Source organism: Corvus hawaiiensis, chromosome 12 (assembly GCF_020740725.1).
Source record: "Corvus hawaiiensis isolate bCorHaw1 chromosome 12, bCorHaw1.pri.cur, whole genome shotgun sequence".
NCBI lineage: Eukaryota > Metazoa > Chordata > Aves > Passeriformes > Corvidae > Corvus > Corvus hawaiiensis.
Genome location: NC_063224.1, coordinates 16,731,420 through 16,875,598, shown reverse-complemented (window position 1 = coordinate 16,875,598; position 144,179 = coordinate 16,731,420). Strand labels below are relative to the sequence as shown.

Genomic DNA, 144,179 nt, shown 5'->3' with positions numbered 1-144,179 from the left:
TTCTAGGTGTAATCTTAGTGTTGTTAGTCTTGCAATGTATGGCTTAGGGAATTAACAATAATGTTTTATAGCCTGAAATGCCTGGTACACATGAATCGGAATTTTATCTCCATGTGATTATTGATCAGGAAGTAACACAAGATTAAAATAAAATAAAATAAAACAAAACAAAACAAAACAAAATAAAATAAAATAAAATAAAATAATAAAAAATAAAATAAAATTAAAAAATCTAATCTAACTTTTTTTTTTCAAGATGAAAAATGACTCTTTTCATGAAGTTATAAGAAAATATAACATACAGAGAGGTTGTTTTTTTTTTTTTTTTTATTTTAGACATTACTAATTCTTACGTTATGTCTTTGTGAGATCATTTCCTTGGTAAATTATTTTTCTCCATGCCCTGAGCAGAAGGAAATAGGATGTGAAAGCCTGCTCATACAGATTCTCTGCTCACTTTGCTTAGGTCCCCAAATGCCCAGGATAAGCGATATGTCAAGCAGACAGGGCCCTGCTCGGTGTCAGCAGCGCGCACCTCCCTTCGCTCTGCCGGGCAGGGGCAGTGCCAGCAGCGCTCGGGCCGTGGCAGCAGGAGCTGGGAATGCCAGCAGGGAGGCTCGGGGCTGGAGGAGAGAGGGCAGCAGGTAGGCTCTGCCTGGGGGAGCGGCGGCTCCCACTGCCCGCCCGCTCCCAGCTCTGTGTCTCTTCTCTTCTCTGCCCTTCCTGGGATCTGAAGGAGGCAGCCCTGCCTCGGAGCGCTCGGGGTGTGCAGCGATGCCTCGGCGTTTTGGAAAGGAGAAGCGCCAGGCTGGGGAGATCGCTCGAGTGGGACTTGTCGCGGCTGCTGCCGGCAGGCTGGAGCGGCCCGGGGCGGCTGCCAGGGCTGGCAGGGAGCGCGGCCGTGCCCGGCTCTGCCAGAGCCGCTCCCGGGGCGGCAGCGCAGCTCAGGGCACGGGCGGCCGCTTCCCCCGCCCGCCCCGCCGGCACCTCCGGCTGCGCTCGGAGCCAGCGCTGACAGGGCTGCCAAGGGGCTCCAGCCCTGAGTGTCGGCTCTTGTTGGTCTTCAGCCTCACCAAAGGGTGCTGGACGGCAAGTTCAGCTCGTTCTGTTTAACGTCGGGTCATCCCTGTTTTCATTTTAGTTCTCAGTTGAAAAAAAAAAATTTTTTTTTTTTTAAAGTGAAAGTGGGATATAGAATTTAGAGAAAAATACCAGTTACATTATTCACCAGATATTACTAAAACATCAGCTAAGTTACTGAAATGATGATATTCTAATGTCATCTGCAACATCTACTTTGACATACAATGTCAGGAAACATCCTATAAATGATTCACAATTCCTTTTCCTTTTCTCCAGAAATCAAACAGTCCATTCCACAGGTTGCTGATCCTGAATAAATATTCTAATTCCTGATAACAAACATTTCATCCAAGTGGTTTCCATTCAACACTCCTGGCAGGGTTTCTCATGAGACACCTTCATGGAAACTAAGCTGTCAAAGCATAAGAGGAAAGGTCCTCTAATGCATTAAAAACTGGTTAAAAGATAAGAAATAAAGGGTAGGAATACATGGACTGCTTTTCTATTGAAGGGAAGCACTCCAAGGCTTTCAGTTGGGATTTGTACTAATCAGCACATTATCAGAGTTCCTGGAGGTTCATGTGTAGTGGCAACAAAAAAAATTATCAGGATAGTCAAACTGAAAACTGAAAAGCTAAGACCTTAAATTCACAGAACTAATAAAATAGCAGATAAAATTTGGTACTGAGAAGTCCAAAGTAATGCTCAGGGCAGAATATTAAAACAGGAGAAAGGCAACAAGAATGCTCAAAATAGGATGAAAGATCACAGATTTGGAGTCTTTGGCTTAGAAAATAAATGAAAGGGATGCACATGATGGAAGCAGATAACATCATAAACAATATAAAGGAAAAGCATCAGGAATTATTACTTTACTGCTTTTCAAGATGGGTGTGCAGGAACATAACCAGCAATCTTACTGGTGAGTACATTCAGCAGAAAGAAGAGGGAGTTCTTTTTCACAAACTGTAAAATTAATTTGTGAAACTCATCACTACAAGATTTTTAGAAAATAAAATTAAGCATGGATTCAAAATGTGATTAAACTCTTTAAGGAGAAGTATATTAGTGGCTGCTAAAAGCAAGTCTGTTCAAATCTTTTGTCACAGAGACTGAATTATTGAGCACAGCAGGGAAAGCATTTCCCTGTGCATTCCCATTGCTTGTGCTCCCTCCTTGGTTGCTCTCAGACACTGAGAACAGAACTAGGCGGGCTTCTCATGAAACCTCCTGCAGAAGTTTTAGTGGCTGTAGAAAGGTGCAGCACAGAATAGGTGCTCACTGTTTTTCCTGTTAGGGCTTTTATCCACGTCTCACATACCAGACAGGTGCTGATTCCATGTCTCTATCAGGGGGTGCTGATTAACTGCTGCTAGGCTGGACAAGCAAATGCAGCCTTTCCATTCACAAACATGTGCAACCAGCTGAAGACACAACAATCACAGATATGGATACTAGCTACATGGTAGTGCCCTTTGCTTACTTTCTGAATTTATTGTTATCCCATAGACTTGACCAAGAGAGATTAAATTTAAAAGACAAAATAAAATTAGTCTCCTAAAAGCAAGAACATGGGGGAAAAATCAAAAGTCCAGAATGGACTTCGCCTGTTTGGTTTTGTTTTGTTTTTATCTCTGGTAAAGGAAGAGATTCAAGCAGTAGTATCAGAATATGTGCCATTCACCTTTGATTCTCACAAGTGAGGTTTTTTCTTTTCCCTTCTGCAGGAATATGTGACTGATCTTATTTTTAAAGGGCCTTTCAGGAATTATATTTAGGGAGAAATATCTTTGATTGTGAATTAGGGATTACCATAAGGGGATTTTTTCCATGGCTGGAAGATGATGCTGTATTTCCCACCACAATGGTTCCATGGCAAGTCTGTGTTTTGCAGCGCTCACCAACACTGACAGGTGAAGCAAACTCATCCACTGGCCCCAGAGCCCCTGATGTGGAAAGGCATTTGGGAGTATTCCAGGGGGTGGGAGCAGTGAAGGTGAATGCTCATGACATGGCTCTGGATAAGAAAAACTGGGAAAGGAAAGGGTTCTGCTATGCTTCCTAATGGCTGCATATTTAGCCTGAATTTAGAGGTTTTCTGATGTGGGTTTGGGGGGGGGGGGGGGGGGGGGTTGTTGTTTGGTTATGATCTTTCCAGTCATTTGCGTTTGTGGATTTGTGAAGGTGCAGCTGATTGTTTCACTTGAGGTCCTCCTTTCCCCTGCTTTCCGTGGTTACTCTGCTGATGCCCTTTGCAGACACAGATAGGGTTGGGCAGACTCAGGCACAGCCTTGTCAGTGACTGGAAGGTCACTGGAGCTTCAAGGGGAGCAGGAGGTAAGGACAGCCCCTCACATCCCATCCCAGCCTCTTTATGCAAGATGGGTGTATTTTCCTCCTTTCTTTTGTTATGCAAAATTTATCTCATTTTCTTCAGTTTAATTAAATCCTTTTCTTTGTGGAACTGTCAAAATCTGTCTCTGCATCTCCAGCTTCAAGAGAATGAAAATCACTGTCTAAGAAATCCTTTGTAGCTTCCAATTGTAAATAGATCAGCAGATCCTGTTACTGATTCCTCTCAGGTCTTGTGTTTGCTGCTGCCTCATAAAAAGTTGACCACCTCAAGTTGAGGAGGTTCACACACTGATCTCTTGATTTCTCTGCTGATGATAATTGAACGAATATTAAGCATATCAGTGCCTCAAATAAAATACCATCAGCCAAACCAGGCCTGTTTGCATCAGTCAGTTTAGCCACCTACTGCTTTTCAATATCCTAATTCTGTGAAATTAGGGCTGCCATTGATTAAAATCAAGTGACCCTCTCTGCTGGTGAAGGTCAAGTGGAGGCTAATGCAGCAAAATGCATGTAAATGTCACAGTAATATTTATGGGGTTTTTTGCCTACTTCAGTTCAGGAACTAAGTAAAGTATTATGCCTCCTGTGAATAATTTAAAGATGAAAACAAAGGGAAGAAAGAGACAATGACTCGCTGGTCATGATGGGTCCTTTCCAATTCAGCATATTCCCCGGTTCTGGGATGAAGTGGCATGTCCAAAATCACTGGGCAGTGACACGTCCAGGTTTCCTGGTGCTTTGCCCTGAGCCACCTGCTTCTGTCTCAGTGCTAATGGTGTTGTTACTAACAGGGGTATTAGGAGTGTGATTACTGCCATCACTATTTTTAGTCTACGAAACTGCATGCACGACCATATTCCACTTGGAAAAAAAGTAAATTATTTAATTGGGACTTCTGGTGACATAGAAACTCCAACAATTATCTACAGCATGTGAGAATGCATGCAGCCCTCAGCAAAAGAGAATGGGCCCATCCCCAAATTATTCCATCTGGCAGAATCAGTACCTGCTGTAGTTCACACATGAATAGCATTAATTTGCATGTAAATAGAGGCCTACATGCTTCTGTGGAGCTAAAAGCTGTATTTCAACATTTCACAGTGGAATTAGGCAGTGGGCACATAACTACACGGTGGTTCAACCTTGTAGTGACGTGCCAGCTAAAATCATTTTAAATGCTCCTCTCCATATTTCCCGGTAGGATTATTTATTGAAGTAGTGTGTAAGAGCTCAGAAGAATCCTCTATTGAAATGCTGCCAGCTCCCAGCTACGATTCTGACATTGATGTTGTCAGCTGAGATTAAGCATTGGTCTTAATGAATGCTGACAGTCATGTTTCTCAGGTATGGTCCTGTATTTCCTTTCGGCAAAGAACCGAAATAGAAAGGCTGGACATGCAGAGAAAGATTCAATAGCAGGGATGTTTACCTGCTACTCGAGCTTTTTTCTTTCCTTTCTGCTTCTTTCCCTGAGAAGTGCAGCACTAACAGTTAACATTTTCATATCAAGCTGTAACAGCAAATGTTCCTGTATTGCTTTCAGGTAAAATAAATATGTACACCATGTTTCTCCAGCAATGCTTTCAGAGGAACTGGGAGATTCCAGACTGACTACGCAGAATAAAATCAGTCCTGCCACTGTGTTGACTCAGTATTTCCTTTGAGAGATTGGTTAGCATTTCCTTCTCCTTGCCCACAGAAACCCTAGGTTTGATCACATTGCCATTAAGTTTGCCTTTTGACCCTTTCCAAGCATATATTTGGTTGGGCTCTTTCAAGGGTCTGCACTTAAGGCCCAGTTGTATTCAGATAGAGCAACTGAGGTTCCATTTCAAGAGCCTGAAGCTTGATGTGGTTTTGAATTTGCTTAGCTCATTTACACCTAGTTCTTGGGGCATGCACAGTCTAGAAAGCTCCTTGCCTGTGATTGCAGGAAAAACCTTACTCTGCCATTGTAAAAATATTCTGTTTCCTTGCAAAAGGAAGGTGACTGTTAAATTCAATAGCATCCCTTTCAAGTTAAAACTCCCCTGAGCAAAACCTCGGAATTAACTCCCCTAGTTACTAAATATGAAAAAGGCTTGCAAATAGTGATAGGGACTGGTAGTTGCAGAGTGCAGGGAACTGTTGCCTGGGGTTAAGATCAAGGTGTGTTCTTAGCTGTGGAGGGAGCAGGCAGCCCCATCAGTCTGAGTGCCTGCAGTGAGGAATGCTTCTCCTTGTAAGAGAAAGGGTAGTGGGAGCAGAGAGCAGCCAGGAGCACATCCATCGGGATTGACTGCCTGGGAGGGACTGTATGCACGGGGGGATCAGCCTGCAATAACTCAGGCCGTGCTCCCACTTTTTCCTTCACTGGAAAACTCAAACAGAAGTTGCCTTGAGGCACCAGGGATGTGTTTCCTCGTGAATTTTTACTGCAGCTCAGCTGCAATCAAACAATTCAGTGATGGCAGGGTTGAAACCTGAGTGCATAATGTGTGCTTAATACTTCAACCCCAGAGCAGACACGCTCTGGAAGTGCATTAGGACAGGCTTTGAGGTATATCCCTTTAAGTAAAACAAATAGATTTTTCTTTCCATTTCTGAGGCTTTTTCCGATGCGCTATTTACAGCCTTGCATACTGAAAAATCACAATGAAGGAGGGAAAAAAAATGTCAGCATGGTCTTCCAGAAGGCAGGCAAATGTCTGGTGATGGTATAAAGAGGGTTTGTCAGTGGTTTACTGTGCGAGGTGCAGCCCAAGATCCGATAATGAGGTGGCAAAAAGCAGACAACAGGGTCGTTGTAAAGGACAGCAAGGTCCTGAATTCCACTCGACATTCAGGTGCCAAGGGGTTGAATTTGAGCCTTTTCTTTACTTCAGTGAAGGCAAGAGAACTTCTCTCCCTCTCCATCTCCTCTCTAAGGACAGGGTGAAAAAGCTGCATGGTAAAAGCTCAGAAAGGACAGGTACATTTTCAGGTACAGGGTGTACCTTTCCTTGAGCACAGGAAGAGCAGAGCAGCAGAGCAGAGCAGGTTAAGAAGAGTGAAGGGGCTGCATTAAACATTGCTGTCAATAGACATTGTCCCTCAGACTGCTCTTCCTGCACTGGCACTTGCAAGTGGGATAAAGTGACATCCTTGGGAGCATCCCGAGAAAACAAATGGCCCACCCACAAAGCTGCGTCTGTTGTTTGTTGTCGTTGCCAATCTGTTTCAGAAGGTAAGTGGGTGAATGAACACCCTTATTGACACTTACTTTGTAGGAATGTTATCAGGTTTTCATATTAACAAAATTCCTTCAAATGCAGGGCAATTATTGACAGTTCTTTAATATATATCTTGGAGGCAAGCTCCAGGGTCTTACTTTGTTTTCTTTCAATATATCACACTATTGCAGAGCCAGGCTATTTTCACAAAGAAATGAGTTGTATCTTTATACCAAGTGCTGTTAAAGAGGATTATAAATAGGCTTTAGACTACAGGCTATAGCTTTGCTTTGCAGTCGAAAAAAAACATCAATCACCTGGCTGAGACTAAATCCTAACATCTCACCTTCCTAACAGATTTTAAAGGTCACTGATGTATAGAAATGTTCAGCTTAATCTTAAATGCATTGACTAGTCTGGCAAAAGCATTTTAGGGTCTTTTCCTTTTTATTTTCTGCCAGCTATTTAAAATGTGAAAGAAGTGTCACTTATAGCTAAAGAGTGGATCTTCACGAGAAGGCAGAGTATCAGAGATCGGACTTGAATCTCAGAAAGGTCTCTGCAGCTTTTGCTCTGCTTTTCAGTCAATCTGATTCGTAATGTTTGCAGATTGCACTGGTTCACCCCCACTCCCCCAAATAGGTTATCAGCAATCAGCTCCATGCTGGGGACACAGAACAACCTCAGATGAGCTCCAGCCTAAAAATAGCCATTTTCACATTAAAATCTTGAATCAGGCAGGAGAATGGGCTGCAGCTGGGACATCTTGTATTTGCTTATGTCACCAATGGCAAACACCTACAACAACAAAAATATCTCCTCCACCCTGGAGTTGTTGGGATTCTGCTTATTAAACATATTCCTTGTTGCAATGATGTAATAGGTACACAAAATAAGCTGCAAATTGATTTCAGATACCTGTCGGTAGAATAAATAGGATCATTTTCAGTCTGCACTCATCTAGACATGGCTATGATTAATGTTCAAATTTACCCCACAAAGCCAGCACCAGGTAAGGAATTTACTGCTCTTTACGTGCTGCTGTTTGTTGATAGGCACAAATAAGCACCCAAAGATGAGTCGGAGCCTGTTTGACTGAGTTCTGCTGTTTGGAGTGAATGTGTTTGTCTTCCCAAGTCACCGTTCCATGGGATCTCCTGCTCTCCTGGAGGAGCTGAACACCTGCCTGCCTGTGGGAAGCAGGGAATGAATTCCTTGTTGTGCTTGTGTGCACAGATTTTGGTTTACTATTAAACTGCCTTTATCTCAACCCATGAGTTTTCTCACTTTCTTCTGACTCTCCCTCATCCTGTTGGGGACTGAGAGCCAGTGACTGTGTGGTTTAACCCGCCACACACTCCTAATATCCAGGGGTTTATTTTCCAAAATATCCAGTGAGGGGCACAAGATAAATCTCAGATATTTTCACATCCTTGCCCTGTGTCATTTTATCTTCTTCACTCCCCCTTCCAATTTCTGCTTTACCTTTCAAATTTCTCCAAGTTTGTGAAAGAAATTGGGATAAGATCCAAATGGGAAGTACTCTTTTTGTAGACTGCAATCCTCTTGTTGACTGATTTCCTCCCATTATCCCAGCCATCACTTTTGAAGAAACACTTATTTCCCTGAGTAAACATCTAATTCTGGCATGGGGTAAGGGCACACTCTATGAAAATAGTATTCACAACAACATAAGTTTACCTTCCCATCATAGCTGGATTAAGTTCCAGCACTAGGAAATGGGGAAGGAGATGGCTTGTTGGGCTCTGTGCCTAGCCTTGTAAGCATTATAGGATGGACGGAAGCTGGATGCCCTCCTGTTAGATGTGCTATAATTCAGCCACAACTTACTGGATCTAAGGATTGCTTACATGGAAGGAAGCAATAATTCATTTGATAGCGGGATTTATTGGATGAAATTCTTTGGCTTGTGCAATGCAAATCAAACTGGATAGTCATAGCTCTCCTTGCTTACTTTAAAATCCATGAATCCTGAAGGCTGATTCAGCTTGTGTTTGGTGAGATCGTGTTAAATTTCTTATCTGTAAGACTTGCTGAAATAAGATGTTAGGAACTGGCATCTTGAGCTGCATGTGATTGTGCAGCATCTGTTTGGGAGCATAGTTTTATCTCACTGGCTTTTCAGTTTTGTTTCCTTGATGTATCTGAAAGGTTTGGTAATGCTAACAATATGTCAGGGAGTCTAATGCTAAGGGCCTAAATGAAAATATTCAGAGCCAAACTATATCCCATTTAAAGCCAAGTTACACAGAGTTAACAGCAGCAGAGGAGAGGCTGCTGACAGTGTTGGTCTGGCTATTTATTCAGGAGCAGAATGGCTGTGGTGGGGCTCTCACAGTGCTGCTCCAAAATGGATTTCATTCCATATCAGAAGTGGGCTATCACAGATATTCTTCCTTCATTTCTTTTAGCAAGCACATGATCAGTTCAGCCTCTAAGGTACCAAACAATAGCAAAAGCATCCTGTGTATGGATTAATTTACTTAAACGTAACTTAGAACCTTTTGAGGAAAAAAAAATGGTGAAAATTAAAACCTGAAACATTGGTGGTGTGAAATGAACAAAATGTTTCAATTGATATGGGAGAATTTTCTCATTTTGAGAAAAAAAACCCACACCAACAATTTTGGACTAGACTGGAAAGGCATTTTCTCTGGATATTTCTAGTTGGCTAGAATTTTACCAGCTTTAAAAAAATTAATGGTGGCAAAAAAAAAAGGTAAAGAGTGTAAGAAGCATAACAGAGCAGTATGAAAATGAGAGGAAAACTAAGATAAGGATTTCTTTTCTGAGGGAGTCCAACTTCCTTTGAAAGGCAAAGGCAAGGTGTGGGAGATCTTCACTGGGATTGCTGCTAAGAACTTCCTGAGATAAGAAAGGGAAAGGTGTGAGTTGAGTACAGTCTTCTCTAACTGCAGGCAGCATATCTAACTAGCCATGCACTGAAGTGTATCATTAAAAAAGAATAAGCATGCAAATAGACTGATTGTGTTTGGTTTTATTTCAATTTGCTTTATTTTTTCATTGCATTTGCTAATAATGTACTTGCTTAATAAATGTAGCATGGGAAACAGGATCTTGAGGAGGGGACAACACATATCTGGTTTGACCTTCACATAATGATCAATAAAACCCTGGGCATACATAGATCCATACGAAAAATGAGCTAGCCACCCTAAAAGGGAATAGGTAGAGCCATGGAAGTCAGTAAGAGATGAGCAGAGTAATTAGTTCTATAACCCCAGTGCTTTACTAAAGGCATATTTAGAATATTTATGTAAACAAGTAATTGTTTAGATGCCCTCATTTTCCACAACCACCTCCCAGCACTACTCGTTCCTGGTACACTCATGAAATAAAAATGGATATAGCCTTGAGCTGCCATCAGTTGCCACTACGCTTGGAGAGCTGGCATTTGCTTTGCAAAGCAAAAGCAGCACTGCAGTGCCCTTAGTTTCAAAATTACCCTCACAACCATTGTACCATGCTTGGGTCGCAAGAGGTGGAAAGGCTCCTTTTGAAATTTTGTCTTCTCTTATTCCTATTGATTCTTCTCTTATTCATATTGATTTCTACACCTGGCAGCCTGGTGCGCAGTACGTGTTTGTATCAGGGCAGCAAGGCCTAATTTCCTGTCTGTGGAAGGGGAAAACCACTTGGATTGCCTTAACCAGCTTAGTCTTCTGACTATGCTGCAAACTGTGCCATTATTGTTTGCTTGTTCCATGGTGTGTCCTGAGCCAGCCATCCTGAACTAAGACATGATACTTTTTATAGGAACAAAGTCTCTGAACCTTGGAGGAAAATCACAAAAATAGCTCTTCCCTGCAAATCCTGTTTGCATTATAGAACCATAACTGCACTTGCTTGCTAGATAGATCTCCCTCATGAGACAGAGCTTTGTTCTCTCCTGTGGGCTGGAGTGGGGACCTCAGCACAAGTCCTCCTGAGTGAAACATCCCATCTCCAGAGTGAGCAGGGTGGAAGATGGGGGTAATGTTTAAGGAATAGGTATGGAACAGGGAACCTTTTTCCCCCCATCCCATGGGTGGGACTTGTTGCTGTTGCAAGAGGACTTTTGTACTCAGTCCAATACAAAAAAATCTGTCAGACAGATAAACAGCTCTGTCATCATGGGTATCAGCTGTTCTAATTCCTTCCTCAAACCCATTTACACTTTTATTCGCCATAACATTAAATGATACTGAACTCCATAGTGTAATTGAACATTCTCTGGAACAGAACTTTTATTTTGTCCAGGAACCTGTTGCCAGCTTGATGAAACACTGAGTATCCAAGTCTTTAGTTGTCTTTTCCATTCCTGGCTTTGTCTCTGGTCTGCCAGAAATGTTGTGAGTGGTCCTTTAGCAAAGCACTCACTCTAACTCAGTTTCTCAAACGGAAATGGACGTAATAGCAGATACACACTCAAAAGAAAGAATTGATTATTTACTAGGAGGGAAAATAAGCTAGATGACTGCATGGCTCTACTTTGAGGGACTTTAACATATGCAAGGGATGTGCTCACTGATCCATTTAGTACAGCCAAATTGTATGACAATGGATCTGAAGTCAGATTTAAAGTGTTTTGGCATCTTATCCTAAAAAATTCTCCAATTCTTCCCCATGACTGATGAGTAAGGGAGAAGAAGGGGGAGATGGAGCTGAGGGGAGAGCCCTTTGTTACCCTGTCCACATGCAAACCTCAACATCTGAGCCGGCCCTCTTAATCCTGCCACGAGGCAGCGAATTCCTGCAGAGCAGTGGCACAATTGGCCGGAAGCTGTAGCTGCCTTGCTTGCCACAGGTTAATTTAGAGATGGCAGTGCTGCTGAGGTGGATCTCTGTGCAGGCTCGCTGGCAGGAGTCAGCCGAAGACACTGAATCACATGGTAAGGAATTTACCTGCCTCACTGAGCAGATGCTACCCTGAGTGTGTCTGTTGGAAGCGTTTCCTCAGGAGCTCAGCTCTGGCACGGCTTGAGGAGTGCAAACTCAGTGTGCAAGTCAGGTTTACTGAATGTGTGAGAAGTGTGAAAAGTCCTTAACAAACCAACAAGTTGAGTCAGCTGGAAAGAAGTACAAAATATGAGACAGATTAGTCAACACACACAGAGCCTGAAACATAAACTCTGCATTAGTGAGTGGAGCCAGACATGGGTCTGTTAAAATGGCACAGCAAAATGGACATGTCTGTTGTGGGAAAGTGGATTTCTGCAAATCCTGACACAGCTGGAGACAATAGCAAAAGTCCCACTCCCCGCAATAATTCTTGGATCACACTGGAGGCATCGCTTTACCCAGTCTGCACTTTCATTGCAATCGTGTCGTACTGAGGAGGGGAAGAGAACCATCTCATTCGTGCACTCATGGACAGGAATAGCTGCAGTTAATTGGTCTGTTAAGCAGGTAATCCAGTGAGTGGGTGTTCTCTACCAACATTCGGGTTATGTGAGGTAAATTGTCTCGAGCACAAACAGAAGCTGGGGTCCAAAGGGCGAGTTTGTGGCCGGGCCCTCCCGGAGCGCACAGTGCAGGGCGAGCACAGGCAGAGACAGACATCTAGTGGTGCCCTGGCAGCAGCATGCGGGTGCTGCTCTGCACAGCCACAGCCACAGCCTGGGAGCCCTCTCTTACCACCTATCTCCATGCTGGCTGCAGTACAACACAGCAAAAAACAGAGATACATCCTCTGTTACTCGATTATCAGCCAGAACTCCTATTTCTGCTCTCCTGCATAAACAGCACTGACGGTCTGAGGCTGTTTCATCAGAGGAGCCCCAAGTCCTAGAGTAACAGAGAATCAGGGTAACAGAGAATCAGACATCCATCCTTTCAAGTGATTCTTCCATTTAATGTGGGATCTTAACATGAATACATTATTATGTCCTGTTTCTTCTAGCGAGCCATCAAATTACTGCCTTGCCAGGTGTAGAGGTTTTCCAGTTCAAATAATAATATAATATGGATTATAACAAACATTTATCAAGGCATTTTATTTTAAAACGGTAACTTTGCATACTTTTAAGCTGGCTAAAAGGCATAATCTTTTTACTCCCTGTAAATGTGAACAATTTTCTGTGTGAGATTTATCATGTGGTATTATCTGCATAAGAAAACTCGAATATTTAACATTATATGGGTTTACATGGAGGCTGCCAGGACCACCTTGCTCAGACTGACAATAATGAATGTCTGTGTTGGCAGTTTTCAGAATTAGTCCAATCCTTACAATGCCCTGGTGTAAATTAATGGCCTGACTGATGCTCCAGTGTGGATCTCTGGGGGTGAGAGGCTCCCACATTTGCCTCAGCATGCAGCTCTGAGAACAGCTGCCTAGAAGAGATCAGACCAGCTTTCCTAACTTTACAAACCTTGTCTTGATATCTTCATACTGCTGAGGATGATAAGAAAATGCATACCAAACCCCTTGGAGAATGGATGGAGAGGGAGGTGAGGAGTATCTTTAAATCAAACAGCTCTCCAGGATCCTCTTTAGGATTGGCTGTTAGTTTTCAGCCCCAGAAGTCTCTGTTAGTTCACTTGCTCCCACAGCTGAGCTTTCAGATTCCTCAAAACCCCTTCAGGTCAGCAGAGTTCCTCTGCTAGTCATGTTCTGTAGTCTTGGACAAATGCTTGGTTGACCATCCCAGTTGACCATTCTCTTTTTAGAATAAAGTCAGTTAATTCGATCTGAAGGTGAAAAATCCGCCTGTGCCCTAACTCCCTGCTTCTGTGAATACCCTGAGGATTTGTTTCTTATCCTTCAGAGACAACTGCATTTAAATAAATCACTGAACAGGAATAAAATTTGCTTATGATGCAGTTCCCGGGGATTTTCTTAACCCACTGCAGACTGGGTGTTCTGCTTCCTTAGAAATGTGCAAGTATTGTAACAACTGAGAGAAGATCTTCTCTTGCAAAGGAAATGTCATCAGATGTTTTCAGTAAGCAATTGGCATGTCTCGGAAAGTGAATCTGGTTTTATTTGCATTAGCCCAATACTGTTGCTACTGAACAGGGGGTTGACTATTGCCCAACTTCAAAAACCATTGAAGATCAGCTGAAAACAAGGTTGAAATATGAGAGTGAGCTGTGATGTGAACTGGTAACTGGGGAACAGTGAGGAGCTATTGCTACTCCTAAAATGAAATGTAATCAAGTAAATTTGGCTATTTGTTTTTCTAAGAATGTGATTTGTTGAGGGGTAGGTCGGTTGTATTTTTTTTGATCCTGATGTCTTTCCTTTTCATGTTGTATTTATGTCTTTTGTTCTTTTTTTCTGCAAGTGTAGAATTTGTTAAGAAACGTTCAGAGGTGAATAATGGTATATGGAGAAGAAATCCTGTGGCATTTCTAAGCCAGGTATCTGTCATATCTGTCACATGCCCCAGTAAGTCCAGCCTTCTGCCTTTCCATGCTTTTACATATACTATTTTTAGTAAATGAACAAACAATCACAAAGATTGGAAATATTTTGGAAAAGAATGTGTTGAAGGCCTTTTCCTTTTCCTCTGTCAGATGCTTTCTGGTGGGTTAATAACTCCATCTACAGTCCATCACTGAAATAGTTCCAGAAATACTGGAAATATGAACCTGAACCAGGTAAGATAAAACCCAGATTCTGTTCACATTTTAAGCAATGGACAGTGAGGAGAATGCACCAGTGTGTGTGAGGGTGGAAGTGCACAATTTTGATGTCCTTTGCTGAAGCTGCTTTTCAGTGGCACCGTGTAGGAGCCATTCACACAGGGCTGAAGCTGTTCTGCAGTGGGTGTGGGGCAGCCTGTTTTGGTTTTGGAGACCTCAGGGCCTTCAGGCTCGTGGGAAGGTGCTAATGGGCTTTCTCCAGGCAGGATATGAACTCCCTGAGACCATACTCAGGATGGGCAGGAGGCACAGATTCCATCCCAAAGTCCAGGAGCAAAGTTGGAGGGGGAAAAGTGGAAAAAAGCTCTGATCAGCTGCAGACAGATACACAACTGCTTTCCCCATGCCCTGAGCAGCCAGACAAGCTGGTTTCTCTCTGGCAAGCCCTCCTTCACACCAGCCAGCTCAGGACACACTGAAGGCACTTGTCTGAGCTTGAGGCATTGATACAGCTCCAGTCCAGGCACTGGGGTCCAGTGGAAGGTGAGCAACAGGGGTTCTGATAAAGGTCAGGGATATTCCCATCTTACAGAGAAATCAGTTTTCACTGATTGTTCTTCTGTTTTTGCTGGTGTTACTTGTGGCAATAGACCTGGGTAGCAGTAAACAGACGTAAAGTCCTTGTGCGTGAGCTACAAAGACAGTCAGTGTTGAGTATTTTTATGTCAGTGTGCTCAGCTGTTTGTGACCTGTTTGTCCTGTTACAAAATAGACATATTAAAAACTACTATTGTCTATTAGTCTAAAATAAAGGGGCAAAAGAAGTTTAACTACCAATCAGTTATCATGACAGATGTTATAATCTTTATGGGCATCAGTTTTAGCATGCATGTCCACACGTGGGCAGAGGTATTAAAACAGCTCTGCTTTCAGAGCTTTCACCTCTTTCTTGGAAGCTGTAGGGGCTCGGTGCTTCTGTGATCATTATTTTGTAGGCATCTAAATAGGCATTCTGGTGTATTCATTACTTCTCATTCCCACATAATGCTTTTTAACAAAAATTATCAGCCATAAATTTATTAACAACACACTTATCTGGTAAGTGAGCTGCTTTCAAAAATATCAGTTAACAAATTAAGGACAGAAATACAGAAAGGGTTTTCTAAGCCCAAAAAGCAAGTAGGAAAAAGAACCAAGATATTATGGTAGTCACAGTATTTTTAGCATGTTTCAAATAGAAATGTATTTTCTGGCACAGTAGGACTCTGCTATATGAACCATATTGTAGGCGTGGAGGTTAGATCCCTGCAAAAACCGTGATCCAATGCATTTCATCTTTGTCACTGGTGAATTCTGACTGTGGCACCATCTTCTTCCTGTGTGATTGTCATTCCACACTCTTTGCTGGCACCTTTTACAAAATCTTCTGTCAAAATAACTCTAAAAACAGTATTTGAACTAGGCATTCAAGAAAATAATGTGGTTTATTCTCAATGATCATGATAGCTAAACATTTCTTTGTGAATCAATTTTTTCCTAGTGTTATTTGCTCTTGAAATCCTTGGAGATTATATTCTAGTGACAACTGTTAACACTGCTACACCTAACATGTAATTGGGAAGGGGAAAAAAAAGAAAACAGAAAACAAAAGCCCATGCCAATCTAAATGTGCTTGAAAGGTGCCACATTAATAACTCCGGAGAACTGAGTCCTCTGTTTATCCTCTGAATTAGTGCAGCAAAATCAATGGCAGCATAAACTCGCTCCTGTCACCCTGAAATGTCGTGTGCTCTCTCAGCTCTGAGGGCAGCCTGGCTCTGCATCCCCCGCAGCCTTCAGCATCCTGGTAGGAATGGTATGAAGGCTGCTGTCCTGTGGGGGATGGACTGCACTGAGAACCCCAAACTCATTTCAAACCAATTCCTAACCATCCATCTGAGGTCAAACTTTTGGTTGCACTCTGCAGTTCCGGCATAGATCACAAATGGTGATTTTGAATTAAAAGGCTTTATGGTGTATTTCCAATCTCTTAACTCTGTAATCCCCTGGTGTGTTTTATTTAATGCATAAACTGCCTGTGACATGACAGAGCCAGAGGCATTACAATCTATCATGTCAAGCCTTCATACATTAGCAGCACTTGTTAGCACACACAGGCACAGAGCACGGGAAGAGCTCTGAGTTATGCTAATGATCCATGGCTAATGGGGCATGAGGAGAGTTCTGAACCATACCTTCAAACCAGTGCCACAGTGCTTTTAGGATGTGTCAGAGTGCACGCAGGCTTGGCACTATAACACGCTTTAATGCATCTTCAGAGCACCTTATCTTGTATGCTCTGCTTTAATTGAGATTAAATGGCTTTGAAGGTCCAAACACAATTTCAAGGACAATGCAATATCTCATATTCTCAGTGAAAGGTTTTTAATGTATTTCCTTAAAGCCAAGACAAATATACCATACAAGTACATTACACCGGGCTGATGTGTCTCTCTCAAACTAAGAGAAGCCAATACAATTTGAATTTAAAACACAGCATAATATTCCCAAGGCTGTGGCTGGGATGGGGTGAGAGAATTGCAGAGGAGCTTGGGGTCTGCAAGAGCACCAGTGACAAAGTAACAACAGAAGCAACATTTTTTAAAGGAAAGTAGAAGAGCCTGGGTCCTGTGGAAAGTCAGATATCTTTTGTTCCAGGAAAGGCTTGTGAGAGTACTCTTCTGGGGGTATGTACTCTGAATTCTTTGCACAGTGTCAAGGCACAAGAAAAACCATCCTGAAAATTTGGGTTAGTTTGTCCCCCTTGTCTTTACAGCATTGCTGTAATAATGGTTTAAGAAAACTTAAGTAGGTGTCCTATGAAAAGAGAAATTACAAAAAGGAAACTTAGCCTGCTCCCCTTTTTTCTATCTTCAGTTTAATACTTAGCATTTTCTTTAGTTGCAAACTTGTCCTCTCTGCCGTGCTTCAGTGATGATATAAAGGTGCTGCAGTGCCTTGGAAGATGTTGCTGCATTCCAATAATGATAACTGTGTAGTTTCATGACCCTCCTGAGCTTACATTTGAGGCCTCATTGGAAAATCTGCCACCATATCACAAGGATATGAAGTCTAATACTGCCAATTTTGTGAATTATTCATTAGTCTGAAGGAAAAAGAAGCAACAAAGACACAGGCAGCTTCTTTTTATTTATGGTTTTACTACTCTTCATATTTTTTAAGTGAAGGGAATACAATTCTTCCATCTTTTCCACAACAACAACAGAAAAAAAAATATGTATGCTTGAAAAGTTGGGATTTCTGGGAATACATTTTCCTCTTTTAGCTAGCATTTTAACATAAGGTAAAACATTTTTTTGACAAGTTGAGTAAACAAAGATCAGTGAGAAGGCAGAAATTATTGAAGTACAGGAAAAACTGCTGCAGGCTACTTTTTCACACATTGCTGCTCAAGTCAGGATTATGCTATGACAGTTCTAACTCTCCTGCTGACATCCTTATAGACTCTATTACATTATTTACTTCTTGTAAAATAACATTCTATTACAGCTCCTTCATATCCTGCTGCTAGTCTAAGTTCAAGGGGAAGAAATTCTGCTCTCCTCGCCTCCAGCTCATTAATACAGCTCTGAGGAGATCATTATTAAACAGACTGATCTGCAGCCCCTATTTCATGCCCCATTTTCTATTGCAGTAACAACTGTATTTCCAGAGTGCTGGTCTTCACTTACATCAACAGCACAGGTAAAATGTGTCAGGCTGTGTTTGGAAGGAGTAGGTGAAGCATCCCCACCCTGTGCTGAGGATGTAAGGTCATTTTTATGTCCCTAAGGGGGAAAGCTTTCAGATACTCCTTTTTCTTTTCCATTGCAGGGAAAAATGAAGTCAGGCATGCAGTCATACCTAACTTCAAAAGGAAAAGAGTTGATTCTCAGTAGGGTTGCAGGAACATCTGTGGATAAACCAGGGTTAACAGCAGACAGGTTGCTTGAACACTGTCTGAAAACTGGCTTAGGTCTCTTTTTCAGTGTCAGGAGATATTCAAACACGTATCACTGAGTCCCACGTCAGGCTTCCACTGAAACTTGTTTTCTGGGAAGACATACTTATTAGGACCTAGAAAATTAATTTATCTGTCTCTGAATTCTCACTCAGTTAGAGTGAGCCCAGTTAGATGTGCCACTAGCAAAATATTCCCTTGGTCTGGCAGAATGCCCAAAGCACCGGCCTTTGAAAAGTCCTGCTTTCATCAGTGCCCGGAATCACCCTGGCCAGTCAATCACCAGCCCTGCTCCTTGCAGTGGGAATCTTGAAAGCACCACTCGGCGCTTGAAGAACTGGAATCAAACCAGACAGCAGTGACCACATGCTTTGAGATGGTCAGGGGACATGCAACCCCTGGCACTGCTCACACAGCTCTGAGCAGTGCACTCCATCAGCCTGCTAAACCTGCTTGAACACCCCTAACGAAATGTAGGTAGCATTTCAGCACTAATAAGACAGGCAATGTGATAATTATCTAATTATCCAGCCCTTGAGAAGAGATAAGGTGCTAAAGTTCTCAGCAAAAAGTGAATCATACGAGCTCTTTCTTGAGATAAACAGAGAAACAACTGGAAAATCAGCACTGGATGCAAAGTAAATGTATGGAGCCCAACTCCTTCCACTTTCAAAACTAAGTTTGCTTTCTTTAAAAAGCAGCAATATTTCCTTATGTATGCGGTGGGTCCTGATAAGAGCAAAGCATTTGGCCATTGATCTCTGAAGCTAGGCAGGGACTGGGTGGGAATTAAGGGTGACTTATGCCTCTTGCCTCTGCATGAACCAGGACTTGAGCCACTGTCTCCAGTGTTTTCACAGTTTGCTGATCAGTTATGGCACTGAAATCAGGGATAAATTTACATCCTAGAGTGGGCTGTGGCAGAAGCTGCTGATTGTTACCTCTGTTTCATGGCAATGGACATGGCTAATTAAATATATCATTCCTCATGAGAAGATTCTGTGATGATCTTCCACAGAGGCAAGAGGTGAAAGTGGCAGGAGGTCCAGTTTAAAAGGTGCAGTTAACAAATCTACCAGAGCAATCAAACAGGACAGATAATTGGTATTTCTTTCAGTTATGGTGATACTGGTCAATCTAAAAGAATTATTTTGATTCTTGGTACCCTTTGATTTCCTGATATTTTGTTTTACAGCCTTAGAGGGTTGGTCTGTGGAGTCCCACAGGCACTGGCATTCACTACACAGTCATTACTGGCAAAGGAACAAGCAGGTTGTTCACTACTGCTGCAAAATTTCACTTCCCTTAGACATGAAAGACGATCCCATTCTTCATCCTCTTACTCCTCTATTGCCTCAGTCTGACCTGCTTTGTCTATAAGAAGGGTTGATTATTCTCTGGAAAACATGCTTTCAAGGAATTTCAATAAAAATACCATGAGTATCTGACCAGCTGTTGAAGTCGCTTAGTTCCAGTGCCTGTGGAATATTTTTAAGACTCAGTGTCCTAGCTCTGTTTGTTAGGACTGCTAATTCAATCTTTGAACCAGGGAGTCATTATATTTATCTTTTTGCATTTGGTTATTATAGACCACCAATTACTGTTATCAAAATAAGTTAAATTAACTGTGTTCTAGGAAAGCAGATAACTTCTGTGTAGACTGGTAAATATCCGATTATAAATGAAGCTACCTTTTATTTATTGCAAAGGCTAGCACATTCATCAGCATGCCTAATTAAAATTTAACAATTAATAAGCAGTGGCAAACCCTTTACGAAGGTCAGTAGCAACCTAAGCAAACTTATCAAAAATGCAAAGGGGTTTAGACTTTTTAAAAAGTTCATTCTGTCCTTAATTAACAGATCTAATTACAGCTATGCCATAGCAAAATGCAAAATGATCTCTTCAAAAGACATGGAGTCAAAGGTTTAATAGTGCAGATAACCTTCTTCTTCAGTACATACCGACCCAAGTGTAGAAGGGAATTTTACCAAGCAGTCAACAGAGTTGATTGGATGGCTTTGAAAGAAATTTAAGCTAAGCAACATACAGAAATCCCCACACAACAAAGGAATTGAGAGGGAATAAAAACTCTCCTGTGTCTTGGGATTTGAAATAACACCAAGTCAAGACTTTGGGTAATCTCCTTTCTTAGCAAGTTGTCAATGTATTTATTCCGTGACCTTTGCTGGTTAGTTTTGAATAACACTTTCTGTTCTATAGACTCCATGTGTTTAATTATCACCTCATTCAACAAAAATGGACAGCGCAAAAATCAAAGATAATCTAGCAGAGCACTGCTAAATACAAAAGAGAAAAACACCTAAAATTCCTTCAGTTAATACTCAGCATTTAGGCACTGAGGAACAATTCTCCAAGTTTTAGTGAAGCATTTAGTTGTGCATTACTTCTTCAAGAAGTCCAAGAAAAAAACAGAGCCTTCTGTTCTGAGTTTTGCAGGAAGAGGCTGGAAATTAAGAGAACTGGGTTCATCAGTAAGCGAATTAAATCCTCCTGGCTGATTTATGTGGGCAAGGGTCATTACACGTGGGTAATAGAAAGTGGCTGAAAGAAAAACTAGACTGCTTAAAATTAATAATACATGGCTGAAATGAATTGTTACTATTCATCTTTACGTTTGGATTAGCAGCAAGAGCACAGGTATGAGAGGAACGATCTCTTCAGGGAAACCTGACCTCTGTGAATATCCTTGGTGTTCCCTTTCATACCCTGCCAGTGACAGAGGGAGTGCAGCCCCATGAACACGGGTATATGAAGGAGAAACTATGGAATCACAGTAATTATCTTGGAGAGGCTCAAAAACACAGGAGCCATATTCATCTTAAGCTGGCATCGAAATGCAACATAACAAATTTTTCAACCAAAAGGCTCATTAAATTCAACATGAAAACAGAGAGGCTGTTCTGAGCAATCTGCATGAGTTGGCCTCTAGCTTTACCATGGCATTATCATGACCTGAATTAATTTGCTGTGGCATGATAATTTCCTATTGGCTGTAGGAGGGGAAAAAATTAAGCCTGCTCAGGCCGATGAGCATTTAAAGACTTTTCTTTAATTCCTTTTATTATAAAGAATATCATCTTCTGTTTTTAAAGTGCCTGGCTTGAACTCATAGGTATCTTCACCCATAAATAACGTGCTGTACCGAGGTGGCCACTCCAGTGCTGCAGAGTTGAAAACAGAAATGGTGAGGCTTTTAAATGTCACAAATACACTTTCTCTACTCAAAGGACCCAAACACCCTCTGTGGCTATGACATGACCCCCACCTCACCTTTAAAGAAATTACAGTGACCAGTCTAAAATGGGGGTGCTCAAGAACAGCTTTGTCTGATATTTGCTCCTTCCCTGCCTCAGTACAGGAGACAAAACCAGTCCTGATACTTTGCTTAAAAACACAGATAGCAGCAAACACCACATTATCGCATTCGTCTCTTCAGTAACACTTGCTTTAAGATAAGAAATGAACATAATTACTTATGTTCTGCTGATGGGAAGTGAGCTATCAGAGGCAGGCATTATTACTGTTACTGCTGTTATTATTACCCAAGTAGCAGGAAGTGCAGTGCTATAAAAACTCTTCTAAGCAGTCACTCCCTCTTACAGACCATTAAAGTTTCACTTCACACTTACATCTCTTTCTTCCAGACTCGATCCTGAATCATTAATTTTGCACTTGGCATTCCTAAAAGAAAGCTTTTTTTGAAGCAAACCCTTCTCTTGATGTTTGAGTGCACCCTGAAGACGTTAATCACCAGAGACGTACACTCAAGACAAAAAACCATCCAGGTTCCTTGGATTTATTGAGACTTGAAAGCAGCAAGATGCAAAGATTTTTGGTTTGTTTTCCAGCACCATACAGTGTCCAAGCTTTAGACAATATTCTTTTCTCACAGTAATCTGAGGAAGAGCAGTTGTTAAAAGAGTGTGTGACCCAAGACACTCTGAAAGTGTGACAGATCAGACTGAGAACCAAACCAAACCCTTCCTCCCTCCCTTGCCAAAGTTTCACTTCACAGATCAGCTGGCTTTAAAGAAAAAAAACTTATGGGGAGACTCCACAGTAAGAGAAAGTACAATCTCTTTGTTGTCCAAGTAAGATACCTCTAATGGAGAGATATTTTCTTGAATGCTACCTCTCTCTATAAGATTTTAATTTTTTTTCATTTCTTCTCTTTCTTTTTTTTTTTTTTTTCTGTTTTGTCTTTTCCCTCTTCTGTCCTTTTCAAGGGATTTTTTTGCTGTCAGTGCTTCAGCAAAATGCAAAACTAATTCAGGGATTTTAAAATGTCCTTTAATATTTTGTTTGGAAGAGACACCCTTCCCATGTATGCAGATCTCCTTCCCCAAAGGGCTCCCCACTTTCTTTTAAGAATACCACAACACTGTGGGAACAAGTGATTGTTAATTTTTGGGTTTCTGTGAAGCTTTTTCTTCTTCTTTTCCTATCCCAGCACAAGTCCTTCCTTCCAAAATGAAAGCAAACACATGAAGCAAATGATGAATTAAATGGAGACCACCCATGGCAGATAGTCTCAGGCTCAGAAATCCTGAATATCTCATGCGTTATTGCCCCCTAGTGTTACTTCAGAATCTATGGCGAAGATTCTTCTGTAAAATTGAACAACAAATGCATGTTTCAAAGAGACAGGGGCCAGAGCTGAGCCTGAGAAGAAGTGACCACACATCCATGAAAAGAGGCATTTTGCAATCCCTTGACTTATCCAAGGGCTTTACTGAGAACCAGTGCTTGGATTATTCATTTCCACACAAAGGGAATGGGGGGAGCACAGGGATCTTTGCTCTCCACATCTCTATTTGTATTCCAACAAGGATGCTCCTGGTGCCATATGGATATTTTGATCTAATCCCAGTTCTCCTGTAGCTGAAAGTTTCTCAGGGACTTTAAAAAGTTTGTTTTAGCAACTGACCAATAAAAACAAAATACATGGCAGGGTAAGTTCAAAACAGCATTGTTGTAGAATGGCATGAACAAGTTAGAACATGACGTGTTACAAAAGGATAAATTAATAGATTTTTCTAATCCTCTCCAATCTCACATTAGCTGTTCAGAAAAATTCTCTGAACTTCCTGAAAGCCTAGAAGCCAGATCAGCAGGTAAATGCACTTTCCTCAAGCCATGCCTCACATTCATTGCACTGCCATTTAGGGGGTGGGGTGAGGAAAAATCCAGAGAACTCAAATCAACAGTCGTGAAGTGATCTGTGGAAAGTAAAACATCCAGTTGGTTCTCTCACGTGCTTTCATCCTGCTCCCAAAAAGGAGCTTATGTGCACCTCTGGCAAAGATTTTGCTGGGAACATGCTGATGGAAGCCAGCAAATAACTCTGCTTATTCCTTATTCAAAACCTTCAAATGCCCAACAAAATGTGGATCATGACATCCCAGTAAGTTTACAAACAAGAAATGTTACTATGGCTTTTACATAGTCATGTTGGGCCTGATTTTTGTCTCATCCTGATTTCACAGCTGTATCCTGCAGTCAGCTTTGATCATATAATGTGATCTATCCTCATAAAAGGAGCAGAGTCAGAGCAGTGCAAAATATCCCATTACATTTAGTGATCTATTTATCTGTCGCTTTAAACCTGTAAGGGGTCTGTTCTACATGTTCTTTTGCCAGCCATTTACAGGCACTGATAATTAGACTTTTAAAGTCATTTGGGCTTTTGCCATGCTCAGTAACTCCTGGAATTTTCAAAACAGCTGAGACGCTTCTGGGTTTTAAAGAATTTTGACAAGGGTGAGGTAATAAAGATTTTCAAAACTGTCAATAGGTATTCTCTGCATCTTTAAAAATGAAATGTCTATCAAAGTGTGACCCTAACCCCCTTCTGAGAAGAGAAGACCACGACGTGCCAGTACCGGGTGTGTGACATCACACTTTTGAAACACAATTGCCAACATTTCTTCACAACTACTTGACCTGCCTGCAAGAAGTTGGCATTCAGACAACTTAAAGAGGGTGATTTAAAATCTGATCTTGAACAAGACACTATTTTTCTAAAAGATTGAAAATGTCTGTAACATTTCATGCTCTGAAGCTCATTTTTTTAACGATCCTCATAACTAGATTTTTATGATTAATCTTTATGATTCAGAGAAATCAAATCCTAGAGTGATTTGTATCACCCCCTTAGATATGAATATAGCTTTTTAGTAATCTTAGGATATGTACTGGTTGTTTTGTATATTCAAGGCCTTTTAAAGGATCTCTTTCTGAGGGTACTGAATTTTTTTCTCTGTTACATTAACAATAGAGTTTTAAATAAGACACCACTTCAGGAGAGCAGCAATGAAAGGAGAACACAGCTGTGACTTTCAGAGTTTGCAGGGATGTCAGTGAGAGAAAATGCATCTTTTCCTGTAAAGCAGGCAAATTTATTCTGTAAATCTTTGAGAGAAAATAAATTTGGAACTTCACAATGCTATTTATTCAGAGTCACTTTGCAGCATAAAACCACTGCTGAAAGTTCTCATAATAGAGGGTAGGAATTTCATAAGCATCTCAATGCACCTTACACTTCTGCCTCTGACAAGAGTCAGCAGTATCTGTCAAATCTATATCAAGACCTATCTTCTTTTATTTTGCTGGAGAGACTCTTAATCAGTCCACAGTTGCCTAGTATGTGTCTAATTTTATGTAGCAAGGAGAAGATGAGCATATCCACATCAACTTAGCAAGTTCAGAGGTATTTTGCTTTGGAATTTACAGATAGGATCCATGACTGGAATCACAAACATAGATAAGCATAAAAGATTTAGAATTGCATTTCTTTCCTCCTAAATAATTTCCCTGCAGCTTGTCATTGCTTGTGTAATGTCACGGGGTCACAGTCAGAGCAGGATGCAAACTCTGGTTTCATATACGCAAATACATATTTTAAGAGTGTTCACATTTCAAAAGAGAGCTGCACATGAGACATACAGGAGAATAACAAGAAACAAGAGAAGTTCAACTTTAAATGCATTCTGATCACTGTGTCTAGAAAATCTTTGCTGCATTATGTGGAGTTTAAATTTGTACTGAGAAGAAAATTTGGCCCAGGAAATGGCACAGACCAGTGTGTAGGTCTAGCCAGGAGCATGCTGAGCTAGAAGGAGTATTGGGTCTATGTGGTCTGAGATGATAGTTTGTGTCTTGAGACCCATAAAGAAGAATGACAGAGTTTATTTTAAGTGTCATTCTTTAGCTCAGGAGCTAAAGTCATAAGGGGGGTGGTGGTATTGTGCATAACTCCAAGCAGATCCTTAGCACCTAATGCGTTTCAATAGAAACAATTTGATTTCAATCGGAAACAATTTAAATGTTAAGTGATAGCTGATAGAGGGCTTTGAAGTAACTTAAACCTTTCCGGGTTTGGTACCTGGAGTCAAATTCTTCTTCATGTTGTCAGAGTCCTGTCTGCTCTTGCTGCCTGCAAGGGCTGAGCACAAGTGAGAACTGATCTCCAGGTGCTGGGTGTCCTCCCACTGGACAGCAAGAGAAGGCTCCACATGTAGGGTTGTTCCTCTCACAGCAGTCAGGGTTCACATCCTCTGAGGGACTTGGCAGGCAGCTGGCAAGAGATGCAATAGCTAATAGGCACTCAAGCATATTTAGGATCTGGACCTCAAATGCTGGCACTAATTAGCTCCTTAAATCACTGCTGAATGGAAGTACAGAATAAAATAAAACATTTTCCCCTCAACATTGTTCTTTCCAAATTAGGCTGAGATGTTTGCTGAGGGTAGATAACATCTTAACCATGCAGCACTTGCACTGTACCTGTTCTTAGCTATGCAGAGAACGTGCAGTTCTGGCATCTCTCCCGGACTCTGTAGTATGTTCACTTTTATTTTCGACCACTTTAATAGTAAAAGATCCTTCCTTGGCAGTGGCTACAAATATCAGAATTCCCACTGTGAGGAAAAGTTTAAATATTCAGAATTCACCTTCAAAGCATTGGTTGAAAATCACTATAAGAAATTCTGCTCTTGTCTTCGCCTTTTTTCTTGTGAAGAAAAGCAAAACCATAAAATGCTAAGGAACAAAGCCTGTCTCTGACCTTGCCCTTGCCTGGATCAAGTGTACACATGTGGAACAAGAGTTTTGTTAGTCAGCAACTAAATGTGTTTGCAAGTTTAATGTGTCCAGCCTATTCAATTGCAGTACTACAGCTTATCACACTAATAACAAGCTCTTTAGAGATCTGGGAGCCAGGTTCTGCTCATACTTGCTGCTTTTCTTTTTATCTGTTACAGTGTACTCGGACATCTGCTAGTTTCGGTAAATTCAAGCTGACGTTGTCTTAGAGAGGCAAGAAAAGACCACAGCTGCATGCCCTGCTGGTAATTCCCTGAGAGCCTGAACTGAGCTAGCCATGGAAAATGAAGTAATGCTCATGGTCCAGTACAAAAAGGGATCTGATGAGTGCTGTTCTAGTTGAATCTTTTTGTGATGGAGGAGAGGCTTTGGGGGAAAGCCTTTAGGCAAAAACATCATTAGAAAAAATTTTCCGGATATTTTCAAGCTCTATGTTGTGATTCTCAATTACATTTCTTCAGTGGCCAGGCTGAAGAGAATTGTTCTTTTGTTCTGAGTTTAGAATAAAGGAAATATTCTTGTCTTTCTAACAGGCTGTAACTGTAGGCTTGGAAACTGTAGTTGAAATGTTCTTGGCTTGCTGACTTTGCTTTATCCTCTTAACAGAATAAATGTTCTCATGTAATAACAAACCCGACAGATCTTCATAATTGATCCCTATCCCTGACATATGAAGGGCACAGGATGCAAAGAGAATGAAGCACTGTAAGTACCCTGCAATGGAAGTATTGATTCTCTCAACAGCAGCACTGCCTTTCTCTGTAAGTGCCCACCTCAGCAAGAAGAAATTATGAGGGAAAATGGACAGGGGAAGTAAAATAAGACTTTAAAAAAAAAAAAAAAAGTGTAACTGATAAGTCAGTGAGAGCCTGCCAAGGAGTCTCATTGCCTAAGGGTTTGGTTTTACATAGAGACCTTAGCTAGATCAATAGATGCCTTTTGGACTACTGGAGGTTAAAACAAATATAAGTTGGAGAGGGCTAATAAATCAACCCTCCTTGTACCAGACACAAGTTAGTAGTGTCCAAACCCCTTTATACAATTAGAATGATCCACGGAAGAGTGACTGGCATGGACTGAGAGGTACTGTGGGTAATGGGTAAAGTGCTGTGAGGAGGGCTGCTCACACCTCTCGCTGCCAGATTATAATCAAGCAAGTTGTTCTTTCAAAGCCTGATGTCCTTGATAAACAAGGAATGGCAAGACTTATTAAAGTGCAGTCCAATCATTGTTATACCCTGATACTGGAAGAGATAGGTGTCAGCTTCTGTTACTGCTGACTCTGTCAGAGCACCCAAATGATCTCATTGGAGGTGTGTGAGGAGGCACGTTGGCACTTAATACATGCACACCTATTCCCAAACCTGCAAAACCACTGCAGGAACCCTTTAACCTGTTCTTTCATCTTCTTTTATCCATCACTGTTGTCTCACAATCTGCTCCCACTGAGCATGCTGCAGTTGTCTAACGAATTTCACATTCAGATGGTTGAGTCACATTACACTCCACAGGGTCACATAAATGTTCTGAAGCTGACAGTTGTGATTACAAGTTAGTTGGGTAAGAAGAGGACCCCTGGGCACAAATCTCTGATGTACCTGAAAATTTTTTTGGCAGCAGTGACTAAATCTATCCCAAGCCTACAAGGTCAATTTGCAGCTCAGTTGCCATCCATATTTATCTGCCTCACACATTGAAATTTTGCTATCACAGTGATAAGATCTCTAGGAAATACCTCAAGTAGATTGTTTCCATGGGTAGCCTGTAACCCTCATTCTTTTGAAACAATTTTCCAGGATACGTCATTCTCTTGATAATGCCATCTTAAGTTAAAAAAAGGGAAAAAAAAAAGTCAACAAGAAAACCAAAGCCCAAAATAAAATATGCTCTTATAGCCATAGAATTCCCCTTCATTTCAAATCTGGCTCATAACATGGCAAGCTTTGGTTGCACCACTGTCACCAAATATAGGCATTGCTCTGCTAAACAATAAAGGGAAAAGGCTGGCTGCTGGAAGGGACAAAGAATGCAGTGTAACTTGAATTTCTCATGTTATCTCATATTATGGAGGGACTTGTGAATAGAAAAAATGTGGAAGACATGGAAAATCCTGTTTGGATATACAGCCCCTTGGCTCCTGAGCACTTCCAGTGCTTGATGATCTCTCAGTCAGTGTTCCTGCTCAGAACTAATATATTTAATCACAGAACTGGTGTGACAAAACACCAGATCAGAAAACTGCAGTCACAAAAGGAATCACACTTGTATCTTGTATCACCCTTATTTTAGAAGCAATAACAATTTTAGACACATGTCTTGGTGGTGGGAAACCAGTCAAAAGTGCTTTTAAAGCACTCGGCATTTAGCAAGTTAAAGGTATTTAAAATGAGGTGATATTTGGGACATTTTCAGCTGAGTCTCTGGAGAGAACTGCTTCTCTTGGTCCATGATCAAGGCAGTGCATAGCCTTGTGTGATACAGGGACAAGCTTGAAATGGAAGCAAGTTTTAACTAGGATTTTGTCATTCGTTAAATAAAATGGTTGATTCTTTTCATCTCTCAACACAATCCACTTCTGAAGTGCTAAATATTGAGAAAAAATAAGGCAGTCCTTGTCTGAAGGAGCTCTTTAGTATTGAGACAATGCAGCTGATATTTTTGTCTGACTTTTTTTCCAGGAACAAAGGAATTTAAAACCAAGGAAGGTTAATCAATGGCTTGGAGAAGCTGGCAGGTTTTTTTGCCACAGACTGTACCATGAGCACTGAAAGGGAGGGAAAATACCTCTGTCTTTTATATGTTCCTTAAGTTGTGAAATATCCACATAGTTCAAGAACTTCGGCTTCAAACTGTCACTGTGCCCCTCACTGCACCAAGGGCCAAATCCAGGGCATGCTGAAGTCAACAGGAGTCCTTCCATCAGCTGAAATGGGGTTGGATCAGGCTCAGCACAACAGAGAAGTGCAAACACTGCAGCCCTGGCTCTCAGAGGAGCTCTTCACTATGTCAGCTGAATAAACCCTGCACTGGCTGGGTTGGTTTTGTCATCTGTGCTACCAAACACATAAAGGATCCTGCCAAAGAAGCCGTGTGCTAAAGGGTGGCCATGGGCAGGACATGCAGTCAGGACATCTCTTCAGAAGCACCATCCCTGTGCTGTAGAGGTGCTATGATGTGCTCTGTGCAAAGCTGCTGCTCAGCAGAATTAGTGTCTTCAGTATTTAATTTTGATATTAAATCAAAGGGGTTTATTTTATAGTTACTGAACAGGGTGTTCCCTAGGATATGCACTGATCTCCCTTGAGACCCAAAGCAAAGTTGCTGTAGCTCCATCCATCATTATCCAGTTGCTAAAATAGCCAGAAAGTGCAATCAGTGTTCTATTGTAAATGTGCCCCCTTGCCATTCACAACCTGCAATATTAGTTCTGCAAAATTCCCTTTTTATTTACAGCCCTCTAAGTACATTTCCAGAGCTAGATGATACAGTCTTTGTCAGCAATACAAGCAATAAAACATTACTGTGTAGCTGGCACCTCTGGAGCAGGAATACAACCCAATCAAACTGACATAACTGATAAAATTCAGTGCTGAAATTCTTGCAAAGTCTGAAATGCTTGAGTACAGAATGCTCTGGAAATCAGTAGGGTTTTGCCGTAAAAAACCTCTACATCAGTGCCAGGGAATAGTGTCCTTTGTTGCACTGATTTAGTGCTCCATGCCAACTCCATTCTCATTAGGAACTGCTCACCAGGGACAACTCAGAAGTGTTTTGCTGCTTTAAAGTAAGAAATCGAAATTAGTGGGAGCTTGAAGTGGAGGTGTATGTTTTCTTTTGCTCCCAGAAATCCCTCTGTGCTTTGCATCAATAAAACCCATTGATTCTAAATTTGCTAATCCTGTTGGAAATGGTTTTCTCATACTCTCCCTGAGTCTGGTAAATGGGAATGGAAGATCAGGGTTACAGTAGGTGCAGTGTGATGCAGATGGAGGGCCAGAGCTCCTGAAGTGCCGCATGTTGGGGCTGTTTGGTTTTGTAGAAGCCATCCAGGGCTGCATTATAAATGTACTTTCAGCCCTAAGGATGCTTTGTCTATCACTTATCTCTTGAAGAACTAGCTTTATATTAGGTAGCAAAGTACTTCTTGCTATGCAGAGGAAGATAAAGTTTTGCTCTCATGCTATCCCTGCACATTTGATAACAGAATCAAATATTTTCCCTCTGTATCTTTGCAGTATCTGTGGTGATGTGGTACACAGAAACTTGTAACAGAATTTCACTGATTCTTGCAGTCTATTCAGCCTGGAAACTGATTCGCTGACTACCAAGGTTTTAACTACTTGGGGTGTTTTGTCCGCCCTTCTGCCCCTCAGGAGCAATTTAAATTTAAATGAAAAATGATTTACAAGGTTTCAAGATAATATAGTATAGTAAACCTGTAAGTGTCAAATATCACCGACCTGATGGGAAGGAGGATAAAACCTGTACTCTCTGCCATGAAGAAATGTGCTGTTTGGAACAGAGACTTGCAGCCAAACTCCCTCCCCAGCACAATCCCTACTGCTCCCCCCTATTGCTGCTGGGAATACTGGAGGGACAAAAAGAAACACATTGTACTGTTTCAAAGCTGCATCTTTCCTTCTTTCATCTCTTCTCTGCTTCTCTCTCAGTGTTTTTCAGACCCCCCTTTAAGGGGCAGATTAAAGAACAATATGGGAAAACAAAGGAAACACAATAACGTTTTATTTTAAAGAAATCTGTCTCAGGAATGTCTGCTCTCAAATGCTTACCCTCAGATTTTCCTTTTGTTTTTTTGGTTTTTCGTGTGTTTAAACACATTCCCCATCATAAACACTCCTTGTGCCATTTCCAGTGTCAGGAAGGGAGATCTGATTTTGCAAAGGTACTGTTACAGGGAGAAGCAGATGGAAGATAAAATGTTGGGTGAGATTTTCTGTCTGTCTAGTCACTGGCTCATTTACTGTCCCTTTCCATCTGTCTTTGCCTGCCTTCCAAGATTGCACTGTGTACTTCTCTCACTGCTGTTAAGTGCCAGAGATTTAAGTGAGCACCACACTCAGCTGGCTACAGAGCTTACATCAACAAGAAATAGTACTTAGTTTTGCTGGATTGGGCTCATGTTCAGTGTTTCTTATTGGATTTTTTTTTTAAATATAGTTGTTCATGGGTCTGCAGAAGGTTTTTATGACAGGTTTACTGTGTAGTCCATCTTAACCAAAGATATGTTACCTACTGCCTGCTTCAGAGGGTTTTTTTCTTCGGTGCTCATATCTTCATATTTTGCAAGTTTTTAATCCTTATTCTCCCTTTTCGGCTGGCTTGCCTCTTGCTACTTTTTCATTATTTTCCTTAATAGGATTGTAGACAGGTTTTAAGGTGACTTTCTTGAGTTCTAAGCAGATCTCATCCTAAAGCAGATGTCACTTCAGGAGGGACATAAACTTCTTGCCTCTGTCTGCCAAGCTAGGGCACGGAGATGCCAGTGCTGCCCTCCTGACTGCAAGTGGCTGCGGAAAAGGACAATTAAACAGCAAGAACTGCTGACTGCTTTACACACCATGCTGAGAGTTTTAAAGTGCTGCAGCCTCAGAAAGGCCTGTAAAACTGGTGGGTTTAAGCTCACTTGTCATTTTTTTTCTCATAAACACCAGTATTTTCCATGGGAGGAGAAAATCCGTGTCCGGGTGTGCATAAATCAGAATGCAAAGTCTGTTGTTGGATTTACTGGCAGCCTTAGGTTAAAGGACTGAAATGGCCCAAAGCAAAACCACTGAAATGTCATAGAATCCTGCTTAGAATAATGATGGCAATGTCCAGTGAACTGCATGATGTGATGCTAACAATTCCTGTATATGGAAAACGAGGTATGACTACTGTAAAGGCAAGACAGCCTGAGGTGATGACCAGGTGCTGGTGTCAGGAACTTTTAGGAGAGGCTATGGAAAATGAGCCAGGTCAGCTCTGCAATTGAGAGGAGATGTATGTTTTGACAAAAGATCGGGAGATGGAGATAAGGGTGCTTATCTCCCCATGGTCAGGGCAAGATGGCCATTTTAAAGATTTAAAATACAAATCCCGACATCTTTCAACACCTAGATGGGGTTACTGGTTTGTTCTCAGTGTGGTTCTTTTTAAACTGTTCATCCATTCATTCAGCCTTTCTCTGATTTATTGTCCTGAAATAACAATTGTGTGAATTGGCTCCTCAAAGCAATATGAGATTTTAACAGATTTTCAGCCTTGGGGGGTGGAATCCTTCTTCCTCTCTATTTCCGTCATCCTTGTCCTCTCTCCCCTCAAGGGCAGGTGCACTCATTTCCTGTGTTAGCACTTTTTGTGAAACAGTTAAAGGCTCCAGGCATTGAATCAGCTCACCTGTGATATGCCACACAACCCTTGTAGCAGCTGCTATGCTGGTGTGGTAAAAAATTCATATGCAAGTTATTTCTCAAGATAAACCTCCCATTTACCATCTTAAGAAAAATCTGTTTCTTTGCAAAGCTTAAATTATGTTACTAGCTTTTTTATTATCATTTTTCACTCACTTAAGAAAGCTTCCTTATGCAGCAGACTTCAGTGAAAACCATTTGGGTAAGAATTATGGGAGCAAAAAATGTAGGATTAGAAACTTTCTTACTAGATAAAAATTGCTCTTTTTGTTGTGTTTTTTGTTTGTTTGCTTGTGTGTGGTTTTTTGTTGGTGGTGGGTTTTTTTCTCTCTAAGCAATTATTTTATTGGAGTACAACTGGAAGTTCCTCAAAACTTCTTTCTGGAAAGAGTAATTCCATCATGATCATTCCCATATGTTTCATAAAAAGAAATAGCTGTCTGTACTCAGTTTGTTTCAATAATGTGCCTTTAAATATTCGTTAAATATTTAGAGGGGACACAGATACAACATGTGTCTTCATGTCTTGTAAATAAAAGCTCTTCCTATTTTCTGGTCAATTCCATCCCCTAAGCCTTTCTGAGATACAATCCTGCTGAAATCTTAGCTGACATGTTTTCTTTCCTGCCTTTTCATAAGATTTCAGTGGGTCTGGGTCCTGAATTATAGCACATTCCTCAGTCTGATTTATTTTGTTATTTTATTTTTAAAACTGTATCACCACCACAGTGCTGTTAATATATACAGAGTAAAAAAGAAAGGAACCTAGAGCTTTTCTTCAACCTGTCTTCCAAACTTGGCAACACCAGGCAGGCGACTGGCATTGGCATGTGCTGTTCTCCAAATACTCTCCAGGGTGTGCCCAGTGTGAGGAGTCCCTGGTCTGTGTAAAAATACCACAACCAGCTCCTTTGCCACATTTCCCTAGGGAGTCTGAGGACACAGGGAAATTGTGTCTAAATTCTGCTGCACTCTGACCATCTAGGTGTGGAGATGTCCTGTTGGAGCCACCCACTCTGGGTTACACTGGCTGCCTTGGCTCCCTCCCTGTGAAGACTTGAATGTCTCATTGCCACGTAGTGAGACACTGCTCACATTTCCCATTGCTTTTTTCAGAGAAGGGAACATTTCTGTTCTGAGAAATGCACTGGATTTTCCTTCCAGTGTTTCTGAAAGAGGAGGACAAAGGCATTACACCGTCATGTAGGCTGATTTCCCAAGCCCACACTTATCTGGCAATAAATACTTGGATAGGAGCAAGATGATGTTGTGAAATTGAATCTTGATACCTCAACAGATGGTAATAAGCAGCCTAAATATGAGGTGAGTGCATCAGATGTTTGAAGTGACTCTGAGAAGAAGATTTATACAGTTATATTCTACCTGAAAAGGAAATACCTAAATACCTTTGCTAATCTAGATCTGTGCCACATTAACTTTCAGAGGCAGACAAGAGCTCTGTTGCACTCTGAGGTAGATTATTCGTTCTCCTGAGCCAGGAGGCATGTAAAAAGTGACAAAAGGGAATAGGCTTCTATTGAATTTACCAGACAAGTTGATAAATTTTATGTGAAAAGAGAGGTTGGAAGTATAAATATGTTCTACATCCCTTCCATGACAGGCTGTGGAATATTTATTATAAATGGAGACATAAAGCAGGAATAATCTTCCCCATGACCTCACTGTGACAAACTGGCTTTCTAATTCTTGCTGAGTGCTGATTATTACTTGGCTAACACTCTGAGCTGAAGATGAAGCATGTGCTAAGTTGCAAGAATTCTTACAAATAGGCTGAGCTAATTCCAGAAGGGCAATTTTAAGAACACATTCATGTTTTTACTTGCTGGAGTGTTTTTTCTTAAGGCACACGAGTAGACCCACACATGCTGAAAACCTTCAGGCAAACAGTATGAATGCAATTGCTCATTTATGCATTGTGCTGTGCCTGGTCCAGGGAAGCAGTGGGATTAGTGGGATTGGTCACAGGCTAGGCAAAGCACTCTCATTAAACAGATTTTGGAGGTGATAGCACTTATAAACTTGCTTCAGTTTTTATTAACGCAGAGAGGATGCTGCTGCTGAAGGCAGCTCACAAATACAGAGGAATAATATGAAAGAGTAGAGTTAAGGATTTCCTTGTTGAGTTTTATCACCTGCTGGAAACATTTGAACTGTGTTTGTGGAGATTTTGCTCATGGAAGGACACAAGGATCCTGCTTCTCGTAGCAGTGCAGCTGCTGTATGCACATCTACAGGGCTTTCAGAGGCTTAGGGAGAACTACAGGGAACTCACAGGCAGAAACAGAAAGTCATTAATTGAAGAATTGTGCCAGCCTTCATGCAAGGTTTCCCCTTTGTGCCATCCTGGTGATTCCACCATGACCTGAATTAAGCCAAAGGTACTTCTGGTGTGTATTTGCCCTTAAGCAAAGAGTCCCCAGAAGTGTCTGACTGTAACCAGAGCATCTCCTCTCCAGACCAGAACCAAAGCCAGCCCTCCTGGCGTGCATGGCACGGACTCTGCACTGCTGGGGTTTTACCCTGACACATCTTAGTCCAGCAGGCAGCTCAAGACACTCAGATCTACCTGAACAGTTGTCTCGTGGTTCCACACCTCCCTCATGTCCCATGATGTGCTTTTCCAACCCCACCTTTCACCAGTTCCTCTTACACAGCAGCAAGCTCCAGCCACGGCACCTCAACAAAGTGTTTGTTCCCATGTTTTCAGAGCCTGTTAGTGGCAGCCTTTTGCAGCTCTGTTCCACAGCCCTCCTGAATGTGCAAAAAAGGGGAAAAAAGGTAAAAACTTTCCAGGTAACTGCTACTGAGCAGCAAGGATAGCACACTTCTGAGGGTGGTTGTTTACAGCATTTCTTCTAATAGTGTCCAAAAAATGTATAAAGGAGGGATTTATCATTCATTTTGTAATAACCTAAACACCTGTCACTTGCTTTCAAAGATTTTCCATATGACATAAGACTTTCTCCAGAAGTTATTCTACCATCTCCCCACGCAGTCATCTTCTGTGATACAACAATTCACTGCTGAAATTAGCACCACTGGGGGAGATCAGTGGAGGGAATTGTCTCACATGGAGAGTGTAAAACATCAATGGAATGAGCAAATACCTCTTTCAAGTTCTAGATGAGCTGTGGGAAGTTTTTCTTCTTCTATGAAGTTTCACAGACGGCCTGAATTTAAATCTCCCAAGTCTGTGAAAATGGAGATGGGCATTGGGCTTTTTTTTACCTTATCATAAATATGAGACTTTCTTCAAAACTAGATAGGCTCAGCATTGAGCAACACTGACAGAGAATGCTTTCTGTAGGCTCAGTAGTGGGGTTCATTGGCTCTGTCCTCTGAGCACTGAATTTTTATCAATGCCAGCACACCTCTCATTGTGTAGCTCTATCTGCGCTTCTCAGGTGGGTCAGCCTTCCTCCTGTTTCACAAAAACTGTGACAACTTCACATCTCTGAGGTCGTTTTTATGAAAATAGAACAAATCAGGTTTTTTTCTAGCAAGTCATCCAGCAAGTGTAAGGGTTTGTTTCTTGTGTTCTTGATATGACTGTGAAACTTTGCTCCTCAGACAAGTCCTGCCTGCCGAGCACCTTTTACCAGAACATGCTGCACTGGTGTGGTTGGTGCAGCTCCGCTGAATTTGTCAAAAGCTTGGGTAAATCTTAGTAATTAAATCTGTGTTCTTGTGTATCTCATGTTCACAGGACAACACAAACATAAAAGATATAACCATATGCTTTCCTGCTACCATTGGTCACTCTGCCACGCGCTGTGCCAGCACGTCAGATTTGAAAAATTAAACCACAGGAAAAGAATTTCCCGTACACGTTTAATTTCACATGCCTGGGAGTGTTCTGTCAGTGCACAGTGTGATTCCTGTAAAATGGTGAATTTCTAGTATTTCCATGCTTCAAGTTCCCAGCAGCTTCAGCTGTATTTTCATGTTCTTGCTTGCCCTTAAAATTAAAGAATAAACCTGCAGTTAGTTAATCAGGTATAGAAACAATAACATAAGCCAAACTCAGGGTTATGAAAGGTCTGTAAAGACTTATAAAGGAATGTTTCTGTAGTTAAAGATCTGGGAAGCAATAAAAATCCACCAAACTGTCCTCTGCAAGAGAATTCATGGCTGTAGTTTTGCCAGTCTGCTTAGGGTATTTTCCAGATGCTTTGGGGGATACCAAATTTCACTTTACAGGGGCTGTTCACAGAAGATGATGGAGCATTTCTTTCTATATTAGAAGACCCTGGAGAGATATTTTTGCTCTGAATCATTAAAGGTTAAACCCATAATCACAAAGATATTCAATCAAGTCCTGCCCTTATTTTCAAACCACAGACAAATGGATGCAGCTTAATGATTATTCATATGAGAAGTCCACTATTTTCCAGGGGTACAGAAATTTGGTCTGCTTTCAGTTCCTGCTTCAGTTTTCTCTCCTTCACAAGACTTTTCATTTCATACAGCAAAGCAGTGGTACTGAACAAACTGTCCAATGAATGAACAGAAGCCCTAGAACAAAATTGCAGCTCTGCCTGAACCTATCACCATTGTTTCCACAATGCCTCAGTTCTGCAAAGTCCTGCAAATGGTCTTAAATTCTTGCAATTCTGAAATATCTTATGGCTATTAACAGGTGCTCCATGAGGTGATTCTGGTGACAAGGTTGTGTCAGAACAGAAGGACATGGAGGAAGAAAAACCCAAAAAGCTCTGAATCAGGATTCACAGAGAGATGTTCCACCAGAGCAGACGTCTGTGAACAGAAACAGGGCTCACACACTCCCAGAGACCTCCAGATGTATAATGGGATCACACAGACACACTGCTCCAGGGGCTCAGGTAGTTGGGAAGATTTTTTAGGGATCATCACTGAAAAGATTTTAAATCCACAGTGTAGAAATTAGTGTCATGCAGGTATTACCTGAGAGAAAAACGTATTTGCCCGTTTAACATAGAGAAAATATATTTTATACATCCCCAAGAAGCAATACCTTCTGCGTGGTCTGACAGGGATGAACTTTATTTGTGCTCCAGGTGAATAACAGCAAGAATGATCCATGCAGGCAGGAATCTCAGTGTAGTCATGGCTTCAGAGCCAGAGGAACTGCTGCAGGTTAGAGAGCTTTGATGCCTGTGATCACTTGTATAACACTGCCTTAACACAAGAGCACTGAGCAGTTCTCCCTCTTTGGACAAATTAAATATAACTCTTAATTCAATGTCATTGCTTTTCTCATAAATAAAGAGAAAGTCTTCTGGATTTTGCTAGTAAATTCTGTGTGGATATCTGTACTGAACAGGAGAAGTACCCAGAGGAATCATGGAGGCTGCAGAGACTGTCCATTTAAAGAACTTTGTGTGTAACTAAACTATAGCTGGATGCAGATAGCTGGATAAAATTCCTTGCTGCACTAGAAGTAAAATTAAAAATAAGAAAAAACCCAGCATTGGGGAATAGAACTCCCAGCTCAGAGCTGGAAACCTCAGAGGCTGTGGAAGTGACTGGCACAAATGTCACAGGCAGCACTGCAAGCGCTGAATTCCAGCAGCAGGGAAGTGCTGGGAACCAGTGGCCATTTGGGGGACACTTGTGGGTGACCTCAGGTGGAGGAGAAGGATGACACTGCAGTGGAGATATTTCAGAAGGTCTGTGTGCTGTGTTGTAAGCCTTTCCAACACCTGGAACTTAATATTGTGTGCTACAATTTGCCAGACTCCCTGATCTGGCATTTAAAAACCATCCAACAAACAAAAAAACATTCAAAAGTCATTTCAAGATCTAAAATGACCCCTTGAGATGTCAGATAAAACACTGCAGTAAACACAAGCCATTCAGGGCCAGGTTGAGGCTTGTGACACTTAATGCTGTTTAGACCCATAGTACACACATGAAAAAATATCAAAAGCCCAGGCTTAAAACTGCTCAGGGCCAGGAAAGGAGAAATCCCACAAGAAAGAACTGCAGGACTTTGCTAACTATGACAACTAACATCTGTTATGCTGATGTGGATTAAATAATTCTAGTATTTGTAAAGAACTCCTTAGACCAAACTGGGTATCCATATCATTTCAATCCTCATGGAGTACAAATTTTACTATTAACTATTAATAACTGTGGCAGGGAAAAGGGGAGGTAGAAGAATGTGCTTTAGAGATGCCCTAATTCTTTACACCAACACCTTAAATATCTGAGCTGTAACTGAGACACTGAAAAGTGCCTGTCTCTCTTGTCTGGGCAGTGTCAGAACACCACAGCAGCAAATCCCTCCCAGGGTACAAGAGAGGAAGAAGGAGGTTTGTGGTGGCAGCAGCATGAATTTGTCAGGATCTCTGCTGCTGGGTGGTACCCACCTTCCCTCTGGGAATGCCCTTCAGGCTCTGCTGAGCTGCCATCAGCATTTAGCCCCTCTTGCCCTCCAAGGAAGGCAGAGAGATCTGAGTTCATACTCCAGTTGCTGGGCTAATAGCAGACCTGCTGCTGGCTGGGGGAGGATAAAGGGGCTGTAACTCTCCTCTGGAATAAATAAATAAATACTGCTTCTGCTCCTCCACAGATTTGGTGTGGAACCTTTGTGCATATGTTCAGCTTGTACACAGAATCACACCATATGTGCAGACCGGCTCTCCGGAGGTGTGGAAAGTAAGAAATCAGCAAATGGCCCCAGCCCCACATGTCTGGGGCATTCAGAACCCGAGCTCTGAGGGCTGGAGGACGGTAAATTCTTAAGGAAGAGGGAGAAACTGGGACACAGGAGTAGCAACCAGTGTGAAAGGGAAAGAAGAGGAGCACAGCATGGCATCTCAGTGCAACCGAGTGTTTTGCCGAGAGCTGAGCCATGTGAGCTGAGGAAGATTTTGAGTGAGACCTAATTAAAATCATTTGGCCCTCATGAGAGAAGTTTCTTTTCCTTGCAATTATTTTTTGTGTGTGTCAAGGATATTTAATTAGGCATGTAGAGCTAATGTTTCTAAGAGGAATTCAAAGCATATTCATAGCTATTTTTAATATGTTATTACATTGTTAGACTTGGGGATTACAAACACTGCAAGTCTAAGAGAACAAAGAAACTGTATGGTCAAGCCTATAGCATTGGATCAGGATTGACATGATCTGCAGCCCAGGCGGTTCTCTGTTTTGGGAGAGTTTTGGGAGGCAATAAATATCCATGTAGAAATTCTACAGCCTCCCAAACAGAGTACCATCATCAGGGTTTAATTGTCTTCTATGACCTACTCACCTCCCTGCAGCCGATCTATGGCATATTGATACTGGATGAAACTTTGCAGGACCACGGTTTTGATAATGTTTTCCACAAGTACCTTAATTTTTTGTTTCAGATGATCTTTCTTTAAATTCCCCTTTCAGTTGATCCCACGAGAGACCATCTGGGAACTTCATAGCAAAACGCAATTTAGCGAGCAGTGGTTAATAGGTAACCACTGGACTGATGAGGTGCTGACTCTGGCTGCTTCATTATAATTCCACACATTCTGTGTCCTTCTAGCACAGCAATAAAGTTGCATGTTGTGGCTCTGTAAGCACCCAGAGCAGGAGACAGTGAGTGTGTAGCTTTGTCAGACATCTCCCTGGGGTAACTCTGCAAAAGCAAACTCCAAAAGTCATACCTGAATGTTTTTTCTGTAGATCCTTATAGTTAAGGGATTTTTCATTTTCCTTTTTGTTCACAGAGCTGGAACTCAGCACACACAACTAACAAATGCAAGTGCTGGTTTTGAGGTGAACTGGGCTCACAGGGTTCTCCTTTCTTTCTCAAAAGACTTCCTGCTAATTTCACACCCACAGCCAAATTTGGCTAAGCACAAACGGCCCACCACACCACAGCAGTGAAGCAGGCTCTCTGTGCCAGCCCCCAGGGGCACTGGTGGAGTCACCATCCCTGGAAGGGTTAAAAACTTGTGGGTACAGCCCCTGAGGACATGGTTTAATGGTGGGCATGGTGGTGGTGCTGGGCTTACAGTAGGATTTGGTGCTCTTAGAGGTCTTTCCCTACATGAATGATTCTATGATTCTCTCTCTATCCCTCTGGACTTTGCCCCTTTTTTAATATTGCACGATGTCCATGATGTTCTGTTTTCAGTGAACAGGAATGTTTTGAGTTAGCAATGGGTATGTAAGAAAAAGGTGAGGAGTGCGTATATATATATATATATATATAAAAATATATAAATATACAAATATATATATATGCATATATATATAAAGAGACGTATAAAACCATATATATATATACACTTTTTCTTGAAAAAAATTCTGAAATTCACTTAAAGCTCAGGCATCTTTTTCAATACTTGAACTCTTCCCCAAACATTCACTTTGAGAATCACAGAGGGATGATAAATCTTGTCTCGCAGCTCAGTAATTGAAGCACCCTTTTGCTCTGCTAGCTCCCTGACAAAGCCCCTCTGCAATGCACAGTGAAGTTTGGCACTGTTTTAGCACTGGTTTAGCACTGTTTTAGCACTGTGTTTGCAGTGTAAGTCCATCCTCTGTGAGAATTCACGGAATATTCTTGGAGCTCTTGATTCCTCCCTAAACTCACTAGGTGGCTGTCTAAGAACACACATGGTCTGCTCCCTGCTCTCTACTTGCTCTCTAACCCACTCTCGCTGCCGTGCCCTGCTCTGCCCGGGCACTGGAGAGCATCCTCCCACAGCAGGCACCAGCTGCCACTGCAAGGGCAGGGCTGAGGAAACCCAGCCCCACACGCCCTGGACACCAGATCCTTTTGGTTAAACCAGTTTTGTTCTCCGAGTCAGAATTATGTATTTATATCAGCTGAGTCCAAGCCCTGCTTGAATGAGTTCCTTTACAGCCAGCTTTTCAAATTCTGTGAGCTATTCCTAGGAGTTAGGTAAAAATAGGGAATAAGGTGCATAATGAAGGCTGCTTTTTTCTTCCAGTAAACTAGGACAGTGAGGCAGAGCAGCTTCCAGAATCTGGAAATTCTGGTTTGCGTGTGAGGGGACAAACCTCTGAAAAGAAAAAATCTGTGCTGTTCACTGAACATTGTTCCTGTTCAAGCCCTTGTTGCCAGATGCAGCTTGAGTCTGGCCTGTGTGCAGTGGTGTTGTGTGGTTATGGATCCTTTAACTTAAGGGAAATTATTTCTGATTGAGATGAAAATTGGACCCCAAGGCTCAGGCTGAGCTGAACTTTGGGCATGTATTTCAGTTTTCCAAAGCTTTTCATTGGAAACCCTGACTTAGGAAGGAAAGTATGCACAGATCTATCTCCAGTCCATGTGTCATCCTATTGTCTTCAGTTCTGCAGAACATAGAGCAGGGAATTAGACCACACAGCAACAAATGCATCTCTCCAGAGCACCTCTGGATCTGACTTGCATGGTTTGTGCTCCTCTGGTCTACCCCAGGAGGAGGAGGCCAGGAATTGGCAGTGTCTTGTCTCTTTGCCTTGCTGGGATTGCAGCAAAGCTGAATTGGCACATGGCTGGGGATGATCTTAATTGCTTCTGCATGGGGAAACGAGGGAGAGGGTGGGAGAATAGAAAGGAATATAAATGTTATCTGTACTTAATCAGTTTTTTCCCATCACTGTGTTTTCAACAGGATACTTACGTTCCATGAAACAATAATTTTTCTTTTAGTTCAGCCTTGTTGAAAAACCCAGATTTACCTGACACTTTAACAGTTTTCAGTTGGAAACAGTGAAATGAGATACTTAGTCGGAGGGCTGGGTCAACTCCGTATCTTCCAGAAAATCTCAGACTGTGAAATAGTTTGTTTCCTGTCATCAGGACACCAAATGCTGATGTACAGCCCTCCAGTGCCTTCTGGGAGTTGTAATTCTCTTGTTCTCTGCCCAGCTCTGGTATTTTTTGGCACCTTGCAACTACACGATACCTTTTCCACGTGGAGATGAATGCATAGTTTTAAGTCCTCATTTGCCATAAATCTTAATTTGCATATTGTAAGTTTAGCTGAAATAATAACAAATTGCCAAAATGTTTTTGCCTGGCCATCAGGCAAGTTTGAAAGCTGAATTCTTGGCTCAGAGTCGGCCGGATTAATATGAAACACTAAAACATGATACTGGAGCTGATCAAACCATGCAACCTACACCTGAGGGGAATTTTTCTCATGGAATTCATAAAAACGTCCTTATTTTCTCTTGATTAGATCTGACTGTTAAGGTTTAAATAGAAAGCAGCAACTTTTACGTGGACAGCAGTGGGAGCTTTGCTGTTCCAAAGCCATAACTTTTAATCAGCACAGTTCCCTGTCAAAGTGGATTATCCCAGGACACTTCACAACCCACTCTGCTCCCACCCCCCAATGGCTTCAGGGGGGAGCTCTGGAACAGGAGGAGGGAAGCAGTTAAAAAGGGGATGCAATTGTCCGAGAGAGACAGAGCTATGTGCCAAAATGTCTGAAGGTTTCAGGACAGTATGATTCTCACATTATTGGTACTTTATTTTTTAATCAACTGCTGTTTTTAAAAAGGCAAATCCACTGTTTGCCTTCCTCTTCTGTGTAGTTAGCGTGCCACAGCAAATCAATTTGGAACCTGAGGTGTAAACTCTCCTTTCAAAGAGTCCTTTGGTAGTGGAGGATGCTGGCTGGGATCCATCCAGTAGGCATGAGGTTCAGAAGGTTAATGAGAAGTTCAGGGAAGAGCATTTACAAAAGCCAGCACCAAGAACAACCCAGTTCTTGCAGCACTCTTATTGGGCAAAGTGGGATTGTGCAATCTAGGAAGCTGGGGAACTACTTTAGTCTGGCTGCTTCCTGATAAGAAGACATAGCACATACAGAATAGTTTGGGTGTTTTTTCCACCTTAATTATTTTCCTTATATAAAACAAGACCTAGATAAACAGTCTGTAAGTATACAATATATATTGTATATATGTGGATAAGAAGAGTTTGGGTGGCAGTTTCTAAAACTGGCCTGATTAGAGGGAACTCTGAACTAAAAGAGTTTTCGTTTCCCTCTAAGTCACGCTCTCTCAGCAGATCAGAGCAGTTATCAGTACCATAACACATTAACACTGGACCCACAGCACTTGCCCTTATACAGACATGAGGTGTGAGTTGTGCCTGCCCTAAATAAAATGAACCATTTAACCAAAGGGGACACTGGATAGAGAGACCCAGAGAGAGGCGGTTCAAGGGCTGAAAGTGATCACTTGTCTTGGTAAATCCAGTCTCTGACCACAGCGCGCTGCTATGTCACAGGTGTAGAATCAATGAGTCCAGATAGAATCCACTTTTCTGTTCCACTTCTCCTTTTTCTTCCTCAGCACTTGCAAAAACACCATCTGCCACCTTACAGCAGAGTCAATACAGAAGGTCAAAGATTCAAAACTGGTAATTCACAGGAGATTGTAGAAGAGGTTAAAATACCCGCACCAATACCCAGAATCTCTCTGGGGTGACCTTATTGCTGCTTTCCAGTACCTAAAGCTCCAAGAGAGCTGGAGGGGGACTTTGGGCAAGGGCCTGGAGTGACAGGACATGGGGGACTGTCCTCCCACTGCCAGAGGGCAGGGATAGCAGTTCTGTGAGCTTCTGCATCCTCAAGTGAAGCTTTTTCCCCAGTGCTCTCACCCAACCTGCACTGGCATGAAGGCAGGGGGGCTTTAGCTCTGCCTTACTCTTTATACCACTACCTTACTAGTACCTTACTCTTTAGTAGCACAGTTGGGGAAACTGGGCAGGATTCTCAATGATGTGCAAGTTCTAGGATAGAGTCACTGTGCAAAGGAGCAAATGGAAAAACAGAGGTAAAATGTGTCTCAGAGAGCTCAGTGTTTGCACCAGTCTGTGGGAACTGCACTACTCGCCAGTCCATGTCCAGACATCACACAGGTCTGCTGGAGCTGGAGATTAGCAGGCTAATCCTGGCACTTGATTTTACCTGAACAATAACCTTACACCAAGTTCATGATTTTCATTAAAAGCTCTGTTGCAACTGAGAAACAACAAAATAAATAGTCAGCACTAGCTGTTAAGTGGCCACAGGACACAAGGCCAGCTCTGGTTTGCGTAACATGGTCAGTGGATATCACCGGCCCATACACTGCCTGACAGCCTCAATCAATAGCTGCATGCTTTTCAAATGAGATGTTCCAGTTTGTTTATACACAATTTTGGGTTTGCAACTAGTGTTTTGGAAGTGGACACCAACCCCCTCTGAATGAAATTGTGGGAAATGATACAGTTTGAAGAAGTATCTCCTATATTTAGTGGGAGAGAGCTGAGCTTACAGCCTGTCATTGTCTGTGTTGGTTGATTTTTCCCCACAAACCAGCAAAGCCCAGAGTAAGTCATGGTAGTTCTAGGCAACTTGGCATCTGCAGTTTATTTTTACAAAACCTGAGCTGATGAGCTTTCTGCTGACAGGCAGTATCTCTCTAAGAGTGAAATGTTCTGATACACTTAAAATATCAATGGACAGAGCTGTACAGTTAAAGTCTTTGAACATGAAAATTCATTTAACAGATATCCTGTCTTCAACTAATCTAAACAGAGACAGTAGAGGACCACTATTTCCATGGAAGCAGAGTATTGGTAGGGCATTCCTGCTTTGGGGAAAATCCCTTCAGTTTTTCCTATCAGACAGACCAAATTCAGATGCTGTGGTGATTTGAGAAGGTGAAGATCCCATAGAGGAAGTTCTTGTGTATGCTTTCCTCCAAAATCTCTTTGGTCTCCACAGGTAAGAGCTTCACTAGTAAACATTTCCCATAAAAACCTTTTCATATTCCTCTTGAGTGAGCTTTTTTGCCAGCTTTGCTATGTTATTATGAAAGGATAAGTGAACATTATGACAACAGAACATAATAAATTGATGTTTGGCAGCCCAAGGGATACTAAAGATCTGTCTTTATTTGCAGCAGGCACATTGCAGTGTTAAGGCTGACATCTATGGTGACAATAGCTCGATTTAATGCTTACAAAGTAAGCCTGGAAGTTAGAACTTAGCTGAAGGTTCCTGCTTCCACTGGCAGAATCCAGAAATTATAACAGGTTCTGTTCATGACTGAATAATTCTTATTATTAAACAGAAAGTATTTAGTAGCTTGAAGCATAGGTCCTGTAATAGATGTTTTCCTTCAGGGAATATAAGGAAAACTGCTTTTAATTCACATTATATTGTGAATTGAGGAATTCAGATTTTGTCTCTACTTCAGCCCAGCTGGCAGATGTTTGCACCTCTTCCCTTAGCCCTGCCTGGTGTGCACTGGCTGCTGGAAGGCCAGAGTGTGTTTCTGATTCCCTGTGCTCCAGGCACAGGCTGTGGCTTCCCCTGGGCACTGTGAGGCAGATGCTGTCAATAACCTCCTGCATCAGAGCCTTTTGCAGAGCTGAGGATCAGTTCAGCCCCACTGCCCCTCTGCCACTGACTGTGGAAAGCTCAAGGTGAAGGACTTCAGAGTGTGATCTACATCAAAGGACACATTCCAGCCCAGCCTGGACTTGGATTTGTCCTGAAGAGCAGGGGACAAAGAATACCTACAGAAGTGGCACAGAGTGTGCAGGAAGCAGGCAGGGAGGTCAGCTTGATTTGGCTGATGTTCATGCAGTAGTGCCTGGGGAGGAATTTAAAGCATCTCCTGGAAGCTGCATCTCCTTATTTCAGGACATTTTTGATGAGAAGGAGGCTTACTGCCCTGCCAAATCCTCTCTTCTCAGTCCCCAATAACTGGCAAGTGAATGATCCAGGTGCATTTCCCTCCTCTCAGGACAGTCCCTATCTTGGTTAGGACTCAGCACTGAACACACCTCATTTCTGCTTTCAGTGCAAAGTCAAGATAAAGTTCCTCAGTATTGCTCCTTCAGATCTTACCTGCACAGAGCTGCCTTGGAGACATTCTGCACTGCCCACACAGACAGTGAGCCACCAGCAGCACTCTTCCTCCTAATCACCACGAGCTCCCTGATAACGTGATCTTTTCCTTAGATTTTGTTGCACACTCAGGACTGTGAGCCCCTCATGACATGTGCACACACCCTGAACACAATGGCATCCCAGTGACTCAGTAAGGCTGCACTTCAATTACAATAGAAATAATAATGTTAATTTATTTTCTTGATGCTTTTGAATAGGATTTGCTGAAAAATAAAGGAAATATGGGATATGGATCATGTTACCATAAAACCGCATGCAGTGAAACATTCATCTGTCTCCAGCATTTCATGTCTTCTGGGCATCTGAGAGAGTTGAGTTTGATTTACACAATCAACCTATTCATTAAATATCTGTTTCAGTTTTGGGCAGATGCATCCTTTACCTGAGTGATGAAATCTGACTACAGGAAATGGAGCTATTCCTTTGTGAAAAGACCCCATTCTGCTTTATAAAGTGAGCCTTGCAGCAATACACGTCTAGAAAACTGCCAAGCCTTGTGTACCAAATACTGTTGTAAGGGCTCAGCAATAAAACAGTTGTGGACTTGGGGGGGATCCAAGCACACAATAGCACATCTTTATGCAATATTTCCTCTTTCAACATCCCCCTCCAATGCTGTAATTCACTGACAACCATCGGTTCATTTTAATTCCAAAATTCTAGCCCCAAACACTAAGCAGTTTATAGAGTCTGAATTCCTGTGTGGGCATATTAATTATTTAAATCACTAGTCCAAATCTCATCCCAAAGAGCTCTTGCTGGGAGTCCTTCAGGAGCAGAATGATCTATTATTGCTTACTGGATTGTACTGTGTGTCAGAGGCATCTCAGTATTTCTATCAACAGCCCTCTGGATATCTGGCTCTTGTGAGAGCACTGAGTGATTGTGAATGAAGGGAAAAGCACCAATATATGCGGGAGAATATATCTGAAATGATCCAGTGAATTGATACAGTCCCTCCTAGGGATTGGCTTGGAAAGTTCTTAGCCGTTTTCAGGAAAATCAATTATCCCCAGGCAGATGGGAGAGGCTGTAAAACCTCCTGCTGTGCTGAGTGAGGCTCCTTATCTTGAATACCACCTTCCAGATAAAGACACGCAGGGAAGAATCCTGCTGGTTCTGGGATACACAAGTTCCCACTGTCTTTGCTGAGAGGAGCGACAGCTCAGGTTTGTCTTGCACGTGTATTGTTGTGTATTTTAGCTTTTGTGTTGTTATGCAAATAAAACCATGAATTTTTGTCCATTTTGCCTTTTTGAGCCTGCAGTGGGCCCAGCCACCCCAGCTGTTTCAATGGTGGGGTAAGTGTTCAAATGAGAAACACCTTCTGCTCTCAAAAGGCACCTCCAGAGTGGTCACCCTGCTGAACACCCAGCCCTGCACTCCTGACCCGCAGGACAATGGCACCTTCAGGAGCGGGGAAGTTTCACATGACCCCAGCACACAGGCCTGGCTCTGAGTGCCTGAAAGGAATGACCTCCATCCCCCATCCATCATCCCAGCTGTTCACACTCAGATCCTCTGTTCCCCACCAACATCCACCCGCTCCAGACCTCAACGGCCGGGCCGGGCTGGGCAGGGAGGTCACACTCAGCCACGGTGGCTGAACTGCCACTGCCCAGGGTCCAGACTTCTCCTGTGGGCAGCTGTCATCACTGGCCCTCCACAGAACAGCTCACAGACATTTCCCAATTACACAGCAGCAGAAAGATGGGATAACCTTCTCCTAATGGGACAATCAACACAAGGGAATGCATACAGCACTTATAAGATTTGATATTTACTTATAGCCTCCATATTTTATTCATGAATTTTACAATTCCAAATATAATGAAACAGTTAGAGTATTTTATTACAAAGCTTATAAAATAATTAAATATTACACTTATAGTTTTTGCTTTTTTTACACCATAATTCATACTTTGTGACACTACCATTTTCTTTCCTCAGTTGTCACTTAAGGAAGTGAGCAGAGAAATATAAAGGAAAAGCTATGCATTAATAAATTAATTATTTTACATCAAATAATAAAAAGGACACAATTATAAAAACAAAACAAAAACAACCTTGTAGTTTTCCTAGAAAAAAGGTTATAATTACACAATATCCAATATCAAGACAGAGGAGTTTAGGCTGAGATATGTTTCCAATCATTTCCTAAAGTATCACAGAATACATGTTTTTAATTTAAATTGTTTCAGAAGGAACTGCTAATTTTAAGTGACCACTGTCTGGCATTAGTGCTGAGCTGGCTAATCCTACGCTGAAACCATACTTTAAAAAAAACACTCAAACTGAACTACATTCATCAAACGAAGTTGTGGGATTGGGTGGAATTAGATAAATATGCCCCTCACAGGCACTCCCCAGAAAATTACAGTAGGACACAGCTCTGTCCCAGAATGGGTTTGGCAAATAGGTCGGGGTTTTTCGATGCAGAAACCTTCTGAATGGCACCATTTGATACATGGTGCCATCAAACATCTTGATACCAAATGGCCACAAAGATCGGCATGTTTACCATTCTTTTGTTTGCTGGTGAATTCTGAACTAAATACGACTATTAGGAGAGTGTATAAAAATAGAATTGACCTTTATTTGGTAAGAGTAAATAATCCACTTATCTTTTCATGCTTTTTTTTTGTGTAATGTGAATAAATAACTGTTTAGAGAAGTTCAGCATGAATTAATGGAGTGTAATATTCTTGTTATTTCCTTTGGGTAATGGATGAATCAAAATTTGCAGAGATATTTGAGATTAGAAGGAAGACATTCTTCAGTATCTTGGCATTCAAACAATCTAGCTTCTGAAACAAAACTACTTAAAATATCAAGTTTAAACTTTAAAATTACATATCTAATGAGCTTAGAAAGTTGAAAACATAACCATTGATCTCAATCAAACTGAGTTCCTTGAGTTAGTTGAAATATGAAAATCTATTTTACTTGTAACACAGCAATATTAAAAGTCCAAATATTCTAATGCTGCATATTTCTAGGAATACATTTCAAGTTACTAGTTAACCACCTCTGAGTTTCTACACAAAGCAGAAAATGAATTCTTCAAAAATTATAAAAACATTAGCATGATGCAAAACTTGCTTTTCCAGCAGCAAGTCTGGTAGAGAAGCACCATATATCTTTGTAGTGCACTATTTACTTCTGGTAGCCACACGTGTGACGCTGCCTTCTCCAGCCCACAGCCATCGGGATGTCCCCCCAGGGCAGCAAACAGCTTCCTCACCCTCACAACAGTCACCAAAAATAGGAAAGGACACGCCTCTGATGGTGTGATCTGTCCTGCTGCCACGCTGCAGCCTTCCTCCTCCAGGTGCCAAGCTCTCCTGCTTTGCATTCTGGTAAATCAGCCAGAAAAGGCTCCCTTGCCTTAATTTCTTCCTCGTAACATGTGACAGTGCAAAATGACACTTTTAAAGAAAGAAGAACTTCCCCTGGAGTCACAGTGTTCAAGTGATCCATAGTACCCTGTGCTTTAGTGAGGTCAGCAAATTAAGAAAAAAAAAGAAAGAAACATTCCTTTTTCAACATATATCCAACAATTACTGTACCTCAGACATTCCCTTAGAAAAAATGTCTCTTCCATCAGTGGTTTATGTGGCACCATGTCTTGCCTCAAAGCAAAGATAATTCCAACATAAATTGAAGAAGAGAATCCTGTCACTGAAGGGTTCAGATAACACGCTGCTATCAGTTCTTCTTCGTGCATGATTTACAACATTGCTTGCCATAAAATTTGTGGTTACAGACACCATGCTGGGGCACCAGATGACACCAAGTGAAGAAATCCACACAAGAAGGATCATCTGAAGGAGAGAAACCCAAGCATGGTAAGACTGTGTTTTAGCAAGTCTGCAATAATCCCACACCCTTGTATGCATTTGGTAATGTTAAAAACACGATGGGTGACTCGATTCACAGAAGAGGAAACATGAACGAGCTTACTAGAAATACTAGATTCTTGCTTTAACTTAAGACACATTAAATTTTTGTTAAGAGATTTGTTAACTTGGTTGAGATAGAGCTAATACTGCACTGGGGTCAAAAGCTGAAGGAATTAAAAATTTTGGAGCACACTTTGTAGCTCAGGAAAGCAAGAGGAAGTTCCACATTAGAGGATAAAAAAAGCCATCTGTGTTTACATCTTTGATTACAACTGTTGTTCTAAAGCCAGGCACTCATACAAATGAACCTACTCCATGTTTGATGCCAACTGCTGGTTGCCAGCATCATCATCACGTGGAGTTTACCTGCACACAGAACTCACGGAACTCGGAATGCCTGGGCCCTGCACAAAGTGCTCTGCTCTGTGCTTGCATTCCAGCACTTTCTGGAGGGACTTGTTTCTCTCTCTTCCACTCTGCAAGGAAGCTCAGAAATCTCTTTTCTCAGACACTTCAGTTAGGTGTCATGAGTCAGGCTCTTAGGACTTTGACTATGCCATGTTGCCAAAATCTTAATTAACTGCAATGGGAGAAGAGACTGACTAACCAAGGTTAGTTCTCAAAAGCCCAGCTTTTAATTACAAATAGAGCCAAATTATATTTTTCAATTAAAATCTTATTTGTCTTCAATTTATGTACAGATATCATTTATACACACAGCTCCAATGCTTTGAAAACACCTCATATCTGCTCCTCTCTCCAGTTTTGCAGGGGATGGTTTATGTTTCTTTAAAAGAGCAGAGTGATGATTCATACAGGTGATTTATAAACAAATTCACCATGTCTGAGAGACCAGTAAGACTCAATGGGGTTTAGCAAAATTTATAGCTAGACTGAAATCTCCTGTGAGCATGGGAAAAGATTTCATTCAACTCTCAGAACTACTGTTTACATGGTCAATAAAAGGAATTTACAAGGAGACTGAAAAAAAATCTAGCCACCACTGTCTGCATTCTCAGGTCAGTTACTGAGTCACAGCAGATAAATGCTCCCTCACAGAGCAGACAAATTCTGCATGTTCCGTGGGCCAGGAGTCATTTCCCTCTCTCTATAGGAACTTCTTTGGTTTAATCACCACTGCTCTTTTTTTGTTCCCTTTCATATGATGGCAAAGGTGATTTGTATGCCTTTATCACCCTCAAATTTATTTGAATGAAAAATAAAATAATTTAATAATAAAAATAATTCTTTTAAAATATGCCATTTTTCCCCTCAGGTTTTAAAAATATGAGCTTGTCTTTAAATTCTAATGGTATGGAAAGAAAATACGTCTCTTGAACAGGAACTGGGGAGCTCAGGGCTGAACTGCAGCCTTCCCACTCCACAGCACTGCCTTTCTGTTCTGCATGGAGTGTCAGGAAGGATCCAGCTGAGAGTTCAGCACCAGCCTTCCCACTCCTTCACCTGCTGCCACCAGACAGAATTTGGGAGGACCCAAAGCAGACAACAGATGAAAAGCACACATCACACAAAGGAAGGAAAGCTGTTCTGATCTGGACAGGAAGGAGGTCTCCTGCTATGAAAGGGTGAATTAAAAAAAAAATAAATAAAAATTACTGTTTAAAAAGAAAGTATAAGCACTGAGGAGGCCACGATAATAAATCTTTATGCCCCCTTTGAAGATCAGAGGGCAATGCTAATATTGCAGAGGTAGGGCTGAAATTGGGACCTAACCCAAGGACTATTGGAAGGAACACAAAGAGTCCCACAAAATTCAGTGGATGGGGATCAGGCAGTCAGTTCCTTATTTCTATTTACCCAAGTATTTATAAGTTGTTCAGATTTTCATTCATTTGAAGCAGCTGGATTTACTATGAGTTACGGTGACCGTAACTGCATCTAGAGCAGGATGGAAATGACCCAGTTTGTCTAGGAAAGTGTGCAAACTCTCCCTGAAACATTAATTTCTTGTCTGTGATCACTGAGCTGGAGCTGCATGGCTGATAATAGAGACTGATTTGCTTCGATGTGATTCCAGCACAGCTGGTTTCCTCTCTTTCTGCTGCTTTAGACAGAAAGTTAGAGAGCAGCAAGGAGATAATTGATCTCTAGAGCCTGACGACCCAGGTATAATAAAGGAGAAAGGGCGCCTGCAGATGTGAGGAGAGAGAGAAACAGGCCAAGGCCAAAATTAATAACAGACAGTACTTCAGACATGAAATATAAAAGGGGAAAACAGGGGTGAAAGAAAAGTCCTTGCTATATCCTAACAGAAAAGGAAGTTATACAGAAACTCCAAAGTACAGCAGAACCTTTTAGGAATGTTAATTTGAAGTGTTAGCAACATTTACTGATAAAAACAGCAGAACTATTTACTTAGCCCTTTTAGGAGCATTTCATCTCCATATCCTTGTTTGGATTCAGGTCCCCTGATAGATGAGGCTGATACCCTGCATGTCTCGAGCTGATGCAGCAGAATGGTCTGTTAGGATCTCACTGGGTTTCACAGGGAATGTCAGGAATTGGGGCAGACGTGGGGGTGGTTGGCTAATGTCAATTTACAAGATGCAGGGCCAGAGCTTGACCTCTGCTCCCAGCTCCATTACCACCTTTCTCTTGCAATCCAGCCTATGTTTTATAGAGGTTGCTTCCAGCTCCCAGTTTTAAAAAGGTAACAAGTCAATTAATGTGCAGTATTTTGAGTTACTGTTTAAAGTGCTTTAGCACGCCTAGATAACCAGATTATGTGGGACAAACATGGGCCTCCATGAGCTTTTTTCATGCAGTTAGGAAGGAGTCACAAACAGTAACCATCCTGTACGCAAATCTCTGGAATGGGGTAATGCACCACTCTCTGTCTGCGCTGGTGCTGAGAGAATTCCCCTTCTGCCATTCCAAGTGGCACAAAACCTCTTGCTCCCCTCTCCCTTCTCACGCTGAAGAGGTGGAGGGATAGAGCAGACATGAAAGTGGAGAGAGACCTTAATTTCATGTTCTCTGACTGCATGTCATGCACTGGCCAGAAGCAGTAAGAAAAGAAGGACATTTTGGAATCCCAGGATCTGGATGCAATCTGAAAGACTAAAAGTAAATGGCAAATTCTTATTGCTTAGTTCCAAAGTTGGTATTATTAATTACAAAACAGTACCAGCATAGAATGCCTGTTATTCAACAAGACAATAAAAAGGTGCAGCTCAGAACCAAACAGCATGACTTTTTCACAGACTTTTTTGTAACATATCCCTATTTTTAAAATCTCCAGTGCCAGTTGTACTCCCAAGTTTGCTTTAAGAGGGCTCACTTGGTGAAGAGAGATGCTGTTAATATCAGAGAGTTATTGTAAATCTGGAAGTCTGTGAAAAAAACATTTATGAAGGAACAGGCCAGATCAGTGGTGTAGCGAAAAGGTGATGTTTGCTGGGTATAGAACTCTAAGCAACTAAGCCTGCTGCAGCAATCTAGAGCTGAGTTTTACCTCTTTTCACAGGGACTGGGCAGAAGTTGGTGTTGCAGGCTCTCAGGACCGCTGGTTTCTGCTGGGGCAGGCAGCCAGCAGCTGGTCTGCCCTGGAGCAGGCACTGCACGCTCCGGGTCTGCACTCCCCCACCACAGGTCACCGTGCACTGAGCAGAGGGGAAAAAAAACCTTATCTTTCATTGCACAGACTCTGGGAGCCCCTGAAAGCCAAAGAGGGAGCTTTCAAGGGCCTCAAATGAGACTTTCAAAGCAAGAGAGGGCAGGATCAGGTGTGCTGCTGTTCACCAATCCCCATCAGGGCCAACTTTTCAAAGACGTGTGTCTTTTGGTTATTTAAGGACTCAGCTGAAAATCTGGTTCCTTACTTAGGCATCAAGACAGAAACAGAACATTTTAGAAACCTGTCCCTGATTGTGTGCATCAATTTCTTTTGATGTCTAAGCCCCTGGGCCCAACCCTGCTGCCTGAACACAGATAAAACTCCCACTGGAACCATAATTATGGCAGTATCTGGGGAAAACCACTATGTGTTTGCAGGAAGAGCTATGAAGTATTTTAAAATTAATAAGCCTTTTAGTTGTATGTGTTTCATGAAAAGTTGTCCTTAAGATAGATGTGATCATTTTCATCTGATTGCAATTGTCAGGCATACATTGTTTCATGTACATATTATTAAATGAGTGCATGTCTCATTGATATATGACTCATAAAGTAGATAAGTTCCAGAAATACAGAAGCTTGTTTGCAAGAATGTAGAAACAAATACAGACTGATCCCACAATTAATCACAGTATTTAGGGAATTCCAGGCAATCTGTGCAGATGCTCAAATATATTGTGCATAGAGATATGCAGTAGTTCAACCACAGTGCACTTTGAAGAAGACTGAGAAGAAAGTGTTGGAAAATGAGTGTGGAATGTAGTGCCTCTCAAGCATGAATAACGTTTTTAGGTGACATTCTTCAGTTTCAGGATGAAGAAATGAGCTGCACCGAAGTACATGATGGATGTGGACCAGCTGCATCCCATCTCAGTGGCTGAGTGGTGTGGTCCTCCTTAGGGAATGTCTCCGTGCAGGAGGGACTGCTAGCACTGGAGGCAGCTCCTCTGTGCCATCCCACCTCTGATTTCCCATTCCTACCTGCTGCCAGGGCGAGGAATACCAGCCAGACACCATGTTATACAATGTCTGGGATGGACAGGCTCCCTTGTTACAAGCTTCCTCCAGGTTGGTGTTTGGTTTCTTGATGTTCCTGCATCTCCTCTGAGGGAAGGTGAGCAATTTCCCGTGGATGCTTTTCTCGCCGCATTTGAGTTCTCGCCGCCGCAGGCCGGGCCCGCAGGAGGCTGAGCACTGCAAAGGCAAAGCACAGCTTCTGCAGCCTCACAAACACACACAGATAAAGGGGAGTGTGTGATGTGGGACACACCCCAAACTGTGCACTACAAAAGCTTCACAGAACTAATCCCACAAAGCCCACGCTCCGTGAAGTGTAAACTGAAATATGAACTCAAGTCAGTGGCTAAAAAAGACATTGGGCTACATCTATCAACATCTGGGGTTTACAGCACCTCGCCTACAACACCTGATTTTCCAACAACAGCTCAGCTTTCTTTCCTCCCCGTGGTCTGTGTGTGTCCCTGAGCCAACATTTCCAAGAGCAGCCAGGGCAGGCAGTGAGCAATGAAACTGCACCACTTTACCTCACTCCAGGAAGAAATCACCCACTGGAGCCGGTCATTTTTGGGACAGCGTCCGAGCACACAGGTCTGCTGGGACTCAGGCTTAGGCTCTGTGCTGCACATGCTTTCAGGCAAGATTTTCACCTCAGGAGAGCCAGTACTCTTGCAGTAGACATCCCGTTTCTTACTACCTCTCCCACAAGTCTTGGAGCACTGTGATGGAAAGAAACACTTATTTGAACTGGAGGAAATGAAAATTGGCATTATTTGCATTTTCCAGCAGAGCACAGAAAGCATGGCTAATGTGCTGTGCAGCTGCCATCGTGATATAAGTAAACTTGAAATTCTATTGGTAAATACAGTAACATCAGTGTGTCACTTCTAAAACGTTGTCCTAAGTGCTTTCTTAATGTAAGCTGTGAACTCTCTCAGCCCCCATGTAGAACAGACAAATAACATCTCTCTTCCACAGATGACTTAAGTTGGACTTGTGAGCAAAACGCTTTTGTGAGCAAAATGCTTTTTTCCCTGCTCAGCATAGTTGAAAGCTGGTCCTAAGCTCCCATCACAGAATCTCCCACGGCAAAATGCTCTCAGCTATTTGTCATTTTGTCCTCACCTTCGCCTAGAGGGATGAGATCGAGGCAGAGAAAACTGCCCAGGGAATCCATACATAACTCCTTCACCAAAGGAATCTCACCACAAGACAGAATCTGATATAGACAATGGTTAAGGAGATATTTGAGTTGCCAACTGTAGCTTAGGACGAGTCACCAGAATAAATATGCATTGCTGAGCCGTGCTTCAGTGGAACAGACACGCTGTGGTTTTCACTGCCTTACATACAAAAAAATGCCTGAATGAGCCATTTGTGATGAAATTAAGTGAAAAGCCCTGAAATAATGCTGCCAGCTTCCTACCTTCTTGCATCCTCTTCTTACTGTTCTTTCTACTAATAATTATGGGGCACGTTCCAAGGTAGAATCACTCTGTGTATCAAATTACAAATGTTTTTAGAAGATTTCATGAAAGCACAGTTGTGCTGAGGAATATATGCAGAAATACCTGCACGCTGAAAATCTCTGCGTTTAACCCTTCCCCAAACAAAGAAAATGATCTTTTCACTTAAAATGACACTGATTTGTGCAGACAAGCTGGGTTTAGATTAGATTTTAGGAAGGAATTGTTCCCTGTGAGGGTGGGCAGGCCCTGGCACAGGGTGCCCAGAGCAGCTGTGGCTGCCCCTGGATCCCTGGCAGTGTCCAAGGCCAGGCTGGACACTGGGGCTTGGAGCAGCCTGGGACAGTGGAAGGTGTCCCTGCCCATGGCAGGGAGCAGGACTGGATGAGCTTTAAGGTCCCTTCCAACCTAAACCATTCTGCGAATCTATGATTTTACACACTTTTTTCCTCTTAACATCTTTAAGTCTGCAATATAACAGTTTTCAGCTGAATCTTAAAATCTTTACTAACTTGCTCAATAGGCCTGTTCACTACATTTCAGCAGCACTGACGAACTTAATTTTTATGGGCTTATTTGAAAATCCCAACTTGAATTTTACACCTCTTAAAGAGGAGGAAGATGGATTTTTCGTAATTGTCTTATTTATTTAAGAGGAAAGGAAGTTTGAAAGTGTGAATGTATTTGAAGACCTGGTTTATATAACCTTCTGCCACACTCAGGTTTCCTTCAGATACACTGGAAGAAAAAGCTCTTTTTTGAGTGTTGTGATGGACTGTTGAGTAGTTACTCATCTGCTATGGTGCATTACAGGGCACTCCCTGTAAGGGCAGTTCGTGCTCAGCTGGGAGTGCTGAGATCAAGATGTTCTTGAACACCCAAAGAGCAACAGTACCAAGAATAGAACACATAAGTAATACATTTTTCAGCTAATTGAAATCCGTCTTGAATCTCACTAAACAAGGATGGAAGAATAAAATGAATGTAGGTCCTTTTATAAGGGTACTGTCAACTCTCTCTTAAATCCCAAATGTGTCAGTGCTTCATTTACCCTTACATGAACACTATCAACCAGAGTGAAAGATGGAGCAGAGCTGAGTTTTGTGTGGTTTTTAGCTCAGGTGGTTGAGTGTCAGGTAGCTGTGTAAAGCAGGGTGTGCACACACAGGAATCTGCCCTCATGGCAATACCTGCAGCAGCACTGCTTGTAGGAGAGTTACTCTAACAAAGGCAAAGCACAGAAGTAAGTAGTGAATGTGTAAATCACAAATTTACCAACCCACAATCCATATATGCGTGTGCATTAACATGCAACTCTAACCCCAAGTATTTCTTCATTCCTTGACTGCCTGCCATCTCTGAGAGAAGTTAATATTGCTTGGGAAGTAATCTCATAGAGGGCTGTTGGCTCTATGAAGAATTCATAGAGCCTTAAATTATGAATCCAGAAAGAGTTATCCATCTGTTTGTATGCACCTAAAAGAGCAACACATGCCCACTTCTGGGAAGCCATCGTGTGCCAGCTCTTCTGAAGGCTGGTTACAATGCACATTTAGTTCACATGTTTATACAAAAATGGTTTACATATTATCTTCATGAATGAAGCCACTTGCAAAGCACTGATCTCCACAAAGTCTGCACTATTCTTCCTTTTGAGGAGAGTTTTTTGCAGTATTTTCATTATGCCAGCAGACAAAAATGTATGTTTTTCTCCAAATTACCTGAGACCATGGGCCAGGGCTCCATTCGGGTGGGCAATCCTGACTACTGCACACCTGCACCTGTGCTGGGGTGCTGACAGGACACAGGGAATGGGCCACCACCTCCTCTCTTTGGAAAGCCCTTTTCTGCACACACTGAACAAGACGACTTTGCTGTCCCCCTCCACAAGACTTGCTGCACGTGCTCCATTCACCTGCTGACCAGCTGAAAGGAGGAAACACGTTAGAAACACAGGAGTGCAATTAGCTTTAGAAAATCGATACAAATGAGCCACCTATCAAACATGAATTATCCAGGGAATTCTGCTCAGCCTATCTCCTGATGGACTGGTATCTGCTCAAGCAATCAAAAAGCTGCAGTTACATAATCTATTTTCAAAGCATGGGACTTTCTGCTAGGGATGAAAGTCACACAACTAGAAAAACAAGTATTGTTTATTTATAGCTTTTATCTACTAGAACCAGCTTGCCTATGAATCTGACCTGGAATCTGGAATTCCACAGGGACTGAGAGAGATGCTGCTGTTGAGGCTGGCGGAGTATTTAGAAGATATAATTAGAAGATGTAATTAGCTAAGACAGAATTTTGCTGAGTATGTACCAACCCTGTTTGTGCTGAGATATGCTCACACAGGGTGACAAATGTTGGCATTTCTGTCAAACCTTACTGGCCCATTATTCATCAAAAAGAACTTGCTTGCTAAAAGCAGCAGTCCTGTCACTGGTGTCTTGAGGAAATGAAAAGGCTCTGAAAGGCTGAGAGAGTTGGGGTTGTTCAGCCTGGAGAAGGCTCCAGGGTGACCTAAGTGCAGACTTCCAGCACCTGAGAGGAGCCTGGAAGAGAGCTGGAGGGGGACTTTTCACAAGGGAATGTACAAGGAAAAGGGGAAATGGCTTTAAGCTGAAGGAGGGCAGGTTTAGATTAGATATAAGGAAGAAATTGTTCCCTGGGAGGGTGGGCAGGCCCTGGCACAGGTTGCCCACAGAAGCTGTGGCTGCCCCATCCCTGGAAGTGTCCAAGCCAGGCTGGACAGGGCCTGGAGCAACCTGGGATAGTGGAAGGTGTCCCTGCCCATGGCAGGGGTGGAATGGGATGAACTTTAAGGTCCTTTCCAACCCAAAGCACACTGTCTCTTTATGATTCTCTGACTCAATGATTTACATGTCCTCAGGCTAATAAATCTGGCAGACAGCTGATGTAGAATCCAAATAAAACACAGGCAATTTAACCAGCACAAGCTGTTGGGCAATGTGTGCTCGAGGCACAGGGCTGCTGCAGCTCCACGTCATGTCCCTGAAGTGACACAAAGTCTGAGGGGCTATTGCCAGTTACTTGGGCTAAGTTCAGTTTTGCCATGCCAGGAGCTGCTCACTATTTCTATTCTTGAAGCACTGAGTGGGTCCCCAGCTCTTGTGGGACACTTTGCAAACGTGCAGCCAAGTGTCTGTCCTTGAAGGCTCCCAAAGTAAGACTATAAATCACAAGCAGATAGGAAAAGAGAAGTGAAGAAACAGAAGAAATTATGAATGACTATATGATTACTCATTGAGAAATGTTATTCAAAGACCCAGCACTGAAATTAAACTGAAGATTTTAAAAGACTTTGACAAATTTTTAATAATTTATGTCATGGAAAAGGTTCTTGTCTCACATCTGACCACTTGGCCTATCCTGCTTCCACAGTTTCTCACAGCATCAATCCTGGGACCCCTGGAATAGCTGCTTACACACAATTTTAATGACAAGAAAGGTTTTTTTGTCCTGGATGAAAGATGCACAGCATCCCATTTGCCTGTCTATTCACATCTGCCTGAAAAAAAAGCTCATTTTAATTTGTAAAAAATTTATAAAAAGCCTATTTTTGAAAAATGTCACTGGGAATAGAAGAAATCCCAGCTCTCAGTGTCTAGCAACTTCAGGAACTGCCAAAAGTACTGAAAAATGTAAAAGGCACTAATTTAAGGACAAAAAAATATTAATGTGAAAAGTCAGTCGTTATGTAATACCAGAACACATCAGAAGTTTCCTTTTTGTCTGATTTATAAATATGAATGACAAACTTCTGGGAAAAGAGTTTTAATCCATTTTACAACTTTTAATTAGTTTGCCTTGATGTTTCTGACAATGGTCATTGGTAGAGTGACCAAAAGTGTTCATTTTAAGAGTTTATTCACCATAACTGCCCAGAAAGCTCTCCTCTTCACAGAGGAGAGGGCAATAAACCTACTTTAATGTCCTCTAGTAAACTTCCATTTTCCAAGATTATCTGGGATGTGATCCAAGAGAATCTTTCATTAGCTCAAATAATTATGACCAGATTTGGCAGCTCTGAAATCCAACAACAACAGTGTGCAGTGCTGGTGCCTTTCTGTGTGGGACAGTAGTTTTGTCCCACTCAGACTAATCAACCTTTGTTCTTATGCAGCAATTATTCCTCACTGACCTTTACAAGTCTGGAGCCTCTCTTATGTCCCCAAACCAACACACTTGTATCTCATCTGCCACCTCCTTCCCCTGCCTGTTCTCCCTGGTGTATCTGGGTTTGCTTTATTTGCTGGCTATTAAACATTCTTTTGTTTCTCCATGGTATTTATTAATCCTAATTTTTTTTTTTTCCCTGTTGGCAGTCTTGGGTTTATGGGAAATATTACATGCTGTGAGTTTCTGGGTAGATTCCTCAGCAGAGATATCCTGGCACAGTTTCACTCAGCTGCATGGCAACCTGTCAATTTAAGGCATGGTCCTACATGTAGATGCTCCATACATTAATATATCCTAAGGATTTTAAGAATAATGAATTAGTGAGTTGAACTAGTTTCTCCTAAAGGTGCTTGGGGCTTTTACATCTTTTCTTTTTGTACTCTTTTTAGGGTTCAACTCATTAATTTTGTTTTAAAGTAGTAAATGACAGAAGAGCTGTGATTTCAGTATGAAAACATTGTACTGTGTGTCAAAATGGATATCCAGCATTTTCAGGGTAAATATATATCAGTGGATGTTCAAAATACATCAGGATCTCAGGTTAACAGACACAGAAAATTTGTGTGGGATCAATATAAATAAATCTGATTTGGGTGGAGCTTTATAGCATAATGATGCCACATCAAAACAAAGGTAAGCAGAAAGAGCTTAGAAAGGCTCCTGGAGACATCCCAGACAATACACATGTGTGTTCATTGGATAAAAATAGTCCTGGCAGAAGATAAGTTGCATATGAAAAGATTGTGTTTGGCTACAAAGATTACTTAAACTTGGTATTGAGAAAATCATGTGGCTAAAGGCAATCTGAAGAAACTGCTGAAGCAGTAACGTGGGGCTCTCGTGTCACATGGTACCATTATTTAAACCTTATCTCTATCGTTTTGTGGTCACAGTGTGTAATCTGGCATTTGGATTTTGTGTACTCTGCTGTACTCTTTAAATGTGCAGGAAATTCCAAACTATTACTGGACTATTTTTCAGTTTGTTCAACATATTGCAAAGTATAGATTTTTAAGTAAAACCAAAGTCACTGCAGAACATATGCATCTTTTTGCTTTGCCCCACCATCCTCTCCTGGACTTGGGGGAGATGAGGAATGCTTCCTATTAATCATCATTAAATGGGACATTTTATGAAGTATGGGAGCAGGCTTAGCCAACTGCTTTTACTGTTGCTTTTATCACCCCAGAGTAAAACCAGCAGATGACGCCAGGTCTAGACCCCTACTCCATTTCTTCTGCCTCAATGCATCTTCAAGAGTATTTACTTCCCACTGACTGAAACACTCTGAAGTTTTTCAACATATTCCTTTAGAAAATCCCCTGTTCTGGAGGTTTAAATGTCTTGTCCAACATAATACAGCTTTTCTGGTCTTTAATATAAAATTAAAATAACTCTGAGGCTGCAAAGCCAGGAATCCAAAAGTGAAATAACCAGCAGAAGAAAGATGGCCACCGTGTCCTTTAATCTATCCATTTATATCCTAAGCCACATAATACTGTGTTTAATTATATGAGCACACCACTTTTTTTTTCCAAAGGACCCCTACTTCAGCTACTATAAATCAGTGTAACTCCTTTAGTTTTGAAATTGATTTAGACCAGCTGGATTCTAAGTGCTTATTTATATGTCAATGTCTTCCTTTGCATCTCACCTTTCTTACATCTTTTAGAAAATAGGACTGTTCACACAGGCAATGCCTTCATATTTATTTCTGTGGGCACCAGGAGCTTTGCTCACAGCTTGTTTGGTTTAGATAGTCCTCTTCTTGGCATCACAATACGCTGTGGGATATTTTGTCCAAATATCACTAATTACACTTCACAAGACTCTTTTAACCTAATATGTGGAATGTGAGTCATGGGGCCAAGCTTCCACACAGGGAGTAGCACTTTACTCAGGAAATGGGCTTAGTGATTCAAGATGAGCAAAGGTAGCAGAAGGAGCCCCTGAGAAAGCTGGATTTGCTCTGTGTCACCCCAGCACAGGGACAGAGCCCCCAGGAGCCCCTGCTTTAGGCATCAGACCCAAATCTGGGCAGAAAATCTTAAACAATTCCTGGTTCACGTTACAGAGCACGAGGGGTTCATCCAGCAGGCAAACAATTCTGTGTGCCCCCAAGAGGATTCCTTCCGTGGCACAGCCAGGTATAGGGCACAGCCAGCAGGCAGAAAACCCCAGAGAACTTACTATGCTGGGCAGGGATTCGTGTTGCACAGTTTTGTTTCAGTTAAAGGCTTCGTCCTTGGGCCACAAAAGGAGGTGTTGACTCGTGCACGATGATCTTCCAAGCAAATTGCTTTTGCTGTAATGTGTCCTGTGGAAGTGTTAGAAAAGAATAGACTATAATAAACATGTATTTGAAATGTAAGAAAAAAAAAAAGCAGTAGGGAACAATTTTAACTAAACAAGTCTAAACTCATCCTTGGTACAAATCCACTGACTTGAACTAAATAAAATAGGGGTTTATGTGGTAACGTGTTTTTAACATTGATTTCCTTCTCTGTAGCACAGATACTACTGAAGTCAGATAAAACATTTTAGCTATAAACAGCAGATTTGCAGACTCTTCCCCCAGCAAAAATCAGTAATTACTCAAATCCTAATTCCCTGCAGACACTAGCAGTGCTTGCTTAAAGCCCTCCTCACGCTCTTGAAAACTGCAAATAAACATTCTGTAAACTTTTTACAGTGAATCTCTACAGACTCCAGACTTCTGCAGGTCCCTGTACCTTAAACTCAGTCAAGTGTCAGCAGCAGGACAGTTACAGAAATGCCTTAAGTGATTTTATAGATTTATCTTTTAACTGAGACCTGTCATTCACCTCACACATGGTTCATTGGGCACAGTGAATCAAATTTGGAAACGAGACTGTTTCCATCACTTTTATATCCATACTGCAACCTTTTAAAGGGAAGGAAGAAAATACAGCTGCCATATTTTATGGCTGCAGTGCTCCTGGTGGATCTTGCTTCCATAAACCATTTACTGAGATGCTGTGAAGTTCTGACAACACACCAGCAAGGTATTCCTGAATTTCACCTGAACTTTTTTGCCAATACAGGAGCATTTCCTTCAGAACCCAGTCCTATCCTTTGGTATTACAGACTTCCCACATGCCAGTTTTTTGCTTTCATTACATCCCAGAATTACTTCCTCTGAAAAAACATGCAGGATTTATAAAAACAAATAGATGTCTGTGCAAGAAAAGAAGTGCACAGCAATAAGAAATCCTCAGCTTACATGGAATTTCAGGCTTTGAACTGGCAGAATTAAAATATTGGTAATTAAACAATGAGAAGATGGGGGTGCAGCTCTCAGTGGAGGTCTTGACAATAATTTAATTTTTGGTTGCTCTCTACAGATAGGATAAATTTTCCTAATTATTTGGTACCTTTCTACATTCCCAAATTACAGCATCAAAGTATATAATTAATTTCCACATTACTTCAACAGGAAGATAACATATGCATATGGGCTGACCTAAACAAAAAAGACTGACTTGCTGGCATGAATATTTTTTACTATAAAGGCAACACAAAATTATTTCCTCTGGGTTCTAAGTTATCAGATAAAAAAAAATAAGGACCAGGTGTTCAGTGTAACCCCCTGTACGTATCAATACATGTTTGCAGAATTAAAGGCAGTTGAAAAGATTTGAGATACTTTAAAAAAAAAATGAAAAGGAAGATGCTTGGCAATGGGAAAGTTACCTACCACCACCACAGGTTGCTGAGCACTCAGACTGCACCGTCACCCACGAGTAGCTGTGTTTTCTGGCAGATGTCTTGTCTTCAATGCTGGTTTTGGCAAATGTATATTCCCAAGCAATCCCAGGATTTTTGCCTTGTAACAGGATCTGTAGAAGGATATTTGGGGTTTGTTTAAAAAAAAAAAAGGGGGGGGAGAGAGAGGTAAAAAAAAGGATTCTGTCAGTCTGAAGGAAGATGAACTCAACAAGATACACACAAAATACATGTACACACAGCCTGCTTGTGAGAGGATTTTCAGGAGACCCAAAGGAAAAACCATCAAAGCAATTGCTAAACAGCAAAGCATTGCCTGGACCAACAGCTGCAGGGCCTGCAACAGAGGGGTGCAGAAACACAGAGTCCCCTCCTGAAAATCAGGGGCATCTGACCGAGTCAGTGAAGCAGCACTGCCTTCAGCAGAGGTGGAACATCACCCACAGAGCCTCCTGCACTGGCCCTGACCCAGCGGGTCCGGGCAGCCACTGGGAGCCCACTGGCAGGGGCTGGACACTGCCTGGGGCACTGCAGGGCATGGATTTGGGATGTGGGGATGGGAGACATTTCCTCTCTTTAGCAAGCAAAGTCCAGGCTGATCCTTCTAGCAAGGAGGAAGCCTTTGCCCACCAAGCAGGACTCAAATGCTCTCCTGGCAGAAGCTTTAACAAAGCAGCAGCACAGCTGCGGGCCTGGAGATGGCTTCCTCAGTTCTTGAGGCTGAGGGTATAAAACACAAGTTTCTTTTTTGTAAAAAACTCTTTTCTATGTGGACTGGTGATAAATTTTGTTTGTAAGACCCTCAGCTGGAATTTTTCTCATGGTGATTGAAGCTGATAAAGCTTCAGTGCAGGAGAGAACCTGCCCTTGGGTGTCTACAGAGGAAAAAAGGATTGGAAAAACCTTTTATTCACCATTTCAGCATAATGTGTTAGAAAATTTATAGAAAGTGTGATTGCTGACCATAACACCAATCTTTTTCATTTAACTCAGGGAGCCCAGCTCTCAAGGGTGCACTATTTTAGTGGTGAATTTATATTGCAGTTTTTGTTCACTGTATTCATTTCAAGACTGAATTATAATCACTGCAAGAAGCATGAACATCTGACACATACCTAAATTTGGGGAGAAATTTCTACTTAACAACATTCATTTTAGAAACTTGTGGCAGCAAAGTGCATTTACATCCACACTTAACAGAAACAGTGCAGGAGTTTACAGTTACAGAGCTCTAATAAGTTTTAACTCCACCAATATGGATCTTGTCATAGTAATATAAAGAACAGGTGCAGTCCTAAATAAGCTTTTGATAAGCATTAGCATTTCAAGTACAATTCAAATCTATGCTAATGATTGCCATTCAAAATATTAATAACTTATCAGTTAAGCTTACACAATGTCTGACCTGAACACTTAAGCAATCCATACAAGTAGAACTGATCTCTGTATAGACTGGTTTCATAAAAGAGCAACAAACTCACATTAATGTTGTTTAAGACCAAGGAACATAATAACATTTGAAATGCAGCCAAGGGTTTTAAGGTATTCTGAAAATGTACCTATTGGAAAACAGAAATTGCCCATGACAGTGAAAATTCAGACCAAATTTACATGACCTGCAGCTCAATAATGTTGAACACATGAAGGATCTGGACTGCAGAGTGTTTACTTTTCTAGAAGAAAGAAAAACGGATGCTACAGTTTCCATTCTTAGTAGCCAAAGATTTTATTTCAGTCAGGGAACCTCAATAATGATCCAAACTAACAATACAGCAATTACAGCTGCCAAAGGCAAATACTTCCAAATGAATTGTAGAGTATGTGCCTTCTCCTGGGAGGGTTCAGATTAGAAACTCCTTCAAACACAAGTAAATTAAGTATTTAATGTAAATTTTTTCAGCCATCCAAGCTAAATTCATGAGCACCTTAGACTACCTGTGAGGTTGTGGAAGAAATAGCTCTCAGAGTGATTACTGACTATTTTGACTGAAATTTCTTGGTAGAAATAGATCACAGCTATTGTACAGGATCAGGATTAGTATGGAATACTCTGAAATAAGGAAACATGAGAGTTGAGACTGCTGTGCAACTCCTCTCTACCTTGCACAGATGCACCCCAGATCTCTGGATCCCTTACTGGCCTCCCAGGAAACCTCCACAGTGTTGAGAGCCCCCAGTGCACGGGGCTCACTCATGAGCATCTCACAAAGCTTCTGTATTTCACCTTAGGCTCCTGCCCCAATGTGTGCTTCTGTGCCCTGTTTGCTATACTCTATCCAAACCATTCCCAGTGTAACTTTTTTCAGGACTTTTCTTTTTCCCTTAGTTATTCATCATTATCTGATGTAAATGTGATAAGGTTTAACAGCCCCTTCAGATGAAGGAAAACATATAAATTTTTATTTTTACAAATCTATCAGACTGCTGATAGCAAAAAGTCCAACTGCTAAAACAGCTGTTCTTGAGTTAGAATATTGAACTCCAAGTCCATTGGCATTAGAGTTTCCAGATAACACAGGCTGCAATAACATGTTCACTCTACTGTTCTTCTCTCAAGGACAAATTGAGACAAATATCTGAAGTTTAAAGCTTCAGAAAATGCACTTCAGAAAAAAAATGCAGTGTGTTAACTGTAGTAAGAACTGAGCCCTGGAATACTATTCTCCACTTAAAACAATGCCTTCCCTGGTTCTTCTTACACACCAGAGCTCAAAATGTTGTAATTTACTTTTACTCATCCTACAAGTCTAAGGTACTAGCACAGATCTCAGCATCTTAGGCAGCCAGAAACACTTTCTCCCATTTCAGTAGGTGCTCTGTGTTCCTTCAAGTGCAGAGGTTGAAATTCTGTCTGGCCTTTTAATAAGTTGTGTCAAAGGAGGAGGAGGTTTTGTCCACACCACAAAACCTCGTGTAAGGGTTAGTCCTCATCTCACTTGATTCTGACAACTGTCATAAAACTGTGCTGTGCCAGTGGCCAAAAACCAACAAAGTTTAAAACTTTTCTAATAAAAATATCTTGAAGTATTAGACTGAACATATGTCTTCTGAAAGTGCTCTTTGTGACAGTGGAGGCAAGGAACAGATGGAACGCATTCTGAACACGGAGTTCTGAACAGGAAAGGGGGAGGATGAGAAGGTAAGAGTGGCAGTTTTACTCCTGTTAGAGCAATATTCTCCTGGTGCTTCAGCAGAGTGAAGGGAATGATCTGGGACGAGTCAGAACAAGACCCATGAGAATCCATCCTTTCAGAGAACAACCACGCAATGGTGCAAGGAGCTCGCAGCTGGGTGAGTGCTTGGGGGGGTAAATCCTGCACACCAGGCAAGCTGGGCCATACACATTTTAAGACCTTGGGCTACACCCCCTCCTTGCACATTGGGAAGTGGCCACAATTCTAACAGGCAGGAGAAGGGAACTTCCTCTCACTTCCTGGCCAGCAGCCAAAGCCAGAGCCCCTTCCCACCCAGTAGGCTACGAGAGTGAATGTTTACCAAGTAGGAGCTGCATCACAGTCAGGTGTCTCTCCTCCTGCATCATCCCAGCTATGTAGAAAAAGGGCAAAATCCAATTATGGAATAGTATTGGAGACAAAAATACTGCAGGGCACAAAACCATATGCTTTGAAGTCCCTGGCACTCAGCTGAAAAATAGTACACGATGGATAATATTCGACCGAATTTTCATCAGGAATGCAATACTATTGCAAAGTTGCAATTTTGCCAAAGTAATGAGCATATAAAAAGTTTTCTATCGTATTTTCAAACATTCATTATGAAGCCCTTTCTTAACAACCCAATAACTGAAGTCTGCATATTCAGCCAAGTTATCAGACCTACAAATTTGGAAAGACCTCCAGTGCTAGTCTACTTAACTGGACGCATTCCAGCATCTTTTCAGCCAACTGGCATTTGCTCCCAAATTTACAGCTGGCAAACAACCTCCTTAAACATTTCCAGTTCCTCAACAGAACTGTTTAATGTCTACCTTTAACACACCAACCACCTGACTTCAGACACAACACTCAGCAGCTCTGACCGCAGGGCGCAGAGTTATAAAATTTACAGCTTCTTGAGTTTGAAAACCACAGGCTCTACGGCTGGAATCTGCTGGATCTATTCCGAAGAAAAAGAACTGTGGCTTTAGCTTAGGGCACAAAATGTAAAAACAATGGATAGATTGAACTCTCCTGACTAAAGAACCTTTTCCTTTTTCTGCTAATTTTGATGTGAAAGCTAAACCAATAAATTCCCTAAACTAGCTGTGCATCTGCTCCTTTGTTTGAGATTGATTTTTTTTTTCAAATGGCCATCTAAAGTTTCCAATATAATACTCTATTTTGCAGGTCAAATTTTTAAAGAGTCTACTAACATTGCTTTGTTATGATTGACTCAGTGGTTTTCAGTATTTTTTTACTGTAAGATGTGTATGTGAAATTACTTGCAGCACACCGAATTAAAAGATTAATTTATACCAGCTAAATTCCTATTTCTTCCACAATGTTTTGTCCAATATATAGGAAAGAATACTAATGGCTGGCTTGTAGCAAGCTGAAAAAAAGACTCATTATCTCTGTGGAGGACTAATAGACATTTACAAATCACTTACAGAGTGAAGTTGAGCATAGAGGAAAAAAGCCAGGTAAAGGATTATTTTCATCTGCACGCATTCTGCATGTGCCTCATTTACAAAATGGGTGTGAGCCCAGTCTCTGAATCCCTGCATCCACATCCCAACATCCACAGTGCCTTTGATCTGCATCCTCAAGCTGCATCTACATTGCAAACATCATCTACATTTCCTGGGTCATTCCCATGATTTGGAAGTCTTGGATAATTTCTTTAGGGGAATGTAACACTCTGCAGAGAGGGCAGACAGAGAAGTCTGTGTGAAGGCAAGTGCCTGGCTGTGCTCTGCTTGGGACCTGCAGCTCTCATCCACTGGGGATCCACGTGCTGTTTAATGAATGTTGTAATATCCAGCATCCTAAGCCACATTCTGATTTCTCTGTTCAATCAAGGTTAATTCCATTGACTTCTGTGAATTTATTCTGGTAAATCTAAGCATGCAGCATATGGTTCTGGTGGAAAAGTGTTTAAAACAAGTTTTAAAACTGGGCAGTTATTGGATGGGATCCTTGACAGTGGCAGCACCAGGGCTTCAAAGGAAAGTGGGAGAACACCTGTTTGGAAAGCAGTAAAGGAAGAATTACCCACTGGGTACTTAAGCCAAACCTTAAAACAAAAGGCGTTTTATCTCTTCAATACTTCTAAAGTAACTTTAAACACAGTCCTAACTAAAAGCTTATGACAAACTACTGTTTTTCAAGAAAGTCCACTAAGGTCATTAAAAAGGAAGAAAAAAAGAAAGAAGTATCCTTGAAAGGGTCCTATATGATCTCATTTCTACTTCAGCTGTTTCAAATTTATCTTCCATTGTTACTGTGCTCCGTTTTTTCACTGTTCACATGCTAAATGTACAACCTTCAGGGATGCTGTCCAGCAAATCTTTCCTCACTACAGGAGAACCCTTTTATCCATTGTAATGAGTCAACATCTGTATCTTATAAGTACATCTTAGGTCTCTTTAGCCTACTTTCTCTTCAGGGGAAATCAGTACAAATTTATCATCTAGTAGCTAATAATAAATGTAATCCTTTATAACTGCAACTTGGCTTTCTCCCAGTGGCAGCTACATCATCAGTAAAGCCATTCCACCTGGCCTCCCTTCTCCTGTTCTCTCCTATTGATAAAGAGGAAGTGATTTACTGGATTTAATTAGACATATTCCTGCCTTGAAGCTCCATTCACCTTCTCTTCCTGTGGATGTCTGCCTCTTTACAAAGCATCCTTTCCATCTGTTACTTATTGATGTTAAAATAAACTCTCTTTATTTCACAAAGACTTCTCAATTTCTTGATTTAATGTTTCACCAAGTTTGAGGTAAACTTCAGTGAGGATACTGATCCTGTCTCATCCTGGAAAACTTTGCTTTCTCAAGTTGTATTTGACTTCTTAAATCAGTCAATTCTTCCTTCATCTACTTATTGATAGAACGGAATGCAAAATTACAAAACTCTCATGTTTTCAATTTTGTTCATCAATCCCTGGCCATGCAGCCTTTTTCATGCCCACATAAAATTTTGTTTCTTGTGCCCTTTCAGAATCTTCCCCAGCATTTGTGTGTCGTGGAGCATGACTAAATATTTCACCAAATGGGTGTCCCCAATGAGCCTCACATGTGACCGAGTCCTGTGAGGGTTCTCCTTCTCCAAAATCCTTTGGAGCAGCTGGCGGTGCCCACTGGCAGCTCTTGTTAGCAAAGCTAGATAATTAATGATAAATACACTGACTGTTTCCCTCAAGTTAAATATCTTTCAGTTAACAGAAAAACACTGACAAGATCTTTAAACTGGAAGAAATTACCTTGGCTTTCCTATGTCCAAATAACATATAAATGAGCTGAAGGTATTCAGCTACATTTTAAAAAATCCAGCATGTTTCTATTTGAGACAGACATGCTACATAAACTATATTTTAAAAACCTGGTATCAATTTCTCATCCTAGATTAGCATCTAGCTATAATATTTCTACCCCTCTGACCACTGACCATTATTTCATGAAATCTGAATTGGGCCATTACAGCAACTGTTGTCTGAATCTACGAATATTTTTCATTTCAGCTTTTACTGGTTTTTGAAAACCCATAATCACCAAAATATCAGTCATGTTAACTTCAGAAGGACACTGATACACAAATTCTGAAGGACACCAGTTTACTGGGTTTTCCCTTCCCTCTATCTGTGAAATCAATTCCTGAGCAATCCAGAAGGGATGCTGATGAATCCTAAAACCTCATCATGCATTCACCTTTCCAGCAGTTGTGCTCAGGAAATACTAGTCACACATATTAATTCCACATTCATCTCAAAATGTTCTCTTCTTCAGAAAATATCTGGCCACCACAGTTTGTACTTTTTCTCCCACAACCCAGTCAAATTACAGATTCACTACTCTTTGTCTTTTTTAGTAAGATTCATTCCCATAATTACATATATATAATATATATGTATAGATATGGAGGGGAGGGTTTGGTGACATTCTACAGCAAATAAGAAAAGCACTTTCTGCCTTTTTCTGGTCTCTTATCCATTTTTGAATAGTGTTGAGGTCTGCAATGTCTGATTAAATGTATGTGCTCAGCTGAACTATTGAAAAGCCTGACAGAAAAGCAGATGCATTTCAGGAACAGATGCATGTACAGGAACACACTGTACAATAAAATATAAACACAGCACATCTCAGAGAACTGCAAGGCTGAACTTGTGTGCAAGACAATGGGAAATTTAAAGATTTTTTTATTATTATTTGCATGTGCTCCTTCCCTCTCAATACATGCTTCAGACGTCTCTTTCAAGAAAGTATTTTGGAGGATGACTGCATTTCAAAGGAAGTGATTGCCTTGAGCACAGACTTGCCAGACCTGTCTGGTCCCATCCTCTCCTGGGAATGTTGCTCAGAGGACGTGCACAACCTGAGCTTCATGGATACCTGCAGCCTGCTTTGCATGCAGAAACAAAGGCACAAACCTCGACCATTTCAGTTACCACACAAATGTCTATCAAAATTATAACTACAGAATGAAATGGGCACAAGCTGTGTTAATCTGGCTTTCAGTCATAGGTAATAAATACAGCTGCAAAACCTTCTATTTTTTGCCCACATGAATAATAAAAGCTTCTGTATTATACATACAATTTATCCAAGTCCTCCATACCTGCAGTGCATTTTACAAGGCTCACACTGAATTATTCTGGAAGAAAAACAACAAACCTAACCTAGAAAAGAAACAGTAAATATCTTTTGAATACAGGCTAATTTAAAAAATGAAAAAGAAATCTGAAAATTACAGGAAGACATTGAGGTCCAAACTCTGGAAAACCTTATCTTATATAAAACTAACTTAGTTGAATAAAAAAATTGCAGCAGGACATTTTTGTGTGCTTCTTTGAAAACTATAGGTGAGATAAAAATGAAAACAAAGCTACACTGCAGTATGCTTCAACACTCCTTTTTTTCAGCCTCCTATCAGTTTCTGGTATTCAGAGCTGAAGCAGGATTTGTTTCACTGGCTGAGAGCAGACATTCAGCAATATGCGTGCTCTCTCAAAACATACTTCTTCAGTTTTCATTGGCATTTTTGCTTCTTAGAGTTAGAGGTAAGTTATAAATATTGCAGATCTCTGAACAGAAAATTGTGCTTTTTTTTTTCAGAATTCAGCTTGTTGAATGTTGTTAAATTATTAAAAGGAAAAAAATCTTAAATCCAGTTCATAGACACGTGTAATTGGGCCATACATGACATTTTCAGTCACTGGAATCCCCAGCTACCAATGCCAATGGTGTAGGTATTTCAATAAAAATACAAGGGAAGCTTAAATAAGCTCTGAAAGGAGCGACAGCCTCCAGTTAAATGTTATATCTTAATAAAAATGTTTAGCATAATTTGAAAGCATGAAAATAGAAGTGGTATTTGGCATTAATTTTTTTTCTTTAATCTTTATTCTGCAAAGTATGTGCACAATATGCAGCCAAGTCTTCCTGCAGGAGATTTATAATTCATACTTCAGCTCTATAATAATAATACAGCTCAAATCTACTTTGGGTTATGACAAATAAGATTCCTGGGAGTTCAGCTTAACATTTCATAGTAAGTGTGGTTGTTTTGGTGCAAGGCAGATGATTTGCAGACAGGGGAGCATGTCTGTAGCTTGTGGACTCAACTGATCTTTGGACTAAAGATCCCTATTAACACACATACCCAAAATGAAAATTCTTCAATGGAGGAAGATGTTGCAAAAGGCTTTGTGAGCTGTGATGGCAGTTTGTGGAAAGACAAGCCCCCCCTTAGCCTGCGTCAAACTGCCTGTTCTAAAACTTGTGCTCACCCTAAAGAGCTTTAACATGTCCATGGTCCAGGGCCTTCAGTGGTTCTTAAGGACACGTTTCAGTCCATTACTCAGCCAGCAGGAAGAGCAGCAGAGCTCTTCAGTATTCCAAATAAACACTTCACTGCATACTTGTGAAAGCTTAAATAAGCCTTGAAGAATATACTTCATGTCCCAGTCTGTGCTTGCTCTTGGCTTCACAGGACCAAGCTGGGCAAGGGAGCAGATTCCAGAGACAGGGATGCGGGATGGGGGGAAGGACAGCAGGATGCTGCCTCGGACAGGGGGCAGGCACAGCCCTCGCTGCCATACTCCCAAGGGGCACTACATGTTCGAGAGTCCTGCTGGAAGGCGTGGGAAGGAACTGAATCCCTGCTGGGGAGGGATCCTTCCTTCTCACAGGGAAGTAAGGATTCATCAAAACAGACTTAACAGCTGAGTTACAAAGCCAAAGACCTGCTAGAGCTAACAATGGCAAACTAATGGAGCTAACGGGAAGCAAAGACCTCGATCATTCAGCCAGAAATGGTCCCTCAGATGTTCTGATGCATTTTAAAAGAAAATCTAGCTAAGCAACCTAATGCAGAAGGAGATTTTCTTAGAATAGCAGTAGCAGAGGCCAATTTCAAAATTGTAAAAATGGAACTAACCATGTAAGTACCAAGTTTCCTTTCTGCTAACAATAGCTTCTACACAGGACATCTGGCACACAAAGTAGGTGACACTAATTTGATTGTGAGGTAAACACGTATAAGATAACAACTGAACCAACAGAAAATCATTCTACAGGATCCTGTGTGTGGTATTTTGACTGCATTCCAGGCTGGATGTGAAAAAGGCTCCACTCACCTGCAGTTTCAGAAGCATTATTTGAACATGTACCCATTGAGCACTGACACAATGGTACATTTTTTACATTATTGGATTTTATTGCAAGCCATGTATGGGAGCCATTTATAGTCTCCATCACCACTGTGCAGCAACTGAGAAATGATGCTACAGGGTGTGTTTTATGCACCTTCCTTTCCACTAAATTTGTGACAGTTTTCTAAACTTCAAACCTCAATAAAGCAGTGAAAGGCCTTTCAATCCAGCATGACCACACAATCGAGTCTGAATGCTAGCATGACTCAACACTATTCTTCCATCTTGCTGAGAGCCCCAGTGCAGAGCTGACGCTGTCGTTGGCAATTCTGTAATGGACATCAGGGCAAGAACAATCAGAAGCCAGGCTTACTTCAAAGACCAGAGTCTCATTAGTGGGTCCTGCCGCATAGAGACTCTCGGGATGGTTAAAGGAGCGTTGATAATCAAAAACTGTCCCAGCAAAAGGGAACTTCCCTGGCCAGTCGATTGTCCAGTCTCCTGTCAGGTAGTACTTGTTGGCCAGGCTGCGCACGGCCAGGTAGCTGGAGGAGACGTGCATCTCCTGGAGCTGGATGCTGCGGGCGCCGGCCGGCACCGTCACCACCGCGTAGTAGTCTGTGAGGAGAGAAGGAAGCAACGTGCCGGCAGCTGTCACACACACAGAGCTGGCTCATCTTTCTGAGCCAGTCTGAAATTATCACAGTTCAAAAGACACACAGCTGTTCTAACCCACCAAGTGACTCCATTTTCACCAGGAAAAACCAGTTCTGATTTTAACCCCCCCCCCCCCCCCCCCTCCCCATGTAATCAGAGTAACTCTGAGGTATTTCAATTCCTGAAATTTTTCCTTGGGATTCAAGGCAAGAAAAAGCAAGTTCACCTTAGAAAAATGCAGAACACACTAATGGTGGCTCCATTGTAGTTTTCCCTGTAGTTTCCTACAGTAGTTGGAAGGTACTACTGCCAGCCACAAGGGCTTTGAGGGGAGATGCACTGGGATGCAGTCTCCACAAAGCTCTGGATAACCAGAGGACCTCCCTGCTGCCAGCCAGGGCTGTATTACTATATCCTGGACAATTTCCTGGTCCATATTACTGCAATAAGGACATGTCTTGTGATCAACAGCAAACAGATCCTCAAAATATCCCTGTGGGTACAGAAATCTTATCTACATTTTATGCCTGAGAAAGTGCAGCACAGTGAGATTATTTCCCAAGAAGCCTGTGACAGTCCACTAAGGAAAAGTCCACCTCCCAGTGCCTGGATCCTCCACTGAAACAGCTGGACAGCTTCCAGACAACTTAATTTGAAAATGGACATGGAAATACTGTCATGTTTGGCATTATGCTGTGTATTGCTTTTTATATGTTCTACAGTCCCATCCCAGTCAAAGCTGCTGACAACAATTTTTTCACTTGCCTGAATCCTAAAATCTCTTTTAAGAGGAAATTCACATGTAAAGGGAAAATGTGGCTTAAGAAACAAGAGGATTGTTTAACTGACCAAGACTTATGCTCACAGATTTCTTGTTACCAAGAAACAGGAGAAACGTGAACTCTCCTCTCACTCTCCCTGTGATTTTCAGCTCACATCTGGACCCTCAGCCACTGCCTGAATGAGCAAGGAGTCATATATATTACATGGGGACACAGCAGAGCAGTGAGTTCATAATCATGAGGAACAGTTTTCCTTACCATTAGCTTTGTGCTGGATCAAGTATTGGCCTTTAAAGAACTTGCACGTTGAATTATCTCCTTTACAAACTCCACAAGCATCCAACACAGCTTTGGAACCAAGTCCATGATCACACCCTACTTGCTGCAACCAAAAGGCACAAGTGAAGGACTCAGACAAAAGGGAATATAAAGAAACAGCTGCATTTCCCCTAAAGGAGTCAACTGCCCACTTATAAAAAAAAGATAGACATTAGGATTGTAAGAAACTTAATTTTATCTTACTTCACATATTCCATCAATACAAATATCATAATTATTTGGAGAACACAGAGTTCCATCCTTCACTTTGCTGGACATTGCAAAGAAAAAGTCAAAGTCTTCAGCTGTGCAGTACAATTTACATCTGTCTTCCTCTGGGGAAAAAAACAAACAAACAAACAAACAAAGGACAAGGAAGCATTAGCAGACCTGCATGACAGTGTTAAAGAGATAAAAAGCATCTTGGCTGTTGTTTCCTCCTGCATTCTAGAGGATAAGCTGCAAGGATGAATTGTGCATGGTGACAACGTAGGACACCAGAATGTAGCTAAATAGAAATATAGCTAAATAGAGGAGTTTATATCATGCTTTTTTAAAAGCATGTGTGGGTTTGCTTGTCCACACAAAGAATTAAGAATTCAAACCCAGTGTAAAAGCATGTGCATTGCCTTAGCTCTGCTGCTGCACCCTGCTTTCAGTTCCACTGCTTCACAGGCTCAAATTTCATTTTTATTAAGAGAAATGGGACACTGCAATAATTCTATTTGAAGTTTATTTAAAATTTGGGAAAGGGATAACATGGCACAAATAATCAGTTCAGCTGAAAGTTAGAACTGCAGCTAGACTTTCCCCTAACAAAAGAATTTTTCCTCCAACAAATCCCATCCATTGTCAAATTTCTCCTTAAACACGGGTGGTGTGTTATGCTTATAAAGAGCTGATTAATTCTGCATAGACAAAACCAGTCATGAAATTGTAAATATTAGCACAATTGCTGAAATGCACACTTTTAATACAAATTTAGGTGCAACAAATAAAACAGTTTTTAAGAACATGAAATTGGATTCAAAACAGGATCCTTTTATTTTTAAATCAGCAGCTGGATTTCCAGTAGTCTTTTCCACAGAGGCAAAGCATCTGTAGCAATTTTGAAAACCAGATCATGTTTTCAGGACTATAAATGTAGATCTTGGGGGAGCTTTTACAAAGCAGCTGACAGGAAGGATGGGCATTTCCAACTTCAGAGACACTTGGAGACATCTTGCTTTTGAAAATTATGCCCCTTGTCCCTAATTTTAAACTTCTGTTACTAAACACAGCCTCTCCCTTTAAAACCAAAGTAGGCTACCTTAATTTCTATGAAACAAGATGCATTTTTCACCCCATTTTACAACATCCACTGTTACATGCTGTGAAACCATATCAGTTCTTTCCTCTGTTCACATTGGCCTGTTGGGACATTTATAAATGTCCACAAAAACTTTTGAAGAAAATATAATCAGGCTACAAATGAAAGTTATATGTATGTGTGTATATATATAAATATATTTAATAATACACTTATTATCATCAGAAGCAATTTGTACAAGTCCTAAACAAAGCAGTTACAATGTGAGAAAATCCAGGCACTTTTATTCAAGTAGTGCTTTCAAACTGGAGAAAATATTTGTTTTATCTGATAGAAGTGAATACTGATTCAAAATATTTGCAAAATTAAGACACATTAAGTAAAAATAAACTTGCTTGTTCAAAATAACAGAAATAGTCATTGAGACCTGAACTTGATAAAGATCTCTTAGTAAATGATGACTTTAAAAAATGTATGCCAGTACATTGTTTGCATTTCCACTTCTCATGGGACCATACCAGCAGAAAAGTCAAAAGGTTGATTTACTGTTACATTTTGAAATCTGAGAACATTCCAAAGGAAGGAAGATTCTGGTAGTGTTATTGTGGAAGCTTACATTTCCCATGCTGAAAATTCCATGGAAATTGTTTTGCTTGGGTTTCAGACTAAGCAATATGGAATATAAAATGAGAGAGAGAGGGGTGGCAACAGCCAGGGAGTCATGGTAAGGACAAGGACTCGAATTCCCAGCCCAAATCAATCCTGCATGTCTGTACAGGCAGGATCACACAGGAGGCTGAGTCCAGCCCTGCTAGAAAGCAAACACATCTCACACAGACCCAGTGAGCCCGTGTTTGCTTACATGGGGTGATGTTTGCCCAGAGCACACGGATGAATTGGTGCTCAGAGCTCCCTACCCCTGTCCCTCAGAGCAGGGCCACACTTACCTTCCACTTTGGTGTAGGGCTTCCACTTGTAGAACCAGCCCCGGAAGGGTTTGCTGTTGTACTCTGCACACTGCTGGGCTCGGAAGTCCAGGCTGTCTGCTGGGCACGGCTGCTTATTACAAAGCTGATAAACACGACTGGAGCCTTGGCAGAATTTCCCACCGTACTGTGGCCTTAAAAAAAAATAGAGAAAAAGATGATTTTGCAAAATCTTCCTTTTGTGTGACTGGCATGTTACATGTGTGTGAGAATATGTGAGAATACAGGGAACAGAAGAGGACGTACTGCCCTTAGAGATCAGTATTTATTATATGGACCATTAATTTTCATGGTTCCTAAAACCAAGCAAAGCAGTTGACATGAATTATCTACTTGGATCATTGCAGACTCAGCAAAGATGCAACCATCTAGAAGTGAGTCATGTTTGCACTAATTTAAATTTATAGGGCTATTTGGTATTGGCCGGGTTCAACCTTGTTATACAGCTATTTTTACTCTGCTGTAACCAAGGAATGAACATGTGCAAAGAATTACCTATCACAATTAGAGTTAATAAAGGATAACATAACACTGATCAAACAAAAAGAGAATGAATGATTACATTTGCTTGTTCATTTCTTTTGTAAATCATTTTGAAAAAATGTGCTTTTAAATAGTAAGAGGAAACAGGGACTATGCACAGTTGTCCTGCTTTAAGAAAATGCCAGAATTCAGGGGTAATTTTAAACATGTCACATCCACTTCAGCAAACCTTACCTGGGTATTTCCCTTCATTTTGGCCAGAATGGAAAGAGCATATTCTATTACTTGGCTCATACCTCACGTTATCAGAATATTATTTTTTTAACTATTTGGTCTGTGCATGGACATTGTAAAACAATGTAAAATGCAAGAGTTGCTCTTTTTAACTTAGCAATTCACTGATGTCACTTGTGCAGTTTCACAATGCTCAGATACACATCTGCAAGCACTGAGCCAAGTCTTCAAAACAACAAATTCTAAGAACTCTTTGTTGTATTATACAATTCTTGCATGAAGAGAAAAGAAATGTGCCAATGCTACACTTGCACTCATTTATATAACGATTTTTGAAAAATTAGGGAACTGACATACTTGAAGAACAAGCCATAAACTTTCAGTGGACAGCTTTGCCCCATATTACAGGCACATTAAGGAAAAAACCCAGAATCATGTAAAAGATACTTGATAATATATACAATAACAAAAATTTAAAATTCTAAGAGTATAGAATGTACAATTGAAACATACTGTTTGTTGAAATCCCTAAACACTCTGCTACAACTGTTCCCCACATCCAAGGATCCCATGTAGCTCCTGACTTGCTCATGCCTGGAGTAACATGGAGACAGCTCAGTGCAACATGGAGGAGAAAATCCAGGAGCTTCTTCTGTTTGCTTTGTTATAAATTTTAACTCCCGTATGTCTAACCCCCTAACCAAGCTGGGACTTCGCTTTTTTATGTTCTACTTACACAATATCTTTTTTTTCTCTTCCAGAATTCTGGGCTGCAAAACAGTCTTTCAGAGAAAGAGATGGAAACACACCTGTTACTGTATTTAAAACCAGGTTAAAGCACCAGTGAAATGTGCTGTGGGAAAAAATCCACAACTTCCACTGACTTCTCCTGAGATCACCTGCCAGCTACACTGACAGTAGGTTTAATCACGAAGGTCTTAAAAGTCAGATTTTCTGTCCTAGTTGGTGGCAATTCAGCCTATGAAGGGCAGGGAGAATATGGAACATCACTGAAATCAGGGAGTGTTTATATTGACTTTGTGCAATTGGTGAGAGCTTTGAGTTAATGCAGCCAAACTGCTGGGTGCTGACTCAATTCCCTACAGACTTTCCTTACAGCTTCAGCACATGGAGGATTTTTGACCTCCTTCAACCCCAGAGAACAAATCTGCTTTAGTATAAGGAAAAGAAACAACCTCCTTCCAAGAAAATGCCACCAAATAAGCAATATAATAGAATTATTTATGGCTAGATCGTGATTTCCAGCCGCACTCTTGCAGTTGAGGATGGGATAAAATTCCTCCAAACTAAGGGAGCTCTGAAAGAGGCATTCTGTTTCCCAGCTCCATTACAGCATTTTAATATTACAGTACATTCCCATTACTGAAACTGTTGGCTTGAGAGCCATGGAAACTTCTCCACCTTCCTTTTTACCAACAAGATGTCAGTAGGAGTTAAGTAATTCACATGAAACGAGATGGAGATCTACAAAAGCAAGTTTCTGTGAAAATGCTATTATCCACACTGAGAAAATCACACTTTTCTTGAGGATGTTTGTAGCACCAGTAGACTTTGGGTTGACTGGCTCCAGAAGCTGTTGGTGTATCCACACTTAGAGTGGAATGCCTTGCACAGAGGGTATTCTGATATTTCTGTAGTGGCACAGTACCCCCAAAACAGATACAGCCTAAAGCTTTCATCCCTCTGTGACGCCCCCCAGCACTGACATAAATAGGTTGACCTGCATAAAGCCTGGCTGAGGATAACTGGAAAAAGAAGAAATTTGGTAAGAAAGGCCAGCAAAAAAAAAGTCACCAAAGATGAATTTGGAAATGGTGTCTAAGTGCAAAAAAAGGCAAATACTTCACTTAATTTAAGACTAAAATATCAAAATGCTACAAGAGTAGCTTTAATTAATTCTGCAGTACCCTTTTAAGGGTAGATTTCCTAAACCACGATATACTACAACACAACAGAGAGAATGAGAAATCCTGGAATTCATCTGATTGAGGGAAGTATTTTATGCAATACCAAATTAAGACTCTGAAATTCTGTACTCCTATTTTTCCCCTTTTTGTAATCATTTCATTTCATGTAAGAACACTCCTGCTCATCTTGTAGCCATATTATGATAGTATCACAAAGCTATTTTATTCTGCACAAATCTGAAAGGTCTACAAGGTCTTTCAGTCTTTGTTTTTTAGAAGTATTTTAAATGGCATCATTAATTTGCATCAGTTTACATCTCGCATTTTCTATAATCACTGTTACAGATGTTGCACACAAGATTAAGGAAAGTGTGTTCTAAAAGTTTTGATTCAGTCTTTTGACTGCATACATGCCTAAAACTCCATTCTGCTCTTGCTGAACAATGCACTATTGTGAAGTGTAGGATGCAGTCCCACAGATACGATTTAGGTATTAATTTAAATCTCTCAGGCATTCTTCAGGTTCTTTCCCAGCTAAACTATTAAATTATGCAATCAATTTCTATCTTGGAAAAGTACCTTAACTGTAAAGTGCTGTGGCGTATGAAAACCAGATCCATGAAATTACACTGTGACAATTTACAGGAACATAACGATTTCAGCAAATCTGCCCAGCTCTGTGGGCTACAGGTGATCCCCATGGGCATTTGTCAGTGTGAATTTATGCACAACTCCAGCAGTAATTCCAAAGCCATACCCAGAGCTGTCCGGGTGTGGTCACAAGGGCTGCCTGAAAATTGGCAAGAGGAAGGGAATTGCATTGGTTGGATATTATTTGCAAGAGGAGGATTTCACAAACACACACAGGTTAACAAGATTTGCACACACAGCTGCCTGATTCTGTGTTCTTCACTTGTCCTTAAGTTTCTGGTAAAGTGGGTCACCTTTAAAATCACCAGATATTGACACATTTCCCTCGGTGTTCATAAGAAGTCAATTACTTTGACTTCTTTTTAGAGTCCAGTCAGTTCTTCATAGATCCATACCCCTTGTTCTAATCTCTTAGAAATGTTATTCTTTGTAATTTTCAAAATTTTGCTATCCAAAATCATCTATCAAGCTTCTGAACAAAACAAACATTAGCTCCTACACAAATCTAGATTAGGAAAGTGAAATAAATACGTAAAATAACATACATATATGTACCAAAACAGATAAACATCTGAAATGTGTTTCAGGAATTCAGAAAGAAAGGAATCATTATTGTGAGTCTCTGTGTATTTATAGAGGTGAACCCTGAACAGGGACTAGTTTTGAAATCATTCTGTGTGGTGTAACATTGAAAATGGATGATATTATTTTTCTCATGATTCCACATTCATACAAAATGCTGTGATGGCAAATACAGCTACCTGGACATGTGTGCGCTGTTGTGTGGCTTATTTATACTCCTGTCATTCAATCACTGTAACTCTGAGAGAGAATTATACCATCTTTTCTTTGCACTAACTGGATTACCACTAATACAATGGAATTAAATCTAGTGTAAACATGATCCAGCTCTGGTATCAAGTACGACTTGGTTACATCAAATCTTATTTTATTAGAACAGGCAGATCATCTGAAGGAAAGTTCTAAGTGCTACAGCAGCTGACACACTTCATGTTAAAGAGCTTCTACTTGAAGAAATCTTTTTCAATTACACCAAAATCACATCAGTGAACCAAACTGAACCATTTCCACTACTGGACAGTCTCCTGTCACACAGGGAGAGCAAGGGGGAGCTTATGCATAAATACAAACAATGTGCACCCAATACAAATTTAGCAAGGAAAACAAGAACTAAAATAGAAAGACCAAAATATATAATGGCCTCTGAGACCCTGCACTCTTTTGCTAAGCAGTTTAACAAAGGAAACTATCCAAGTAATTTTATTTATGAAAATGAACTGAGAAACAACAGAAAAGGTTGAGAAAATGCTCTGCTACAGATCTGCAAAAATTGGCTTGACTGAGGGTAATAAAGGCTATTTTAACTAACTCACATTCTCCTATAACATAGTATATGAAGCGTGGATATTATTACTGCAGCACTGTATAGTAGATGAGAGGCTTCTTTACAGCCTCATATAAACTGTGTCATATTTTCTCTGTTTTTTATTACTGCAGTTTAAATGCTGCTTTTATTATGTGCAATGAGGAATACGTGTCTATGCCTGCTGAATTTGTGTATGAAATAAAACAGGGAAATCCTTTTTTTTCTCTTAAGTTGCAGTGAGTTGAGTACTTGGGAAAGATGCTGGTCAGGTAACACTTCAACTCTACTTTGAAAAACTTATTATAATGAATAGTATTTGCAGAGATAAGGTATTAATTAGAAGCAAATACCAAAAATGTTTCATGAGTTAGCACTCAATTCTAGAGTTCAGCAACTTTACTTTGACTCATGAAATATAAAAGAATGCAAAGAACATGGCAGACATGCAAAAACATCTGTCTTTATCATCCTGGATAAAAAGGATCTCAGTAAAAGTCTTAATAGCTTTTAAGATCTTTTTCTCCTGCTCTTATGGCTGTTAAGTGTAAAAATGTCTTGTATGGTGCTTCCTTACTTCTGCAGGTATTTGATAAACTGTAGCATCCCAAAATAAAAGGAGCAAGCTGGGCTGAAGATGTTGTGGTACTCCAGCAGTCTGCAGACAGCCACTGCTTTCTGGGGTCAGGACATAGCTCTGTCTTCCACCCACTGACCGCTCATACTGGACATGGAAGAAAATCTTACAAATGTTTCCACACACATTATTTCCCTGCAGAAATGGACTATGCTAATTTTATGTGCCAGTAACATAAATAGTATAAAAATAATACCTTTCCAATATGTCTTACTTTGGATTATTGCAGTGTCTTTCTTGATAGGTGACCCCCCCTCCACAGGTGCGAGTGCACTCTGACCACTCGGACCAGGCTGACCACTGGCCATTGACAGGCTTGGGCCCGTGGTCACCGTATCGGACACACTGTCCTCTGCGACACCACTGCAAAACAATGCCACAAAACAGAGTTACAGCACCTAGGAGATGCAAAAAAGAAAAAAAAAAAACGCATTTAAAAGCTCCAGTGCTTGATCCTAATAAATGTAAGGTCACCCACTGAACTCAATGAACAGCTCACAGCAGGACAAGGACTCTGGAGTACAATGGACTCGATCCATACAATGGCATAGATAAGTAATGTTTTAATATTTGTCCAAGTTCTGAGTTGAAGATCCCTGGGGTAACAAATTTTCAAAACTGTTCTCTTGAAGAGTGCTTTTTTGGCTTACTCTTCCCCCAAAAATCCGTGTTACTTTATGGCCCTGTGCTGCAGAGCCTCAATACTTCCCATGTAATTTGCAAACAGCCTGCTAAAATTCTAACATGTTTCCCTTTTATGATTCAATCAGGAAATACTACACAAGAGAAAAAGCAAAATAAAACATTTGTCAGTAACTTGAAAATCAAAACAATGTTCTGCTGGAAGAAACATTATAGAAAAAGAAAATATTTTGTGTAACTACAGATGTGAGTAAATTACAAGGTTCAACTTAAATAAACTCAAACCAATGAGGGTAAATACAAACAAATAAGAGTAAATGAGAAGGTTTGACTCAAACAAATAAGCTCTTTTAGCGGTGATCTCTGATGAAAATATGGCCTTAGTCTGTATAGCAAATATTATGGCTGAAGGTATGCTCATATCAGAGTGGAATTTGAAGCACTGATCTAACTCCTGTTATAATTCATGTATTTTCTTACTAATTTAGATTTGCCAGAGATACCTCATCCCACAGCTCGTTGGGAGAGGCATCAGGCCCTGCCATCCGACAGGTACCACTGGGAGGACACGGCCTGAATATGCATCACAGTGGAATCACTTACAACGCAATCTCAAAGTCCAGGACAGCAAATCTCGAGGGATCTGGATAAAACTGGTTTTGATGGGAGCTTGTATTTGACCAAACACAGTCTAAACTCAAGTTAGGATGACAATGTTTTATTTAGAAAACAACTTACCATACTAATACCACAAGCTGTTCCTTCTGCTGCGGGCATGAACTTTGTCTCACACCTATGACCCACTTTGTGACACCACAGAGATTTGCAGATATCCTGAAAAGGAAACAGTACTCACTACGGTACTCACAATTTCCATTATTTCCTGCTGTTTAGAAAGAGTAATAAATGATACATGCTTTTTCTACCTTAAAACACATATAAATAAACTATTTTCTGAATTTAGAAAAGCCTGGGTTTAAGTTTCCTAGCACAGCCATACCCTGTATATTGCCTTCTTGTTTATGCACCGTTTCACTATACATTTCTTAAAACTATATTGAGTGTGAGATTATAATAGAACACAAACAGTGTTAAAAAGTTCATGGCTAAAATTTCATCATGTCTGCAGGGACTATAATACTGTGAAGAGACAAGATTTTTCTAAACCATAGAAGATATCTGGAAAGGCAGTCTGTGCACAGTGCTGTTCACTCCCCCTTCCTTGTCTATTAGCTGTGGAAGGAACACAGCTGCTATCACTTGAATAAAGTGGTTAGTAGACGATAAATCAAAATACTCCAGGATAATAACAGGAGTAAAAGAAATTACCATACGTGTTTTCAGAATGAGCACTCCAGATTATTTTTAAAAATACCTTCTCTGAAGAGACCAGTAAGGAGTGTAACAGTCGTTAAAACAATAGGTTAATCTAAATTAATCATTCATCATGAAGTCAAGAGTGTAAGTTACATTTCATTGCTCTAAAATAACCCTATAGATCTCCCCCAGGCTTTTTGCTGTCATAAAACACAAGAAACTGAGTCCTTCTTACCCCACACAAGCTTTGATCAAAACTCTACTGCCTGCTAATTTCCCTTAGCATAGCAGGCAAGGGCTCATGGCTCATGTGGTTTCAAGTGCCCTCCTTATGACTCCTGGAAGGAACACATTTCCTTCTGAAACTCCCCTGGGACTGGAATATTCCTCAAAAGAGGCCAGTACCTTCAAAGCAAATTGCCAAGCAAGATAAGGGAGAGAAAGAACCCAGGCCTCTGAAGAACCCCGTATTACTTGCACTTATTCAGTGCACTGCAGTTCTTTCATGTCATTTTAACTTCTCAAAAGTGCATCAAGAGGTACCTTTACAAAGCTGAGGTTGCATAGTTTTGCTTTCATTCCAAATTGCCATTTGCACTGGGTATCAGCATCATAGATCTGCCCTGGCAGTTTGTCAGGGTATTTATACTGTCCTGTTTGCTTAGGTTCATCAATCAGGCAGGCAGCTTGAGCTGTACTATAATGAGAAGGTAAATTAATCATGACTATGATCTTTACATCAAAATATTTTAATTTGCTACAGACCAGCACAAATACATAATACTGTATACAGTACCTTTAACTAGTTCTAGAGGTATGCTCTGAAACAAAAATATCTCTGTGCAAGAACCAAAAGTTCTTGATATCTTTGTTGGTACCCTGACCTGCAAAGTTTTAAGGAAGGAGGAATTTCCAGGCTTTGGGACTCTTGTGACAAGAAGAAAGAATGATGTCAAATTCTTCTCCTCCCTGTATTCCTGGGTAACCAAGAGCAAGGGGACCTCATTTGCTTTTTTCCCTTAAGTGGATTCCCTGAATCAGGAATCAGCAGCAGCAGCAGGCACAGTGTCCCATTCCAGCATCTGCCTGGTGTGGAGCTGCCCGGAGGCTGCTGCAGGGTGCGTATTTTGGGCTGGCTGTGTCCAGAGCACAGCTCCCAACTCCACCTTTGCCCCTTTGTCTCTACCTGAGAATCTGTGCATACAGAAGGTCACTTTATGCTAGATTTATCTTCCAAGTGCCAGTCTCTGGGACCATATTGCAGGTTGGGAAGCTCATGTGACTTTTTAGCTTGCAACTTGCATCGGTACACAAAATATATTGCATTAAAAAATCCCCAGAACTCCATTACATTTTCTGGCTGCTACTCAAAGATATTGACTGGGAATTCAAGGATCAGATCCACATTAACTGCCTGATTCTCACTCTAAGGAATTAACACCTAAAATGCCTGTGTTGGTCTTGGTCAGAGCACCTCCTACTATTTTTTAGTATCTGCATTGATAAAAGAAAAAAAAAGGGAAATATTAATGTAATGATGAATTAAACAGTGATTGAAAAATGGTTGCTCTAAAGGCATCACTGAGTTATGATAACATGCTGGAAAAATAACTGACATCTTTCCCTTTTCCCTTTCTCCCAGAAACAGGATGTGAAAAGTGTAAAATGTCCTTTACTCATGACATGAGCTAGATCAAGAGAGAAACTCCAGTGAGAAAGGCCACTGATGTTAATTTACATTTTGTAATGACTTTGGTACCACTGTGTCTGCCCTCTTTTGTGTACACTTCCTATTAATTCTCTAACAAACCCAGCTGCTGACGGGAACGCCTGGGAAAGAATGATACACCAGTCATTACTGCAGGGTAGTCCTGGAGGGTGAAACTCATGCTTTTGAAACAAGGCAGGACAAAAGCCCTTCCAGGCCACACCACCTCAACGCTCCAGCAGCCCGAGTGTGTGGGCTCACACACTGCAAGGGTTTGAGCACATTTTGAAGGAGAAGAATTTCGCACTTTAGTAATTTTTATGCTGTTCAGGAATTCAAGCCCAGTTACTAAAGCTGCATTCCCTGGCATGGGCCCAGATTTACATCTGACCTACCTGAGAAATTTGTTGAGATACTGCCTGCTGCACACAGACCAAGAAAACACTCCATTGTTTCCAGTGAGTGTGGGAGACATAATATTTCCCTCAGCTTTTCTACAAGCATTTCCTTCTCCATCGTGAATCATACCAAAGCTGAAAAGAGAACCAGGTGGGAGAGTGAAAATCTAGATTAAACAGAAGCAAGACAAAATCTGGGGGAAAAGAAACACTTTCTTGGTCACAGCTCCACGCTTGAACTCCACAGGGAATGTGGAATTCATCCCTTTCACTCCAAAGGCATGAAAACATATGCGCCACAAAAATTAGTATTGGTATGAAACAAGTTCCAATTAACAGCAAATTTTTGTCATCACACACTTGTCTGATGGGAAAGGATAGTCAGGTTCCAAGGAAGAGCCACACTGGGGGTGGACAGGAGGTCTGCACTGGGAGCCAGTGCCAGGACACTGCACAGAGGCACTGGAGCTGCAGACTGGGCTCAGTTTCCCAGTTCACCCATTTCTCATTCCCGAAGGAGAACATTTTCATGAGGAGGTGGATGGACATCATGGATTTTATGTCCAGCCACACTTGTACTTTCCTGTGAACCTGTCAGCTTAAAACCAGCAAGCAGTGTGGGCCTGTCTTTGCCCAGGGATAATGCCTGTTAACATGAGTGGTGTGGAGATCAGAATCCATGGAAATAGCAGCCACAGGAATATACCTTACATACCATAACTGCCTTCCTAATAGGCAGGAAGAGCTACAGAGCTCCACTTGCAGCAAAGGAAATGGGTGAGAATGAAGAGAATACAAAAGTATGAATATAAAAATATTATTCTTTCTAATTTTGGCCACTAACTTGCTATATTATCTCAGGCAAATCACATTGGTTTCCTCACCTTTGTTATACAGTGTCATTTTGTCTAGACTGTAAATGTTCAATGGGAAGAGTGCCTCTTACTGGGAATACCGCCTCTTATGGGGTGTTTTTCTCAGTCTGAGAATCAGGAGGCCCAGCTTTCACTAGGAGAGGTGTTAGGATGATATAAAGAATAACAGGCAATAATAAAAAAAATCACATTATAATTACAAATTATGGGGATTTTATTGATATAATAAAGCTAATTTTTAGAGGTTTTCCTTTCACTGTTCTGTATTTACTCACTGTATGGGACATCTGTGAATTTCAATGTGTTTGGGATAGAAATTTCATCATCTGTTACTTCAATATTGTAGTACATTGGTGACTTTATAAATGTAATCTGTGCATGTGCAGGGAATATCTCATATACTGGACTCAAGCCTCTACTGCTATAAATCATTACAGGCTCATCAGAGTTACTGCATGTGTTGCCACCAGCTGAGGCTGCAAACTTCCTAAAATATATGGCTCTTTCTATAAATGGACAAAAAAAAGTACCGATCGAGCCAGTATTTTAGAACCCTTCATAAAATACTTTATTCCCCTGCACTGCAGCCAGAGAATCCCCAGTTTATATTCCACTGACACAACGGGGTCTGGACACCCAGAGGAACTGTTAAGCTTTCAGGTAAAAACACAAACTTTAGAAAATCATTAAAATGCCTAACAAAACACTAAAATGTCTAACCACTGAAGCTTTCAATGGATCACAGAGTGTGATATTCCCCTCCTGTGAAACCTTTGGTTAATACATTCACAGTGGACCTCAGCACCCCCAAGGCTGTCACAGGTTTTTTTCTTCCAGAAGTCTTTGTATCACAGAAACCAAGTCCTGTTGTCTTACATCATGTATTAGGTAGTCTCAGGACCATGAACATGACAAATTATCATAAAGACATTTTGTGTCTGGCACAGGCTTTCCCCAGGAGATAAGAAGCATTTTATTAGGAGCATGGAAGTATACCAAAGAAAGGTTGAACAATATGTGAATCAAAGCCAGTGGTGAAAAAGGAAAAAATAAAGAAAATTTTTTTTAAATTCCAAGAAGACTCTTCCAAATCAAATAAGAAAATTAAAAGGGAGGAGAACATAAAGAGGATAAATGGGATAATTCTTGAATAATAATCTATGGGCCTGATTCTCTACTAATACTGATCGAAGGGCATTAAAAATATCCTGAGGTCAGTGAAATTGCATTAGTGTGACAGGAGGATCAAACAATATTCATATTACATATCTGGTCCTTTGAATGCTTTGGCACAATTCCCACAGGCCTCACTGGCAGCTGGATTACTCTTTAATTCCTTGCTTCCCTTCAGATGCACAGAAACCTGTGAAAGGGTCACTTCTGTAGACATTAGGTCATAGTGTGTACTGCAGAGCATATTTGTACAATGAAAACTAAATAGTCCTGATGCACTCAGGCAGAATGGGAGTGCTTCATGCCTTGACCAATCAGCAGAATACAGTACCACTGCTTTCCAAAGGTCTTCTGTGCATTAATGTTGCTGAAAAATCAAGACCTTTGAACTAACCCGTGATGTCAGGTTTGTACCACACAGAGAAACTGTGCTTCTCTACTGCCAGTGGTGAGACCAACTCCAGCTTGAACTGTGCTAAAATTGGAAATCAAAACTATCCACAAAGTTGTGGAAAAGTAATTCAAAATGACTGGGGAAAAAAACCAGCAGAACAAAACCTGATCATCATCTTTAGCTTTAATTCAACAAATTGAAGAATAGCTGAAGCTCCACAAAAGATTACTCCTGATTTTGTATGAGAGACACCAGGTTCTAAGAAAATGACAGTCTTTCTACAATAGAAATCAAATGGAAATCCAACAGATATAAATACAGAAAGGCAGAAACCAGCACAAAGGTGGGTTTTTACCCAAATCACACACTAAACACGTAGAGAGAACAAAGGACAGGCTGAATGTTTCCTATGAAACTCTGGGTCTTCTGGGAAAAGGAGACCTCCAAGAGACTCAGAGAGATCCCCTCTCCACTGAAGCTGCAGAAACCTGCAGTGCCCCCTCTCTTTTTGAAGCAACCATATGGATACCAGCAGTAATTTACCTACCAGAATGTGGGAGCAGTGTGAGAAGCTCAAACGTATGAAAGAGGACTTGTCAATTCTGAGCCCTGCAGAACACCACTGGTGACCAGTATTCAGCTGGATGCAACTCTGCTCACCACCAATCTCTGGGCTTCCAAATGATTTATATTTAGAATGAGCCAATCCAAATGATCTATATTTAACTGATTTATATTAAATAGGCTATGTTTCCATTCACTTACATATTTGTTTATAGAAGAAGAAACTTACTTGTGTCCAGATTCATGAGCAATTGTAAAAGCCAGTCCAAGGCCTGTATCTTCATTAATGGTGCAACTGCGGTACTTGCTGCACATGCCACTGATAGGTGCAAATCCTGAAGGAAGGAAGCAGTAAAATAGCTTGTTCCTCTACAGAATTCCAAATACACGTATCATCTGCACTGCCCCTAATAAGCCAGTTTATTTTGGCACAGGGAGACGCTTGTCTACTTCATCAGGTTTATCATGGAGGAATTACAGCAGACTTTTATTTGACAATAAAGGGACTCCTATATAAAAAGTATAAATCAAACCTAACCTCTCCAACTACACTTTATTTGTAAAGATTATTCTCCCCCCCAACCCACCCCCCCATGCCTTTCCTGCTCTCAAATTAGGGAGGAATCCCATTCAAAAAAGCAAGCAGTCACAAAAATAAAAAAAAAAAATAAGAGCGGCTCAGAAATATTCTCAAAATCAAAAATATTCCTTGGAGAGGCGACAATTCAAAAACACTACTGTACTGTCTTCTTCAAGAAGAATAAGAGCATGTGCAAAAATGAACTCCCTTATTTGAAACCAATTCTGCTCCTGCTGTGGACACCCCCACGTTTCTCAGCCTGTGTTTTGGTGTCATACCTAAAGTATCACAGGGCTCGTTCTTCCAAGAGCAGATGTCAAAGCCTGTCAGAAGGATGGCATGGTCGTGGCGCTTCCCGTTCTTCCCAACCAGGGCCGACTGCCACTGACAGAAGCTGTTCAGGGACTGGTCAGCGTGGTGGTTGATTAACAACCCACTCTGCAGGGAGTGCACAGACACACAGACAAGGTGCTTCCATCAGGATGTGAGAAAGGAGATTGAAAAAGTATGAATTGCTAAGAGGGGAAAGGGAATTAATATTTCATATTTGTTCTACATCAATTTATGTATTCCCATGTTGACTGTCTGTGGTGGTTGAGTCAGCTGATGAGTGAATCTCTTACAACTGTAAAACAAAACTGGGCCTCTCCCCAGACACACAGGTATTTCCAAAGATGGTGGCTGGAATTACAGTGTACAAATATTTTTGATTCCTGAGAATGCTGAACACCAAGCCATATTCAATATTGTGATTAAAATGTATTGTGATTTCTGAGGAGGAAAAGTATTATCCAAGTAGATCAACCCATTATGGATTTCTTTTCAGCAAAAGAGGTTTTGTCTTCTTTTGTCTCAGCACCCCTGACACAAGAATTGGCTCCACTCCCACCTTTTGTTACATGCTTTCTTTAGTTTGGGACTTCTCCTTACCACTTCTGATCATCACACCCCGGAAAGCACAGTTCAAAATTTTTCTGTTTATTTAAATACTTATTAAGTAGATTCCTTATTCCAGACATTTCTCCTCAAGGAAACACTGGAAAATGTTCAGTTTTATCTTACTGGAAGCATTTCAGTGTTTCTAAAGAATATTTATATGAAATGAAGAATTTAGAATAAAAACCCAAGAAGCACTGAAAAGCAGAAAGCGTCATTTTGGAGATTTTGGCAGTTTTAATCATCTTCTCATACTCTGTCTTAAGAAACCTCCCTGTACATAAGACGGGACACCCAATGCTCCCAATGAACAGCAGCAAATGAAGTAGCTCAGACAAAAATTCTGACACAACTTACAGGCTCTTGTTCCAAAAGAAGCAGGCTCACAACAATAATGTTTATATCACTTCCAATCGTTCCATCTTTGAACAGACTAGAGACCTGCAACGATTATTGGAGAGGAAATGTCACCTACATGCGTAATCCCTTTTTAATAGATTAAACATATGTCCTGAGTTATTGCCTTGGACTTCAATTTTCAGTACTAACTAATGGAGTTATACACCTTGGAGGATTAATCCAAAAGAGCTCAAACCAGAAGAATTATGTCCCAAACTACACTTAGTCAAAAACTTGAAAATCTTCTATTGACTTCAGTGGCCTTTGATCTGTGCTTGGTCTCCTGGATCAAGTGTAATTAAGGCCAAAGTTCAAGCTCAAGTTTTTCAGTACAAAAGTAAAGAGCAAGACAACACAGGAAAACCTGTATCTGGTCAAATTATATCAATTTTATGGGAATAAATTTGTGCTTTCTCAAATAAATGTTTGTTTCTAGGAGACATGAGATGAAACAGACTAAGCTTCATGATACTAAATGAAAGTTTCAATTTCAGAGTACCTGCCTTTTTTGTACTACACAGGAAGTATTGTAAAATTTTAACACTCTAATTTTTTTTTTTTTTTTTTCACTCCACGGTACTGTTGCCAGAGCTGTGATAATCTAAAGATGTACATTTAAAGGCTTTTTGACCTAAGTAATACATTAGATGAGGGTTGAAGAAAGGCTTGCATAGGGTGCCTCTGCTATTTTTAGTAACACTTTTTGTCTAATGAAGGATCCTACTCTGATACAATATTCCCCAGAGAAAAGACACTTCAGTGACACCACACCTTACCATGTTCATGACTGTTAAGATGTATGTTGTTACATTTTCCTTGCCATGTTTCTCCAACATTTTTTTATCTGCCACAACAAGGGTTTCAACATTTAGACTTCCATTTTTCTGAATTTTAGCAGATGATCTTTTGAACCTCACAGAAGTCCCATACTCATCTGAGCGAATGTAGGTCTCTTCTGTGGGTGGCTTGGGTGCATCTAAAAGGAAATAAAACTGTTTTGGAAAGAGTTCAGATCACCCATGAACAGTTTCATCAGAAAATGAAGTATCACAGGTTTAAAGCCTTAGATTATTTTTATAGCATGTGATTTAATACTTCTGGCTAAGTTCTCCTATATTTATTAAAAAATACCTGATTCATTCCTGAGGGAAGGACGGCTACAGGGAGAGAAGGAAATGGGAGAACCACATTCGTACGCAATAAGCAGTTTAAAATAAGGAACTAATCTAACAAAATGGTAGCATCTGTGCAAAAAAATACAACAGAATTTTTAACAGAGTATCTGCATTTTTCCTGTCCTTTTGATAACTTCCTGAGGTGTTTGGCATGTGCTACTTACATAGCAGCTGGCAAAAAAGTCCTTTCCACAACAGATGTCCATGGTCAGTACAGAAATCAGATACCCACCACAAGTAAATTCCTGCCAGCCTGATACTGGGACTGGCATCAGCCTTCCATGCCAAACTGCCACTGAGATTATTCCTGCTGTGATGGATGCCAAGGGAATGTATTTATTGAGTATAGGGAAAAGTTGGGCAACACCAAGGAGGGCTTGACAACAACGATGCATATCCCAATTCCAGGGTGCATTTTCTCTCTCTTTGCTGGTGCAGCACAGGCAGTGGCACAGCTGGAGAATGCTCTCTACTCCAGTTCTTCAGGGAACCACAGAAAGGGAAAAGAAATCCATCTCCCACATCCTACAGTGCTCCTGCTATCCACAGCTTCTTCGGCATAAACCTACACTGCCTCTGCATCAAGAATTAACTCAAAGGCCACTCTAACAAACTCTTTGGATAGCAATGGGATTTTTTTTGACACGGGATGTAACAACACAAGTGAGGGAGCCTCAGGTAGTGATCCTGCCTATGCCTCATCAGAAAGTTACTCCAAAGAGCTAAAACAAACCCTTACTTGCTTCCATGCCAAACTGGGAAATCAAGAACACCACAGAATGCACAACAGTGGTCTGCTTTCAGGAACTCAGCACTCTGAAGAGCATTTAACATACAAAGGACCATGTTACGGTCATTTTCAAATGTATCACTCATTATACACAACTGTCCTTTACAAGCTCAAAGAACTTTTCTCTTCTGGAAGCACACTGAGACACAAGGACAGGCCTCACCCAAGAGGGAAGTGCTCAGTTCAAGGCACATCAGTGCCCAGGTACTATTTCGAAGGCGATACAACTTCAGCGCACACATATATCCATGAGCAGAGGAGTTTTGCTCTTGAATTTACTTCACTGCTAGTCATAAAACCTTAGCAGCAGTTTCATGCATGTTTTACTAACTATAGTCCAGTTAGTTCTCATGATCTAAAAGCATTTGGGTTGACAAAGAGTTTGGAAGATGATTAACTGGATTTTCTAGTGCCTACAAACTACTTGCACATGAAATTTTAAAAGATGGCGAATGGGACAAGCTGTTTTTATGACAAAGTGGCAATGTGCTCTTCCATCTTACTGCTCAGCAAGTTTAATTTCATTCTTTAGGTTAGGATAAATTAACCTTGACTAGGCAGGGTTAACAGCAGAGCACCGCCTTTTGTCAGCCTGAATTTTCCATCCCTTTGTTCATTCGAGCTGAAATTTTCTATTCCAGGTGACCAGACTGGATTTTGCTGCAAACTTCAAACGGGTGTGACTCCAGATCTCAGAATAAAACCAGGAAAATAATATAAAAACTTAAAAAAAAAAAAAAAGCAAGAAGAAAAAAGTACCAAATACTCATAGAAAAAGTGTTCCCTTTACTGGAGTAATTTCTTCTGCATCCTGTATTTTCCTCTACTCAATTAAACAATGACAAGTGATTTTATTTGTATTTCATTCAGTGAACACAAGATCAATTTGTTCTATAAATTAACCAAGGCTGGGTCTGGAAATAAGTTGTTATTTTTTAGAACTCCTTCCTTTCTCTCAGAAGGATACAGGTATGAGCTGCATGAAGTGAAAGACCACAGGATGTGAAAAGAAAGTTTTGTGGATAAGGTATTTAAATGCCACCTTGCTGAATAGGATCCTAAGAGTGTGTCTGACATCGAGTTCCTAAACAGTGATGGGTAGATCACTCTAGCTAAACTCATCACAGTTGGATGCTAATTGCATGTTCTTCATTTCGCATAAACTTCAGCTTGAATATGCAACTAAGAGCTCAGAGTTGTAAGTGACATTATTGAATAAATGGATTTACATGTAAAATTACAAAAGCAAGAAAAATGTTAAAGAAAAATTCCGTTTTTCAATTTGGTCCCCAGAAGCAATGGTTACTTCTGACCTCTCCTGTGTCTGAGTCCCATTTATAGGAGAGGAATAACAATAATATCTCCTCACATCCCAGGAGGTCATGCAAATACAGTGTCCAAAATGCTCTCCATTATAGGGATAAGCACTGTATAAAAGCTCAAGAGGACATGAATAATTCTGAATTTGTACAAGCAGTCACAGCAGGAACAGTAAATAAGGCACAAACTCACAGTGGACAAAATGGGCCAGTGTAGGACAGAGGAGATAACCGAGCACCATCACCCCTGCTCTGCAGCAGGAAAACCAGACAGGAGGGAAAGGGAGGATGTAATGAGGCAGTTTGGGGCTGCATTAGAAGGCAAATGCTTACAGGTTGAATCACAGGCTATTGTATCTGGAATTTGAGGGTTGGCTTTTAAACCTGGGGGAAGGATTTTTGAATTTTTAACAAGCCATTTGTTTTCAGGCCGCAGTCTCAGCCAGCCACCTTTCCCACTAACTCCTTTCTCATTCCTTCCCTTCTATTTATTTTCTCTTTCTTCCTTACACACCTTTGGAAAAGGAAGCTGCTCATTTTCTCAGAATTTCAGTAGGAAGTTGGAAGAATGTAAGTGGACTGAGGCACTGTTTTCAACACTGTTTGCAGTCCTGGAGACCCTCATTAAGAAACTCAGCTCAGAAGCTGATCAGCTTTCAAAAAGACTCAACTGAATGCTAAAAGTACAGATATAGGGTCCAAGGGAGCTCTAAAATGTTCTGCAATTCAAGGACCTAATGAAGGATTCAGAATGGATCTTGGCAGGTAATATATTTCAATATATTTTTTAAGACATGGCTCCAAAATCTTATTTAAACAATTTACATGGGTGGTTCTTTTTGAAGATCTCAGTTGCTGAAAATTTCATTATCAAATGGTGAGTTCTGAAAGACTTTCTCTCCATCCTCTCAGAAATTAATGATTTTGAAGCTTTTTTCTCCATCTTCAAGCCTAATTCATTTTTTATCCCCAGTCTAACAGAGAGAAGTTCAGGAACTTGGCATCCATCACTGTGCAGAACTGCTTACTGAAAACTATGTCAATGTAAAAAAAAAAAATCACCATTGGGATCTTTTAATCTAGGCAAAGTACAAGAAAACTAAACAGTGATTCTGATGGCTTAATAAAAGATGATTCTGTGAACTTGGAGGAAAACTCAAGCTCCTCATGTATGTTTCACGTTAGGAATATATAATTTAGAGTTATTACATCTCCATCCCAAAGGGATGTGAAGAGATGTGAAGCCCACCTCGGGACCACCACACAGCCTGAAACAGCCACTACCTCAAGAAAGGAGAGAAAGTTTCCTTACATACATTTCTTGCGACGTCCACAAAAATGCTGCTTTTGAAACCTTCCGTGGTGGTAACCGCTCGCTTGTGCGTGAAACTTGTGGGAAGTGTGCATTCTGTCATGGCCAAAAGGGGAGGATTTGGGATGGGGCTCTACTGGGTACCGGTGCACCTTCCCCTCGGCAGTCCGCTTGTACAGCACGTGCGGGTGGTGGCCGGCGGGGGACGTGAAGTTGTGCTCCTGTGCCAGCTGCTGAGGTAATGGAGAGATCAGGAACTCGATCTGCCGTGTCCTTATCAAACCTGACTAAAAAAAGAAACGGCACCACAAATTAGAGAGGAGGCTGTCATGGCTCACAGATGGAACGTGCCAGCTCCCCAAGCAACCTTCCTGCAAAGCCCAAACTGACTGCAGTGTGCACCTCCACACTGGTTAGCTACTCAAGTTATTATTACTTGACTTATAGATCAAGTTATATATCAAGTTATTATTATTCAAGTTACAATCTGGATATTCTTCCCATTTACATACGCATCGTTTCACTTTGGACATGACCAGGTTCCACACTTGGAAAAACACAAACAGGAACGTTGTGGGACAAGCAGCACAGCACCTTCACACAGTAGCATGGATAGTTTCATATGCAATATTAACCCATTCTTCACAGTACAGGTTTGTTTGTGTACAGGATATACATAAAAAGGAAATGCTTTTGGAAAACACAACTTCTCATAAGTGCACACATTATAAAAGAAAATATTTGAATTAAGGCCCGCAGCTTTTTCAGAACAAGGTATTAGCAAACAGGAATCTCAGACTTAAGGTCACTCTAAGTAGACAATGACATGACAGGTCAGCAGCACAAAGCTGAAGCATCTGAACATTTAAGCACCATCATTCAGTAACCAACTCCCCACACTTTAATCATAATTTAAACACAATGTAAAATTTATACCTTCCTACAAGGGAAATCACTAAAGGCAAATATCTGATTGTTTTCCTTCTTGGATCCCTGAAAGACAGAAGTACGGGAAAACTACAGTGTAGTTTTCACATAGTATCTGTGCATAAAACTGCACATGTGATGAAGTGTTTCCAGGATCAGGGCCAGGGAAATGTGGGTGGCACTGAGGAAGTATTTCCATGCAGCTCATTAATCAGTTATGATTTTATTTCATTTCTTGGTTTTGTAAAACATGTTGTAATAAACACCCCTTTTTACCAAGTCAAAAACCAAGAAAAAGTTTCGTCAGGTAATTCTATTACATTATATACGTAATACTAGATACAGATTTTTGGTTTGGATCAGTGAGGCTCTACCATGTGCCAACACCCTCCTGCCAAAACTGACATCCCACGAGGACTACATATCTCTTAGGCTTCAGAAAAATATGTGCAGACAAACAAATGTCAATTGCAAACCATCTTGCCCCACATCTCCAGTCCTCCAAGACCATGATTCCACCTCCTTCCTCAAAAAAGGCTTTGAAAATGCAGACATGACACATGTATCCCCCCTTCCCTTCTGAAATGGATGTTCCTCTTTAGCAGAACCTCCCAGGGCCGGAATGCCATGGGTGTCACAAAGAGAGCAGCTTGAATGCCTGATGTAAGCATTGTATTTTTTTAAGGATCTGTGGAATTTTCTGCGCTTTAAGAACTGTTTCCCATAAGGAAAACTCAACACAAAGTGAAAAGCAAGTGAAAATTGAAAGTTACATATGAATCTTCACAGCTTTAACTGTTTACTAAACTAATGCTTAAATTGATTTTAAGTCTATTCCAGCTGGAAAGATTTATCAAAGATCTGCAGGTCCTCCACAGTCTACAGTCATCCACTGTGCTCTTTTCATGGAAATTCTCTTCTGCTGATCCAAACCAAAGGCAGCTTTGCAGTACTCCCCAATATAAGCACCTTTCACAGGGGCCCAATAACAGTGCCCATAAAATAACACTGTGATCTCAATTTTGGCAACAGAAGAGATTCCACATTATGAACTGAGTCTAATTGCCCTCTGAATAATAACAATAAAAAAACAAACAAATGACAGTCTGATCAACAATTTGCCCATTCTCCTCTCTTTAACATGAATTCATAATTACATATCTCAGCCTGTATCTACTTAACATTCTAAAAGAAGGTTAAAATTTCCTCCATCAATAAAAGACAGGTCTTCAATAATTGACAGGAATTTAACTCGCCTGCTCACTGCCTTAAGTTGGCAGGTTTCAAATGTCAGATCACATTTGATCATGACAAAGTACTTTCCTGTAGGGAAGATGACTAATATTTTAATCCTTATGATGTATGTCATCACACAATTTACAAGTGGTTCTGAGAGGCAATCTTTATCTAGAATGCACTGATAATTGGGCACTGCTAAGCAATTTTTTTTTTCAGCTGGAAAACAGAAATGTAGTGAATCTGGTTCTTATTTCCCCCTTTTAAAGGTTTCCACATCTGAAATTATTCCTGTAGGATTCATTTTGTAAATGATTCAGACCATATGGAAAAAAAGGGGGTTCCACATTTTCCTGTAAGAAACTGTCCCTGATGTACATGAAGTCTCAGCCCCAAACATCATTTCTATATTTAACCTTATAAGGGTGGATTGAAAATTCATGGTGGGGGAGAAGAAGTGACTGAATTCTGGGCCTTGCATGTATTTTACTGCACCTTTACAGGGGCTGTAGCTGAGTGCCTCACAAATGTAGTCACTTTTTTTCCAACAGAAAAGACCCTAAATCTCCAATAAGACCTTTTTCCTTTGGGTCTTACATCAGACTCATCCTCCAAGTTGAAAAAATGCCATGTGAATGAAAGATATCAAAAAGAAGATAACATCCAGTTTTATGAAGTTGTCAAGAGGAAAGGGGAAGTGCCACAGAGCAGTCTGGACACTCATTCAATCACACACCATTTTCCATTTCTTCCAGGTATGGGATGGTTTCAAGGATTCATATTGAAATCATCGCTTTGGGAATTCCAAAGCAATGCAGAGAATGCTGACCTGGCTTCAGACAGAGCTGCAGTCCCCTGGAGCACTGCAAAGGGGGCAATGGGACAACAACTGCCAGGTACTTTTCCTGCAGGTTCTTAAATTGTAGCATTGGGTAAAGCAGAGTGGTCTCTGGCTCCACTGTGCTGGCTGGCAAACGTGCCAGCTGAGAAATGCCACAGCACAGAGGCAGGAAACTGGCACAGAATCATCTTTTCTAGTTTTGCAGCATGAAGGAATTCCAGTTTCTTGAAGGCCAGATTTTGGCTACTGTGTACTCCTAGGTGTCCTGGGAATTTTTTCTACAAGTAGATGAAACATCTCCATAGCTGAGTTAGATTCTATGTATTCATCCAGCTCAAATACTTCAGAACAAACACTGTCAAAACTGTCATGGAAATTTATGCACTGGGTTTCCTACTTTCAGCATAGCTTTACGTATTACATGTGATTTTCCCTGAATCAAGGATGACTTTCCATTAACCTTGATGGGTTTTAGACACAATGCAGAGAGGGTCAGATAGGTCAAAATCCCACTTGTATTTCGGATTCTCTGCAATTATAACACCATGAGAGGAAGCAGAATGACAAAATCTTAACATTCTTGTAAGTCTAGACAACACAGCAGGAAAAAGGCCAAGGACTCCTGTCTATTCCTTCTGTATCCCACTGTGGCTATCACTAATAATAGCAATAATTGTGAGAATATGGTGGGAAGGAACACCCAAGAGATTGCTCAGTAGGAATTTGCTGTTTTCTTCTTCCCTCACAACACATATTTGCTATCCTTCTGGAAGGGATACTCCATGCCATTGGAAAGAAAATGGAAAGACATAGGATGACCCATGTGGTTAGCAAATAACTTTGAATCAGTAATTTAGAGCAAATTGCAGCTTGTTTGCAGAAAAATTGAGAAGAAATAAAAAGGCAGCATTCCTCCCCCTCTTGTTATTTGTTATGGAATATTTGCTTAGCTCTGGGCTAAAGGAATGTTCAGATCCAATACACCTCTGTGAAATCCCTCAGTATCTGGGTGTAATCACCAAGGTAAGGTACTTGTTCTGTTTTCTTGGTGTGTTCCAAAAGGAAGAAGAATCTCAAAATGAGATTTGGATAAGGGCAATGATTACATGGTATCGGCTTCAAGATTTTTTTAATTGAACATAGACTATAAATTGAAAAATAAGGAGAATTTTCTTAAACCACTGAAAAGGATCATCTTAACTATACAATAGATCTTCCACTGATTTTCAACCCACATGGAAGACTTTTGAGAGTCACACACTAACATATCTGTTCCTAACAGGTCTCACTGGCCTCTTACTGGAACAGCAGAGGCTGCTCCCATTTGCTCCCCTGTGTTCTCAGACTCAGAGCAAAGCCTTTGGCAGCTTACCAGCCTGTAAATCTAATTCAGTTTGGGGTTTCAGCATCTCCAGAAAAAACAGACCCTCCATAAAAAACAGAGCAGTGACAGTGAGCGAAGGATTTGCAGAACTTCTATTTCTCTCCCATAATTTAGCGAAGCTGAGTGCTGAGAGAGCAGACAAATCCTCAGTCCAGACTAGAAGGGCCTTGTGGCCGTGGGTTCTCTGTTTGCATACAAGACACTTTCATTACATGCTAATTAAACTGAAGGCAACAGCTTTATGCATATTAAAGTTAGAAGAGTTCCAGAAACTAGATGCAAATAATGAGGTAAGAAGCCTAACAAAATGAAACTGAGAATTAAAACAGATGAATAATTGAACTGCAGTGTCTCTGCTAAACATTACTTAATACTGACTGATGTAAAGTTAAATTACAGTTTGCACAAGAACAAGAGTATCTCAACTAAATGAGGTACTAAAAAGTATGCACATATTTCCTAAGGAATACTACTTATATCCAGAATGCCTTTTTCAGTGCTAGGAGCATATACATAAAATAAGGTGTTAAAAACCCACTGTGTCTTAACTAAAACAATGGCCAAAGAAATAACTGAAATCTACCCCATTATGTGGGTGTGAGTGTGCTCAAGATGAAAAATCACTAAAAAGGAAGAGTTAAATGTCATTTCACACCCATTTATCCTTCCAAATATTCATGAAAAATTTTAAGAGACTTGACAAAAGGCCAACTGAAATTGGCATAAAGCTTTCCACAGACTTCAGTGGACATCAGTCCAAGACTTCTGTTATTTCCCAAATGTCCAGCTCCTAAAAAAACCCGAATCATTGATCCAAACACACCCCAACAAGAGTTACAGAACGTAAAGTACAGAGATGAAGTACGGTTTTTAGTTCTACTTAAAACACATAAAAATGTAAACTAAGAACTTCCCTGAAAAGCAAAGAATAAGGAGACAGATGACCTATGAACTATGGTTCCTGGTTATTTAAAATCATCTGAGGCCAAAGATTCCTAGAAATCTAGTATGCACATCACAGTGTTGTTGAGACTATCTCATGTTACAGCATATTGGAGTCTTTTCTAATTCACTTTGCAGGGAAAACTCATGAAATTACCTTACCTACAGTTCATTTTCATCGGACTCTTATTTCCTGGCCTGATGCTCTGCTAAGTGCCTGGCGCTTTGCCAGCACAAAGGAAACACAGAAGACCCAGCTCTGCCACCAAAGCTTTCCCTTGCTGGAGCAGAGCCTGCCCTCACTCGGTGTCCCACCTGCGGGTTCTGTCTGCCAGCCCGCTTCCCACATGGAACCACGGGCAGCTTGGAAGCCAAAGGAAGGTATGATAGAGATCCAGAGAACACGAAGCTGTTCACACAGCTTACAGATGCCTGACAACGGCCAGAAGCTGCCTTTTGGGCCAGACTGGCCTCTGGAATTGGGCAAATGTCAATTTTTAAACACCAATGTCTGCTAGAAGGAAAGCAAGGCCTCCCCGTAACTCCCATACCTCTGCTCAGATTCCACCCCGGACTGAAGGGAGATGAGGGAGGCCTTTCCCTCAGGTTTTTTAAGCAGATCATGGCAGTGCCCTCACAAAGTACAGAAACCACCTTCATGTTTGCTACCATCCCTCCATTCCTGCCTGGAACACACGCTTGCCAGAGCAAGCCACCCAGGCCAGGAGCCACAGCTCTGCTCAGAGCCTGGTCACTGAGTGACCCACAGCACAACACCCATGTGTGGACACAGCATTTCATAACATCGAGTTCACGGCAACAACGACTTCGGAAACATTTCAAATGTCCCCACGGAGAAACCCGTGAGGAGGTGGCAGTCCCTGTGCACCAGCAGGGACAAAATCCTGCCAAGACAGCAGGAAAAGTGCCAGCTGCTTAGAACAGGTTTTAATAACAGGGTTAAGCCTTGAAAATGCGGTAAATGTATCATTTTCTCACACATGCCAAGGAATCCCAGGAAGAATAAAGTCCTGTTAAGTTTGCCAACATTCATCTTATGAATTCCTCCTTCCTCCAAACCAAGGGTATTCGACCAATACCATCACGGGGCTGTTCAAAGCAATCCTGCATCATGTAAGCAGTTTAAATAAATTATTGTTTCTTTAGGGGATGTGTAATGAAGTAGACTCACCTCTTGGGATGGGTTAAGTTGGTAGTCTGAAAAATATGTGAGACTATAACCTTACTACAGTCATAAGCAAAACTACTTCCAAGAATTATAGCCAGCAGGATAGTACAGCCTGACCTGGAACTGCAGATACTCGATATCACTGACTGACTTTTTGAGAGATGGCTTACTGAGTCCCTCTCAAGTTAGGGTCAAAATGTCAACACTCTGGAAAATATAATCAAAATGAACAAATTAAGATGTGAAATTAGGTAGAAAAAAATGACAAGCAGCATATCTGGAAAGGAGAAAGGGGCTGAATTGCAGAAAGTGTTGCTGAGGTGAAAGATATTTTTACCCTCGGGAAGCATCAGGAGCAAACAGCCAAGCCAATGGCAGTAAATCATGGTAATTAAGGGAGTTCCTTCCCTCTCCACTCTGACCTACAGCTCCTTTTCTGGGAGGTAGCTGCAGAGGGGACAGCAGCAGCCACAAGGCTGAGGGGCATTTTGCCTCTTTCTGTCCCCCTGAGAAGGGCACTTACACAACTGCACCCATGTTACTGAAGCACTGGGTAAATGGAACAAGCTTCTGAGACACCGTGACAGGGACACAATCCATGATCCACCAACAAAAAGTGAAAAGTCTGGACCCTAAATCCATACTCAGATTGTTAAATTAATGACAGACTTTTACAGAGTGTTAAGCACCCAGGAGCTCCCATTGAGCTGAACATTGTCTGTGCAAGCATTTCCAGAGTGCTTTTATACCAATTTGGGAAAGAAAATGTTCTGGGAAACTAGTGAGAATGGACTCTCATGAGGTTTCCAATAATACACATGTATTATTGAAGTCAGAAATCCCACGAGTAAAACTCAGAGCATGTTCATTTTTGATCCTATCCCAAACCAGGCAGCACAAAGGCATGTGAACACACTAAAGGCAAGAGAGAATTTAAGTGAACTAAACTTTTCCCTAGCTTTTATGTCTGCCAAAAAAATTCACCCATCGTTCAGAAAAGTATCAAGCCTGTAAATGGGCAGTTCCTGATGCTGACCCCAGAATCAGGGAAGTACAAAGTGATGTTTTATGGGACTGGGTCCTTGGCTGATGAGAATAACCTCAGCAGACCTTTAATGATTTTCACCAGACTGGAATACCTGGCTCTGTACCACAGAAAATGTTCAGGTTAAGTTAATGACCTTTATACACACTGAATTTTTTTTTTTTATCATGAAAGAAGCATTAGAATTATTGGTTGCCTATTCTAACTTGAGAATTGTCAGCAGATGGCATTTTTCTTTAGAATCAGACTCAGAAAAATAACTCAATTATTCTGTTTTCTAACATAATAAAGATTTCTTGCAAATGTAAAATGTTAAGGGTTCTTAACAATATAGCATTTTATTACCTGACAATCTGACAGAAGGAGAGTACAAGGTTTAAATTGCCAGTCTGAGTTAGCCATGAAAGACTACTCTGTTGGGTCACTCAAAAGAAGTGCTATGCAGAAAATTCAGCAATTAAAACAAGGTAACAAAATTGCATGCCTTTAATTATTCCTATATGAACAAAGCCAGCGTTATCTCTGAATAGTGCCTTTGTATTTCTGCAGTTGACTGAGCTTGTTTCAAACATCTTTATGCAACCCCCTGTCAGCATATGGCAAATAAGGAAATATTCTTATTTGTTCCTCCACTTAAGGTAATTGAACCAGTCACATTGGTATTTAAATGTATTAAATTGGTATTTATTGCAGGGTAATGAGATATTCTAGAACTAACACAAAGTTGATTGCTTTGCCACAGATTAAATACTTGCTTGTCAGTACATGAGCTCTCTCATTTCTCATGTTCTGGGTTTTAAAAAAAAAAAGCCAAAAACAAAAAAAAAAAAAAACCCAAAAAACAGGAGTAGGCATGATAAATGAATACAAGAAAAATACTCATGCAAACTACAGCATAACCACACTAACTATACACCAATAATATTTAAGTGAAGTGCCAGAGGTTTACCAAGTTACACTCAGGATCACTTCATTTACAATTCCAGCAGTAGGGCTCTTTGGCTCCCTATAAAGGTTTTGGAAGGCAATTAGCAAAAACCAACAGCTCAAATTTAGCCTTGGTAGCTATACAAGCACTTGGGTATGGCCTGTTTAAGCAAATCCCTGCAACTGTAAGATAAAAATCTAGAGCTTTTATTAGTTATGACAGTTCTGAAATCCATCACAAAGCAAACAGGAAACAGAAGGACTATTTAATGAGTGCATTTATGCTTCACTTTTCCTAAAAAGAGGCAGCCCACTATTTGTCATGTGCTGACAGTTGATTAGTTACTTAGGGTACATCAAGAATAGCAGAAAACCTGACTTCAGAGGGCAGCTTAGTGTATCCCCTGAGCTAACATCCCATGAAACTGGGTGCACAGCTTCAGAGAACACTCCAAGTGAGAGCAGGTTCACCTTCAAAAACCTTCAAAAGCACAGGAAATGCAGCTCTCTCTGTCCTCTCATTCTCTGTAACAGCACAAAACAAAAGCACCATTTATGCCCCTCTTAAATATCTGAAATGTGCCTTCAAGATGCCCAGATCTTCAGACAGGGCAGCGTTTCACCCTAACGTTGGTTTGCTATGAATTATTTATGCTGCTCAAAGGATTAGGTGAAATGAAAATGTTCTGGCAAGATTCTCCTCCCCCTTCATGTACAGCTAATCAGTTTTATGTGGCTGGAGTTCAGATGTACCACTATTCTAGGGAAAGTGCATGCCTTCTTAACAAAGCTGCTGCTCCTAGAGTGGTAATAAAGGCAAAACCAGTAAGATTAGGGCAGAGTGACACAGAAAATGAACAGCTTAAAAAAAAAACCAAAAACTGATGATAGATAACTAAAATCAGTTCTTGGAAATTCCTTTTCCATAGGTACTTAGCATTAACAGATGCTTGCTTGAGTGTTTCTGATCAGCAGCATTCCTCCCTATCAGACAGGCAGCTTCAACATTAAAAGTCATGAATCAGGCCTTGCAGGAAACAACACTATAAATTATGAGATTTTAAAAAATAATGCCAAAGGGCTTTAGTGTTTTATTTTCTTTCTGATTTCTTGAACCATTTTCAGCTGAGTTTTTAAGAGGCTTTTTTTTGCTCTTTATAACCATGTATACTAGAATTAAAGTTGAGTGGGGTTGGTTATTTTTTTTTTAGTGAAAACACAGCTTTTCCTGTGATGATGGGACTTTGGCAGCTGGACCCTTCAGAACATTAAACATTGTGAGAATTAGGCAGGGCTTAATATTCCCTCTCCCTTACAGGACACCCTGTTGAGGTTGCAGACAACAGAGAGAGACACTTGCCCAAGCACTGGGACACCACTTGTAGCTAGCTACCTGATGGCAGAGGCTTCTCTCTGGTCAGGAGTCTGGGCTGCAGAGTGAGTTACACCCACTGCATCAAAGCCCCAAGCAAACGCTCTCCACATCTGGTGGTTCCCTACCCATACCCACATTTCCCCAGTGAAGATCCTCCAGAAATGAGCTTCACCCTGCCAGAGCTGATGCAAATGAATTTGAGGGGGCAGAAGATCTGAGCCTGTCTGACCTGGGATAATTTGCATTCAAACAAAATAAATCCAGCTCAATTCCCATAGCAATTTCGCTTTGCTATGAATAGCTCAGGCAGCTCCAATAACGAGGAGCTCGGGTTACATCTGATTGCCAGCTGTATTGCTTACTAAGAAGTTAGGTCAGTGGTTCCCAACCTTTTAATTTTCCTTGCTGGAGTATACATTGCTATGGATTAGTTACATGAGAGAGTGGTCACAAGGAGCTCTGCAGGGAGCAAAGTATCAGCTTTGCTGATATTCCACATACACAGACATATCCATATGTTGAAATATCTATGTGGGAAGGAGAAAGGGAGTGGAACAAGAGAGCTTAGGCCATTAAAGGAATGGAAAACAAGAACCAAAGATGGCCCAAGAGTGAGAATGTCAGGGTGGCGCCTGGGTTATCTGGATTCAACTCCGTGCTCTTCAGCATTTCAGCTTCTCTGTTCCTTATTTCTCGGTTTTCTAGGCAGTATTTTGTAATCAATGCAGAAAATGCTCGTGAGAGACTCGTGAAGGCTCATGTTTGACCCTGGCTGGGCTGTTCTTTTAAAGTGCTTCCACCTTCCCCACTCTAAGCTGCAGCACCAGCCTTCAGGATGCCACCCCACAGGCAGAGCTGTGATCCAGGGACCAGCTGCACTGAGCACAGAGACTCAGAGCACAGCCAGGTGTGTGCCACCTCACAGGGCTCCCAGCTGGCCAATTCCCTGCTCAAAGACAACATCCCCAACATGGCTCTGCCCCTCAGCACACCCTTGGACAGGCTCGTGCCAGGTGGCCTCACTTACAGGGGCAACACTGCTGACCAGAAACACACAGTACATCCAGCTGTGGAAGGCTGGGAGGTTTGCTCCTCACTGGGAATTCCTGTGCTATGAGGCTTCCTACTTTTCACGTGCCTTTAGAGAAAGGGTGTTACTTGGTGTCATGGGTTTAAGCCCAGCTGGAGATGAAACACCACACAGCTACTCCCTCAACCACCCCCCTCTGCACCCCATTGCATCAGGGTGGCATCACTGTGAAAGGCAGAGCAGGGAAGAATCAGTGTCATCCCCTGTTCTTTTGCTGTAGTAATCTCTTTGAAGCAGAACAGCAGCCTAGGTGTGTCTGAATCTCTTCTCACCACCAAGAAAAGGTAAAAAGGTAAAACCTTGACTGAATTCACACAATTAAACCCAAAATACAAGGCAGCAGCATCCCAGAAAGCCACCAAGTTGAAACAAGACCTCATCCTTTTCTCAGTTTTCCATAACATTAAGAAACCTGCACAATGCAACTCCACGTAACGCTTCCATGACCATACAAACACCCTCAGCATCCAGAGCTTCATTTACACGGGCATCTGAATAGGCATTTACTAAGATAAATGTAGTAACTTAAATTCCATGTCATGAAAAAGCCTCATATTTGCAGGTGCTGTTTACAGTCACAAAACCTGCCTTCACTATATCATGCTGCTAAGGGAGTCCAGAGAGTCTCTGTTTTCCTCCTTGTAGCCAAATGCCACCAATCTGCACTGCTCAGCCATTCTACACCCACCCTGGGCCTGCTTTAAAGTTGTGCACTCATTCACTCCTCTCCCACAAATTAGCCTCAGCTTCTATTTTAAGAGAATGATGCCCAAAGGTGAGCATGCTGTAACTGCTCTGCTGGAGTAAATTAAAAACTTTTCTAGTCTGTGACAAATTGAGCCAGGTTTCCTGCTTTTAATAATATTATAAACGAAAGTTCGATGAGAAATATTTTTCAGTACTATTTTCTAAATCTCTGTAGTAGAAATAACTGTGATGACATGCAAAACCCACCACAAAGAGGTCCTGGTTTGGTCTAAAATAAAACATAATGCCACAACTGTCTTAAAATGGGCACAGAAATACTACCTTAATATTGGTCCAGGTCATGGCAAGGTGACATCAATCCAGTCTTCAACCCAATGCATCAATTTACATCTCCTGACATCCTGTTTGTGACAAAGTCAGAGCCCAACACATAAGTCTAAACCAGTATTTGGAGTGTTAACCAATAGCTTCCAGGTATTCAGACTTGTACCCCCTGAACACACCTGCAGAATTAAACTGGTCATGAAAGATTACACTGATTTTGCCACCACCAGACTTTAGTACAAGCATCTGAATTATGCAGCTGTTTAGCAGGGATGAGTCTTAAAAAAACAGTGAAAAAAAGACATTGTGAGAGCATTTACTTGTCTTTTCATTAAAGAAATCAGTTCAATTATGTGTTATGTCAGCAAACACCATTTGCCAGGGGTTTCATGAAACGGCATTTCTTCACAAAAACATCTTGACAGTAGAGTGTTTTCAGCACAATACCTTATCTATCAGGCTTTCAAAATAAAGTCTGTGGAGCAAAGCTCGAAGTCACCCTGGATGTTCTCTAAGATCTCAGGAAACAGGAAAATTTAAGTGGCAAAGGGAACGTAGTGTCTGAAAACAACTTTTTAGTCTATGAGATATTCTTTATATTAAATTGGTCCAAGATATTCAGATATCTACTGCACAGATGTTGCCACTATGTTAAACACTACAGGCCTTCTGACTGAAATAAAGATGCAGTGAAGACAAGGGAGATACTTATTGACAGCTCAGCACATTGCTAAGTTATAAAGGGATGGTAAAAAAAGAAAAAATTGTATCAGCAGAAGATTTAGGAGGCAAAATTTCCTAAGCAGCCTGACCTTCTTTCTGCAATGAATCTACTGAACAGCAGGTTAAGCAAAGGTCAGGTTAAGCACAGGTTAAGAAAAAAGCTCCAAGAAGAGGAATGTGCTGCCTGGGTTAAAGAGGCTCTGGGACATCAGGGGAGCGTGTGAGAGCCACAGACACTCCAGTCTCCAATGGAGCTCCTACTCCCAGGGCCTGAGAGTGCTCTCTGCTCCATCCTGGCACCACAGGGCACAGGACCTGAGCTGACTCCACACCACAGCCAGCAGTGACAGAAGTGCTGAAGAGCTCAGCTGCTCTGGAGCCCTTACCTAGGAATCAGGACACACTTGTTCTGCTGAGTACTGCATGAGTCAAATAATTAGTACATCAAAGCACCCAACTCCCAAAACAAGAGATAATTTGTCTGCTTTCATAGGCAAGAACTAGAAAAGTGAACATGAAAAGTGATAAATGTGGCCCTCCCACTCCAAGCCTCTCTAAAGCTTCGTGTGACCTGCACAGCTTCTGAGTTATCATAATCAGATGATGTCTGCTCTGCTGGAGCCTGTCCTCAACCCCCATCCCTCACTGGCATATTCTCTGACTTTTCCCCAAAATATCTGGCTGCTCAGTGGCCTCTAAAGGGGCACTGCCTGCCCCAAGACCACTGGATGATGGTAGTCCAGCACTCTTCGTGCCTCCACACTTTCCTATGGGAGGTTCCAGTGCTTCGGGAGCTGAAGCGCAACCCTGCCACTTCCCAGTGTGAATTTGCCCAGCTTAACACATCTGACCAAAGAGTGACTGCTCCTGCAATCCATCTGGATCATCAGTCAGTCCCTCCACCTTTTCTTCTTTCCAGGTGGTAATGCAAACAGAGGAAAAGCCAGAAGGAGCTCTTGTGAAACATTTCCTCTCTTCACAGCATGTTACACTACACACTCCTCCCACTGCAGAAAACCAGCAGTGTTAATGTGCTAGGGAAGTAAATTAGGCACAAATAGCACCATGGGGAACTTAAATATTTTGAGTGTTTACCATATAATCAGGAAATGCCCACCCTCTTTATCTGTTAGGAACAAGGAAACCGAAAGCTTTGTAATTTTAAACTGCCCATCAGTTGCTGTGAATCAGTCAGGCATCTTGCTGGGGAGAGGTAGCACACACAGGAACACTGGCAAGATAAGAGAGGGTTGAAGCTACACTCCCCATCCTGTCGGAATAGTTTCAGCCCAAGATTCCACATTTGATCACCGCTCTCCAGGGCTTCTCTTTATACACCTCCACTGAGCCCCTCAAAAGGGCTCAAATAGGACACTGAACTTTCATCGTTTTTCAGATTATTTTTACTAATTTTTACAAACTTCACCAATCTGAAATAAATTTGCAAATACATTTTACAAAATACTTTACAGATTTGCAGTGAATTCTCCTTTAACATATTTCAACAAATAATGAAGGAAGTCATGAGAGACTCATTCATATACATCCTCCACGTTATAATTCCTTGCAATAAACCAATACCCCTCCACTTACTACAAAAATTGAAGGCAAACTACAACTACCTTGTCTTTAAAATGCAAGTCCTCTCCTGAAAGAAGCATGAAAGTGTTGCTTTAAATCATAATAATAATGATTGAACAAGTTATTGAACAGCAAAAGACACTACAGCCATAAAGAGCATTGCCTTGTGCAGCTTTATAGAAAAACAAATATATTCATATTTCAGAGCCAATGGATGCTGAATTGCACTGTCCTTTGCAAGATAAGGACTTAATAAAGAATAGGCACCAATTCAGTGCATTGGTATGGGAAATTATGTATAGATATATAAATTCCTCTTCCTTTTATTGGCAATTAGGTCCAAATGCTAAGCTGTCATTAAAGGATGTGGAATATCCATGGAGATATCTTGGAGCATATGGGCACCATTCTGAGCAGGCTGATGGTGGGCAGGAAACATTCCCAATGGGAAATACTCCCTGTCTTCTGTTAATCCTAGCACAGGAGTAGGGCTATGGAGGCAGAACAACCTTGGCTATGCACAAATGCTGGTTTGAAGACATGCTGGAATGAAGACAGACCTTCATTCTGGGTGAGTAACATTTCCTTCTGTTTTGTTTCTCGCATTAGAGTGGGTTCCTGACTTTCCCAAACTGTAGTCTTTCAAATGACTAAATAAATCATGTGAACAGCCACAACAAAAAAATATACTATTCCCTCAGCCCTCGAGCTATTTGCAACTAATTTAGTGTTGTGGCACTGTTTGGTGCACCAGAAAGCTAATTTTCAAGAAATGCTTGGGAAATTACAACAAAAATAAACTTCTGATGGCACTATAACCCAAAAGCTGAGAACCTGTAAATAGAACCAGTGCAATACTCAAAGGCCAAGACCACAGTCTGGCACACTGTTGTTCCTAGCTTCAACTGGTAATATATGGCAATATATCAGCTTCTCTCTGATTCAGCTGCTGGTCCAAATTGTCCTTTCCTTGGTATTTCATCTGTCCCACAGGCTGATGGAGAACACAAGCCTTTGTCACGACAGCACTATCCCGATGTTCAGGGCACATGGCACCACCTGCACCGTGTTCTGTCCTTGGGAGCACGCATGGCCTTCATTAAGTGAGACCTGCAGGGCTCTGTGCCTGGGGCAGCTCAAATGACCACCCAGCTCTCTCTGGTAAACACAGGAATCAATTAACCATTTCTGTAACATGCTCCCCTCTCTCCAATTACTCAGCTCCCCTACCATGAGCAGGAGATGAATGAGGTCTTGTCCCCTACAGGTGTTCTGTGATGACATCTGATAATATCCTTGCACATTTTCACAGCTCAAAACCTGCCAAGTCCATCTCCTGTCTACCAAGGACAACAGGCCTCAAAAGCTACTACTCTTTTACTCCCATCACCAGACTTGTCTTTGTTTAGGCCAAATAACCTCTTTACATTCACTAGCGGCTTTGAATTTTTGGTGGTCACTGCGCTTCCTTTACTCCTTCATTGTCAGGATACTCTGGCAGCAGAGTGGAACGACAACACTTGGCACTGGGGCACTGAAACCTATCTGGCAATTGCAGGCACTGCTTGCCAAGCACTTGGGTGCGTTTTCTAGCAGCAGTAGCACCAGCTGATTCTCTGGGAAACTGTCTGAGCTCCCACCTTGTCTCACTCCCGGCTGTTCTGGTCTGAGCAGTCCATGAGAACAGCAAGGCTCAGCCTGCAGATGGGTTTTGCCCTTCAGCATGCTGTTTGCTGCCATCTAACTTCTGACTCAGTGAAATCTGATTATACAGCACCACCCTGGATTATGTCCAACGTGTTTTGGGGTCCGCCAGGAGCAACAGACATGTTTCACTTTCTCGATGAGCCAGTGGTGCCTCCCCTTTTCAAAATATCTTTCTAAACCAAACAGCAATTGCAGCAGTGTATCCCAAAAAAGTGGTGTGCCTACTAGCTCAAGGGCCAAGATGATGTAGGAAGGAATAAAAGACACCTCTCCCAAGGCCAGGTTCAGATCCAAAGCAGCCGGCATAAAACTTTTTACTCACCACAAGAAGCTTTAGATAAAGCCCATTAACCACTAAACACCTGTGAATGGGAGTGGACCATACTGGGCTGCAGCCATCAGTAGACATCAGCAGCTCACTGCTGTCTCAGCCTGGAAGTTATATTTTTTCTGCCCCTTTGCTCAAGTTTTTGCTCCTTGGGACAGGATAACAATCCAATCACCAGTATGTGATGTCAGTAGTGTAAAAAAAATTATCCATATGGCCTCCAGCATGAATGAAGAGAACCAGCTGACAGAGAGAGCCTGGAGCTCCTGTTGTGGCAGACTGGTCTCCACAGTGGCTGCAGAGACATTTATTACAAACAACGAAACGTGGAGCAGACTAGAAGGAATTATTCCTTATCAGAAAAAGTAGCAAAAAAGTGCAAAAGTGACAGAACCAGTTTTATGGTCTATGCTATAATCATCCACACTAGATTGCAAAAAAAAAAAAATCATCTCTGCCCTGTTATTATAAGACTGTTATTTTAACATTTAATTTCTATTTACATCTAACAAAGCAAGTAACAAATTTCTGTCTAGTGTTAACAAGAAATGACACTGGGTAGCCACACTTTTAGAGAAGTTTAAACTTTTTTGTCTGGTGCTGTGTTACAGCATTTATACCTATCCCTCACCATGATCAGCTTATACTTTAACAGCAATATTAACTTGAAATATTTCTTGAGGTTTAGTCTAGCCTAACTCTAAGGCCTACTGTTTTGATGACTTCTTCCTAAAAAAAAAAAAAAAATGAGTGTGTGGCATAAGACATGCCTGGTGAAGAAAGAATTATTTTTAAAATCTTTTCACTGAGGTGCAATAATTTTCACAAAGAAAAAGAAAACCTGTTTTTAATTTCATGATTTTAAAAGAACTAATTATATTCTGGTGTTACATAAATTCTATATCTCATGGCAAGGAAACTGCAGGTCTGAAGAGTATTCCACGTTTCATTAGTTTGTGTACGCTGCCACAGAATATAATATTACGTTCTTAAATTAGTCAGAAGCCACACTGTGCTGCAGAGTATAAAAACAAAAGTGAGGGCTCAAGCTAGGTCAAGCATATTTTGTATAGGTCCATTAAAAATCTCATTCCATTAATATTAATAAAGATGTTGAGACACAAAAGTCCTTCAATTAACATATATTAGGCAGGCAGGCACAAGCATTCAAGTGATCCCACTGTGAACAGCAAGAATCCAGCTCTCAAAGAATAAAGCCCCGAGAGTAGTGTGTACAGAGTGGGGCAGCCTGAAATGCAAATGCCCAGGGGAGTGAAAAGGCAACACCCCATTGTCTCTGCAAGCAAATATCACTTTATTGCCTCAGCTTCCTCTTCTATTAAGCAGGTTTGTGCTGGGCCTTGTTATTGCAGTAGGAATAACTTCAAGATCTATTATCTTTGTCATCAAACTTTTGTCTTTTACCAATTTTTGGCAGGAACTAGCTGGGCAGCCACATATGAGATTCAGCAAAAGGATTTTCATCTGACTGTGCAAGCTGTTTGCAGATTTCCCCAGCTTATGAACTTACACTCTAAAAAAAGAAATTAACTTGCATGTTCCAGAAATTACTCTGGACAATAACAGTTCCCACGGTACCAAGCTTCAACCATCAAGACTCATTCCCTTGCATCTGACCTGATTATTTGACATTTCTTCACCCTCATTCTTGGTGACTTCCGAGCACGATAAACAATAAAAGGTTACTGATGTCAAGCTATTGTGTGCCAGGATGTTGTTCTCATCTAACACAGAGTAGAGCCAGCACTGAAGCTTAATTAATACATGTTTGTAAATTGTGCTGAGCTGCAAGGCATTATGATTTCAGGTTTCTTCTGTAAATGTTTACCTCAGAGCTTTAGTCAATGCTCCACTGTCTGAACCCAAGATAAGTTCTGCTTCCATCAGCTATTCACATAGCTGGTCAAATCACTGTCAGAGCAAATCAATAGGAAATTCCTTTGGCATACTGTAATTTATGGTAGACCTGCAGCAACAGAATTGGGATTAAAATGGGATAAGAAAAGGCAAGAAAGAACCAACATTTCTGCTCCCAGTGACATGATCAAAAAGACAGAAGAAAACCTTGTTTGCGATGGAATTATCCATTAAAATTCAATTCAGATACCACTTAAGGGCTAGTCAGAGCCTTCCTAACACAAAATGAGTGGTTTTTAGGAAAAAAAAAATTTGAATCTGGGTTTCAGCTGCTCAAACTCACTGTAGGTCCACTGCCAGCTCTCACTGCAGAGATAACTAAGTTTAACCCCTCTCCTGCCAGCCCACTGGGAGAAGACCATGACAAAGTGAGGCACACAGAGCTCCTGGAAAGTAGGTATTTTCTAGAAAATCCCTAGCAAGCTCTACCTCTGTAATTCAACAACAGTCCTAATGCTCAGGAGCAAATGAAATCAGATGCAAATAGCTCTGAAATGATCTTGAGGAACTGACTGATATATTATGGGCATCACCACCCTGGATGCCTTTGTCTTACATAGCTCCAGCTTTTATCTTGATCCATGGGCTGCAAATTTCCAAACCACAGGCCTTTAGACCTCTATCTTCTCTCCTGTTGCAGTCCTGGACAGCAGTCCCAGTGATCCTCTCTTTCAAAGAGTAAAGAACATGCTGTACATCAGGAAGACAAACCCATCCCTAAGAAGTTGCAAATTAGAAAACATTATCATAAATATCTTGTGGACTTAAACACAATACCATAACAAACAAAAACTTGAGGAGCCAAAACATTTGAGGGAGCTGGTGACAGAACTCCCAGGGACCATCCAGACTAGTTATGACTGAGCAGCCTACAGTGAACCAAAGTCAAGCTCCCAGCTGAGCACAAGTATGTCACCACAAAGCTGTCATCATGATCAGGGCTCTGGTTCTGCAGAGAGAGTAAGGAGAGAATAAGCTTGGGGGAAAAGCAATGTTTAAGAACAGTTTTGATAGCACTATTTGCTCAAATTAAGTGGATTGTGTGGGAGCCAGGGCACAACTAAGACACTGCTGTGCTTCCCCCTCCTCTGCCGTGTGTCAGGTACAGATCTCCAGGAGTGGGCTGCTTGAGCTGGACTTGAACTCCAGTTCCACAGACTGTCATTGTGTTTTGGGTAAACAAAAGCCTTTACACAGCAGGTCTGCCAACCTGGTATCTTCCTCAAACACTTCTGAAGTGGAGCAAGGAAAGGGGAAAGACAGAAATAAAACCTTGTTTAGGTTAATTAGTGACTAAAAGCTGCTATTAGTTATTGAATTCTGCCTCTAAAAAGAGAGCTATTTCTGATGTCCAGCAGTTCCCAGCTGTGCAGAAGAGAATACACTGCCTCTCAGCAGCAGAGATGGTATGGCCCACATGAAAATAGTGGCGCTGAAAATAAAAATCCTCACGACATCAAAGACATCCTGTTATGAAGGGGTCAGGTCTGTGCAGGCAGGTCATCCTCTCCTGACCTTCACGAGGGCATTTGTCTATAAGCTTCTCTCTAATGGACTAGGGAAAGTGTGGGAACTAGGTTTAGTGGAAAGGCTTTGCTACAGCAAGAAAAACGTTGATGTTTCACGCATAGATAGAGTCTATTTATTCCTTTGGAAGTGAAGATAAGACTGATGCTTAACAAGAAGGGCCAGGATGAACTGTCTCTGTACAAATGGATGGCTCCCTGCTTCTGGAAAACCACTCCAAGGGTGCAAGCAATGGTGCCCACAGCAGCCTGAAGTTTGGTTGGAAATACATCAATGAACCATTTCCATGCTCTGCTGGGAACTCAGCAATGACAGAGCAGGCACAAGGGACAGAGGACCAGCTCCTGTGGGCACTCAAGAGCTGTTGTGCAGCCACAGCCCACTGTGCTCAGTTTCCTCTATGTCCATTCCAGGTTTTTTAACATAAAACCAGGAAGAAACGCAATTTCTGTTGCTTTTTCTGCCAAGCAGAAGCAAATTCTTTCTCATCATTAATCCTCTTTAATTCCATTTCTTACCTATCAGGAATCAGTAGTGCCAAAACACCCGGGATAACACTGCCTTTTGTCTTTAGCAGAGCTAAAGACAGAGTTAAACAGAAAGCTTATCAGAGAGATATGGAGAAGGTTGATCAATAACCTAATCACACAATTCATCACCAGTCAGGTCCTTGCTGAGACCAGAAACACTGCCTTGTACTTTTCTAGTATAACCTAAAATATCCTCAAGGATATGACTATTTCCCATTGTCATCTCATTTTCCTGTAGAGATTTTTCTTATTTTCATATTTATCATACTATGGAGTAATGGAATAATAATGGAAAAATGTTCACCAAAACAGTGGACAAAAGGATGATCCTGTAATACACAGTTTGTGTTTTATAAAGGATGGAATACAAAGAAAATCATAGAACTCCCATGCAAAATGCTGTTCATGTTGTGCTGGTACAATGGCAGAAAATATAGGATTTGTGTATTGGCTTCTGGGTGGACTAAAAACACCTTTAAGTATGAGAAAAATCACAAGCTCTGTACTTAGCTTCTCCTCAAGGTCCCACTAGGCCAAATTTTGTTCTATTTTTACAGCTGTCGATTTCTGAAGGACCCTCATGGCAAACAGCAATTATTCTGTACTCTCACCAGCAGTCTGGCTCACTGAGTTTGATGGCAGTTTGTCTGCATAAGAACCTTGGGATTTGTCTCAACATATTTCATTGGACTTAAAGTGTGAGCTCTAGGAATAGGAGGCTGCTGTTAGCATCAACTTAAACAATGCTAATACCAGGTGCAACTAAATTACTACAAAGGTACATGAGTTGTCTGGTCTGCCTGCCTCTTAGGTGGTCAGACTGCATTAAGAAGCTTTAATTTTGTGGCTTCTTTGATACTTTGAGCAAAGCTTTGCCCTCAGACACACACACACCCCCCCTCCACTGAATTAATACATCTCCTGTTTATCTCTCAGTGCTACATCTATAACCCTTCTTGTCTAGAATCCTCTGACAGCTCAACGAGTGAACATGATTCACCCCTCCCTCCTCTCTCTCTTCCCTTGACTAGACACTAATAAACATAACTCGAGAAAAGAGGAAGAGGCTCTTTCTAATGACAGATTCAACCACATCTTGCCAAAACCAGAGGAGGGCACCACTACTTCTAACTGAGGCACATAAATCGAAGGGAGAGAATGGCCCACACCCACCTCTGGTGTGAGCAGGTGCAGCCTCTCAGGAGATGCCAGGGCTAAACTTGGCCTGGATAATAAAACTGTGTATCATAGTTTTAAAGGACCTGAACTATTCCACTGAACTGTACTTGCTTTTTCTGACCCAAAATACACACACAATCTTCTGTGTGACGGAAGGGCAGGAGAGTTCCTTATGTCGTATAAGCAGTTCTCTCCCCTGGGCACACATTTTGTACTTGCCCTAGACCCTCACCTGTGTCCTGTACCCCACAAATGCTGTATAACAAACCCCTCATTCATTAGGGTCACCAATTCCTATGTTGTGTATGGAATTATAAACTTGTTTGACTTTGCCAGAGTTCATGTTCACAAGGAGAATGTGACTTCTGCTCCCAAAAGCACAGCTACAAATTACTTTTGAGAATGTCTCTACAATACAACTGGAGATCTCTGAGGTTCTCTTGTATTCTGCCCTGATTTACTGTGTGACTGCAAACAACTCACTTTATACAGGAGATTCTGTACACACAAACCTAAGGTAAGGAGACAAAAACTGGCCTGTAAAGAGAGACAAACAACACACAGTGATACAGACTAGGAAGGCAGGAGTAAAACTTTTAGATATCATCATGGAAGTGGAGTTAAAGATGGTGAACCTACAACAGATCTCATTTTTAATGCAGATTAAATAGCAAAAAGTGGATGAGAATGGGGAAAGAGGTAGGAATATACACAACCACACTGAGTAGATCCTATAAAAACAATTTCTTATTCCAACAGTGGCCAGCACCATCTCATTCACAAAAACCTGAAAAACCATTGTAGTCAGTGGATTTGGTACAGTCTGCCTCCCAATGAGTTAGCTACAGGCAATTATAAGTAATAATAAATTACTAAATGCTAATAGTAATAAAAATACAATTAGAATAAGTAAAAATTAGCTCAAATCAGGAATTTGGGAAAAAAAAGGTTGAATACGGGAAGAACAAACAGTTTGAATTGGAGAATGTAAACAGGGGATGAAGCAGCAAGACAAACCAGTAGCCTGGATATACCAACTGGGAGAGCACAAGGCACTGAAGGAAACTCCAAAAAGTCATGCAGGAATAACACAAGATGTTTATTACATCACTAATGAAAATCAGTGGGGAAAAAGTCAATTTTGCATTACTTTCTATTTGGGACACATTAAGATGATAAAAAGAGAAACTAGATTTGCATTTGCTAACATAAACTCATTGTCCCAAAGTTGTAAGAGTTAAAAAATGACCTCTGAGAGTGAGAATGCATTAACAAAATCTGTGAAAAAATTATCATAACTTCTGTGGAAGGAATATATCATGTTCTCCACAGAAGGTCCAGAACAGAGTTTTCATTTAAAAAACAAGTAAAAGCACCATTTTTTGCTGTATAACGGATGCTCCAGCAAGCAAAGGATGCTGACTGAAGAAGAAAAAGGGCAGAAGACAGAAAAAGGCAAGTTTCCAGTTGAAAGTCGAAGCACTTTGATGATGAAAAGAGGCAATACTCACAGTAAACTTGTGCACATTCTCCTGAAACTCTCACTTACTGTATTAGAGACTTGTTCAGATAAAGATCCAGTTCTGCCTTCTGACACACCAAGAAAATTGTGTTGACTGATGGAAACATTTGGTCTCAAATCAACAAATCAGCATAAAAACTTGGGGCCTTCCTGTCAACTAAGCCATTAAAATGTAATATACACACATCTCTTAACAGATCTAGACCAAAGCAACAAATTCTTGCTCCTTTCCAGTGTTATGTTAAGGTCATCCTGCCTAACAAACCATTTCATATAGACTCTCCCCAAAGTCTCCTCTGCAGGCACTGGCAGATAACAGACAGCTGAATGACTGAATACTCTAGGTCATCCAAAAAATTAGATCAAAGAGTCTCCATAGTCTATTGAAATGCAATTGCTTCCAAATCACATTGTGGTGTTCCAGGCTTGAAAGAATGGGTCACTGCAGCTTTATTGAAGAGAAGCTATTGCTAATGAAAGGAACAATGGAAAGATTAGTGCTACCAACCATATAGAAGAAACACCACTTTCGGTTTAATTGCAGTGAACAAAGCAAATAGGAAAGAAGGGCAACCAAGTGACAAAAGTAGTTGGTGAAAAAGGATATAGAAGCTATTCACAAGGTTCTCTTGATCAGAGCACAGCATCCAGACTTAACATATGATTACTGAATTTGGATCCCACTGAAAAGTGACATGGTTGTCCTTACAGACAGCTGACAATATCTTTAAGAGGGCAGCCTTGTAAACTGAAAGACTCAGAATCCTGTTGGTAATTTGCCTGGGATTCATTAGGTGCACTGAAATTAATGGACGGATAGGGAGAGAAAGGAACAATTATACTTTGGCATACCTACCCTACAGGAGATTATTGTAAGTAAAGGTTTACTTCATTTACCAGTTTAAAACCACAATTTAAGGTAAAATCTATTGACTCTTGGAATGAATTTTTAAAAAAAAGATTCTATTTGTTGATAATCTAGGTACTTCCGTAAGTTCGCTCATACCACAATATTTATTCTCTTTTGATCAGTTTCTGGATCTTTTCTAAGTGAAGCTTACCAGTCATAACAACCTCTGTGTCGAGACAGTGGTAAAAGATCCACTTCATTCTCAGTTAAGATCACCACATTCTGTTCCTCTGTGACCTGAGGCAGGCTTGAACCTTCCTTCTCCAGACAAGACTTGACAAGCCCAACTTCTCTTAGCTCAGAAAGCATGTTAAAAACCAAAACATGGCCAAACAGGGGAGATCTCCCAAACTGTACCTGCTGTGTGTAGGTAGAGCACTTCCCGTAGCAAAACCACAAAACACTGCAATGAGTGAAATGGGGTATTTTTCTGAGTAAATCTGGTAAAAGGTAGCAGTTGTGAACATGAGGCTTCCATGAAAACAACTAAGCACAATTGGTATTAACAGTTCAGCATTACGAACACAACTTGAAAAGCAAAAGCAAGCTTCAATCCAGTTCCTGGCACCTGCTCCAAATTCACATTTACAACTGTTCGAATGAACTGTAAGATTCCTCTAACTTGCTGAGGGGGGAAAAAAAAAAAATACAGCATTCAAAATATAACCCAGACCACTTCAACCAGTTATCAACAGCCCTTCCTAATGAACAGGCTTCTCAAGTCACTGATTCCAGTTTCAAAGGAAACACTGGCTGTCTCAAGTGCTCCTTCTTTGGTCCTGTCACACAGTTTAATAACCCTTAGAGACAAGTACCTTTGCAAAACAGATTTCCAGAAGGTGACCCAACATATCCTATGGACCTTTAGTCAACCACAAAGCACACAGATGACTTCATTTACTTCCCACTAAATGTCACTGCCTTCCTCTGCAGCCTTGCAAGTGCAAGGGATTAAGCCTAAAAAACATCCTGAACTATTAATTCTGCAGATGATTCTCCTAAATTGCATCAGTGAAGCCTTCTCTGCAGGCAATGAGCACTGTCAAACGTATTTTGAAAAAATCACCTGTGAATAATGATTTTTCATGAGCTTGGTTGACAGCCATAAATGGAAAATGCACAATGATAATATTTAACACATTCGTAAGAGATCAACTCATCAAGACTTGTAAACCCAAATAAGGCTTGAATTATCAAAGGAAACAAAGGGAAATCAGTTCATAACTCCTGCCAAGATAGGAAATTCACCCTTCCTTAAAGTAGTTGACGAAGCTAGGTATAATATTTTTTCACAAGCTTCTAGATGGATTTTTTCCTTTATTCATAGCAGTTCACAAAGGCAGGAAGAACTTTTACTTAAGAGTGAGCAGAAATGTATAAACTATCACAAACTATAACAAATTGTTATGGCATAATTACTAGGACTACCAGCCAGTCTTCTGTTTTTTTCCTGAAAGACAGTCATCAAAAAATACAAAGGTTTTGATGCAGTTCATTGGCTATAGTGAAATCTCTTCTGTTAAATACAGTAGCAACTAGTGAGACTGGAAAAATCAGCAAATGGTGTACGGTATCCTGAATACTGTACGAATTACATACCTTCAGCTACTATTCCACATACGAAAATACTTTTAATGCTGATTTGTTTTAAATACACACTTACCAAGCCTACACACGTAGATATTGCTACCGAAGAGGTGCTATCATTCCTTATAAATCCCTGGTAGAAACACTGTTCAATTTCATGTTCCTGAGAATTTGACACTCCATCTTTCCCGAGTACCTGGACAATAAAACTTTTGCTTAAAATGGTCGAAGGTTTAAGCTCTAAGTGAAGTTCCTGTCCAAATGCTGAAAATTTGTAGTGCAAGGAACTCTTTGAACTCTGAGTTGATCTCTTTCTCCTAGAACTGTGCAAAACATCATGTGAAATGTACGATCCGCTGGCATCCACTCTGACAGGTGTCACAAACACATAATCTGTAACGATAAAGAGTTGGCCATCAGCTCTTGCATCCCACAAACAAAGCACTCTGACACGGTACCACGCATTCCCTATGGCATGGAGCATTCCCTCGTTTTGGGGCTGGCTTGCAGGCTCTGTGTGTGTTGTCTCGCCTGCATAAATTCAGCCCCGTAAGTCACACAGGCTCCCAGCCTGTGTTTGTTTCCTTTGTGCCCCACTGAGAGGCACAGACTAACTAGCATAGCTGTGAACATTCCCACAACTGCTCCTCTGAAGACATTTGTCATCACCAGCAGATCTGTAGATTTTCCCCTCCCCCTGTATTAATTGCTGTCAAATGTGAAGGCCGCTCTGGTTTGAGAGGCTTTTCCCTTCCCTAAGAATGCAGCAAATATTGTATCACTGTAGGGGTAGCCACGACTGAGACTTTGCAGAACTGTACCACTTGTTCAAATGGATTAAAGGATTAATTTATTAATGCCTTAACTGAGTGAGACCTCATCTCTTTGTAGTGGCTTGATTAGACTGGGTTTCAAATTGTAACTGACCTTCAGCAAAAAGAGATTACAGCCTACCTAATAACCTTTAGTTAGCCATTGCTAATTGCATGTCAAGGAAGTTTATTGTTTTGGATAAAATATGAAAAAAAATTACAAAGCTATTTTTGAGAAGAAAACTGAGATCTACTCAGAACCACCTAAAAAAGGGGGGAAAGAGGCCATAATTCAGCTGGCTGTATAAGCAGGTACCTCACTTGCAGTATACTGCCACTGCTGTTGACCTAGCCATGCAGGGATTACCTGTGTCCTGGAACCAGGACCTGAATTTTAGCTGTTTCCTGAACTAGGATCTTTGCACCTATTTCTGGTTGCCTGAGCAGTTATGCTGAATAAACTGCTTCCCAACCCCATTTAATTTGTGAGCTGTGTTTCTCTGTAGATACTTAAGAGATGTCCATACACTTGGCAAAACAATTAATTCCTCTTCCTAAATTGAAATAACACCATTAAAAATAGAAGAAAAGCCCCTCCTTCTTGTGTTGTAACAGATGTTGCAAATACTCCCAATCAATCTCTTTCCCTGAATAGACTTTATTGGACACACGTTAGGCTGAACACGTAACCACTGATAGGTTGCTTTTCCTTAGACAGTGGAACAATACATCAAGAGCTTTCACTTTCCTCCAGTGGTGTTAATCAACGGCAGAAGTTGAGGACGCTAAGCAGGCTGGTGGCCAAAAAATGCAAGCAGCTGCTGGAGAGAGGGAATCCCCCAGTGAGCAGACTATAGGATGCAAGAGGGTTTTCCTTTCTGCACCCTGGTGTGGTTTTCTATTGTATTTTGTTTCTACTCACACACAATACAAAGCATAAACTGCACTTCAAAAGTCCCAAAGTCATCAGCATCTACGTGTTAGCCCCTGCAACCTGGGAACAAACAGCTCCTGAGCTCCCACTCACACAAGCTCTTTCTCTCCAGGTTTTTTTTCCCCTTAGCCTGCATTGCACAGCTTCTGCTCTCTCACACAAATCTTTTCATTACTTTTGTCTCACTGCTTCCACAACAGACACATGAGGTTTTGCTGTTGTGGCTACACACACATTCATCTTTTAATCGCACATGGAAACGTGGATGTATTTACCATCTCGTTCATTTGCTTTCCTGCTACATATTGTTCCTTTCAGCTTTAGCACACAGGGCTTAACAAGTTAATCCCTGCCCATGGTTCACCATCCCACAGTAGCCAGCCTGCTTGCACTTTATGCTCCCCAAACACTGTGACTTCTTCCCTCTAAATATTCACTCCACCAAATTAAAAAAAAAAAATAAATAAAGCATCCATGCAAATGTTCACATACACAGACACAGAAAGAACTATACAAACCATGAGCCAATTCACTGATGCTGTCACTGGTTAAAGTTGCTGCATGAGACATGCAACAGAGGCAGCACAGCTGAAGGGTCTGCAAGAGAAAAAAAAATAAAAAAGAGAGAGAGAGAAAAGGAGTATTGGGCGAGATTTCCTTGACAAGGCAAGGCAGAAAGACAAGGCACCAGAAACCGCAGTAACCTGGTATGAAAGTACACTAGGCGACTGCAAAAGAAAGTGCTCTCGACCTGCCTTTACAGTGCTTCCGAGCCACGGGAGAGTCTGGAATTGCATGGAGCTGCCGCCGAGAATCGCAACAGGTAAAGTCCAGACGGCCAGCAGGAGACAGTCCATGTTCCGCCGCGCACCTGGCGGGTGCTACCTGCTCCCCGGAGCGTGCGGCGGGCGCGCCTGCCCGCCCCGCATGGTCACCTGGGCGCTGCCCCGCAGCCGCTGCGGCGGCCGGCGGAGCGCGGGGAGAGCGCCCAGGTGAGCGCGGCCCCGGCCGCCCGAGCGCGCTTTAAGCCCCGCCGCCGCCGCCGCCGCCGCCGCCGCCGCGGGGCAGCGCTGCCTCCGGCGCCGCGTCTGGCGCGGCCGCACCCGGGGGGCGAGCGGGGCGGGCGGGAGCGACGGGGCGGAGCGGGGCCGGGCCGGGCGGGACAACCGGCGGGAGGCACCTGGGGCCGGGCACGGCGGAGGAGCGGGCGGGGTGAGCCGGGCAGGGCAAGGCAGGGTAGGGCGGGCGCACCTGTGGGGATCCGCGGAGAGCGGGGGACCTGCGGTGCGGGGCAGAAAGGGGGGTTGGTCACAGGATGGGTCGGGCTGGAAGGGATCGCAGTGGATCAGCTGGTCCAACCACGGTCATCCCAAAGCACTGGGCACAGGGTTGTGTCCAGACGGTTCTGGAATACCCCAGTGAGGGGGACTCCACACCCTCTCCGGACAATCTCTTCCGGTGCTCAGCCACTGCACAGGGAAGAAGTCATTCCTCATGTCCAGGTGGAACTTCTTGGGCGTCAGTTTCTGTCCATGGCCTCTTGTCCCGTTGCTGGGCACCACCAAGTTGCACCTGGCTCCATCCCCTTGGCATTCCTTCTTCAGACACTTCAAAAACTTGGCACTACACCTTCATACATTGATGAGATCCCCTCTCTTCACAAAGAGCAGAGTTCTGTGAGGATGCTGGGAGGAACACAGTCCAAGACCAGCTGTGCAGCTTCCACCACTCACTTGAAGACGGTGTGCTGTTATTTTCTATTATTTTTAAAAGTCACGTAATAGGAAAACAAAGAAAGAAATCACACAAAGATTAAGGTGCCTGGGAAGCGAACACAGCTGTGACAGGTACTGGATACTGAACACTGATGTCCATTGAGGAGCTGGTTTCCACAAAGTGGCTCACATGTATTGTGCCAAACACAGCACCAGGTTCTGGTCCCAACCAATGTAGTTGTGCTATTACACACTCCCTTCCACAAAAAACTTCAGTAAAAGACCAAAGATCTAAATAATCTAAAAGCAAACAAGTGTTGAAGTGGATGGGACTGCTCCAGGCTGGAAATCAACAGAGAGCTCATTTCTGATGATTTTGGCTGAACTTGGAGAAGTGTCCCTCACCTCATGATCTCCCTTTTGTGCCAGGGAGTTTTCCAGTATGTGTCTCAGTCCTGTCTCACTCAAAATCTCCCTTGTCTCACAGTCACACAGTGAAAATAAACAGTAACTGTGTCAGTTTAAGGTGCCTCTGCTCCAGTTGGCACAGGAGCTGGAGAGCCTGATGGAAGGTGAGGTGAGATGGAGGTCATCTCCTCTACCTGCCTCTTTCACCCAGGGTTTCATGGTAACTAGTCTGGGGCAGTGGATTAGACAGATCTGAGATATTTTAGCTTCTAAAGCATTTCCTGTCTTTAAACATTAAATAAGTTCCCAGGAATGGAATTTCTCCTTCACCTCTCTCTATTTCCCAGCAGGTTTTACATTATCACCTTGCTGAATATATTATGATAAAGTTTCAAGATCTTTTTATAACAGTGCACCTGCCACCTCCCACTGAGTATATTCAAACGAAAGAGCTGGCCACAGGTTTACGATGGTCCCAGTGGAGTAGAACACATAAAACATGCTGTGCATGGCAGATAATAGGAGAAAAATAAAAAATTACTGGGCTGTAATTTTATTATCAGCCCTCAACACCCTGAACAGACAGACCTGACTGTTTGCAGTAGACTACCTGACCATGAAAACTGACATTTAATTTTCTGTGAAGGGAGATAAATAAATACAATTCTCTAGCAATTACAAGAATTGTGTAAGAAATAAAAATACAACTTTCACCATAAACCTTGCACCACTGAAAGGAGGTTTGCTCTGGGTTTCTGTAGAGTTAAGATTTCACCCTGGGGATTTATAGCTTCTGGGTATGATCAAAGAAGAAGAAAAAAATGTGACACTGCTTTGCATGACTATAAATGACATGCATCTAAATTTGAATTGGCATTAGGCTGGGGACCCCAACCTTTCCTGGCCTGTTGGCAGCAACACTGATCAGTTAACATGCTCAGACAACATCATGCTTTGCTCCCCGAGTCAATCAAGATCCCAGCCGTGATGGTCATAAACATCAGAGAATCCTGCAAGGCAGCTCCTTCAATGTGCAAACACACCATGCAAAACATCAGAGAAAACTAAAGCTCCACAGCCAGCAGTGGAGTAAACAATGCAGTCAGAGGGGGGCTTCCCTCCCCCCTCTCCCTAGCACGTCCCTCCTCAGATGACCACAAGCACAGACTCCCTCAGAGACAGTCATTACCACACTGCAGTGTCATTGGGCTCTATCCTCCCTAAGCTCTCAGGCTGGATGCTCACACCAATTTTTTTATGCTGATCAGTTTTGTCAGGTTCTTAATAGGTCGTTATTTTCCCCTACTAGTTTCTATCTAGCTGTTCTAATTGTGTTCTACCTATGTGAGAAACTCCTTTATTACCTATGAATACGAGGAATTGTGCAGTCCCAGTAAAGGTTATCACCCTGGAGCAGCACTGCCCTGGAGGTAGCAATAACCTTCTTGGGGAGGGATCTCCAGCATAGAGATCAGCTATAGACCCTGATTCAGCAGGTCAGGATTTCTCTCAGAGCTGCAAGGGAGAGTAGGGTGTTGCTGCTCCACACCAGAAGTGAGTTACTGCTTCGCTTTCCCCACACCAAGGTCACAAGAGCAGAGCCCAAGTTTCACCAGGGTGTCTCAGCCCCCTCTCTGGACAGACCACACCTGCATTCAAAGTGTCGACACGCAAAGATGTTGGATGTTCTTGTTTTGACTTGTGAGCATATCAGAGAAAATCGATTATTATTTTTCAGAAGTCTATTCTTTCTAATTCTGACTCCTTCTTTTCCAATAAACTTTCCCAGAATATTTTCCCCAAGAACTATGCTGTCATGGCCATCATGATAGAGTCGAGCTGCACACAGAACTCACACGGTTGTGGCTGCCCCATCTCTGGAATTGTTCAAGGCCAGGTTGGACGCGGCTTGAATCAACCTTGTCTAAAGAAAGGTGTCCTTGCCCATGGCAGGGGGGTTGGAAGGAGAGGTCCCTTCCAATCCAAACCATTCAGTGGTTCTACGATTCTGTGCTTACTGGTAACGTGACTGACAGGCGTGCAGGAGAAATAAGCCCTGGACTAAAATGTTTTTCTATCTTTGTTAGAGCAAGCTCTTCATCATGTGGGACATTTGTGGCCACTGATATGAGTGAACGATTCACAAAACACAGCTGTCAATCTAGATTATTTTCCAGACTTATTTGTGTTTAAAATGAATTTGTATAATTTATACCATAGTTAAATCACATATGGTTGGATGACCGGAGGCAGTGTACTTCCAATGGGAAATGGTACAGGGAGGGCTCATTTTAATCAATATTCAGTGAATATGCATAGCAGAATTAGAGCAGAATTTTCTTTTGCTAACTCAGCCTTGAGTTTCTGCAACTGTCCATCCCTGCTTGACCATTTGTGGGACTATTTCTTGCCAAATTACATGCTTGTTGGGTTACTCAGGATACACATAAGCACTCCACACGATTCTTCCAGCTCAATCTTTATGCTCTCTGTGTTTATCCTCACGAAGAAGTTTCACTCTTGTGAGGCACAGAAGCCCTTTGCCTCCATTTCCAGTGAGTGGTGATTAACCACCTGCTGGGTGAAACTCTTTGCATAGAAGTCTTCTTGGAAACCCCTTTACAAATGACCCTCATCAGAATGAGCTGGTAGTTTTTAAAACCCATCAGGTTCATCTTTGTCAAAAGTTGAAGAGGCCCCAAAGTGAAATTATGCTTCAAAGTTGGTTGTGCTCCATATACACCACAACTGCTGTGGAGGCTTTTCTTTCCCATTACATTTTTCATTCAAGAATCTCAAGGCATTTTGTGAATTTATATAACTTGTCCAAAGAGTTCAGCAACTGTTATTCAGTTGTAGCAGGACGAGATCACTGGTTAAACAAAATATGAACAGCTTTTAAAAGACCTTGGGGAAGGGCTCCTGTAGATTTAGTGGAGTTGCAGGGATGTGCTCAGCTGGTATCAAATCCCATTGGCACGTCTATCTGTACGTTATCTAAACCCATGCTATACTGCACAGTTTAGGGAGAGGCCAAATCCTTTCAGCTGGCATGACTGATCACAGCTCCTTTGTCTGGCTGTGTTAGAGAACCTGAGAAGACAGTCTTTTGTATCCTCCCTGCCAGAAAGATCCTTTGTGCAGAGAGGAGGCTGTGAACAGAGAGAGCTGGTGCCCCTCAGGTTTGGGAGGAGAGCACCTCTCGACACACCGATGGTCTGAGGACACTGCTCAGCTTCCCCACAGCTGCAGCACCTTCTATACTTGCTCTGACTTCCACAGAGCAGGGTTATGAAGTACCAGACAGTATCTGAGTGGCAGCTGACAGCAGATCCACTCCTGCAGCATCCTCTTTCCCCACTCCTCCCCAAACTGTAAAAGGCTACTCTCATAAAAAGAAACTCCGAGGACTCCTTTGTCAACTTCCACAAAATCTGAAGCTGACTACAGTGTTCTGAGGAATGGAAAATGCTAGTCTAGCATGTTCCCAAAACCATGTTTCTGCATTTCTAACCAGTGTTCAGTTTACCATATGAGCTACTAGAATAGAGTTGCTTTTGCATGATGGTTAGTTGCATTTCTCAGTGACACGTGACATGGGCTATACCATGCCACCGGTTATTCTGTTTATGGATAACTACATTTCAGCTGACATGAAAACTCAAAAATAACAAAACCACATACTGGTTGACCTAGTCTAGTTCCTCCACTAATACCTGATCCTTAAGGACCTGAAAATTCACAGAATAAAATCCCACTGTCTCACCAGTTTCTCTATTAAATTCTGCTTTCTGCAAAAGCCTTAAAATGTGTTAGGATGGAAGTTATATCTTCAGCTTGTCTCTAAACCCACAGTTGTCAGTTTGCATCCTATAAGTTTGGGCAAACTCCATGCAATAAAGAGTAACCATGGTGGAATAGGTTTCCAACACAATTCACAGTAGTATTTTCTGTCAATAAGCCCCTAACTTCATTTCACGTAGCTTTTTAATCACAGCCCCTGGAAAAGGAGCCCGATCCAGCGTTCCTGCTGCACCATAACTCCGTGAAATCAAAGAAACAATGTTTACATTTTTTCCTCCCCCAATTTGCACGTAGCACTGGGCTGTTATAGTCCCAAATAAATGCTTTTGATTACAAATATTAAACACAATTTTCTGCTTACATGCATTTCTCTGTATTGCACAGCATGTCCATCCTAATTTGATTAGTTCTACACATTTATTTGCGCTAGCTGGACATCCCGTTTTCTGGCATGGAGTATGAAGTTCCAGCTATCCTGCTGACTTGTTACCATTGTCCTTGCTCTGTCCTGCGACACAAGAGATTTGGGCTCAGGAGCGGAACTAAACCCACCTTCCGAGCAATGTTCTGCATTTCTCCGGCCGTCTCTGCTGTAGGCTGGTGCTTAGATTTTAGAACAGATTAACTGACTTGCATTTCTAGTGTCACCAGCAATTTTTGAAAGGGGGAGGGGAGACCAAGGAAGCAAGACAGACAACCTAAAAAACTTTGCAAGCAGTATTCGCTTGGCTCGGGTCCAAACGTCACAAGTTGCTGCCATGGTGTCGCGACCACTCTGTGGCTGGAAAGTGAACAGGGGGAAGCTGCAGCTCAGTACATGGGGGCTCTGTCACACACCCAGACTGAAATTAAATGAAAATGTCCGTCACTAAAAGATGAAAAATAAAAGCTGTCATTGTGGGTGGCCCAACGAAGGCTTTGCAAGCACTAGATTTTAGAAGAGTTTTCCTGGAAATGTGCCAAGGGTAATTAAAGCACAGGTACCTCCAAACTCACAGAACTCTAATAAAAACAATTATGCAGTTTATAATGTTGTGCACGTGCCAGAATTTGTATTTATACAATGGATCAAAAATGGCATGGGAGAAACTGTGCAGTCCAGCAGGTTCAAAGATCCACTTTGAAAATGGTTTTTATAAATAGTGATTTGCACTCTACCCGGAAGGCTGGGCAGCCTACAGCGTCACAAAGACACAGTTAAAACCCCTGCAAATTACTTCTAAGACACTAGGATTGGTTTCAGACGTACTCTGGCATCACGTGCAGGAAGGAAAGCTCAGTCCCTGTTACAGCCAGCCAGCATCTGCATCCCAGAAAAGGATAAACCAGGCCAAGAAACAAAATCCATATGGAAGTTTCAACCTCTGTCTCCCATATTAGGAATGTATGAGATTATTCCACCCCCAAAACAAATGGCATTGGGAAGAAATGGTTCCTCATTAATTTCTTATTGGTTCTTCTTTTCACGTCTGTAAACAAAACATACTTGTTTCATCCAATAGAGACTAAAAGTTGTGCTTTTCTCCCCCATTCCTGGCAGTGTTGCTTCATCACACCCAAGCCTGAAATATTATCTTGCTTTTTCATTTTATTACTGGACTGGAAAGGTGACTTCTGCTGACATGACTAGTTCCCACAAGTGCTGGCATCAGTTTGAAGATAAGATCTTTGATAACAATTCTCCTGCTTGTATCCAGTTAGTTTCAGAGTAGGAGTCTGAGTTCTGAGATGAAAATGTCAGGACTTAATTGTCCACAGTACCAAGAATTCACAGCTCCAGTTGGGATCAAGAGGAACCTGCCGAGCATTTCTGAACGTGGATCGCCGTATGCTTTTGAACAACATACCCCAAGAAGTGTTGCTGGGAAGATTTAGTCTCCAGTCCCTTGTAAATGTGTTTCTTCTTTTATTTGCTACTCATTTCATGGGCCAGGCAAAGAACATCGGCTTCTCTTTTCTCTGAATTTCATTATTTGCAGATTTTTTTAATACAAGATAATGCTTCTTTGGCTGGCTCCTGGGATTCCTCTATTAAAAACTTCCCTACCTTCTCACATCAATGAGCCTTTGTTACTTCAGCCTTCTTGCTGGGAACACAGATTGCAAAGGAGCTCAGGAGCCTTTTCAGTCCCTTCTGTGGAACAGTTGCAGTGTTCTCACAAATCCTTTGTTTTACCATTCTCAGTTAAGTATCAGCCCATTTCCTGTGAAAATTAGGTGGTTTTATGTTGGGGTTCCTTCCCCTGCCATGTGGTCGTGGGAGAGGGGCCCCGGGATAGAGGCAGGGCCTATGGGGTTTCCCTATTCCCTGGTCAACCTCGTTCCCCATTGGTTGTTTCGTGTTCCCCTGTCTGGGAAGGACCCTCTGGTCCTGTGATTGTTCAGCTCTTGGGCAGGTCGCCGACCAGGCGGCTGGAAAAATAAACATCTCTGAAAACATCTACCAAGAATCGGTCCTTAGATTCTTTTCCATGGGCTTCATTGTCTGATACACATGTTGTAAGAATCCCCACTGCAACAGTTTTACTTCTGCTACAGTGTGTGTTCATCTTCCCTTGGTAGGCGTCTGCCCAGACCCACCCCCTTCACGTCTTTCTTACCCTAAAAGGACCTCTCTAGGGGAATTTTAACTACAGCTTGGCAAACAAACAGGAAAAGGTCTCCCACAGAATTATGGAGCTGTTCCATATTTGCTTCTATAAGAAAGAGCTTGCAGCACCATGCAATACTGTACAAAGAAGGTGTTGTCTAAAAGATCTGCATAGATACTCTATTTGCTGTGCACTGAAAGACTCTAAACTCTTGTTCCATAACAAGAGTGGGATTTGTGTGAGACATTGGAACATTGTGTCTTTTGAGGACCAGAGCTCATTACTTGAGGACTACACTGCACCACAATGGCAGTGAGCAATCACAGTTTTGGATAAGGGCATTAACTCCTTTTAAATTAATTTGTACTCTTTCACCAGGAAAACAAGGCCTTCGTGACCTACCTTTTATTTTTCTGCAAAGAGATTTATTTTTACCACTAATTTTCATGCCAAAAGATGATGAGATGAAAAGATGAAGAATATGGTAGCAGCAGTAGAGGACTCCTTGAGCTAGGTGCTGAACACATGCAGAACAGAAAATTGGTCCCTATCCCAAGAGCTCAGCTTACAGTTTTTAATTTACCACAGCCTTCTTTGCATTCCTAATTTGCAAACAAAACTATTCCCCCAACTGTGGTGTTGATTTCCAAAGTGATTTCAGCATGTTGAGGAATCAAACAGTTGTTTTACAAACTCACTGTTACACCAGTTGCTGTGACAACATTTAATAATATTTTACTCTGTGTGTGTACCAAGTGGAAAGTGTTTGATTTTTGTCTATTTTCAATAGAGCAGGATGTTGGGAAGGAAAAGGAATGAAATCATTTTAGGTTGTATGCCTGTAACACTGAAATCAGCAGCTCTTCTTAAACTGAATTTAGTAAGGCAAGAGTTGGGCCTTTATGGTGTTCTATTAAGACAAGTCCTGCAGTGAAGCATGAATGAAAGGTAGCTGGGAGAGTGATTTCTAGTCCTATTACAATAAGAAAAATGTGGAATAGAATATTAATGAAAATTGGAGTCCTGCAGGTTGAGGCTTTCCTCAGCAAACCCTTATGTACAAGTCTAATTCCAGGTATGTTTATGTTCGCTGGGAGGTGCCTTATAATCAGAATCCTTCCCTTCCTCCCCTTTAAGGAGTACCAGATCCTGTGACAGTGCTGTTGTTTGCTCCATGGATGAACTCTTTAGGACTGCAACATTAATAAAAGTGATTTCATGGCCTTTTCAATCATTTTACTTTTAATGAGAGCAGGAGTCTTTTAGCTTGAATTTAAATGAGATTTAAACCTCCTTGGCAAGGGCGACTCAGCAACATTGTGTTAGAGCTCTGTAACAGAAACTCAAACTGATTAGTCTGTTTGAGGAGAGCCTGATTAGTTTCCCTCCTTGTTTCCAGGATAATTGTACTGAATCTAGCAGGAAGAACCTCGCTGGCTCCAGCTCTGCCCTTCCAGCCAGCCACTCTCATGGAATGAAACTGGAGTCCAACAGCAGGACATGCACAGGATCTTCCAGAGAGCCATGGAAGACAGCACGTATAGGACCCAGACACGGTCAGGCAAAAACCATTTACAGTCAGAATTCTACAACTTAAGTTCAGGACTTGAGTTATCTTGGCCTATTTTCATGATCCAGTATAAAACAGAATCAAAAATAAACAGAAGAATGTGACAGGTAAAATATGAATTAGATTGACAAAACAGTTTTATTTTTTATGACCTATAATAATCTGAGTGTCAAGATTTTTTTTTTTTTCAGTATCTATCTTTTGTTTCCCCTTGATTATATATATACACTTGTGCCTTGTTCATCTGTAATCCCACACTCAGAGTGTCAGGAGCAGCAAGACATAAATGCAGCTCCCATGAGTCAAATTTTCTCACTGAAAACTGAGGAAAATGGGCAGTTAATTATTAAGTCTCTGTTTTCCATATACATTTTTTTCTGCAACCTGTCTCATGACAGCATAGAGACGAGGAGAGCTGAAAGCAGATGGGTCTGGATGAGTGCCAGCCATCTGGGAATCCTTCACAAGTACCTGAAATAGAAGCAAGGTAGGGCATATTGAGGTGAGAAGCTTCCAGATTCTACCTGAAAGCTCTGTAGGTGGCCTAAGGCCACTTGAATCTAATCCAAAACAGGCACCTGGCTCTGGCCTGGATGCCTGCCAGTTTCATAGCATATTCTATCCCTGAATTATGGTGTCTGGAATTACTTCATGGCTTATTGTTGTATGTCTTTTAAAACTAATTCCTCACTGAAAGATGTTTGAAATTCAAAGCTTTCTTCAGTTTCCCACTTTATTCTGGAGCTGCAGACACTTGCCTTATTGGGTCCAGGGCAAACCTGCTCTAAGGATTCCCTGAATAGAACTTAGTGCTTTGGTAGCTGCTGGTGGTTGTTTTTGGGAGGAGGAAGGAAAGGGGGAATGGAGGCTTGTGTTATGGCTTTACGTTGTTGATAACTGTGACGAGGTATAACTTTTGTAATGTCAGAGTTGTCACTGAGTGCCTGTGTAACTTTCAAAGCACTGTTTAAAAGGTGTAAAGGAATCAATCTTTTTTCAGTGATTAAAGCTTGGTTGTTTGTTAACTACAAATGTGGCTTGAAGATGCTAGCCCCTGAATTATCACAGTGCTCTTATTAAAGCTCAGTCTTCCAGTCTTCCATATTTCAGTGAGATTCTTCTAACTTCTTCCTTATGGGCAGCCAGAAGCAGCTCTACTATGGAGCTTCATAACTATTGGACTTCTTTGGAATATCAAGTCAGGCTTACTCATACTCCAAAACTCCAAAAGGAGAAAAAAAATCTCCTAAAACCCAAATGTGAGTAGTATAGTCGATATTTCCTCCACAGAGGAGTAAAATACTTAAAATACTTAAGGGAAAATTTAGCAATAGTGATACAACTTTTCCCTGAGAGTCAAATGTTTAGCTTTTGATGCTGAAATATTTTAAGTGGACAGCACTACAGGATTTCTCAGTGCTACAAGGGCAGCTTAGATGGTAATGTATTCATCTTTCTTCTCTCTATCAGATCTGTCAGAATGGTTTGTATCTTCATGATTTTGTATAACCAGCAAATCTAATCCTTACCAGATGCCTGGACTTTACACTGCAGTGTTGCATATTCTTAATTATGCTGCTATCTGCCCATCTCAGTACTTGGTTATCATTATCACACTAAGCAGTCTACTTAGTTAAACTTTAAAAGAAACAGAAAGGCAGACTTTTGCAAACTCTTTTCCTAAGCTGGGCAGCCTCACTGTTACAGAAAACATGTTGTTGTTTAAACAGCCCAGAAAGGAATTACCTGACCAGAATAAATAACAACTGCCTGAGGGCATGTTCCCTCTCAATGTTGATTTGAAATTGCTGATCAAGTGCTAGATTAAGTGAATTACTTACAACTCTCAATTAATAAATACCAAAGCAAGTTGGCTAAGAAAACATCAGAGAACATGAAACAAAGAGAACAATGCCCACGTCTGCAAAAATCGCTTGGAGTGGTTTTTAGGGACCAGGGCATTACACAGAGAAGAGATTTCTCCTGAATCAGCCTGAGAGTTAAACCAAGGGTCATCTGTTATTTCCCACCTAATACTCTAATAAGCAACTCAGAAGGATTTAAAGACTGTTGGGCCTATAGGAAAAAGGCAAATAACTGCAAAGTCAGGAGAACACTTAACCTGAGATTTATGTGTTGTATCAACAATAATGGAAAGCCCGAGAGAGACCAAGGGTTCAAGACATGAACCTATTATGTGTGTGTGTGGAGTGTGGAATGTGGGAAGCTTAGGGCTACCATATTTCTGTCCAGGTTTTCCCAGACAAAATGAAATGCGGTGAGACTAATGTGTCTGGGATGCATCCTTGATTTATACCCATACAGTATGCTCAGAGTGAACTGGATTTACTGTGCTCACACAGATCACCTACTCAATGCACACACGTTAGATCCCATTGCATCCCAAATGCATGAGATCCATTGTCCATATGCCACAGAACAGATCTGACCCTGTGCAATGGAGGTGTCTGCAAATGGCCTCGATCTGCTCATCAGGTGACTAAACCTTGGTTTTTCCTAGAAAAAATATCTAAGTAGAAAAAAGACAATGTTCCTGGAAAAAGTCAGATGCAGTCCTAGGCAAACTGCGTAAATACAAGTTTCATTTGGTGTGCTTAATGGTATCTTTAGAGAAACACCTGAAGATATCATTCATATCAATTTCTTTTAAAAAGGAATGGTATCTACAGATACTGGAAATTTTATTGCCCTGAATGTCCATGGAGTGAGATTAGAAAAATATTTCATTGTCCACTCTTGTTTGCAAAGGGACAGAAATCAGTGCTGCTGTTCAAGAGGGAGACATCCTCCTTGAAACACTAAAAATCTAGTAAGCCATTTTCTTTCCAGCCTAATATATGTATATTGATAACATACACTAAAAATCTTGATCTTAACCATAGATTTTAAGGACTTTCAGTGCTTTTGGAAATGCACTTCAATATATTTGTGTTTTGAAGAGGCTCTGCATTCCTCAGGTGGGGAAATGTTTGGAACTCCACAATGTGCACTTGCTGTGCAACCCCACATTCCCTGTCTTGGACTATAAAACTGGAAAGTTGAATGAAGAAGTAATTATATCCCCATCAGTGTACCATTAGTATTTCACTAGAGTATAGGGAAGAACAGGAGGAGGAGCAGCTAGTGCAGTGTGCTTCAGTGTGGCTGAGCACAACCCAACCAGACACATTCTGTCACCTCTTTCTTGGACCAGGACCCAAGTTCTGCACAACTGGCAGCTACAGAAACACTCTAAGACATAATCTGATTTCATTTTCCAACATGCACCGATGGCCACAAGAAGCTACAATATCTTATCTGACTACTATTTCTTTGGATTAAAAAAAAAAGTCCACTTTTCCCTAAAAATCTATCTCATTACAGCATACAATGCCAGAGGGACACATCCCGTTCAACTTGAAGCTTATCTAAGTAACCTAACTCAAAGCATACTCACAAGTATTTTTTTAAACAGTATGAAAATAATGCTAAACATTTTTTTTTTAATCCAAAGGGTAAGAAGCAGGCAATGACAAAACCAGGAGCACTTTTCCATCCAGTCCCTGTGCATGCTCCAGCTGGGAAAGCAGTCGGTGTGAGAATGGTGGAACCCAGCACATCCAAGGGTTATGCTAGACCTACTGTGTGCATAAAGGAATTTCTCTGTTCTACACCACCATAACATTTTACATCCTGACTCCACTGCAGCCAAGGAGCAAGTCAAGACAAAATTACCTTTGCCAGTAGACCTGAAATTCCACTCAGCAGATGTCAGCAGCGAGACTCGCACACCCCTCTTCAGATTACACACTCTGCTGTTGCTGCACTCAGGGCATTCACTGAATTCAATTTATACCAAAATGTGAAGACAAAGTCATTGACATATGAATCAAGAAGGAAATACGTTTTCATATTAAAAATATCAGTGAATATCTCCTTTGCAGAGGTGATTACGTGAGAGGCCCTTTGCCTTTTTAAAAATCTCTGTCTTTCACCTTTTGACTCTCCAACTGAAAGATGCTATTTAAAAACTGCAGTTTCAGCTTGCTGCCTTTCTGTTGGAGAGAGGGGAGTGCTCGCACGGAAAGCTTTGGGCAGCTGATGTTCACAGAATTATCCCAGTGGTTCTTGAGGAGTCACTGTGTAAGTACAGTGATACTTTTGGGGACAGCTTCCAGAAAGACTCACAAGTAGAAGTGAAGGCAATTACTCTTAACAAGTAGGAGTTAATAGCCAAGTAACTCCCACTTCTGCTGTGGCTGCCTGAACACACTTTTCTAACTTCATGGGAAGACTTTGCTGAAAAACCAGTGAGGTTCATTGGGACTAGATGATCTTTAAGGTCCTTCCCAACCCTTAGGATTCCATGATTTTGTTGTGGAATACTTCTAGATGGAGGACTACTCTGTAATGCCCCCTAAGTTGAAGACTAAAGAAGACCTCAAAGAATTCTGGTAGTTCGTTTTGTTTTAAAATTTCTCATTTCAAATTTTCATCTGTAATTGTCTGTTGTAACTCTTCAGAATAAAACGATAATTTTAATTCAAGAGACTTTAAAACTGTCTGGACAAATTAGATATGTACTTAGAATACTGGCAGTTCTCCAAGGCAAACAGTGTCTGTTATTATCAGCAGCGCTAATGTTACCAGAAAAACTAGGAAGATTTACAAATCAGCATGACAAATTAAAAAGAAGAAAAACAAAAATCTCCGAAGGCAAGGAGTTTTTAGCACTCATTTAAATTTAATCTTCACAGCTAGATTTGCTTCCACAAACACAGGTTTGTTGTAATTAGCTACTGAGACTGGAGCTTAATGAGTTTAATAAATATTTCAGGCTGTAAGAGATGGAAGTGGCACTGTGGTGACTGGAGATTTTCTGCAGTACAATGAAATATAAATGAAGACTAGAAATTATTAATTAAAAGAGAATTGGAATGACTGAATCACACATTTCCTAAGGGCACCACTCGACTCTCTGTGGAGTGAAAAAGTTATTAGGAACTGGGCATGGACCATAAGCTTCTAAACAATTGTCCAGCACAAAGAACAGCTCAGTCTGCTGGAGTTATCCACTTAGGAAACACAAACAATTATGTTCAGATGAATATTTTTCCCAAACAGAAACTGAAGAGTACAGGTGGAAGTATTGCCATTTGCTTCAGAACTATTTTCTCTGCAACTCCTATGAATATCACAGTTTGATGATGCCCTATGAGGAAAGAAGTAATGGGAGCCACACACAGAATTACAGAGCTCGTGAAGCTTCAGACACCTTTCTTCATTTAGACCTCTGGCTGACAAAACATCTTCTCTTTTCTTACTCCTTTATTTTAGAATATTTGGGTTTGAGATGTTCTAGGAAATGATTTTCACACTGCTTGGTTTTTGTAGTCTTGAGCATAAATGCAAGGATGTTTCACCTGCGTGTAATCCTGGGGATACTTCCACACAGATTTAGACCATGTCTCACTGCCCAGGTGTCCATGTTACCAGAGTGCAGAGAAGACCAAGGCACCATTCCAATCCCAACTCTGGCTTTTCATGTCAAACCAGATGCATCAGAGCTGTCTTAAGAATCATGAGAGAAATGTACTAGCCGTTAAATTATCGTGTACTGATGTTTGTAGGGGGATTTATGCAGCAGAAATTAATACTCCTCTGGTTACTTGCTCTAGTTTTCTGTACACTTTGATCTTTCTGTTATGACTACAAGACAGAAACTTCTTTTTTTAGATTAAAGGTTAAAGATCCTTAAATGACCACATGATTTCAAGGATGTTGGGACATTGACCTCCTTAATACCATCACTGAAGTTGATAATAAGCATCAAACAATGGACTGAAAAATCAGAATTTTGGAATTCCTTCTAGTACTCTAAGAGCAGGGACAATTTTTGCTTTTAGATGATCAAATCAGACTTCAGAGAAAACAAATTGAATGCTGCTTGTTGTGAAACTCCAGCTCACATTCTCTCTTCAGGTGCCTGTGGCTACAGATGCTTCCTAAAGCCAGACAAGGAAAATTCAATTCCATAATCCTTGAGCAAGTACTAAGGCAGACCTTCCTTCTTGATGCAGAGTGTTTCCCCAGGCTCTCCTGACAGTGTTGCATGGAAAATAATCTCTGGATAATCTAGTCCGTACTGTAAAATAATTCAATACTTCAAAGGACACAGAGAACTGTGCATTTATCAGATAATGGTAATGTAATGAAAGGCTGAAGGATGTAAGAATAAGATTAAAGTACAGAGATAGAAAGTTAAGTATTTAAATGTTAATGTGGAAACACTTGCATACCAGAAAATACATAAAAAATCTTAAAAATAGAAGACCATGCTAACAGTGGAGACATTACTTCAGGCCCATTCTCGCCTGTTATTTCAGTATTTGGGTTATCATTCAGTAATTAGCTGTAATGTAGCAAGCAGATAGCACTTTGAAATGAAGCTTTGGAGATCCACCTTACTTTGATTCCCAGCAAATACAGAAATTACTGTAATGAGGAGTGCAAATGTCAAGGGACACTGGTGAGGCTTTTCCTTTTCTTCCTCCCTGGCTCTTTAAATGATAGTAGTAAATTAGCCTGACTCACAGACAAACAGGTAAACAATCTAAACTTTTGCCTGTAGCTGGGTTTTTTCCTTATTTCACTCAATCTTTCTCCATGTTATTCAGTGGGCCTGCAAAAAGAGCACTGTCAAACTTGTTTTCCTGTTCTGACTCATGGCTCATTCCTTATGCAGGAGGAATTCTACATGGGTTTGGCATGTCCTAAATTATCCTTATTTTATTTAGTTCAGACAGGCGCTTTCACTGTTAACATATTTTGCAGAGTACACGTCTCAAGAAACATAGCAACATATGAATATACCAACCACAAAAATCAGCTTATCTCAAGCTGCTCAGAAAGACAAGAATTAAAATGGATGATGAAATTAGGAATCAGCTGTCGTCACTTTGTAATACTCTCACCCCATATATTTTCATAATTTCACGTGTTTATGTCACAGAACTCTTTAATGATTGTACAAGTTGTGTCTCATGAGGTGGAAAGATTTAAAACTGCTGGGAAAAAAAAGTAAGCTTTTTCTTTCTTGTTTCCTCATGAATTTGACAAGATTCTCATCATCTTTTTACCAGAGGACTCAGTAGCTGAAAGTTGCTCAGTATATTCCAAAGAACATGAACATGGTTCAAATAATATTGATGAATAAAAAAATTGCAGCTGCAAATAAAGCAAGCTAAACAAAAACATTTGATATTTTTTGAATGTATCTTCAAAAATCAAGCCCCATGAAAGAATATTCTCATGCACTCGAGTGGAAAAATGTGATCTCAAACCAAATGTTTATTTTTCAAACAAAGAAAGAAGTAACCAGTCAGTTTTATTCCAATGTCTTCATTGTGGTCTAATTAATCAAATCAAAATGAAAGAAAAAAAAGGTAACAATTTGCCAAACACAAAAAAGAGATGTCTGATGCTGATGACTAAAAAAACAACTCCTCCAAAAAGTCTGAATTTTTTCTAGAATTCTAGGTGCTTTTGAGCTTTCTGAACTCTTTCTTGTAAGTTTTTTTTTTTAAAAGATCAAATACAAATTTACTATTTATCAATCATAGTACATAAAAGAATTTTGTGCGTCTTTGAAATTTTCTTCACTTGAATTTCTGCATCTACTTTAAAAAAAAAATCGCAAAAAAGGAAAAAAGCCTCTGTGGAATTTTTTTCTTCTAGAGAAGTCCCCATTTATGAATAGCTCCACTAAAATATCTATGACTACAAAACTGAGCACAGATGCAGGTCCTTGGTGCATCATTTATAATGTGCATTCCTGATGAACTCAAGCAAGTAATTTCTATTCATCTCTCACATAAAAAGGAAATACCAATGCTGTTGTGAAGCACCTTCATTATAAGGATTCAGAATTGGATAGATGCTCCTTTCTTGCCATATTTCCAGCAGCTTGCAGCCTTAGTGTCTGATGGCAATTTACGGACATCATTTTACACCTGCAGTAAGAGTTGTTTCCAGTGCAATTCTCTATTTTCATGCTCATGCCATGTTTATGCCCCTACATCCCAGGCCTGTAGCTTGGAGACACCTCTGAGCAGGATTCCTAGAGCTGAAAAGCAGATCTATCCGTTGCCAATTATAAAATTTCCCTAAGGCAGCAATGAATGTTAATAAATTATGAAGAGAACATAAATCACTGTTATTTCACTAAATGGCAAAAGGTTTTAGCTGTTTCCCTCTATGCAGGGATACAGAGGGAAGTTATATCAAGCATAAGAAACCTGGAGGTTGTACATCAAAGAAGGAGACACTGGGAGACTTTGTGTGTGCCAGCACACTGGGAATGGTAACCCAGCCTCTTTTGTGCCACTTGCACACTATTTTAAGGCCAATTAATCTGTGTTCTCACACACCCTGTGTGTTGTCTCCTATCCAGTCCAACCACACTGCTGATGCTGGTGCCATGAACACCTTTACTGTGCCACGCCAGAGCAATGCACAGTCCATCTTGTACAGCTTTCACACGGGTGCTTTCCACCCAGAACTGCTTCATGCAGAAGAACAAGAGTTTCATGGCCTTCACAGTGGACTTCATCTGCTTTGAAAACTGGCAATAGCAAATGTCAATGGAAATAATTTCCATGTGCTGCAGCTGCTGCTCTGCCACTGCAGCTACTGCGCTTCAGTCAGAAGGGTAGAATATTTTTCTATTGCTTCATTAGATATCAGCCTCTGTGGAAAACAGGTCGGAGCTCTGAGCACATTTATGCTTTTTTAACATCCCAAATCAAATGGAAATCTGGACATTTACAGACAAAAAACAGTCCAAAGGTCAAAGGAGATTCTCGGCAAGAACTGTCAGCTGAAAGGACTAAGAACTGAGGAGGAGATAGAAGTTTATCTGAGGCCATGTGCACATAGCCATAACAAACAGCAGCACATACTGAAAGATGAGAGATGTCCTGAATGTTTGAATTACTGATTAAGTTATTGTTTCTCTGCAGGGAAAGCCCATTTCTGATACCATAGCTCTTATCTGTCACTTCCAGATATACATCAACACCGTGAATTTTCTTAGAGATAAATATCACCTGTGTTTTACAGAGAACCTGATGCTGAATAATTCATATTTATGGTCTGCTTGATAATAATCACGGATGTCATCTTTTGATGAGTAAATTGAGTGTTCCCCGTATTTCCTGCCTAGCAGAAGATCCTTTACTAATATTAATATTGCCATCTCTTGCACTGTCTGATCACAAAACTGCCCTGTGCCCTGAAGGATCCCATTCCCGAAGGACTTGTCACAGAAAAGTCTGTCTCAAGAGCTGGACATTAGGGTAGCAAACAAATCAGTTTAGAGGGAATGGATCGC

The 144,179-nt window shown here is 41.2% G+C and overlaps 1 protein-coding gene across 3 annotated transcripts; it reads right to left on the bottom strand.

Annotated features, from left to right (window-relative positions):
* Positions 1-48,466: 48,466 nt before the first annotated feature.
* ADAMTS18 (ADAM metallopeptidase with thrombospondin type 1 motif 18) lies at positions 48,467-125,653 on the bottom strand. 3 transcript variants are annotated; one of them, XM_048316779.1, is made up of 23 exons: positions 125,456-125,653; positions 125,219-125,297; positions 123,031-123,347; positions 97,439-97,721; positions 93,615-93,814; positions 92,797-92,880; positions 91,782-91,941; positions 91,153-91,258; positions 87,915-88,052; positions 86,355-86,508; positions 85,233-85,328; positions 84,067-84,215; positions 78,497-78,669; positions 76,445-76,575; positions 76,181-76,304; positions 74,857-75,101; positions 64,642-64,783; positions 63,114-63,240; positions 58,442-58,646; positions 55,782-55,973; positions 55,219-55,431; positions 54,077-54,224; positions 48,467-50,523 (listed from the first exon to the last, which is right to left on the bottom strand). In XM_048316779.1, exons 1-23 carry the CDS (start codon positions 125,555-125,557, stop codon positions 50,408-50,410), a joined length of 3,684 nt encoding a protein of 1,227 aa, XP_048172736.1. In that variant the 5' UTR covers positions 125,558-125,653; the 3' UTR covers positions 48,467-50,407. The 3 variants fall into 3 exon arrangements, with proteins under 3 accessions (XP_048172736.1, XP_048172737.1, XP_048172738.1); XM_048316780.1 differs by having other exon boundaries at positions 125,452-125,542; XM_048316781.1 differs by lacking the exons at positions 123,031-123,347; positions 125,219-125,297; positions 125,456-125,653 and having other exon boundaries at positions 97,435-97,629.
* Positions 125,654-144,179: the final 18,526 nt, after the last annotated feature.

What these genes read in the sequence shown, in the direction of transcription:
- ADAMTS18 (XM_048316779.1), bottom strand. Translation starts at nt 125,557, where the DNA reads ATGGACTGTCTCCTGCTGGCCGTCTGGACTTTACCTGTTGCGATTCTC. An exon ending in TCTTAACAGTCATGAACATG is followed by an intron (nt 92,881 to 93,614) that starts GTAAGGTGTGGT and finishes TAATCGTTGCAG; the next exon opens with GTCTCTAGTCTGTTCAAAGA. An exon ending in CCCAGTCCCTGTGAAAAGAG is followed by an intron (nt 50,524 to 54,076) that starts GTAAAACTCAGC and finishes TCTCTCCTTCAG; the next exon opens with ATGATCCTTCTTGTGTGGAT.